Source organism: Miniopterus schreibersii, assembly GCF_964146895.1.
Source record: "Miniopterus schreibersii genome assembly, chromosome: 6".
Classification (NCBI taxonomy): domain Eukaryota; kingdom Metazoa; phylum Chordata; class Mammalia; order Chiroptera; family Miniopteridae; genus Miniopterus; species Miniopterus schreibersii.
The window spans coordinates 2,770,610-2,909,830 of record NC_138107.1 but is presented as its reverse complement, the minus strand read 5'-3'; the positions used below and the strand labels follow the sequence as shown (position 1 = coordinate 2,909,830).

The 139,221-nt window shown below is 52.2% G+C and overlaps 6 protein-coding genes and 1 long non-coding RNA gene across 18 annotated transcripts; 6 read left to right on the top strand and 1 right to left on the bottom strand.

Moving 5' to 3' along the window:
- Positions 1-23,615: 23,615 nt before the first annotated feature.
- LOC308558858 lies at positions 23,616-27,776 on the top strand. The gene is made up of 3 exons (XR_013999062.1): positions 23,616-23,769; positions 24,125-24,375; positions 27,024-27,776. It is a non-coding gene; the product is annotated as an uncharacterized lncRNA (long non-coding RNA).
- A 6,412-nt stretch (positions 27,777-34,188) lies between these two features.
- On the top strand, positions 34,189-38,703 carry POU5F1 (POU class 5 homeobox 1; the record flags this gene model as incomplete). Its single annotated transcript, XM_081140251.1, is given in 6 exon segments — positions 34,189-34,596; positions 34,598-34,600; positions 37,169-37,283; positions 37,600-37,730; positions 38,047-38,205; positions 38,364-38,703. Coding segments are annotated over 6 exon segments (1,083 nt in total). The 3' UTR covers positions 38,631-38,703.
- Positions 38,704-40,328: 1,625 nt separating this feature from the next.
- TCF19 (transcription factor 19) lies at positions 40,329-43,954 on the bottom strand. Of its 3 annotated transcripts, none has more exons than XM_081140175.1 (4): positions 43,762-43,954; positions 42,830-43,383; positions 41,335-41,890; positions 40,329-40,732 (listed from the first exon to the last, which is right to left on the bottom strand). In XM_081140175.1, exons 2-4 carry the CDS (start codon positions 43,065-43,067, stop codon positions 40,723-40,725), a joined length of 804 nt encoding a protein of 267 aa, XP_080996301.1. In that variant the 5' UTR covers positions 43,068-43,383; positions 43,762-43,954; the 3' UTR covers positions 40,329-40,722. The 3 variants fall into 3 exon arrangements, with proteins under 3 accessions (XP_080996301.1, XP_080996302.1, XP_080996303.1); XM_081140176.1 differs by having other exon boundaries at positions 42,830-43,429; positions 43,762-43,908; XM_081140177.1 differs by having other exon boundaries at positions 42,830-43,422; positions 43,762-43,908.
- A 152-nt stretch (positions 43,955-44,106) lies between these two features.
- Positions 44,107-55,138, top strand: CCHCR1 (coiled-coil alpha-helical rod protein 1). Of its 10 annotated transcripts, none has more exons than XM_081140375.1 (18): positions 44,107-44,314; positions 45,359-45,425; positions 45,504-45,717; positions 47,600-47,903; positions 49,746-49,909; positions 50,011-50,146; positions 50,258-50,368; positions 50,554-50,703; positions 51,146-51,256; positions 51,360-51,466; positions 52,332-52,444; positions 52,622-52,667; positions 52,815-52,951; positions 53,086-53,274; positions 53,359-53,460; positions 54,198-54,349; positions 54,452-54,620; positions 54,866-55,138. In XM_081140375.1, the coding sequence occupies exons 2-18, from the start codon at positions 45,410-45,412 to the stop codon at positions 54,976-54,978; spliced, it is 2,334 nt and encodes a 777-aa protein (XP_080996501.1). In that variant the 5' UTR covers positions 44,107-44,314; positions 45,359-45,409; the 3' UTR covers positions 54,979-55,138. The 10 variants fall into 10 exon arrangements, with proteins under 10 accessions (XP_080996501.1, XP_080996500.1, XP_080996502.1 ...); XM_081140374.1 differs by having other exon boundaries at positions 44,130-44,314; positions 45,293-45,425; XM_081140376.1 differs by having other exon boundaries at positions 44,147-44,314; positions 45,293-45,425; positions 54,494-54,620; positions 54,866-55,136.
- A 2,079-nt stretch (positions 55,139-57,217) lies between these two features.
- On the top strand, positions 57,218-58,156 carry PSORS1C2 (psoriasis susceptibility 1 candidate 2; the record flags this gene model as incomplete). The annotated part of the gene is made up of 2 exons (XM_081140381.1): positions 57,218-57,272; positions 57,804-58,156. 2 exons carry the CDS (start codon positions 57,218-57,220, stop codon positions 58,154-58,156), a joined length of 408 nt encoding a protein of 135 aa, XP_080996507.1.
- A 15,004-nt stretch (positions 58,157-73,160) lies between these two features.
- CDSN (corneodesmosin) lies at positions 73,161-76,449 on the top strand (the record flags this gene model as incomplete). The annotated part of the gene is made up of 2 exons (XM_081140642.1): positions 73,161-73,257; positions 74,906-76,449. 2 exons carry the CDS (start codon positions 73,161-73,163, stop codon positions 76,447-76,449), a joined length of 1,641 nt encoding a protein of 546 aa, XP_080996768.1.
- A 1,648-nt stretch (positions 76,450-78,097) lies between these two features.
- On the top strand, positions 78,098-121,220 carry LOC308558670 (uncharacterized protein C6orf15 homolog; the record flags this gene model as incomplete). The annotated part of the gene is made up of 5 exons (XM_081140591.1): positions 78,098-78,164; positions 78,376-78,815; positions 78,933-79,284; positions 120,730-121,010; positions 121,137-121,220. The coding sequence occupies 5 exons, from the start codon at positions 78,098-78,100 to the stop codon at positions 121,218-121,220; spliced, it is 1,224 nt and encodes a 407-aa protein (XP_080996717.1).
- Positions 121,221-139,221: the final 18,001 nt, after the last annotated feature.

The following is a 139,221-nucleotide window of genomic DNA, read 5'->3' as shown; positions in this document are numbered from 1 at the left end:
GTGCGGGAAGCAGGCCCGCTGTAGCCAAAGGCCAGAGGTGACCAAATGGCATAAACAAGGGTTTTGGATACTTGGTGTAGGGAGTGAGAGGCCACTGGGTCAAGGAACCAATTGGCGAGTGGGGAGGGAAGGGGAAGCCGAAGAGCGTTGGACCAAGAACAGTTTGCGGGTCAGTGTGTGAATGGGGAGTCAAGGTCCTAACCAGGCATCTAGGACCTGCCTCCCCACCTCCGCCCCGTGGCACTGTAAGCATTGGAGTCATCTGCACAGGTGCCTTTATTTCAGGACCTGCGCAGTGCTCTTCAGATCAGCAGACTGAGAAGACCCTGCCCTGAAAGCTGAAAGGACTCTGCTTTAGGGAGGAGGGCGAGATTGGGGGAGCCCCGGACTCCAAGCCTGCTGACACAAAGGGATACGCTGTTGATTTTTTATCTTACTTTGGGCTTGTGGCAGTAAACCAAGTGGAATCAACTGCGGAATTAAGGTCAGTAAGTACAGCTGTGGTTCTCCCTTGAATTACTGCTAACACCACCTTAGACTGTATCAATCCTGAGTCCGGTCACTCCTCACTCGCCATCTGGGAACCGTCCTCTCCAACAGCAAACAGGTGGCCTTCCAGTTGGGCTCCTGCTGATGCTCATGCCCATGACCCGCGTAACACACACAGTGATCTTTTAATGTGAATTAGGACATATCCTCAGACCACCTCCTTCATAACACTCCAGTGCCTCCCTCCTGAAGCAGAAGGAGCTCCCAGTCCCTCGCCACTGTCTGCCGGCCCCTCTGACTGCCCTGGTCTCTTCCCACTACCCTCAGCCTGGCTCCCTTGTCTCCACTCACACTGGCCCCTGGACACCACCCCATCCTGACTCAGCCCCTGCCGGTGCTGTGACCCCATGGGTGCCTCCTCCCAGGGACCTGCATGGCCCCTCCTCACACCATTCAGGTCTCTGCTCAAGTGTCCAGTGTCAAGTCTTCAGAAACGACCTGTCCAACACGCTGAGACATGCTCTGCCATCCCCAACACCAATCTGCTAACCCAGGCTCATTTCCTCCACAGCAATTATTGCTGATGTCAGAATCATTGTTTTTATTTGTTGTCTGTCTCTTTGAAATATATGTTCTTTAAAGCAGTGACCTTGTCTAGTTGTTGCCACTTGTATCCCCAGCATCTGCACAGTCCCAATACATAGTAGAGACTCAATAACTATGGGCTGAATGAATAAAATATATCTCAGTATAGTGCTTTTGAGAAGCAATTTGATTACGTGTATGACAAGCCTTAAAAATATTCATGCCCTTTGACCCAGTAATTTTATTCCTGAAATCTATAATTTAAAAACTAAATATAGAGGGGTATTTAGGTATAAGGCTATTAATGAAACATTATTTATAATGATAAAAAAGATACAGAATAAGGGTGGTTAGAGCCTTTTTGGAAGTAGTATACAGCTGGTAAAAGCAGTGTTTAAGAAAAGTTTGAATATCATAAAGTTTCAAAATCAAGATTCAAAATAATTCATGATGTATGAAGAGAGCTGCGCAGTCATGTGGAGACCTACAGGGACACGGGAAAGCTCCCGGGGCCTGCAGCCGAGCAGCACAGGCAGCAGGAACACGCCGGCCGTCGGTGTATGGAACACAGGGCCCTGTCCCCTCAGCCCCACGAGAGGGCGGGGCGGCTTCTTTCATTTGCACAGCTCCGCGACCTGAGCCCCTGCCTCAGTGGCCTGAACTTGTGGGGAGCTGCCTGGCATGGGGCTCGCCACGGTCCTCCGGTGCACACAGCAGGTCTCCCATCTTCTGCTTCTTCACATTTTCGTATTGTCTGTGATTGAGCCAGTTTTACTTTCTAATAGGATAAAAAAAACTATTATGAAGTTTTAAAACATTTAAAATAAAATTTTAATGAAAAAGTCCAGATCTCTTTTCCCAACTCAGCTTGAAGTAAAAGCTCTCCTTTGGACTCCACAGGTCAGAAATCCCTGCGAATGGCTCCTCTGAAGAGAAGTGAACTCTTCTGCACGATCCTCCTTCTCGGGCTACAGGCTTGAGCCACGCTGGGCCAGACCCCAGGGACGCCCCACTTACCCCGGTTCACATCCAGGGGGATGCAGACAAGGGGCCAAGGTCAGAACCTAGCCCCTTCCTTCAGCCTGGGTGGCAGATGGTGGGCCAGTCATCTACTTGGTGTGGGTTCTAGCATTTCTAGAACTAGCTGTACTTTTTCTCCGGAAGACCCTTGCATGTACCAACACTTCTGGTTAGAAAAGAAAAAAAGTGCTCCAGCACCATGAGAGTGAGAAGACTCCATAGTTTCTCCCCTTAAATTTACAAGTCGGACAACTGTAAGTTAACAAAGGATCCCCTACTCAACACACAAGCTCACCTGAAAGATCCACGCATTGGAACATCTGAAAGTGAGCAGACTGGAAGAGTGGGGAAGGTGGGAGAAAGGAAGGATGGACGGTTGCCAAAGATGCAATTCACTGCCCTCCACAGCCCCAGCGAGCATGGTAGCTGTGGGGAAATCAGGTTGTATCTCACACTACAGCCTGGAGTGTAAGATGGGGCAAAAGTAATGGTCCCCGGGAAAAAGCCTGCCCCCAACCCATCATGGCAGATTCCAGTAGAGATGGCAATGGCCAGGATGCTTAAAAGAACACAGCACTGCCCACAGCCCTTATGGGAAGGGGGAAACTGCAGGACAGGGACCTTGCCTCCCTTGCCCCACCCATCCTGGCAGAGCCAGGAAGAAAAAAACAGAAAAGCCTTAAACAGTACAGTAGGGCCACAAAATCGTGAATATAGACCCCTTCTCCATCCATTCAGGCAGAGCCCAGTTCAGGCAGTGGAGATGCTTCCAAAAAAGAGAGCAGGGCCCGTGACCATTGGTAAAAATAAGATAGTGGTGGGAATGTGCAAAACTGGTTCTCTACCACCAGACACATTCTCCCACCACAGGGGCAAAATCCTGTAACCAAAGCAGCTGGTCACAGAGGGGACACCCACCATCCCGGGGGTACACAACATTTTTCTTAACCAAAGGGAAACCCCTTCACCCTAAAGGAGGGGTGTAAGTAGTGCAGATAAGAGCAAATAAAAACTTGTGCCAAAGCACCATCTACTGGAAGAGAAAAGAAAGTACCCTACCTATCGCCTATCAACCTGCTGAACTGTTGACAGTAAAACGGTGCCTAAATGAGAGAAGAGCTCACTACCTCAAATGTGCTGGCAGAGAAAAATCCATCAAACACCATGAACAACCAAGGTAACTTGGGAGCACAGAAAGAAAATGAAAAGCCTCCAGAAACCCAACTTAAAGCCATGGAAGACTGTGACATAAATGGCAGAGAATTTAGATAGCAGTTATAAAGAAGCCCAATGAGATACAAGCAAACTCAGGCAGTTCAGTGATCTCAGGATGAAACTTAATGAACAAAAAGAGTTTTTTAACAAAAAGATTGAAACTATAGAAAGAACCAAATGGAAATTCTGGAGCTGCAGAACTCAATATGTGATATGAAGGATGAATCAGGGAGCACTGGCAACAGCAGACCAGATGGAAGAGAGAATTAGCAAGCTCAAAGATAGCAAATTAGGTAGCAAACTAGAAATGGCCCAGGAGTAAGAAGAGAAAGAATTAAGAGTTTGTTTGTTTTTTTAAAGTGGGGAGTTACTAAGATGGAGGTGGACTGAGTGGAAGCTACACTGACACTCTCCCAGAACCAAACTGGAATTACAATAAAATATAGAAAAAACATCCTGAAAAATCAACTAAAGACTAGCTGGAGAGCACCCTCATAACCAAGGAGGAAAAGTGGAGACCACATAGAAACTGGTAGGAAGTGCAGAGGCACGAGAAGGCTGTCTGGGCTCCCACAGGCAGCAGCTGAAGGTCCAGAGGGATATCTTAGCTGTGGGGTGTTCCCACTGAGGACTCTGGGGTCTAAACCCCAAGCTGGACTTCCCAGCCAAGAGCACCAGAACTGAGAAAGGTGCCCACATAATAACTGGCTGTGAAAAGAAGCCAGGATTCTGTCTACCAGGGAGAGATGGCTGGACATGCAGGCACCCTCTTAATAAAGGGCCAATGCACAAAATTTCATGTGCAGCCACTCACCTTGGGCTCCAGCAGAGGAAGGGCAGAGTGGACTAGAGCTGTATGAGGAAAATCTAGGGGTACTGGCTCTGGGGATAGAACTCAGAGGGCACCCGTCTGGACTCCTGTGTTGAGTCATTCCCCTACACAGCAGAGGACATCTTTCTCAGGCAGACATTTACTGTCCAAGCAGCTTTTGCCTGGGGGGGAAGCAATTGCCCCATCCTGTTGGAAAACCTCTGGCCCCACACTGTGCAGTTTGTGAGGCTCCTTAAGAGACTGAATAACAATCAGCCTCTAAGTGCTTTGAGTCTTTAACTGATTTGCTTCTGGACCCAGAGCTTGGAAAAGCAGACCTTGGTGTGCATCTTGGTCCTGTTCAAACACACCCAGCCCAAACAGAGGGAACCACAAACTGTGGAGTGTGGAACGCTTCAAACAGGGTACTCCAAGGCCAGTGACAAACAGCATCTGACATTGGCCTGCACCAGAGACCTTCCATAAACACTGGGAGTCCTAGCAGATCTACCTAATACATAGAAACAGACCCAAATAGGCAGTCAAATTGGGGAGACAAAAAACAAAACAAACCAAAAAAAATAAGCCCCAACTGAAAGAACAAAAGAATTCTCCAGCAGAAGAACTAAATGAAATGGAGATAAGCAATCTATCAGATATAAAGTTCAAAATACTGATTATAAGGATGCTCAACAGCATGAGAAAAGAAATGGAAACTATGAAGGAAGTTGAGAATCACATAGTAGTAATAAAAAATACATTGGAAGGAATAAACAGCAGATTAGGGAAAGCTGAGGTTTGGATCAGCAAATCAGAAGACAATAGGAAGAAATCACTCAGAGAACCAAAAAGAAAAAAACAATTAAAAAACAGGAGGACAGTTTAAGGGAGCTGTGGGACACCATGAATGTAACAATATTCACATCATAGGAGTTCCAGAAGGTGAAGAAAGTGAGCAAGGGATAGAGAATCTATTTGAAGAAATAATGGCAGAGAAGTTCCTTAACGTGGTCAAGGAAAAAGTCACACAAGTTCCGGAGGCACAGAGAGCCCTAAGCAAGAAGAACCCAAAGAAGCCCACGCCCAGACACATCATAATTAAAATGTCAAAAATTCAAGACAAAGAGAGAATCCTAAAGGCAGCAAGAGAAAAGCAATCTGTTACCTACAAAGGAGCCCCCATAAGGCTGTCAGCTGACTTCTCATCAGAAACTCTACAACCAGAAGGGAATGGCATGAAGTATTCAACATAATGAAAAGCAAGGATCTAAAACCAAGACTACTCTATCCAGCAAGACTATCATTCAAAAATAGATGGTGAAATTAAGAGCTTTCCAGACAAAAAAAAGGCTAAAGGAGTTTATCACCACCAAACCAGCACTGCAAGAAATACTAAAGGGACTGCTGAAATAAGAAGTTGAAATAAAGAGAAAGAGAAACATAGGCATAAATAAATAAAAAGGCAGTAGATAAGTATCTATCAGCAATAACTTTAAATATAAGTGGATTAAATGCTCCAAGCAAAACATGGGGTAGCTGAATGGATAAGAACACATGATCCAAGTATATGCTGTCTACAAGAGACCCACCTCAGAACAAAAGACTCACACAGTGTGGAAAAAAAAATTCTGGAGGACTTTAAAGGAGAGATTAAAAACAATACAGCCACAGTAGGGGACTTTAACACCCCACTGAGTTTACTGGAGAGCTCTTCCAGACAAAAAGTGAACAAGGAAACAGTGACTCTAAATGACACACTAGAGCCTGGCCGGGCGTGGCTCAGCTGTTGAGCATCGACCTAGGATCCAGATCAAGGTTCAATTCCTGGTCAAGGCACATGCCCAGGTTGCAGGCTCGAACCCCAGTCAGAGGGTGCAGGAGGCAGCTGATCAATGATGATGCTCTCATCATTGATGTTTCTCTCTCTCTCTCTACCCCCCTTCCTCTCTGAAATCAATAAAAGATATATTTTAAAAAATAATAAATGACACACTAGATCAGATGGATTTAATTGACATTTACAGAACATTTCACTCCAAAGCTGCAGAGTATGCATTCTCCTCAAGTGCACATGGTACATTCTCAAAGATAGAGCACATGTTAGAACATCAAACAGGTCTCTACAAGTTGAAGAAGACTGAAATCACATCAAGCATCTTCTCGCACATTTACATCATGGAACGCTATGCAACTGTAAAAATGAAGGATCCCTTACCCTTGAGACAGCATGGTGGGACCTGGAGAGTATTATGCTAAGTGAAATAAGCCAGTCAGAGAAAGGCAAGTATCACATTGTCAGGAACCAGCCTGAAAGACGAACAAACCTGAGGTCGAGTGGTGGGAATGAAAGAGACAAACAAAGTTAAGAGATCGGGAGGACTGCCCTCCAATGAGGTGCACACCAAATGGCTTCAATGCCTTTATTATATAGTAAGTAACAAACAATAATGAGGTGGGGGAGATACAGAGTAGTTCCCTCAAGGCTGCATGAACACTCAGAGTAAACACCCTGCCTCCTGCATGAGCCCAGACCTTGGTAACTATCTTTATCTCGGCACCTAACAGGAACTTGTGGGGAGGGTTGAGTCCTTGGCTCCAGGCCCTCAGACTACATGGATCATGTCCAGACACGTACCGGGCTCTCAACATCAAGGGTCATTGTGGGGAGGGTCGAGTCCCTGACTCCAGACCCTCAGGTGGCGTGGACCATGTCCAGACGTGTCACCGGCTCCCAACATCACATGATTTTACTCATATGTGGTATCTAATGAACCAAATAAACCATGAACAAAATAGATCCAGTGACATAGAAGCATGGAACAGACTGATGAATCTCAGAGGGAAGGTGGGTGGGGTGGGGAGAGATTAACGTAAGAACTTATATGCACATACGCATAAGCCATGGACAGATAATAGTGCGGTGAAGGCCTGGGGGGAGGGGTGCAGGGTGGAAAAGATTGTGAGGGAGGAGGGAAGGGGACATTTGTAATACTTCCAACAATAAAGATAAATTAAAATATAAAAAATAAATAAAATAAAATAAAAAGTAATGCCCTGGCCAGTGTGGCTCAGTTGGTTGGAGCATTGTCCTGTAGACCGAAAGTTGCAGGTTTGACTCCCAGTCCAGGCATGTGTCAGTTGATGTTTCTTTTTCTCTAAAATCAATAAACATATTAAAAAAGTTTTTAAAAAGTGTGTGTGGAGGAAGAGGGGAATGAGGAACTCTATGGGAATCATTTGAATCCATTAGAAAGAGCGACCTAAGGATAATAGGTATATCAGAAAGAAAGAGAGGGAGAGGGAAACAGCGGATCTGCTCAAAGAAATTATTGATAAGAATTTTCCAAGCCAGTGGAATGAGCTGCACATTGGAATAGAGGAGGCTAACAAACTACCTAATTATATCAATGCGCAAAGACCTTCTCCAGGACACATTTTATTCAAAATGTCAAATACTGATGAAAAAGAAAGGATTCTCAAGGCAGCCAGGGGGAAAAGACTGTGACATACAAAGGAAAGCCCCTTAGATTATCATCAGGTTTTCCAGTGGAACCATTGTAAGCCAGGAGAGAATGGAAGGAACTATTGAAACTATTGAATGAGAGGTATCACGTTAAGGATAATATACCCAGCAAAGGTGACCTTTAGATATAAAAGAGAAATAAAGGCTTTCCCAGACAAACAAAGCTGAGAGAATTTACCACCACAAGACCTGCAGTACAAGAGATGTGGAAAGGAGCTCTTGTACAAAAGACAAAAGTAGAAACAACTATGATTAAGATGACTGGCAGACAGAAGCAGGAATTTTCAACTCTATTTGAGAATAGAATATTAAACACTTAATAACATAAAGATTAAAGGGGGAAACTTTATTAAAAATAACTATAAAAATACAGTAATGAACAACATTAAAAACGGGATCATTTGTGTCCTGAGTGGTGTTGCTCAGTGGTTAGAGCATTGGCCTGCGCACTGACCGGTCTTGGGCACGTACCTGGGTTGCAGGTTCAATCCCTGTTTGGGGTGCGTGAGGCAACCGGTCAACGTGTCTCTCTCACATCGATCTGTCTTTCTCCCTCTCCCCCTCCTTCCCTCCCTCCTCCACTCTCTGAAAAGCAATGGAAAAAAATATCCTTAGGTGAAGACCAACCAAACTGAACAAGAAAAGAGACAACTTGTGAACTGCACTTTGAGGTGTAAGTGGGAGCCCACAGGCACCCAGGACGACTGGATGTGGCTCAGGGTCCAAGCCCTGAACGCCTTTCCCTGGGCCAGGCCAGGGCTCGGACTTCGCTGGTCAAGGAGCTGTGAGTCCCGACGTCGGACTGCTCAGAACTCACAGCTACTCGGTACTGAGGCTTGAGAGAGAGAAGCCTGATTTGAAAAGCAAAATTCTGCTGAAGAGCTTGTTAAGTGCACAGTGCTGGGCTCTACCCCTGGAGTTTCTGCCTCCGCAGGTCTGGTGTCGCCTGAAAGCTGCATGTCGAAACACTCAGAAACCTAAGCATATACGTTCTTTTTTACAGGCAAAAGGAAAGAAACCATTATTTGTACAGTTGATCCTGGAAAATATATGGAGTTTGTATGATGCCGTCTTTTAAATGCCGTCTTTTAAAGGCTACTGAGTGCCCGGCTGCTGCGGTGCAGCCTGCCCTGGGAGCACACTCTGAGAGCCACTGTCCCAAGCCAGCCCGACTGGTTTCCAATATCAGAAAAGGGTTGGGAGAGGGCGAGGAGGCAGAGGGACAAGACAGAGTACATCACACCCGCCCATCTTCAAACCCCACTCCCAGCCTGATAATCCAGTATTTGATTTCCGTGGGGTGCCAGGAACGCCAGACAGCCAGGTAGGGACAAGAAGTGGAGGTCAGAGAGGGTGATCCAGACGCAGTGCCTTCCACACAGCACCTGGGGCAGCCTGCAACCCCACAGACTGGCCCCAACACCCTCAGGTCCTCCCCACCCCTCAGCACCCTCACCTCCAGCCGCGCTCTACTGCACTTGGCCGTTTGGCCACTGATGCAACAAACCCATGAGGACCCAGAAGTTTTGGCTAATGGTTGCAATAGGGTATTCTAGACTAGAACTACCTAAGTGATTTATTTTCTAATTATTGGGATCTTGAGCCCGCAGGACACTAGAGGGCATCCGGAGCTTCCTGAAGCTACAAGCATTGTGCCCCACCTCCAAAACCGCTTTGTTGATTGGGCATCCCTACTTAAAACTAAGATTTGATCAAATTCTTAACCAAATCACTGCATTTGTTAATTAATCCTGCCCTATTTTACTATTTTCTTTCTTTTTTTAAAAAAGGTTTTTGTGTGTTTTTTTTTAAAATTGGTTTTAGAGAGAGAGAGGGAGAGAAAGAGAGAAACATTGATCGGTTGCCTCCACAAGCACCCCGACCAGGAATCGAATCCCACCACCTCTTGGTGCACAAGACGATGCCAAACCAACTGAGCCACACCAGACAGGGCTCTGTTTTACCAAAATGAATAAAAGCAGATATTTAAAGAAAGGGTATTTGATTTAAAAAGAAAATAATATACTGAATTAAAATGGTAGTAAACATCCTTGTTCAAGGAATGACAATTTTTAGAAAATATTTTATCCTAATGGAAGTAAAAGAATTATTTCTATCTTTTTTTTTAAGTTTTCATTTTGAGGGCTTTTTTTTGGTCTCCTTTGAAATTATCTTTTGATTTATGTTTTTATTTGGTTCAAAATTCAGAAGTTTCAGGAAGGTAAGAAGTCTTGCTCTCCCCCAGTCCCACCCTGACAGGGAACCACAGGTATTACTTTCTTGTTTATTTTTCAGAAGACATTTTATGCATATGCCAGCAAACATATATTTTCCCCTTTCACACAAATTTTAGCCAACTTTCCTGCACTTGGCTTTTTTATCCTTAACGAGGTATCATGGAGACCATCCCATGAGGGTGTATCAATAGCCTCCCGGTCTTTTTATTCATTTTACTTTATTAAATGTGTTGGGGTGACATTGGTTGATACGAACATTATGTGGATTTCAGGTGTACATCTTTAAAATAAGACATCGGTATACTCTGCTGTGTGCTCACCACCCGAAGTTCTGCGTCCTTCCATCACCACATATTCCACCCCTTTACCACCTTGGCCTCCCCCCTTCCGCTCTGGTAACCACCGTTCCGTTGTCTGTAACCAGGAGTTTGGTTTCTTGTTGGTTGGTTGGTTGGTTTTGTTTAGCTCATCGGTACTTTCTGTTTTTTAGCCCACATATGAGTGAAATCATATGGTTCTTCTCCTTTCCCGTCAGACTTATTTCAGTTAGCAAATGTGAGCAAAACCCTTCCACGTTGCTGCAAATGGCAACATTTCCTCTTTTTTATGGCCCAGTAATGTTTCCGCACAAATGCATCTAATCACCTCCAAGGACACTTAGGTTGGTTTCAAGTCTTGGCCACGTGAGTAATGCTGCAATAAACACAGGGGTGCATATATCTTTCCAAATAAGTGTTTCCAATCTGGCGAGCTGGATACCAGGAGAGGGATTGCTGGATCGTACGGTAGCTCTGTTTTTAATTTTTTGAGGAAGCTCCCAACTCTTTCCCACAGTGGCTGCACCAGTCTGCATTCCCACCAGCAGTGCCCGGGGGCTCCCCTTGCTCCACACTCTTGTCAGCACTTGTTTTTTCCTGCCTATTTTATAATACCCATTCTAATTGGCGTGAGGTGGCATTTTGCTTATAACTAGTGATGTTGAGCATCTTTTCATATATCTGCTGGCCATCTGTATGTCTTCCTTGGAAAAGTATCTATTCAAATAGGTCCTCTGCCCATTTTTAAATTGAACTGTGTGTTTTGTTTTTTGTTTGTTTGTTGAGTTGTATGAGTTCTTTATATATTCTGGCTATTAGACCCTTAACAGAGGTATTGTTTCAAACACCTTCTCCCATCTGGTTGGTTGCCTTTTTTGTTTTGTTGATGGTTTCTTTTGCTGTGCAAAAGCTTTTCAGTTTGATTTGGTCCAATTCACTTATTTTTGCTTTTAGTTCCCTTGCATTTAGGGTCAAGATCACAAAGATCCCTCTGACACCAAGGTCCTAAAGGTTAGTGCCTATGTGTTCTCTGTATTTTGTTGTTTCAGGTCTTATATTCAGTCCATTTTGAGTTTATTTTTGTGTATGGTGTCAGATAGCAGTCTAGTTTCATTCTTTTGCATGTGGCTTTCCAGTTTTCCCAACACCATTTATTAAAAGGAATTTCCTTTCCCATTGTATAATTTTTGCCTCCTTGGTGGAAAATTAATTGCCCATGTATGTGTGGGTTTATTTCTGGGCTCTCAATTCTGTTCCACTGATCTGTGTATCTGTGTTTTGCCAATACCACACTGTAGCTTTTAGTGTAGTTTGAAGTCAGGGAATATGATGCTTTGTTCTTTTTACTCAGGTTTGCTTTGGCTATTGGGGTCTTTTGAGGTTCCATAGAAATTCGAAGATTTTTTGGGGTTCTATTTCTGTGAAAAATGCCATTGGGATTTGAATAGAGATTGCACTAAATCAGTTTATTGCTTTAGGTAATATGGCCATTTTCATACTATTAATTCTTGCAATCTATGAATATGGAATAGTTTTCCATTTCTTTGTGTCTTCAATTTCTGACAACAGCGTCTTGTAGTTTTCAGGTCCAGGCCTTTCAGAACCTGTGTTAATTTTATTCCTAGGTACTTTATCCTTTTGTTGCAATTGTAAATGAAATTGTTTCCTTTTTTTCTCTTTCTGATATTTCATTGTTAGTATATAGAAATTCAACAGCTTTTTGTACATTTATTTTGTATCCTGTAACTTTACTGTATTTGTTTATTGTTTCTAATAGTTTGTGTGGGGTTTTTGTAGAGTTTTAGGGTTTTCTGCATACAGAATCATGCCATCTGCAAACAGTGACAGTTTTAGTTCTTCCTTCCCAATTTGGATGCCTTTTACTTATTTCTCTTGCCTGACTGCTCTAGCTAGGACTTCCAGTGTGAGAATGAATGGGCATCTTTGTCTTGTTCCTGATCTCAGAGGAAAAGCTTCCAGGTTTTCCACATTGAGTATGATGTTAACTGAGGGTTTGTCATATCTGGCCTTTATTATGTTCAGGTACTTTCCTTCTATACCCATATTATTGAGTGTTTTAATCATAAATGGATGCTGTACCTTGTCAAATGAGTTTTTTGTATTAATTGATATGATCACATAATGTTTATTTTTTTTGTTAATGTGATATATCACATTGATTGATTTGTGGCTATTGAAACCATTCTTGCATCCCTGCAATGAACCCCACCTGATCCTGATGCCTGAGCCTTTCGATTTGCTGGTAATTTATTCAGGGTTTTTGCATCTATGTTCATCAGAAATATTGGCCTGCAATTTTATTTTTTGTGTTGTCCTTGCCTGGTTTTGACATAGGGTAATGTTGGCCTCATAAAATATGTCAGGAAGCCTGGCCGGTGTGGCTCAGCTATTGAGCATCAATCTGTGATCTAGGAGATGGAGGTTTGATTCCTGGTCAGGGCACATGTCCATGTTGTGCGCTTGATCCCCAGCAGGGGGCGTGCAGGAGGCAGCCGATCAATGACTCTTATCATTGATGTTTCTCTCTCTCTCTTCCTCTCTCTGAAATCAATAAAGACATATTTTTAAAATATATATATTAGGAAATATTCCCTCTTCCTCAGTTTTTTGTTTGTTTGTTTGTTTTTGAGGACGTTGGGAAAGATAGGTATTAAATCTTTGAATGTTTGGTAGAATTTACCAGTGAAGTCAGCTGGCGTGGGATTTTTGTTTTTTGAGGATTTAAAAAAATTTTTTTTATGTCACCCAAGGGTATTTTTTCCATTGATTTTTCAGAGAGAGTGGGAGGGAGGAGTGGGAGAGAGAGAGAAAAGACGATGTGAGAGAGACACAGTGATTGGTTGCCTCCCTCTCAGGGCCGGGGATCGAACCTACAACCAAGGTACTTGCCCTTGACTGGGAACCAAACCCAAGACCCTTCAGTCCTTGGGTCAATGCTCTAACCACTGAGCAAAAACAGCTGGGGCTATTTTTTTAGTGGGTTTTGATTACTGTTTCAATTCCTTACTGCTGATTGGTCTATTTAGGTTTTCTATTTCTTCCTGGTTCAGTCTAGGAAAGCTGTGTATGTCCAGGGATTGGTTCATTTCTTCCAGGTTGGAAATGTGGTGGCGTACAGCCTTTCGTAGTATCCTCGTACAGCCCTTTGTGTTTCTGTGTTGTTCAATTTCTCTCCTTTCATATGATTTTATTGAGTCTTCTCTCTTTTCTCCTTAGAGAGATTTGTCAATTTTGTTTATCTTTTCAAAGAAGCGGTATTTTTTTTCCAAAAAAATTTTTTTAAAAAAATATATCTTTATTGATTTCAGAGAGAGGAAAGGAGAGGGAGAGAGAGATAGAAACATCAATGATGAGAGAGTCATTGATTGGCTGCAGCCCACAACCCGGGCATGTGCCCTGACCGGGAATCGAACCCTGATCACCTGGATCCTAGGTCGACACTCAACTGCTGAGCCACGCCCGGCCGGGCTCAATAATTTTTTGTTTTGTCTTTTTATTCTCTATTTAATTTATTTCTGCTGAATTTTATTATTTCCTTCTTTCTACTGACTTTGGGCTTCATTTGTTCATCTTTTTCTATTTATTTTTATATGTTTTTAAAATTGATTTTAGGGAAAGAGGAAGGGAGAGAGAGAAACACTGATGTGAGAAAGAATCATCAATCGGCTGCCTCTTGCACACCCCCTACTGGGGGTTGAGCCTGCAACCCAGTCATGTGCCCTGGCTGGGAATCGAACTGGCAGCCTTTTGGTGCATGAGATGGTGCTCAACCAACTGAGCCACACTGGCCAGGGCAATCTTTTTCTATTTCTCAAAGGTGTAATATTAGATTATTTATTTGGGTTTTATTTATTTGCTATTAACTACCTTTGCTGCATCCCCAATATTTTGGTATATCATATTTTCTTTTTCATTTGTCTCTATGTATCTTCTGATATCTTCTTTTATTTTTTTTTTTTGACCCAACAGCTGTTCAGTAGCATGTTATTTAATCTCCACACATTTGTGGTTTTTTTCAGTTTTCTTCTTATAGTTAATTTCCAGTGTCATACCATTGTGTTTGAAAAATATGGAGGTATGATTTCAGTCTTTTAACATTTATTGTCGCTAGTTTTGTGCCCTGACATATGGTCAATCCTTGAGAATGTACTATGTGCACATCAGAAGAATGTGTATTCTGTCATTTGGGGGATGGAAAGTTCTAAAATTATTAATTAAGTCCATTTGATTTAGTATGTTATTTAAGGCTGATATTTCTGTCCTGACTTTCTGTCTGGATGATCTGCTGTCGATGTGGTATTCAGGTCCCCTACTACAATTGTGTTTTTGTCTGTTTCTTCGTTTAGGTCTGTAAATAATTGCTGTATATATTTGGGTGCTCCCAGGTCAGGTACAAATAAATTGATGTGTTTTGTCTTCTTGATGAGTTGTCCCCTTTGTCATTATAAAATGTCTATTCTTGTCTCTTGTTACCTTTCTTATCTTGAAATCCATTTTATCTGATATAAGTACTGCTATGCCCCCTTTCTTTAGATGCCATTTACTTGAGGTGTCATCTTCCCCCCCTTCACTTTGAGCCTATGTTTGTGTTTGGATCTCAGGTGCGCCTCCTGCAGGCAGCATATGGTTAGGTCCTGTTTGTTAACCCACCCGCTGCTCTGTGCCTTTGAGTGGTGAGCTCAGTACATTCAGTGTGATTATTGATATCTTCTGTTTTCTGGTTCCTCAGCACCTCCATTGTTTCTTATCCCTTGAGATTCTGTCTGATATTTTAGTTTGGTGATTTTCAATGATTTTCTTTCTCTGTTTCCCTTTTCTTATGATCCATGTCTCAGTTCTGGATTTTTTATTTGTGGTTAAGGTTAGTTCTGTATAAAATGTCTCATATATACAACAGCCCGTCTTCTGATTATCTTTCCTTACTTGTACCACTCAGCCCTTTTCGTCCTCCCCTTTTATGATTTTGTTGTCACAAATGATCCCTTTTTATATTGTGCCTTCATTACCATATTGCAATAGTTATGGTTATTTCTTAATATTTCCTAATTTTCTTTTCTTAAAATACATTTTTGTTGACTTTAGAGAGAGAAGAAGGGAGAGGAAAAGAAACATCAATCGGCTGCCTCCAGCACGCCCCCTGCTGGGGATTGAGTCCCACCTCAGGCGTGTGCAACAGAACCAGTGACCTCTTGGTGCAGGAACAACACTCAACCAGCTGAGCCACACTAGCCAGGGCTAGGGTTATAATTATTTAATATCCTGTTCTGAGTATGTTTGCAGTTTCCTGCTTCTGTCTGTCAGTCTACTCAAAACCTTGTCTACCTTTGTCTTTTTGTGTCTGGTAGAAGAGCTCTTAAAGTGAGTCTTTTTAAAAAATATATATCTTTATTGATTTCAGAAAGAGGACAGGAGAGGGAGAGAGAGAGATAGGAACATCAATGATGAGAGAGTTATTGATCGGCTACAGCCTGCAACCCGGGCATGTGCCCTGACTGGGACTCGAACCCCGATCTCCTGGATCCTAAGTCAACGCTCAACCGCTGAGCCATGCCCAGCAGGGCAAGAGCTCTTGATAACAATTTGTACTGCAGGTCTCGTGGTGGTAAATTCCCTCAGCTTTTATTTGTCTGGGAAAGCTTTTATTCCTCCTGTATATTTAGAGTTCAACTTTGCTGGGTATATTATCCTTGGTTGTTGGTTTTGTTAGCAGAGGCAGCTAGATATTAATAAAGGAGGGAAGCAAAGGGAGTCAGGCACTGTTGAGCCTAATGGGCTGGGAAGCTGAGTTGGACACTGAGGCTGCACGCTTCCCTGGAAAGTTACAGCTTCACACACTCCCCAGGGAGCCACCAGTCCATTCCCTGCAGATCGCTGCCGGAGGGATAGAGCAATAAAGAGGGAGGTGAGCACATATTCAGTAGGAGCCAAGATGGTGACCATAGAGGCCTGTCAGTCTAGCCTGGGAGAGGGATCAGATTGGATAAGACACAACCCCGGAAGATCTAGGAAATAGATTGGTTAGGGGGTGGACCCATCAGAAGCCAGGGAAGCTGGGGAAGTTGACTGGTTAGTTTGAAAACAACACCTGGTCCTTCCCAAGACCAAGACAATATAATCCCAGCTTAACAAAGAAGCTTGCTCTCCCCACCAGTAATATGTGCTCCCCTGTTAGTGCTTGTTCTGTCTCCATAGCAACCATGTGGTCCTAGCAGCCATGCAGACTCCAAAGGCAGGCCCCAACCAGGAGCCTGGATACAGCAGCACAGCACCCAATGGCAGCCAGGACAGTGCTAAGCTACCTGGATGGGGGCTGAGGCTGCTGATGCCAAACCAATGGCACAGAACCTTTGGACACTGGCCTTTGTTTTGGGCTTGATGAAGATGAGGCTGGACTTTTCCCATGGCGGGATGGATGGAGATGGGACACTGGGAACCCAGGGGCAGCCTTCTATTTCCACCCTGATGAATCTTACCACTAAAACTCATCCCCCATGTGCAAGTCTCCCGAAATGCTTTTCTCGAGACTGTGAAAGAACACAATTTCCACCAGCAGCAGTTTCTCTCTCTCTCTTTTTAAAATTTATCTTCATTGTTGAAAGTATCGCAGGTGTCCCATTTTCCCCCCCATTGACCCCCTTCACCCAGCATCCACCCCCTCCTCAGGCCTTCGCCCTGTTATTGTCTGTGTCCATGGGTTATGCATATGTGCATGTAACTTCTTTAGTTAATCTCTTCCCACCCCTTTTCCCTCTTTCCTCTGAAGTATGACCATTTGTTTATGCTTCAATGTCTCTGGGTCTATTTAGTTTTTCAGATTCTTATGTTCATTAGCTTCTTCTTAAAGAAGACCCTTCACCACTTCATGTAATACTGGTCTGGTGGTGATGAACTCCTTTAGCTTTTTCTTTTCTGTGAAACGCTTTATCTGACCTTCAGTTCTAAATGCTAGCTTTGCCGGGTAGAGCAATCTTGGTTGTAGTTCCATGTTTTTCGTCACTTTGAATATTTCTTGCCACTCCCTTCTGGCCTGCAAAGTTTCTGTTAAGAAATCAGCCAAAAGTCATATGGGTGCTCCCTTGTAGGTAACTAACTGCTTTTCTCGTGCTGCTTTTAAGATTCTCTCTTTGCCCGGCCGGGCGTGCCTGAGCGGTTGAGTGTCGACCTGGGATGCAGGCGATCGGGGTTCAATTCCCGGTCAGGGCACATGCCCGGGTTGCGGGCTTGATCAATGACTCTCTCATCATTGATGTTTGTACCTCTCTCTCCCTCTCCCTTTCTCTGGAATCAATAAAGAGTAGAAAGAGAGAAAGAGAGAAAAAAGAAGGAAGGAAGGAAGGAAGGAAGGAAGGAAGGAAGGAAGGAAGGAAGGAAGGAAGGAAGAATTAAACAGGAACTTTACAAAGGAAGATGCATGAATGGCCAATACATATATGTTACTCAAAGAGCTGAGATCCAAGAAAATCTCAGTGTATTGCTCTCCGATTCCAAAGAAATACCCCAGAGGACCGGCTGTGAAAGACAGGGGTTTATTAGGACTGAGGTGCTCACTGGGGGAGGCCTGCTTGCTGGTGAAGTTGCTGCAACACGACTCTCCCTGTACAGGGTTAGAAGAAAACAAAAGAAGCAGAACATTGGGTGGGGGCATGTCCTTGCCCACAAGCTGCATGAGGTCGAAAGGCCAGCTGTCTCTCTGCGGTTGTTCTCACATCTAGAAAGTTTCCTCCTTGGTCTTTCTTGGACAGAGGAGCTGCCCAAGGTCTCACAGGCCGCACACAAGTGGCTTTCATGATATTCTCATGGGCTGGGAGGGGGGTTGGAGCTTGGAAGGGGCCCTTGTTCTCACATACACACAATATATGAAGAAGTTTCCAACATCAATAGTCATCAGGAGAAAGTGCAATGTAAAACCACAATGAAAAACCACTATGTGTTCATTAGAATGGCCTAAAGTAAAAAGATTAATAACTTCAAGTACCAGCAAGGGTGTGGGGCAACCCCAACTCTCATTCTGCCCGGAGGAATACAAAACGGCCACTTTGGAAATTAGTTTTGTACCTTCTAGTAAAGTTAAACAAGTCCTTTATAACTAGCCCTTGCATTCCTAGGCATTACTCAGAGGAATGAAGATATATGTCCATAAAGCCACATCTGAGAATGTTTGTAGTTGCTTTATCTGTGATAAATGAAAACTGGGAAAGCCCCAAATGTCCAAAAGTTGTGGTGCCATCTGCAATGGAATACTACTCAGCAGTAAAGATGGAGAACTGCTGAGGCCTGCGGCAGCAGGGATAGATCAGCAGATATTACATCACATGAAAATCCAGGCACAGCCCTGCCGGGCGTGGCTCAGCGGTTGAGCGTCGACCTAGGATCCAGGTGATCGGGGTTTGATTCCCGGTCAGGGAACATGCCCAGGTTGTGGGCTCGATCCCCAGTCGGGGGCGTGCAGGAGGCAGCCGATCAGTGACTCTCTCATCATTGATGTTTCTATCTTTCTCTCTCCCTCTGCTTTCCTCTCTCTGAGATCAATAAAGATGTGTTTAAAAAGGAAAAAAAAAAAAAAGAAAATCCAGGCACAAAGGCCTAGGAGTACATTTATCACGTTTTAAAGCAGGCAAAACTCCTCTGTGTGACAGTCACCAGATCAGTGGTTATTGGGTGGGTGGGGATGAAAGGGGACAGAGAGAACATTAGAGGGTGAAGGAGTCCACGTCTTGATGGGGGTGTGGGTAACATGGTTGCATGTGTTTATTAAAATTCATCTATGGATTCACTAACATGTATTCGTTTCACTTTATAAAAGTATACCTCAGTTTTTAAATGTTTGTAATAAAACATTTTTTTTAACCCTCACCCGAGGATATTTTTCCTTTGCTTTTCAGAGAGTGGAAAGGAGAGAAAGAAACATCGATGTGAGAGAAACATCAGTTGGTTGCCTCCTGCATGTGCCCCAACCTGGACTGGGGATCGAGTCTGCAACCGAGGTGCCTGATCTTGGCCAGAATCAAACCTGCAGGCCAACACTCTAACCACTGAGGCAAACTGGCCACGGTGATGCTAAAACATTTTTAATGTTAATAATAAAAATGAGATCATTGGAGGCAAGATGTGTGACGGCATCCACAGCAGCACTGTGAAGGCAAAAACGAAACAGCCCCAAACCCATAATAAGGAGCTGCTTAAGTGAGTAAAGGTACAATAAATCCTCAATTTTTGTGGCTTCAGTATCTTTTTAGAATGTAACCTTGCATTACTGCGTATTCTCTAAAACATTCATCCATCTCCCTTCTGCTGTGGACTCTTTGAAGTTAGGCACCACTCCAAGTTTTAATAGCCCGAAAGTCAAATATTCAGCCCTGTTATTCCTATAAGCACATGAATCATTTCTTTTTAAGCTTGGACCCCACCCCACTCCCTTTTGATCTATTACATTCCAACTGGATGGGCTGGAGCCCCCAGGAGAGGGTGGGAGGCTGCACAGCAGCTTTTGCAGGCGGTTCGTAAACGGTGACGTGAAACAGCTGCCGAAGCCCAAGCCAGGCCCAGACAGGGAAGTGGCAGCTCAGAGCCCCTATAGCCGCACCTACACATTTTGTTTACAGAAAAAAGTAAGTATCAAATGACCACAGGGTAAGTAAAGATAGAGTGTGTCCGCAGGCCAGCATGTGGTGTGACCTGTGTGATTTCAGGACAGTGAGATCGGTGTGGCCAGAGGAGGCATCGAGGGGTTGGGGGCAGACGGCGGACCTGATGAAGACAGTAGCTCGCTTATCTGTAATACCTGCTCTTTGCCAGAACTTTATGTTAGCACCTTCTTTTCTCTTCATAGCAGAAAACTCTGAGGAGAAAACTTCCATTTCGGAGACCTGTAGCCGAGTCAGGATTTAAGTGGCCAGCCCACAGACCACCCAGGCGAAGCCGGGCTGATCCCAGGCCCCGCCCAGCCTGCCCTTTCCACATCCTGCCTCAGGACTCCTGGATAGGACCGGAGCAGAGCGGACTTCCCAGGTGCCTCTTGACAATCAGTATGGAGTCACCATCAGCCATGACAGCTACGCCCAAGACTGGGGTGCCAGTGCGCAACAGGGCCCCTGGGAGAGGTCAGAATGCCCCAAACCACAAGCCTGGACACTTGGATCAGGACTCCATCGGGACACTGATACAAGTGGGACCTGCCCACTGTGGGCTGTAAGAACCCCGAGTCCGGCCAGCTGATGCTCCAGCTTGGCTGTACGGGGGTCACCCTGGGAGGCAACAGGACTCTCACCCTCAGGACACGCGCTGCCACCTCTCCCACCTTGGATACCACATCAGGACTTGGCGCTGGACGCTTGCTCCGCTGGCACTATTGTGTAAGCTCCCCCTTTCTGTGTGTCACCTGCTGTAGCCCTATTGGCCTATTGGGGAGGTCTCCCCTAACAAACCTGGTATTGTGGAAACACACAAATGTATGTGACTCCTTTCGGGGATGTGGCCTTGCTCATGACAACTCCTGAGAAGCGGGAGATTTTGAATGGGTCTTGATACTGGGGACAGTGCTTTCCAGGGATAGCTGGATCGGCACTCACAAAGTGGAGAGGCTCCCTCCTCCCCTCCCCCCACACCCTCCTCACACAATTGGAATCTCGCCTCTAATCCACCCAGCACCCCTCCTCTCCTTCTCCCCACAATGACTAGAAAAACAGGAGAGGAAGAAGAAATTGCCTTTGCCCACCTTGGGCCTTTCCACCCTTTAACTTCTCCCACGAGTCCATTCACTTCACAATTGAGTGCCTATTGTGTCCCAAGAGTCGTGCTTGCCTCTGGGGATAACGCAATGTGTGAGACAGCCCCAGCTCTCCAGGACTTTCAAGTCTAGCTAAGAACAAAGACCCTGGAGCAGCTTGTAATATTCTCCTTCTGAGTCAAAATTAGGTATAGTGCCCCCTGGAGGGAGGACAGGGGTACTTCATGGAAGGGGCCTAGACAGAGTTGACACACAGGGCACTGCAGGCTCCAGAATTCTCTGTTGGAATTCAAGTCTGGACACAGAGAAACAGTGTCCTTCTGATTGAATTTCTTTCCATCTTCTGGAGGAACAAGCAAGCTCATTCCAGAACAAGGAGGACAGGTAGGGTGAAGAGACCAGTCCCCAGGACACTTGGGTTCTGCTGGGCACCACTGCCCATCCAGACTCCTAGGTCGGGCAGTTTTCCAAACTTCTCACACCCTTGGCTGCATCCCACGGTGTTCTCTGTGGACAGCAGAGTCACAGCCAGATTGTTGAGAAATGAAGCAGCACTAACCTAATGCTGGCTGAATTAATAGGGGGCTGCAGTCTCCATGAGACAGGGAGAAACGTCAGCCTCTTTACAAGGTTTAATTACACATCCAAATGGCCTGCAAACCTATGAAAGATCACTCAGTTGATTAGCTATAACATCCACAGCTGATGAAGACACAGGGAAAGGGGCATTCATGAGAATAAAGACTGTGGAGACTAGAAACTGCTTCCACTGGGTGTAAATGTAATCTGACAATATTAAGGAGAATACCCGCCACTCCTGACCCAGCAGTCCACAGTGGGGAATATCTCCTATAAAAATAAGAGCGGGAGGGAAGGAATATGTAAGAATGTTTATTGTAGCTTCATTTGTTGTGTTGAACTGGAAACAACCCAAACGTCCATCAAAAGAGAAAAGACTGGCCAGGCCAGTATGGCTCAGTTGGTTGAGCATTGACCTATGATCCAGGAGATCACAGGTTCAATTCCTGGTCCGGGCACATGCCTGGCTTGCGGCTTGATCCCCAGTAGTGGGCGTGCAGGAGGCAGCCGATCAATGACTCTCTCTCATCAATGATCTTTCTCTCTCTCTCTCCCTCTCCCTTCCTCTCTCTGAAATCAATAAAAACATATTAAAAAATAAAAGACTGGAGAAAGTGATACGTGCACAGGTGGACTACTATGCAGTTACTAAAGAGGAGCTTAACCGATTTGTACGGAGGGATGTGAGTTTCTGAGTATTACAAATAGTGTTATCCTACTTTTGTGAGAGCAAAAAGTAAAATCCTCAAATCTATGGATATCTGCTTGCATGGTCCTCAGAGAAATACACACCGGGCTACACAGACACCGTTGTGGCGGCTACTCCTGGTGGTGGAAATAGAGTGCATTTGTTAGCTTCTCTTTTATAAATGTTTGGACTATCCACCCGGCTGTAATGACAAGCATGTACTACTTTAGTAATTTAAATTTTATACATATCAAAAGCTTCTTGGTGATGGTTGTACAACAATGTGAATGTACTTAATGCCACCGATGGTACATTTAAAAATGGTTAAAATGGTCAATTTTATGTCATGTATTTACAGTTAAAAAAACACAAAAAAAACAGAAACAACTTCTGATACATCCTCAAATCACCCTGTGACTGAAAATGGAAGTTGGGGTCCAGCAGAGGCTTGGAAATCAGACATAAAAGCGATTTTTAAAAACAATATTTAGGCCCTGCCTGGCGTGGCTCAGCGGTTGAGCACCGGCCAAGGATCCAGGAGATCGCGGTTTGATTCAAGGTCAGGGCACACGTCTGGGTTGCGGAGGGATCCCCAGTCCCAGGAGTGCAGGAGGCGGCCGACCAATGACTCTCATCGTGGGTGTTTCTCTCTCTCTCTCCCCGTCTCCCTTCCCCTCTCAATAAAGATATATATATATATATTTTAATATTTTATTTTTTAAAATATATCTTTATTGATTTCAGAGAGAGGAAAGGAGAGAGATAGAAACATCCATGATGAGAGAGTCATGGATCGAGCCCGCAACCCGGGCATGTGCCCTGACCCGGAACCCCGAAGCCTGGATCCCAGGTCGACCCTCAACCGCTGAGCTACGCCCGGCCCGGGAGATATATATTTTTTAAAACAACAACAGCATTTAGCCCTGGCTGGGTTGCTCAGCGGTTAGAGCATCCCCTGCAGGCTGAAGGTTCTCGGCGGGACTCCGGCCAAGGGAAGTGTCTGGGTTGCAGGCTCCATCCCCCGCCCCTCCGACGTGGCTCTCACTTCGGTTTCTCTCTCCCTTCCACTCTCCCTAAAAAGCAATGGAAAAAATATCCTCCAGTGAGTCTTAAAAAAAAAGACTAGATCTTAAAAAAGAAAGAAAGAAACAATATTTAGTTGTGAGGATGGGTCTGAGAGCCACGGTAACCGAGGTGCAGTTTAGATCCCGCGCCCCGGGGGTACGGACCGCGCCCCGCCTCCCGGAGCGAAGGGCAGAGCGCGACCGGGTGGATCCTGCGGGTCTAGGAAGCGGAAGGTCCCGCCTCCCCAGCAGCCACTCCCAATGGGAGCCCCTCTGGGCGCGCGGCGGGCGCGGGTGGGTGGGGCCGCGCAGGCGCGGAGCCCGGCTCGCGGGGCGGGGCGGGGCGGGGCGGGACTGGTGCTCCCTGCAGCCCCTTCCTGGCTGCGGGCGCCTGTGCGCCCCTAGTTCTGCTGCCGTGCTAACCGGCCCGCGTCCCGGGAGCTCGGCCAGCGGCTGCGGGAGGCCGAGTGTGCGGAGCCCACCCCGCCTTGCAGGTCTGCGCGCCCCAGCCCGCAGCGGGAGGCTTCCCCCCGGGGATCCCGAGCGGGAGCGCCGGCCGCACCGCCGGGGGCGCGAGTGCTTTTCGCGAGCGCCGAGTTTCGGGGGACCCATGGTGTAAGAACCCTCCCCTCACCCCAGTCTCACCCTCCCCGAGCGCGGCCCCTGGAGCCCTTTGTGCCCTCGTCCCGGAGCCCGCCCGGGAGAGTGCAGCGGAGGCTGCGGGGCTGCCGGACGACCAGACCCCGGGGCGGGCTTCCTCCCATACCCGCAGGAGAGGAACAGAAAAAACTTTTTTTTTTTTTTTTTAAGTCCTTTAATCTCATTATTTTATATCTTTATTGATTTCAGAGAGAGGAAGGGAGAGGGAGTGAGGTAGAAACATCAGTGATGGGAGTCACTGACCGGCGGCCTCCTGCGCGCCCCGACCGGGATCGAGCGCAACCGGGCAGCGCCGAGGGAATCGAACCTGGATCTCCTGGGCCCCAGGTCGAGGCCCGCCCCGCCCGGCCAGGGGCCGAGAACACGCTCTGTACCAGACTGATTTTTGCAGCCCCCACTCACTGGCTACTGCCTGCTGGGTGTGCGGGACACAAAGATGAGTAAGATCCGACCTAAGAAACTACTGCGCCGATGGGGCTGCGCCAGCCGACCCGCGGGGCCGCGGGCCGCCTCCCGAGGGGAGCGAGGGGGAGGCGGTGCCGACTCGGCGTCGAGAGGGGAGGGGAGAGGAGGGGAGAGGAGGGGAGTGGGGAGGGGGGAGGACAGTAGGGGAGGGGAGGAGAGGGGGGAGAGGAAGAGAGGGGAGGGGAGAGGAGGGGAGTGGGGAGGGGGGAGGACAGTAGGGGAGGGGAGGAGAGGGGGGAGAGTGGAGAGGAGGAGAGTGGGGGGGAGGACAGTAGGGGAGGGGAGGAGGGGGGGAGAGTGGAGAGGAGAGTGGGGAGGGGGGAGGACAGTAGGGGAGGGGAGGAGAGGGGGGGAGAGTGGAGAGGAGGAGAGTGGGGGGGAGGACAGTAGGGGAGGGGAGGAGGGGGGGAGGACAGTAGGGGAGGGGAGGAGAGGGGGGAGAGTGGAGGGGAGGGGGGAGGACAGTAGGGGAGGGGAGGAGAGGGGGGAGGACAGTAGGGGAGGGGAGGAGAGGGGGGAGAGGGGAGGGGAGGAGAGGGGGGAGAGTGGAGGGGAGGGGGGAGGAGAGGGGAGGGGGGAAGAGGAAGAGAGGGGAGGGGAGAGGAGGGGAGGGGGCAGGACTGGAGGGGAGGGGAGGAGAGGAGAGGAGAGGAGGGGAGAGGAGAGGGGGAGAGGAGAGGAGATACCCGAGCAGAGCGAGGGCGCCCCCGCGGGCCTGTGAAGACCCGCGGGTGGGAGGCGCAGGCCGAGTCAGAGCGCGGAGCCCACGCGGAGCGCCCATCTCCCGTGGCTTCCTGGGGATTTACTAACAGTCAACCGTTGAATCTCAGCCGTACCCCAACATCGTAGAGCTTATTACCCAGGTTACAGGTGAGAGAGGGAGGTTTAGAAGTTATGTGATTTCCCAGAATTCACACTCTGGCGAGCGCGGGACGCCCCCTTTAAGTCTCTGATTCCAAAGCCCAGGCAGGTGCCCGTGCCCCGGGGCCGGCCGCGGGTCGGTCTTGGAGGCGGCGGCGGGCAGCGGGAGGTCCGGCTGGTGCTGGGAAGGTCCCTGGGGCAGCTGTGCTGGGGGCGCGAGCTGACGGCCGAGGGGAGAGGCCGGAGGTGAGGGGTTCTCGTGAGTGAGCCGAGGGTGGACCGCGGCCCCGGGGAGAACCCCACGCCCCGCGCGAGCGCGGCGGAGGAGACGCGGCCCCCGGCCGAGCGCGGAGCGCCTGGAGCCGAGGGCCCGCCGCGGAGCCTGCGGGCGGCGCTGGAGTCACCCGTCGGCAAGTGGCTGGTCACCTATCCGATGAGACATTTACTGCGTGGAAGAACAGTTACGCCGCAGTACAATCTCATTTTATGTTCAAAAAAGCAAGTTACTATATTCGTGAAAAGTAACCACGAAGATCCTTCGCCAAGCTGATATCCTGGGAAGAGGGGGGCGGGAGGACCTATCACTTCCCTCCTAATATTGTTCTGAGATAGTTGATTTTACTTTTTTATCAGAAAAAAATCAGTTATGTAAAATATCTTGTTAATTAAAAGTGAGTGGGGCGCTAAGGAAGTAGAGAATTTATTCAGGAGCTTGTTTGGAAAGAGGAGTAGTGAGTCTAAAGGAAGACATTTTTGGAAAAGAAGCCAATGAAAGCAGCAGCTGTGTTTGATTAAAAATATGTTTTAAAATACCTACGAGGTGCTTGGGGGGTATCACCCCTAATCCTCTAAAACAGGCATTATTTCCTCATTTTATAGTACATCTCATAAGAATTATCAATGAGGTACTTGTTAAAAATAGATTCTTGGGGCCCACCCAAACCACCTGAGTCAGGCTCTGGAGAGGAAAGGCCCAGGACACAAACAGCCCAGGTGGTTTTTAGGCTCTGGCAAGCTTGGGGAGTGGGGCACTGTGCCCTCCTCCCTCTCAGGAGCTGGTGTTCTTCCCTGCTGGGTAGAGGGGAATGACCAAGGGATCCAAGGGAGGCTGAGGAATTAACTTTGAACCAGAAGAGGAAGGCCCATGAGGGAGTGCAGTGTGCCTCGCGGCACCCCAACAATCTCTAAGTCAGAGGCCATCTCTGCAATAAAGGGTGCGGTGTGGTGGGTGTTGTGAGGCTGAGAAAGGTTTAAAGTGGCTGGCGTATGGAGCAGAAAGGGGAATAAGTCTTGCCTTGAGAGTGGGCAGTCTCAGGTAGACACTGGGACATGCAGCAGCAGGGGTTCAAACAGTCCTGTTCCGAGAGGGAGGAGTGAAGGCAAGGAGTGGGGATGTGAGGCCAGAGAAGTCAGCCTTTGAGGGATTTTTTTTTTTTTAAATAAATCTTTATTGATTTCAGAGAGAGGAAAGGAGAGGGAGAGAGAGATAGAAACATCACTGATGAGAGAGTCATTGATCAGCTGTCTAGCCCGCAAACCGGGCATGTGCCCTGACCGGGAATCGAACCCTGATCGCCTGGATCCTAGGTCGATGCTCAACCGCTGAGCCACGCCCGGCTGGGCTTGAGGGATCTTTTTAAAAAAATTTTATTGATTGATTTTTAGAGATAAGGAGGAAGGGAGGGAGAGAGAGAGAAACATGGATTTGTTGTTCCACTTACTTATGCGTTTATTGGTTGTCTTTCATATATACCCCGACCAGGGATCAAACCCGCAACCTTGGTGCATTGGAAGGATGCTCCAGCCAACTGAGCTACCTGGCCAGGGCCTGAGGGGTCTTGTTAGCCGGCTAAGGAGCTTGGAAGTCATCCTGAGAACAAAAGGGAATCCTTGAAGGAGCAGCAGGGTGTATGCAAGCAGCTTTGTTTCCAGGTGGATCGCTGCGACTCTGAGGACAGATTGTCAGTGGTTCAGACTGGAGGGAGGGAGACCAGCTGGAAAGACTGGCTGTGATCCAAGCAAGCCATGCTATGGTAATCGAGAGAGATGTCCAGACTCAAGAAACAGCAGGGCTCAGCAGTTGTGCGACACTGACATGGAGAGGTGCTGAGGGAGGAGGGAGCATGGAGGACAACCACCCACACGAAGCACGCTGGCTGGCTGTTTGGGTAGAAAAACAGATGGGAGGGTAGAACTATGCATTCCTCACGGTGAGTGGCAATCCGTGCCACCTGTTAGATGTTGGTAAGAACATATTTTTGTGAACTGAGGTAGAAAGGGAGAGAAGAACGTAGAAGGTACTAAATATCCGGAGACATCTGAGGCACTCAGTACTCGGGAGGCCTCAGTTTGGCAGGACAGGTGTCTGCGGCATAACCCAGAATTCAGGTCCTGGGATCCCCCCACCCAATTTGCACCTGATCCTAAGTGTGTTAGCCTCCCTCATTGCTTTCCCCTTGCTCCTTGCTGTGCCTTTTACATTTACTGAATAAACCATGTGATTTGAGCATCTTAATTTGTTCTGGGAGCCTTTTTGTTCCAGCGCCTCTGGGATACTGGGTACTGTACCAGGAGGCTGCCTACTGGGGCATCAAGGCAATTTCCGAGCAACCCAGCTCTGACTTGAGTAAGCGGGTGGATTGGATGTGATACAGCCTACCAGGGTTATAGGATGAGGCCTGGGTGTTCCATGGGGGTTTAAGGGGGTATGCTTGGTTTGGACATTAGGTCAAGGTGGCACACAGCTGTTTGGATGCACTCCTGTGAAGTGCAGGGATTTAGAGACTGGGAGTCATTACTATTTAAAACAATGAGCCTGGATGAGATCCTGCAGGGAAACAAGAGTTCCCCTTCCCATTGTCCACTCCCCATTCCCCTTACCCACTTTTTTGGTGCCCTAAATCCTAACCTCACAGGAGCCTGTGGGACCATCTCCGAGTGTCGATGCCTATTAGTGATAACTCTTTCCCACCACTTCTTTTACCCTCAGCAGCCCGTTCTCTGTGCTGTGACTTCTTTGCTCTTTCCCAGCCCAGCCCTGGGCAGTACCCTGTGAATTCTCAGGCTACTTGAATGACCAGCCTTTCTTATGCTGCTACAAAGAGGGCAGGTGGGCAGAGGCCTGGGCAGCATGGTGCTTGGTCCCTGCCCTGGGACCCAGGGGCTTGGGAGAAGCTGTCCTCAGACTGAAGGCCAGAGCCCAGCACCTTGTGATCACCCTAAAGAGCATCATGGAGCAGAACAGCCAGGGCCATGATGGGGACCAGGGCAGGGGCTCAGCACAGTCCTTAAGACATGGACCTGTGCACCCATTATTGGCCACGAGCATTCATTCGGCTCAGTGCTGGGCCCGGAGCTGGACACTCAATACTGCACTGCCCTCTGAGGCTCTGATACCATCGCCTCCTGTCAGGAGGGCTTCATCCCTGACTCCATACCGTATTATGTACTCAGTGGCCCAAAGGACTGGATATTGGCCATTGGGTACTGGAAAGGGTAGAACATAAGTATATGTCTCTCACCCTTCTCCCAGGCAGGGAACAGTACTAGAGAATTTCTGTCATCTCTAGGTTCTGTGGCCTTCTCTTCAGGTGAAAAAAATAATATTCAATCTTTTCAAATCCAGGGTCTGGGAACTAACTGGCTGCCTACTACACAGCCACCTCCCCACCCCCAGCAGAAGTTTTAGGAATCCTGGGAACCTGGTCAGGGTCCCAAGCAGACTATTTCTTTTTTTTTTTTAATATATCTTTATTGATTTCAGAGAGAGGAAAGGAGAGGGAGAGAGAGACAGAAACATCACTGATGAGAGAGTCATTGATCGAGCCCACAACCCGGGCATGTGCCCTGACCGGGAATCAAACCCCGCTCACCTGGATCCTAGGTCGACGCTCAACCGCTGAGCCACGCCCGGCCAGGCAAAGAGTACTTCTAACCTGCATTTTCTTTTCATCTAGCAAACATCTGAGGGTCCAGTGTGTGCTGTGTGTTGTGCTGTTGCCAATCAAACGTTACAAGAGCAGCGCTAGGTTTGAATTCTTTTTTTTTTTTTTTTTAAATATATCTTTATTGATTTCAGAGAGAGGAAAGGAGAAGGGGAGAGAGACAGATAGAAGCATCAATGATGAGAGAGTCATTGGGGATCGAGCCCGCAACCCGGGCATGTGCCCTGACCGGGAATCGAACCCTGATCGCCTGGATACTAGGTCGATGCTCAACTGCTGAGCCACGCCCGGCCGGGCAAGGTTTGAATTCTTATTGCCAGGTTTTGCGTTAACACTGACATGCGTTATCTCATTTTGACCCTTAGTTGTGAAGTAGGGACTATTATGCTCTCCCATCCCCATCCCCAGATGAGGAAAGTGAGGCTTAGAAAGGCTCAGTTATATTCACCATGGGCAATATGGACAGTGGTGGACTTTACGTCTAGGATTTAAACATGGTGCTGTGCTAGGCACAGGGCGTGGGCCCCTGCCTTCAGGAGGGCTCAGTGTGGTGGGTTAGCTCAGTACCATAACTGTGGCATGGGCCATGCATGCTGGGAATGCAGCAGAGAGTCACTTGGGCAAGGAATAGGGGGTAAGGCGCCGCAGGACTGCTGGCGGGGGGGGGGGTGGTGACAGAAGGTGTGCTGTGGAGAGTGAGTGAGGGTTTAGCAGCTGGAAAAGGGAATTCCAGGCCCTTGGGAAGTGGTGTGCGTGGAGCTGGAGAAGGCCATGGTTTTGCTCTTCTGTGACTTTGCAGTTCTGGGGCTTTGGCATTTCAGTCACATACTCCAGACCATGGTGGTCTGTGAGTTGCTGGGGAACTAGAGCAGCCAGGGGAACTGCAGATGAGAAGGGAGAGGAGCAATCTTTCGTGACCAAGAGCTGCGTCTACCCTCTTGGGGACAGGAGTGGGGAAGGAGGAAGGGCTGGGGGACTGTGGGACAGATGGGACAGCAGGCCACAAACTCCATCGCACTTCCTGTGTGCCCTTGAGCACAGCTCTGGCGCTGACCAGGTCAGCCATGGGGCTGCCTTCTCCATATACTTGGTCACCCCTTTCTCCACTTGGTGTTCAAGTCCTGACCCAGGCCAGGGCTTAGCACTGCAGGGCACTCAGGCTGACCAACAGCCACTGTGGAATGCAGTGCAACGGTCCCTGGGTGGCAGCCGCTGTGTGGGAATCACCAAGTTTGCAGGACCGGAGCAGAAAGTCTCCCCCGGTCTAGGAAGTCTTTAGGTCTCCTCCCTGTCCTGGTAGCCCCTCAGTGCATGTGTGTCTACAGATCCCCTGGAGCGGGACCATCCCAACATGTGGGGTCCTTGACTTCTGTCCCCCATAGTCCAGCTCACCTAGTTCAGAGATGGGCCACCCCTGAACCCTAGTCACGGGGATCTCAGCCACTTGACCCGATGAGGGTGGGACTGCTTAGAGCCAGCAGTCCAGAGATGCCCTTCGACATGTGCAGAGGACCTCCTGCCTGGTGCAGCAGCAGGCCGATGCTGGGTCTGTAGGACCTCAGATGAGCAGCCAGAGCGCCCAGGGAAAGGCAGGGGAGGTGGTACCGGCTGTTCTGTCAGAGCCGCCCCATTCCAAGAGCCAGTCTGGACCCATGGTGGGCTCCTGCTTCTGCAGTGTCCCCTGGAAGAAGTGGAGGAAGGGCAGGACAGCAGGTATGCCAGAATTGTAGAACTGGAAGCACCTTAGGGTCTGTCAGGGTCCCTCTCTCTGGGAGGCTGAGGTCCCAGAGTGGAATGTAGAGGGCAATGGAGGGGTAGGAAAGAGGAGGGAGTACATTAGCATTCCCATTCCTCTCCAGCCTTTGGCTGGGTGGTCTCCTTCCCAACACATACCCGTTTTCCATGAGCAGTATTACTTCCTGAAATACTTTTCTTGTAAGCTCCCAGGCACTGAAACCAAATCAAAACTGGCTTCCAAGCTCCTCATACATATCTTAACCAACTTGAGGGGAAACTACCAGATTCCCCAGGAAGGGAAATGGCTGACTCGCTATTTGAAATCACCTTTTACACGGAATTTTCCAGCTCAGTTCCCATTTTGGTCATTTCATGTAAATGAGGTTTCCAAATTGGACAGTTCTGATTTGTCGGTACAGATGCAAATGAGGATATCATTCATGCAGTTCTGATTGGATGGGGCAGGCCCCAGTCTGTAGGTAGAGATGACCAGGGTGTCCCTGAAGTGGTTGACTCGGGGCAAACAAGCTCTGCATAGTGTGTAAGCTGAGCCTTCGGTCGGAGGTTCTTCCTGGTACACAGTATGTGAGGAGCCCATCAGCAGATGGCCACTGAGCTCTTATTATTTATAAAATTTATCTCAGAGGATAAACTGAATCTTCTTGGGGTCCACAGTCTGAACCCTGCTCCCCTCAGCCCTCCATTCTTTCCCTTTCTCCTAGCTTCAACTTAACAGAACCCAGGAGGCAGAATAAGTGGTTTGCTACCTGGGCTTAAGCAAGCCTCTTGGTTCCCACCTGAGCCCTTCCTGCTGGTTTTCCCAACCAAACAGCACCCCCATACCCCCGTGAGGGGTGGTGGCTGACAACAGCAAGGCCACCTCTACACCTCTTTGCAGCCACGCTGCACCTCCGGGAGTGTGACCTCAGCTGCCCTCCCTGGTCCTATGCAGCCACACTTACTCGAATGGTCTCTGGGAAGGGCCTTGACCCCACACGACAGTAAAGAGCCAGGTCTGGTGGCTCAGCCCTGCTTCCAGTCCCCTCCCGGCCAGCAGCATCGGGCGGGGCCTACAGGAGCCCCTGACAGAAATGAAGCCGCCTACCTTGCAGGCCTCACAGGAGGGTGTGGAGCAGGAGCCAGCCCATCTGGGCCTCATCAGCACAGCATCGCTGGAGGGCCTGCTAGGGCTTCACACAAACTTCACTTGCCATTAAGGTTCTGGGTCAGGCAGGCACAGTGCTGACCCAGCTCAGACGTCCAGCCATAAACCATCTTGGGACCCAGGACCTGGGGACCCACCTCTCCTCTGTCTCTCTCTCTCTCTCTGGAATAGCCTCTTGCCCAGAAACATACAAAGCAAGAGGGTGGTATTGAGGGGGTAACTAGGAAAGGTGTTTGGGAGCCACTGGGAAGTTGGGGGCAGCAGGAACTCTCTGGACTGGCCTGGGGAGAGGGCTTTCTGGGAGCCTAGAGGGTAGCGATCTGAGGAGCCCGGGGCGGAGGCCTTCCCCTCCCCCTCCTCAGGGAGGCCATCTCCTTGGCAGACAGATACATGCATGACAAAGGTGCCGTGAGGGCCCTGTCTTGGGGGTTGGGGAGATGGCTGGAGAAGGGCCCCTCCTGCTCCAAAGCAGTTTCTCCACCCCCACCAGGCCCCTAAATCTATCCTTTTGGGCAGTTAGTTGCTTAGAGGTGAATACAGGCTCAGAAACCTCACGGATAACCAAGGCGAAGACAGCAGGCCAGTCGGGAGGGCCCCCACCTGGGCACCCAATGCCCCGGAAGGCAGAGGCCTGCCACTGACCCCAGCCAGCAGCTCCACACAGGGCCGAGGAACAGATGCCCCAAGTCGGCAGAAGTCAGTGTCCCAGGCTCAGGATTCTGGCCTTGTGAGCTGGAGGGAGCACCCCCCTAATTCAGCCCAGGGCCTCCACTTAGGGCAACTTTTGGGAGCAAACTTCATCCCTCTGTCTCCGACAGGCACTCTGAGGGCTGTGCTCTAGGAAACAGAATCACACCCGGCCGGCAGAGTGAGCCCTGAGGACACTCAGGAAACAGACCCTGAGGCGCACTTGGGGCAGGCTTCCTGCATCCCCCCTAAATCGCTCTCCACCTCCCCTGTATCTGTCCGCCAAGCCCCCCCAAACAAAGCACCTCCCAGGGCCCAGGTTGGGGGGTGGGGTGGAGGTCAGGCTTGACGCCTGACTCCTCCAGAGGAAGGGGGCAGGATACCTGGGTCCCAGCGGGAGGCCCCGTCTGAGGTTCAGTCTTTGAGGGGGATTTGGGGTGGGTTCCTGGAGCTCTTCTAGCCACTCTGAGGGGGATTCTGTGTGAGGGGACTGGGGCTAGGGGGTTGGGGGTCAGGAAGCTGTCCCCAGGGGAGCCATCCAGGCCCATTCAAGGGTTGAGCACTTGTTTAGGGTTAGAGCTGCCCCCTCTGGGGACCTGGATTGTCCAGCCAAGGCCATTGTCCTGCCCCCTCCCCCAGTCCCTCCCGAGCCTCTTTGAACCTGAAGTCAGATATTTTCTCTCCCCTCCCTCCTGGGCCTTCCCCACCCCGGCCTGGGGCAGGGGCTGGGGCCCGGCCGTGGGGGAGGGCGAGCAGCCAGCTAGGTACCAGATATTCGGGCCCCACAGTGAGGGGTGTCTGAGCCCTCTGTCTGGACACGGGTTGGGCACTTGGGTAGTCAGTCCAAAGCCGGGCCCTAGGAGGGGATCTGGGGTCGGCCAGGGGCTGTGGAGGGAAGCCCTGGGTATGGAAGGGAGGCCTCGCCCGGCAGTCCCCCTGCAGCGGGGGTGGCATCTAGCAGGCAGGGCAGGGGGGCAGCGGGCACCCACAGCTTTGGGGTGCTGCGGCTGAGTGCCCGGGTCCGCGCTGGGTGCGGGGGCGCGGGTGCTGAGGGCCGGTGGCGGGCCAGGCCTGGGAGAGGGGCCCGCGCCTGGGCGCCCGAACCCCGAGGGCTGTGAGGCCGGGCAGCCGTGGGGGTGCGGAGCCGGGCCGCTGGCCCAGGGCGTCCGCGGGGCACCCGCCCCGAGGGCCTGGGCCGCGGAGCGCGCGGGGCGCCCCGGCGGCGGGCCCGCGGCCTTCGCCTCAGTTTCTCCCGGGCCGCCGGCCCCCTCCCCCGCCGGGGGCGGGGCCAGAGGTCAAGGCCAGTGGGTGGGCGTGGGGAGGGGAGAGGGCCCGGCCGAGCGGCGGAGAGCCCTCCTTCCACCAGGCCCCCGGCTCGGGGCGCCGTCCTTCCCATGGCGGGACACCTGGCCTCCGACTTTGCCTTCTCGCCCCCACCGGGCGGGGGAGGCGACGGGCCGGGCGGGCCGGAGCCGGGCTGGGTTGACCCTCGGACCTGGCTGGGCTTCCAGGGCCCTCCCGGCGGGTCTGGAATCGGGCCCGGGCTTGGCCCCGGGGCCGAGGTGTGGGGGGTCCCCCCGTGCCCCCCGCCGTACGAGTTCTGCGGGGGGATGGCCTACTGTGGCCCGCAGGCTGGAGTGGGGCTGGCACCCCAAGGCGGCCTGGAGACCCCTCAGCCCGAGGGCGAGGCGGGGGCCGGGGTGGAGAGCAGCTCCGAGGGGGCCTCCCCCGAGCCCTGCGCCGCCCCGCCGGGGGCCGCGAAGCCGGACAAGGAGACGCTGGAGCCGAACCCCGAGGAGGAGGCGAGTGCGGGGCAGGGGCAGGGGCAGGGGTGCTGGCGGCCCGCGGCCGCCTGGCCTGGAGCCCGGCCCGAGCCGGGGGCGCCGGGGACGCGCCGAGGCCCGCGCTCCGGCCGAGTCGACGGCAGCGCGGCGGGCTCGGGGCCGGTGCGCCCCGCGCTCCCGCTGCCCGGGGCCGGGGCCCGCGCGGGGTCCGAGCCCGTCCCGAGGACGCGCCCCCGTCGACCCGGCAGCCCGAGGGCAAAAGCCGCGCCCCTCGGGGTTATTGTTCCCGAAACTCGAGGGCGGGACGGGCCTCGGAGCGGCCGGAGCGCGGGTGTGCGCCGCGTGTGCACCGCCCCAAGTTCAGGGCGCGCCCCCGGCTTCTGGGCGCGGAGCCCCTTGCGGAGGGCACCCCGCGCCCTGTCGAGCGGGGGCCCCGGCGCGGGACCCCGCGGGACGGGGGCGGCGCTGTCTGCGCGCCGGGCCGAGCGCCGCGCCTCGGGGCTGCGAGGCGGCCGGGGCCCCGACGTGCCGGGGCGGCCGCGGCGCCTCGGGGAGTAATGGCTGCCCGGCGCGGGCCGCTTCCCGAGGCCCGCTGCGTGCGCCTCTCTTCCACATCATCATCTCATTAGCCGCCGGGACCCTTGCAGGGAGGCATGATTAGCCTGTTTCACGGGCCTTAACTGCTAAACGGTAAAGCCAGGGTTTGCACCGGGGTTCACCTTACTTCAGATCCCCAAAGGGATTTGGAAAAGCCCTGGCGGGGACAGCTCAGGACGTTTGTCGGTTGAGCCTGGCCCGTGTGGGCTTGGCGGGGCTGATTGCCCTTGGATGCTTCCCTCAGGGGCGGGACCCCGCGCGCTAAGCTCTGGGCTCCGGGCCTCCCCGCAGGGCACCCACATGCCCTTGCTCTCGCCCCCCCTCAAGGCCCCGGACCTCGCAGGCGTGACTGCCACCCTTTCCATCTGTCGGGATGGCTCCGAGCAGCTGCACCGCCTCCAGCATCACCTAGTGGCTCAAGGCCCAAACCAGGCACCCTCATTCCTTGACCTCCCTACCTCCTCCTTCGGAAACACCACCCTTTTTACCTTGGAAATTCACCCCGAAATCAATCCTACCACCCGGTCCCAGCCACCACCATCTGTGCCCAGATAACTGCAGTTGCCTCCTTAGTTACTCCCTCACTTCCTCCTTAGTCTCTTGTCACCACCTCAACTAGAGTGAACGCCTTAAAATATGAGCGTTGGATCATTTCAACTCACTGCAGCATCTGCAGGATCTGCCCTGCTTGCCCCTCTGATCTCATAGCTTCCTCCCCCTTCCCTTTCCTCAGCTCACTCACCCAGCTCCAGCCATGCCCTCCCTGCCACCCTGCCTGCCCCTGCCCACCTCACCTGCCACCTCAGGATGTTTCCACTTGGCTCTTTCCCTTTGCTCAAATTGACCACCTCCATCTTCTTTAAATTGCCAGCCTTCCCCATAGTGTCCTCCCTTGCTGCACTTTGTAATCCTCTACCCTGTTTCACTTTTCCCATGGTGCTTCTAACATACTGGATAGTAGTTACTTGTCTCCACATTAGAATGGGAGCTCCATGACACCAGGGCTTTTTGTCTACTTTGTGTAGCCACTGGCTTGTAGAAGGTGTAGAATAAATCTGTTGAATTAATCATTGAGGATGCTTCCATATCACAAAAAAGATATGACAAAAACAAGGGATAATCACTCTGGCTGGTGTGGCTCAGTTGGTTGGGAGTTCAGTTACCACCTACCCAGGTTGGAGGTTCAGTCCCTGGTAGGAGCTCGTTCAGGAGGCAACTGATTGATGTCCGGTCCCCCCTCCCTTCCCTATCCCTCTCTCTCTCTCAAATCAGTTTTTAAAAAGGGATAATCAGTCTGGCTGGTGTGGCTCAGTGGCCGAGCATCCACCTAGGATCCAGGACATCCTGGTTCGATTCCTGGTCGGGGCACATGCCCTGGTTGTGGGCTTGATACCCAGCAGGGGATGTGCAGGAGGCAGCCGATCAATGACTCATCATTTATGTTTCTATCTCCCGCTCCCTTCCTCTCTCTGAAATCAGTAAAGATATCTTTTAAAAAATTTAAAAAAAAGGATAATCAGCTTTTAAAATAATTGAGCACCAACTATACACAAAGCACTTTGTTCATACCTCTTCCGACACCTGTAACTTTTTGTAGTGTGTTTGTGTGTGTGCATGCTAAGTCACAATTTGGGGCCCCACAAGCAAACTGGGAGATTGAGTATATTGAAACGAGAATCAGAGAGATGGTGCTCTTGCCTTCTCTAGGTCTTTAATCCAGTCAGAAGGCTTTTGTATTATATAAGCTGATCAGTAGGCTCTCCCTTCCTCACCTGATGGATGTTCTTTCCATTGTGCGTTGCTCTGCAGCTACGGACGTGTTGCTTTCTGGGGTGAATGATGTCTGTAGATAGGTTGTTTCAGGTGTTCTTTGGGCAGCCTGGGCGCAGAGATACTCCCACGGACCACTCCTTGGGGCCCAGATGGCAGGGGGGTTGACAGGTGGCGTGTTTGTGTTCTTACACATCCTCTGCCTTTTTAAATGCCGTCGCAGAACATGAGAGCTCTGCAGAAAGACCTCGAGCAATTCGCCAAGCTCCTGAAGCAGAAGAGGATCACCCTGGGATATACCCAGGCCGATGTGGGGCTCACCCTGGGCGTTCTCTTTGGTGGGTCCCCCTCAGCATATTCTGACCTATAGAACACAGGGACCACACCTCCCCTGGAAGGAACAGTCCTGAACTTGGGCCTTTGTTATCAAGGGAGTGAGGGCTGGTGTTCCAGGGGCAGGCTCCACCCTCACCCATGAAGAGGGTACAGAGGGAGGGGAAAGATACATGGGCCTTGAGCTCCCTCTAGGAAGAAGTAGGATCCTGGTGTTGTGGGACCTTGTTAGGGCAGGGAGAGGTGGTGACACAGGGGTCTTGAGTCAGGAGGGCCCTGCCTGCTGCCTCACCTTGCTTCTCCTTCAACCCACCTCCCCAGGGAAGGTGTTTAGCCAAACGACCATCTGCCGCTTTGAGGCTCTGCAGCTCAGCCTGAAGAACATGTGTAAGCTGCGGCCCCTGCTGCAGAAGTGGGTGGAGGAAGCTGACAACAACGAGAACCTGCAGGAGGTGAGGGTGGGTGGGGTGCACAGAGACATGACTCGGCCCCACGTCCATTGCTTCCATCTCTGGCTGGCAGCTCTGCTTCTTGGGGGCAGTAGCCCTCCGTGGGTGGAGGGTGATTCCTCAGTGCTGCTGGGACAAGGTGCAGCTGCTGGTCTAAACCTGCCCTTGCAGGATCCTTTGTCCTCATACTGCCCAGCTCTGGTACACATCCAGCCAATGCCTCTGAGCAACTTGCTCGAGTCACTGTCCTGGTGCTGTTGCTCAGTAGGTTCAAAGCTTGCCCTCCCATCTTCTTGTCACCCCCTCCCCACCTGCCCAGATATGCAAAGCAGAGACCCTTGTGCAGGCCCGAAAGAGAAAGCGAACAAGTATCGAGAACCGAGTGAGGGGCAACCTGGAGAACATGTTCCTGCAGTGCCCGAAGCCCACCCTGCAGCAGATCAGCCACATCGCTCAGCAGCTTGGGCTGGAGAAGGACGTGAGTGCCCATCCCCGAGTGCCCATGTCCTCCTGTCCCCACCCCACAGCCCGAGCTCTGGTGCCTGCTCTCCAACCTCTCTGGATCTGTTGGTCTTGGGCCAAATGATCCAGCTGGAGTTTATGAGCGAGTCACTCTCCCTTGTCCCCCGTCCCCAGGTGGTCCGAGTGTGGTTCTGCAACCGTCGCCAGAAGGGCAAACGATCGAGCAGTGACTATTCTCAACGGGAGGATTTTGAGGCTTCTGGGCCTCCTTTCTCAGGGGGACCAGTATCCTTTCCTCTGGCACCAGGGCCCCATTTTGGTAGCCCAGGCTATGCGGGCCCTCACTTCACTACACTGTACTCCTCGGTCCCTTTCCCTGAGGGTGAAGCCTTTCCCTCTGTGTCTGTCACCTCTCTGGGCTCTCCCATGCATTCAAACTGAGCTGCCTGCCTTCCCAGGACAGGGAGAGTGAGGGAAAGAGCCCGAGAATTGTCCCAGGGCTTTGGGATTAAGTTCTTCCTTCTCTACAGAATTGGGAGCACAAATGGCATGGGGGTAGGAATTTGGGGAACTGGTTGGAGGGAAGGTGGAGTTCAATGATGCTCTTGATTTTAATCCCCACATCACCTCTCACTTTGATCTTAAATAAAGAAACCTGGGACACAGCAGACGGATACTTTTGTCGTTGGTTCCTCCTCCTCCAGCTACTGACATGGTGGGAGGGGCGCCGAACAGTGAATACTAACAGCTGTCACACCCAAGTCACCCCAAAACCAAAGTGCCGAAGCCACTCAAGAGTCACAGTGGCAGGGAGAGCTGGGCCTGGAACCCAACTTCATTTGTAGAGGCCTTTGGAAGCATGAGCTAGTTCTTTGGAGCTGGTGACACGGGTTCCCAAGGACTTTGAGTTAAACGTCTTATTTTTGCCCACAGATGTGGTTAATTGTAGCCCATTCCCTATTAGGAGTGGGCTTTTTGCTTCCTCCATTCTACTTTTGGGAGTCCTCAGTGTTGTTATGCTAAGAAATCAAGTCTTTCAAGACTTACTTCTTTTGCATAGAACCCCAGCTAGAAACTCCATCTTGTGCTTTCTTAATGCCAGGGTCTGTTTGGTTTCCCTTCAGGGTTTTCGCCTGCCCTATCCTTGAGTGACTCAGCAGACCCCTAACGCTTTAGTCCTGGCTCTACCACTACCACATAAGGGTCTTTGCTCTGGAACTCTTTCCTCTGGAAAAAACGCGTTGGTGAGCTGAGGTAGGAGTAGAAAGAGGGGGTGGATGTGTGTCAAGATAAGGCTTTCCTGGCAAGAACTGGAAACGCTGCTTTGACGGGGTCTTGGCTGGGTGTGAGGCTCACAGCAGAAAACCAATGTGCCACACGTGGGCTGCGCTACACAGGACCAGGCCAGCCTCTGCTCTAGCTGGTTTACCAGGCTTTCTCTTCCCTGGCAGTACAGGCATACCTTGTTTTATTGCACTTCACAGGTGTATTTTTCAAATTAAAGGCAAGATCCTCCACCAGTAAAAAGATTACAACTCACTTTATTATGGTGGCTGGCCTTCAACCGAACTCACAATATCTGAGGTAGGCCTGTACTGGGGAAACTCGGAGAAGTTCTGCCATCTACATGAAACTGACCAACCCCAGCTACCCATTTTTAAGGGCAATGGATGTTTTCTTTTAAACCAGAACCCTGTTTCCTGAGTGTTTCTTTTTCCCAGTTCCCACCTTATCCCATATATTTGCACTTTTTCAGAGAGCAGCTTTGTATTTCTCTACCTTTTCCGCTCGTCTCCCCTTCCCCTAAGAATTCACATTTTCCAGACCTTTCCAAGTCTATTCTCCCAAGAATGGGAAAGCAAGGAGTATGACCCACAAAGGAAGAACTACCTAGCAGTAAATGAGTGTTCTCATTCTTTTTTTTCCCCTCACCTGAGGATATTTTTTCCATTGCTTTTCAGACAGAGTGGAGGGGAGAGAGAAACATTGATGTGAGAGATATATCAATTGGTTGCCTCCTGTACGCGCCCTGACCAGAGCCGGGGATCAAGCCTGCAACTGAGGTGTGTGCCCTTGGCTGGAATCTAACCAGGGACCTCTCAGTCCGCGGGCCAACACTAACCACTGAGCCAAACCGGCTAGGGCGAATGTTCTCATTCTTTATTTGGAAATGGAAGGAAACCTGAAAAGCCAGGCCACAAACATGATAAGCGATAGGATTAGAGTTTGGGGGCTGTGCCCTAGGTCTTCCCAGAATGCCTGAGGGGGTGCCATCCAAGTTGAAAACTCACTTGTTCAGGTCTGGGACTTACATCTTCCAGGCATGGATGGTCTCTGCAGTTGATGAGTGCTCTGATCCGACATTCTAGTGTCCCTGACAATAAGGATCTATGACTTGTAACGGAATTTTCAGCTCACTAGCAACTTCCTGAAGGCAGCATTATCTTTGGCAGGAAACCATCTCTTCTGTCACCTTGGCCATGAGGGCCTGTTCCAAACCTTGAATCCATAGCATTGGACCCCTGCACAGTAGTCATTCCCTCCTGGGGAGGCAAGGGAAGAAGAGGCATTTCTTAGGACCCACTGGTGTTCTACTGTGTCCACCCATGGCCAGGAGGTACCAGCTCTATCCTCTGGCCCCTTGGTGGTGGGCGTTAGGTCTGGACGCCCATGTGACACCCTGGGCACCGGAAGTCAGCCTCCCTGGCAGCCTGGATGCTGCAGCCAACACAGGCCACATGGAACCAGAGGTCACATCCATCACACTGAACCCAGGCCACTGTCTCTTCTTGGGGCAGGCAGCACAGGGCTCTCCGCCCCCAACTACAGGGGGAGTCATGTGGGTGCTCACTGGGTGCTTGGGAGGATGCCCAAGTCGATTGCTGAAGAAAGTGACAAAAACCAGGGTCACTGAAAACCTGTAGGAGAAGCCTAGAACTTTTCCCTGGATGCTAACAGTGAGCCCAGACAGACTTACTAGACTAGCGTGAACCTGGTTAGTAGAGTTAACCCAAGTCTTGCTATTCCAGCTTCTGTTCTCTGTCCACTGCCCAGCCCATTCCCAGCACGGGGCTCCTCCCAACCCGAGGCTCTAAAAAGGAATCAGAAGGCAGTGAAATACTAAGACAATGATCCCTCCACTTACCCACTGGGTGTCAGTGGGGTCTTCTCTACACAGAGTTTCTTCCTGGGCTCTCTAAGGACTCGGAGGCTCTCAGGAGCCTCTCTCTCGTCATCCAATTCTGCCAACACTCGGTGAGCTGATTTCCTCCGATTTCTGGGGGTTGGGGCAGAAGGGGTAGTCCCCCCTTCCCCGTGGGGAATGCGAGGAGGAAGGCTCTGTGGCTCACCCCTACTCCTGGAGAAGGTAAGAGGCTGGGGCTGGAGCTTGCTGAGGCTGCCGATGGAGTTGAGGATCAGTGTGGCTTTTGGTGCAGGGGACAGGGTGTTGAGGGGGCGCTGAGGAGCCCCCTGGGGAGGCAGCATGGGCAGAAAACCAACCCCGGTTCCCTCTTCTACCCTAGATCGTGGGATGGTAATGGCAGCAAAATCTTGAGGTTTGACTCGGACTTGCTGAAACATGAAGTAGAACTCCGAGGGGCTGGTTCCTGGGGGCCCTTCAGGTCCAAAGGTCAGAAGGTCACCATCGCTCAACTCCAGCCTGTGACCCCTTGGGAGTCGGACATTGTTGACCAAAGTCCCTGTTGATGGAGCACCAGACAGATACATGGAATGACAAAAGCAAATGACCAGTTAGGAGTGGAGAAATTTGGCCCTATCTCATTTTATGGGGAACATGAGAAAGACCATGACACCTGTCATCCAATTCTCACATTCTAAGTCCCTCAGCAGGTGACATCAGATACTAAGCTGTTCCTGAGCTGGGAACAAGTGTGTTCCTTATACCCTCCCACAGAACATATGGAGAGAGCAGGCTCCTTCCTCACCCTACTGATGTCCAGTTCTCAGACATGCTCACCCTCATCCAGCTCTAACTCAGCGTAGCTCAGACTCTGGGTTCCAATCCTTACTCCACCACTTACCAGCTCTGTCACCTTGAACAAGTTAAACTCTTTGTGCCTCATTTTACTTGTTCTGTAAAATGGGAATGTTAAATGCTCACCTACATTCAATGCATTTAAAACAGTGCCTGGCACAAGAGTAAGCACTAAATGAATACTGGCTACTCTAGTTATCTAATTCCTACACACACCAAACAGACCTTACAAAGTCTTCCCTTTTACCTAAGGAAACTAAGACCCAGAGAAGTGAAGTGACAGGCCTGACGCTGGCTGTGACCACCTCCACATCAGGGAGTAAGACATACCCATATCATTAAAACAACTCAACATACCCTAACTGCTCTAAGACAGGAACAAGGTGCCTCAGCAAGTCTGGAAACTGAGTCAAGTCTGAGCTTGGGGCCCCCACTGGCCTCAGAAGACCCCCCACTTATATTTTCCTCATGCTTCCCCAGGCTCTGGAACCACTTCCCAGCCTCTGTCTGAGCTAAATGGAGATCAACAGAGAGCTGCAGAGAGCTGGCGGAAAGACCGGGGGCACCTGTCCATCCAACCTGACAGGCAGGCAGGCAGGGTCCTTGTGAGTCCCTTAATCATGCCAGCCCCATCACTGCTCACCTTGGCTGCTATGGTCCTCCAGGCTGACCCTCCAGTCATCACCCTGGCGCTCAGCGTGCAACTCCGCATGGACTCCAGAGATGACGCCAGGCTCCTGTTGGGGCCGCAGGGCCACATCACACAGGTCGGCCCTGCGGCCCAAACGATAGGTGCAGCCAGTCCCGCTTGGAGGGTGGAAAGTGTAGAGGTCACTGCCCCCGCCGTCCCCGATGCGCAGCAGCTGGAAGCAGGGCAGCATGGGCGGTGCCCGCTCCACACCCTCTTCCACTTCAGGGATCCATCACCGTCCCCCCTCCCGAGCCAGCAGGGCGGCCTCAGTTCACTCCGTCCGGTGCAAACTTGAGCTATGCTTTGTGCAATTTCAACTTTGAGCGCAGTCCCTGGGCAGCGCAAATTCGGAGTGCAAGGATCCGAGGCACACGATGCAAAATGGCTGTCAGCGGCTCCAAAGGGGAGAAATTCGGGAAGGTCGGCGCAGTGCAAACACGAACTCGTCCTATGGCGCTTTGGACGAACCGGATCCTCAGGCCGCACAATTTCCAGGAGCCTTCAATCTGTTCCAGGCAACATACCATTAGGCAGCTTTTGGTGACCTGCAAACTAGTTGTGTATAGTGGGCTCCTAGTTCTGTGCAATACTAACGTCACCTCAATAAAACTTGGAGAAAATAAGCTTTTTCCTGTCAGGCCTGCTGCTCACCCGCACCTCGCTCTTCTAGCCAACCCCTCATACCAGTTAGCTTGAACCCCAGTGGGAAGTGACTCCACTGTCACCTCCCAAAATGCAGGCAAACGGGTCCCTACGTCCTCCAAGAAACTGGATCTAAACCCCAGCAACCCGGCTTCTCCGGGTGGGACAGAAACAGCTCCCCGAGACCATGTAAGGCAAACCCAGACTTCTCCCTGCCCAACCCAACCCAGTTTCGGACCTACCGCGCGGTGCAGCCTCGGGGTGGCCTCTCTCGGCAGCGCCAGGCTGTGCGGCGTCCGGGACGCCGGGCTCCGGCCCGGCAGGGGCTCCGCTGCAGTCTGACAGCGGGAAAGCAGCGCAGGAGGGGCGCGGTCTCCGCGCGCGGGCAGCGCCGACCCCGCCTTCGCAATTCCCGGGTCCGAACTTCGCGCCAGCGAGCCCGCCTCCGTGCCGTTCCTGATTGGCCAGCTCCTAGGGCCGCCTCTGTTCTATTGGTCGGAAGCTGACAGTGTCCGCCATGTCCCGCCTTCCACCTTTTCTTATTGGTTCACAAGTTTTCCCGGTTCCCAGAGTTGGGAGGAGCCGCTAGGGCGCGGAGATAGCTAACGTCGTAATTGACCCGGCTTTAGACACTACTGCGCCTGCGTGCACCTCTTTCCCTCTCCCGAGGTGAAACCCGGCTTTTGAGCCTCCCGCCTTGGGGCCCGCTCTGCGCAGGCGCGGTCGGGGGCCGAGGCCGGCGGGGAGCGAGGTGTAGGGGGCGTGGCCGAGGAGTCGAGGGGGCTCTCGCGCTAGGTGAGGGGCAGTCGGGAAGCGTTGGTTGGGGGAGGGGAGGGGCCGAGCGGGCTGGGGGTGGGTTCCGGGGGCCATGGGGGCCTGGGGGCCTGGGGCCGGGTGAAGGGACGGACGAGGCGGTCAGAGCACCTTAGAGCTCAGGGGCCGACGGGGGAGACTCGGGCGTCGGGGAGGGGCGGGGCCGAGAGCCGCTGGGGCGCGGAGCGAGAGCAGGCTGTTGAGCGGGGGAGGGTGAGAGCGGGGGAGCAGAGGGATGCCTGCAGGAGAAAAGCAAATCAGGGTGCAGGGAGGGAGGCCGATGGGAATCCCAGGTTGGGGGAGCTCGACGAATTTGGGCGGGAGAGTGGGAGACCTTGAAGAGCCCTCTGTGCCCTAGGACTCGAGAGAGGAGGGTGGGCGACAGGATTGGAGGCCGACGGGGTAGTAGAAACGGGGGAGCGGCTGGAAGGTGTGGGAGATGTCAGGAAGCTGGCTTCTCCGCCCAGGGGTCTAGGCCGCCTGGACTCCCAGCGTCCTGGGGAGCCGTCCTGCCCGGCATGCCACATCCACCTGGGGCCAGGCCTTGGGCCAGCGCTTTAGTAGGGGGGGACCCAGGGGCGCTGGCCTGGTGGTGTGCGGATGGGCCTCCCCAAGGCCTCGCTGGGCCACCGAGGGGACTCTGGAGACTGGGCTCGCGGCCCCTGCACTGCGTCCCTCCGCTCTCACCTGAGACCAGGAATGGCAGAGGCTGTAGAAACTTGAGGAGGAGGGTAAAGGCGCTGCCCAGACCCTGAAAGTTTGAGTAAAGCCGAAGAGCTCCCTCAGCCTGTCTCAGTCAAGTCCCTCCCACCCCGTGGCTATCGCCATAGTTACCTCAGGAACCAGGCTGGGTCAAGCAAGTGGTCTTTGGGTATTTCCTACTTCTTTCGGGAAGTAGGAAAAGAGGAGCTTAGAGTCTGCTGGACCTATTATTTGAGTATTGTAACTTTGTTATTTTAGGGGCTTTCTCTCTGGAAGGTTGCCTGAAAATTGAATTGCAGTGCCCTTGTTTCTCCTATTGTCCAGGGGAACCTAGATGGCTGCACACAGAATCTAGAGACTTCAAATAATGTGGAGATGTTCCGACCTTCAGGTCAGTGGGACCTCGCTAGGGGACTGGCGATTGTCTCTTCCTGGGAAACTGACCGTCTTTGTCCTTGTGATTCTTCAGGTTCCACTGGGCTCATCCCCCCATCCCACTTCCAAGCTCGGCCCCTTCCAACCATGCCAAGAATGGCTCCCACCTGGGTCTCAGACATTCCCCTGGTCCAACACCCAGCCCATCAAGGTGTCTCAGAGAGGCGGCCAGACATCCATAGACCTCAAATGATCATGTGGGAACAGGATGTTTCTGGCAATGGGCAGGAGCCGGGGCAGAGAGGCAGGTAGGAGGTCTGCTGTCACTGTTTTCTCAGGCCTGTTTGCCAGTGATCCTTTACTGAAATAGATTCTTACCCTACTTCAGACCTTAGTTCCATAATTTCTTCATTTTTCCATAGCAATTATTGGTGCGTACAAGGCATAAGTAATAATAAGAGCGTGCTAGATGCTAGGGGTGGGGATAACAAATAAATAGGGGAAATACTGATATCAAGGAACTTAAAATTATAAGGGAAGAGACATTGACCAACAGCTGATGTTAATAAGGCAAGATGAAGTTCAGACTGGGATGCTGTACTGTGCTAGTATGAACTTATTTTGACAGAGTATGTGCTGTTGGAGCTGGCCATGCTATTTGTTGATGTGTTGTCTGTAAAGCTTCTTACTCTTTTTTTTTTTTTTTTAAAAAAAGTATTGATTTTAGAGAGAGGAAGGGAGAGAGAGAGAGAGAAACATCAATGTTGAGAGAGAGTCACTGATCAGCTGCCTCCTGCATGCCCCCGACTGGGCATGGAGCCTGTAACCCGGGCATGTGCCCTGACCGGAATCGAACCGCGATCTCCTGGATCATGGGTTGACGCTCAACCACTGAGCCATGCTGGCCGGGCAGGCTTCTTATTCATGTTTCCTGTGTATCTTTTCCCTGATAAACTGGCATGTCTTTGTGCCATTGTGCTCTAGAGTGGGATTGTGGGCGGATCTACCCTGGACTCCATCAAAGAGGAAGGAGCATGATGACAACACCTGCTCTAGTGTCAGGAGACAGAGACTCTCTGTTCCTAGTGTGGCTACCAGCTATGGGTCCTTTGGCCATCAGCTTAATTTCTGTAGGCTGCAGTTCCCTGCTTTTTAAAAAAATCCTGTGGTTCTGGGCCTCAGTGAGGGAGCTGTGCCAAGAGCCGTGTTATAAGGTGCTTTAAAATTTACATTACACCAGTCTCGAAAGGTTGGGACTACATAATTTATTGATGTACTGTTCTCTCAGACCCTCATTGAGCATACCTAACGCCCATATATGCTTTCAGCCAGCACCTGGCCTCCCCATATTGGTACTGGAAGCCATGAGCTTTCTTTCTCCACTTCTGCACTTCTCCTTGCTCTTAAATCAGAATTCGAAAGCACCTGAGTATCCTTCCAACCTCTTCAGTTCAGAATGTGTGGCCTAATGATGTGCACAGTTGCTGTTAGGACATTGGCCTGTATATTGCTCTCTCTAGAGCAGCGATTTTCAACCTTTTTCATCTCATGGCACATAAACTAATTACTAAAATTCTGTAGCACACCAAAAATGTATTTTTTGCTGATCTGACAAAAAAGGGTATAATTTTGATTGATTTACAAAAAATATAATAATAGTAATTACCTACTCTTTCTGCTCCAAAGTGACTTTTTAAAAAATTGGGTGCCTATACTTGAATATAAGGATTTCTGGTACCAAGAATTAACCAATCAGATGCAACCTTTTTATGTGACGTGACCAATAAACTACAACTCTATTCTATGATCTATCTATTTATTGTTTAATACGGCATTCACACCAGACAGCTGTTGTTGTGTTGGCTGTTGCCACTTTTTTACTTGACAGTTTAAGGGAAAAGAGGTCAGCACCCATGACTAAATAGTCAGGTATTGCATGTTTTAAAAATTCTTACAGCACACGGGTTGAAAATCGCTGCTCTAGAGAGCCATGAGCCCAGACACTAGACCTAATATGCTTAGTAGGGCCTCGAATGACAATGGTGATGGAAATGCAGAGATCCCTATGGCCCAGCTTTGTCCACCCCTTCTCCCCACATGGGAACAGAGGGATCTTTTCTGACTATTATGACTGTGGCGACCTTCCTAGCGCCAGAGACAGGTCTCACCTGTGCTAACCTGTCTTTCAAGGTCCATGGAGCTGCAGGAGTCTCAGGCCTTGAGCCAGCAGGCAGAACTGATCTCTAGGCAGCTGCAGGAGCTGCGACGGCTCGAGGAGGAGGTCCGGGTCTTGCGGGAGACCTCGCTGCAGCAGAAGATGAGGCTGGAGGCCCAGGCCATGGAACTGGAGGCTCTGGCACGGGCAGAGAAGGCCGGCCGAGCTGAGGCCGAGGGCCTGCGTGCTGCCTTGGCTGGGGCCGAGGTTGTCCGGAAGAACCTGGAAGAGGGGAGCCAGCGGGAGATGGAGGAGGTTCAGAGGCTGCACCAGGAGCAGGTGAATGGGGTGGGAAGGGCTTGGCCCCACAGTGGGGATCTGGGAAGTGGCTTCCCCTCACAGAGCAGATATTGAAGAAAAGTCCCCCACGAGCAGTGGGGTGATGAAAAAGCATGACCTGGAAGAGGGAGACCTTGGTGTTTTGGTCTTATTCAGATTGTTCTTGTTCCCAGGACTCAGATGACCACCCACCACCTGAAGCCCTCCTTCCCCTTCCAGTAGGGAGTAGTTTGTCTTCCTCCTTCACTCCGGGTACCCAGTTAATCTGGGAGCACTGGGAGTGTGTGTCGTATGATGGACTGGGAAGGGGAGACTGCTCAGTTGGTAAGCATTTATCTGTGCTTACTCTTCCATCCCTGAGACAGGAGCTGAGCCTCTGGTGAGCACATCAGCGAGTCTCTACCTCCTGGGTGCAGCTGGCAGCCTAGTGGGGAACACACATTCAACACTTGATTTAATCCTAAGTAGTTGCCTGCATTTGGGAGAAGTGCCATGAAGAAGGACAAGGGAGCCCTAGCTGGTAGGGGAATTAGGAAGGTCACCCTAATCAGTCAGCATGTTAAGAAACGAAACCATAAAGATACTGGAAGAAAATCTGGGTAAATTCCTTGTAACCTTGAATGGGGAAGGACTTTACATATGAATCAAAATTCAGAGCCACTAAAGAAAAGATTGGTAGTTGACTTTATAATACTAAACTTAGGAATGACAGTAAAAGTAAAATTAAAGGACAGATGATAAACTAAGAAGAATATTTACAGCTCATGTCACAGGAAGAGGCGAATACCCCTATTATATAATGTGTGCGTAGAAATTGACAAGGGGAGTCAGAGAAGTTCAAAGGAAAATATAAATGGCCTTTAGGTTCACGAAAGATGCTTAATTATAAGAGGTGATATTTGTTCCAAGTAGAAGTTGGCTGGTGAGGCGTGTGGGGTGGCGAGGGGAGCTGCTGTGACCGCAGACAGCACATGGGACAGGAGGTGGCCAGAGGGGCTTGTGTGCAGGAGCTGCGGGACCCTGGGTGGTTGTGTGGATGACTGCGAGGCCTTGGCCCATTCAGAACTTTATCTTAAGAACATTGAGCAACTAGTAAAAGGTTTAAAACAGGGAAATGACAGGATCAGCTTTGTGACTTCTATCCAAAAAGATCACTCTGACTGTGGCATGGAAATTGGGCAAAGGGAGACAGACTGGAGATGAGGACAGCCATGCTCCCTCTTTCCTGTCTGTCCCATGACTTCCTTAGTGTTCCTACCTTCTTAGAGCTCCCTTTCAAGTGGGCTGTGGCAGACCCAAGGTCATCTCAGATGACAGCAAGTGCTGAAAGGCCTGGAGCAGGCGGAAGGACAGAGCCGTGGTGGGTGGGGATTGGAGAATGGAGGGCCTTCTCAACAAGGTGACATGTGGAACGTGAGGAGAGCCATAGGAGATGGGCTCAGAGAAGCAGGCCCTGGCACGGGGGCTTCAAGGCTGAGGGAGGAAGCTGGGTTTTGTTCGGAATGCCATGGAGAGCCACTGGAGGTTCCTTGAGCTGGTCGGGAGATTGTTGCCATTGTCTAGGCCAGAGGTGAGGGTGGCCTACCTCAGGCTAGTGGTGGAAAGTGGAGAGAAGTGAAGATGTAATTTTGGGGAAGACCTGACAGGAACTGCTGATGAGCTGGAGGGCGATGGGGAGTAAGGCCCCAGAGATGTCCCCATTTGATGGCACTGTTGGGCGATGTGTTTGGTTGTTGTCTAAGGTCACAGGAAGTGGGAGGGAACACGGTCAAAGCAGGGGGTGACTTGGAAAGCCCAGGTGTGGGGGTGAGCCTGCCCCGGCTGAGCCCCCTCTCTCTGCAGCTCTCCTCCTTGACACGGGCTCACCAGGAGGCTCTTTCCAGTTTGACCAACAAAGCCGAGGGGTTGGAGAAGTCTCTGACTAGCATGGAAGCCAGCAGGGCAGGAGAAGCCACGGAGCTGGCCATGGCCCAGAGGGAGGCCCAGCTGCTGCGGGAACAGCTGAGGTAAGTAAGTGGGTGGCCCAAGGGGAGCCCAGCAGGTGGTGGGTGGGGTGAGTTTCTAGGGTGCCCCACTGATGGCTACCCTATTCCCACCCTAATCCTAGCAAGACCCAAGAAGACTTGGAGGTTCAGGTGACCTTGGTTGAGAACCTAAGGAGATATGTGGGGGAACAAGTCCCCCCCGAGGTTCACAGCCAGACATGGGAGTCAGAGCGACTGGAGCTTCTAGAGACCGTGCAGGTGAGAATGCCAGTGCATCTGTGCAGCCGATGCGGGTGGCCCAGGCCTGGGAGGGCGTGCCCCAGGAGAGAAGGGTGCAGACCGGCACTCTCCAGCCTGTCCTGCTGGCAGCACTTGCAGGAGGACCGAGATGGCCTACACGGGACTGCAGAGCTGCTGCGGGTGCGCGTGCAGAGCCTCACACACATCCTTTCCATGCAGGAGGAGGAGCTGGCCAGGAAGGTAGGCCCCTCGCCTGTGCCTCCCTGAGGGTAGGAGGGGTGGGTGTGACCCCGCTGAGAGCTTTTCTTGCTGTACACAGACCTCTTCTCACTGTGGCTCCCGTCGCCTGGCAGTGCAGAGAAAAACCAAGATGCAGCTTCCTCTGCTCCCCTAGTAGCCACACTGCCTCTTCCCCTGCCCCACAGGTGCGGCCTTCAGATTCCCTAGAGCCCGAGTTCCCCAGGAAGGGCCAGTCCCTGCTGACACGCTGGCGGGAGAAGGTGTTTGCCCTCATGGTGCAGCTAAAGGCCCAGGAACTGGAGCATGGAGCGTGCGTGCAGCAGCTGAAGGGACAGGTTACTTGGCACTTTTCCTTCCCATGTTATCCCCCAAACTTGCTGCTGATATGGGGTGGCATTTATTCAACCAGTGTTAGTGAGTGGCTGCCATATGCTGGGAACAGCCCAGAGCAAAGTCAGAGCTTAGGTCCTGGAGTAGATACAGAGGCAAGCAGATAGGTAACATCAAGTAATTGTGCTGTGAAGAAAGGGGTGACCCACCACGTGACAGAGACCAGGGGGGCGGCATCAGATAGGATGGTGAAGAGCGGCCTCTCTGAGGAGGGGTGGGCAGGTCCTCAAGGTGTGGGCACGTGGAAATTGCTTTGGATAGAGACCTGGACTCAGACTCCATTCTCGGGAACCCAAGCTTCTTGTCTCCCTGAATGGTGTTCTTTCTGAGACCTCTGCACCTGTCCCTGCACTCCCAGTGCCCCGCCTGCCTCCTCTCCTCCCCCAGGTGGCAGAACTCCAGGAAAGAGCAGCAGCCCAGAGCCAGGAGCAGGCCATCCTGCAGCGCTCCCTGGAGGACAGAGCTGCACAGGTGGAGGTGGAGCGATTAGGTGCCAAGGTCAGTGTCTGAGGCCAGGCAGGGGCTAAGGGAGCCTGGGAAGCCTGGGTCCTTGGGCCACACCCTGGAGAAGGGACCCTTTCCTTTATTGTCTCCTTCACAGTCCCTGCAGATGGAGCTGAACCGGGCCCAGGAAGCTTGGCGCCGGGGGCAGCAGCAGACAGCCTCGGCTGAGGAGCAGCTGAAGCTTGTGGCCAATGCTGTCAGCAGGTGTCTGGGACTGGGTGGGTGGGGTAAGATTTCTGCTTCCCCAGCCTCCCAGGCACCTTGGAGTTTAAGAGCCTCAGCAAGAGCAGCTGGAAAGCTGGCTGGAGGTATTTGGCCCCGTAAAGTTCCTGTATTGTTTCTCCTGGGGCAGCCCCTCCTTGTGCACACCAGGGTTGCTCTCACAGCCACTGTGTGTTTGGCTGCAGGTGAGGCAGCTTCCTCCTGTATTTGGTCCAGTAACAGCTTGAGCTAAAGGGAGCCCTGGGAGGACCCCACCTTCAGTTGTTCAAGGATGGGGAATGTGGGGACTTCTTCTTTTCTTTCTCTTTACAATTTTACAGGCACACCCTGATTAGTTGGGAAAAAATCTAAAGCTGTACGCTTTATCTGCTTATCGATAGTACATCTAAAATCAATGACCGGAGAGGCCCAGACCTGCGGCGGTGCCCAGGGGCCTGCAGGTGAAAAAGTTTAAATTCACTAGTCAAGCCAGCCTGGGGGCACTCGTCTTGGCCTGTCAGAGCCATGTCTCCTCCACCCTTGCCTGCGGTGGCATCTAGGCCCAGATAAGGTGTGCCCATGAACCTTATGACCCAGAGGAGAAGCTTGGAGACCAGGAAGGCCATGGTTTTCTGATGAGCAACTGGATCATATTTATGTGACAGTCACTCCAGGGCTCAAGCCTCAGGTTTTCCTGTTTTAGCAGCTGAGGAGCCCGGACACGACATGACACGGCTTTGGCTTTTCCCTTCCCTGCTGCCCACAGGGCCGTTGCAGGATAGGGTAGAGGGAGTTGTCTCTACCGCAGGTCAAGTCCTTTTGGGAATGAGGTGGGGTTGAAGGGTCAGTGGCCTTGTCCCTTGTCTAGCTTTCAGACCTGGCTCCAGAACACCGAGGCCAAGGTGGAGCAGGCTGCAGCCCGGCTGCCCAGCCTCAGCAGCCGAGTCAGCTATGCCGTCCGCAAGGTCCACACCATTCAGGGTGGGTAGGCCACTGTCAGGCCAGATCTGTGCTGCCCTGTCCCGCCCCGCCAGCTCTCTGCTGACCATGTCCATCCTCTTGCTGTCTCATCAGCCCGTGCCTCTTTTCCTTTACCCCCACCTCCCCTTTCCTCCTCCCCTCACTCATCTCTGTTGCTGTCTGCCTTTTCTCCCCCAGGCCTGATGGCTCGAAAACTGGCCCTTGCTCAGCTGCGCCAGGAGAGGTGAAGTTCAGGGCACTTGGAGGTGGTGGATTGGGGGATCGTGGTGGGGCTTTCAGGTGTTGGTTGCTGAGACCCAAAACAATAGAATGGAGTAGGAATGGGGCGTAGGGGTAAGGCAGCTGGGTGATTGCCTCCACTCTGTCTCAGCCGCCCCCCAGCCCCACCAACAGAGGATGTGAGCCTTGAGTTGGAGCAGCTGCGGGAAGAGCGGAGCCGCCTGGATGCAGAAGTGCAGCTCAGTGCCCACATCATCCAGCAGGAGGTGGGCCGCGCCCGGGAGCAAGGTACTCCAGGCCCTGCGGTCTTTGCATTCCAGCTGGGCAGTCAGTGCACTGGGGACACAGTGGAGAAGAGGAGGGAAGAGCTGGGATTGAGGGTGTGGAGAGGCCCAAGGGAGCCTGAGCCCACCCCTTCCCAGGGGAGGCGGAGCGGCAGCAGCTGAATGAGGTGGCCCAGCAGCTGCAGCAGGAGCTGCGGCGGACCCAGGAGTCCCTGGCCAGTGTGGGGCTGCAGCTGGAAGCGGCTCGCCAGAGCCAGCAGGAGAGCACAGAGGAGGCTGCCAGTCTGCGGCAGGAACTGACCCAGCAGCAGGAGATCTATGGGCAAGGTGTGCAGGAGGGGAGATGGGCATGGAGGGTGGGTTCCACGAGCTACGGCTCCCCAACATACCCCATGTGCTCCTTCACCCCAGCTCTGCAAGAGAAGGTGGCTGAAGTGGAATCCCGGCTACGGGACCAGCTCTCAGAAACAGAACGGAGACTGAATGAGGCTCGGCAGGAGCATGCCAAGGCCGGTGAGGTTTGCAGGGGTGGATGTGGGCTTCTGGGGAGAAGGAAATATGGAGACAGGTTATTTTAGAAATTTTCTGTAAAGCTTTTTGTGAAATATGCAGGTGAAGTTATCAGGGAATGGCATAGCTGAATTCTCTAGTGGCGAACACCCACACAGCCAGCACCCAGTCCAAGTGACCTGCCCTGGAGCACCTCCCAGCCACTGCCCCAACAAAAGGGACTGCCACTCCTCATCTCCCACCAAGGAGTACCCCCAGCTCTTTATTAGGAAAAATTTCAAACCCCTCGCAAGTGGAAAGGGTCATGTGATAAGTACCCGCCCTCTGCCTTCTGTGACCACCTGCCACACTTGCTCTCTCTCTGCACACATTGCTAAACACATTTCTGGGGAATTACTGAAAGTGCATTACAAACATCATGGCTGTTGACCTGCATCTCCTACAAAGAGGAAATGTCCCATATAACCTCATGCCATGGCCACGCTTTAAGAAAATGTACATTAGTTGCACAAAATCTAATATGCAGTCCATATCCAGATTTCCCCTAAGGGACTCTGGGAAGGTCCGGGTGGGGAAGGTGCTGTGGGTTCATGGGTTCATAGGGTCCTAGAGGGGCAGCTGCCTCCCCGCTGTGCAGGAGAGACATCAGAGCTCCTGCCCATCCCAGCCTTGTTTCCATGGGGCTTTGCCACCTCTGGGCGTCCCCACACCTGTCCCCTCTGTGTCCTGCTTCCCCACAGTGGTCTCCCTGCGTCAGATGCAGCGCAAAGCCACCCGGGAAAAGGAGCGGAACCAGGAGCTCAGGCGCCTGCAGGAGGAGGCCCGGAAGGAGGAGGGGCTGCGGTTGACCCAGCGCCTGCAGGAGCTCGAGAGGGACAAGAACCTCATGCTGGTAGGGGAGGCAGAGGCTGGGGGCTGGTTGGGAATAGAGGTGTGGAAAGAGGAGGGGGAGGCTCTGCCCTGGCTAGGTGGCGTTTAACCCTCTCCTTCCCAGGCCACCTTGCAGCAGGAGGGTCTCCTCTCCCGTTACAAGCAGCAGCGACTGTTGGCAGTTCTTCCTTCCCTGGATAAGGGGAAGCCTGTGCAGTCCAGCCCCAGGCCGTCAGGGTCTTCAGCACCAGGACCTCCAGCAGCAGCACTCTCCCCCAGGAAGACTGTGAAAGGTAATGGACCGAGTAGGAAGAGATGGGGGGGGGGGCACTACTGGAACCTCTATCCCAGACACTCCAGTGCATGAGCCCTGTTCTTTGTGGCTCTTGGAGATTCTCAGCCTCCTTTATCCACGCCCGCCATGGACCAGAGAACCTCCTCCCTCACCCCTCCCGCCCTGTGGCAGCCTGTTTCTCTGCACAGAACCACCATGGCCTTCCCCCATCTGGCTCCCATCCCCTGGGGTCTTCTTTCCCAGGATCCCTCTCTGTCCTGCTGGATGACCTGCAGGGCCTGAGTGAGGCCATTTCCAGAGAGGAAGCTGCTTCTCAAGGAGACAACCAGAACTCTCCTGCTCCCGTCTGTCTTTGAGCTGCCGGGTGCTCAGAGCCCCTGGGAGCTCGGGGGCCCTAGGGGGCCAGGAGGATCATGGAGAAGTGGGGTGAGGTTTGGGGGGCCTGCCCTTGGGGATACCAGCCACCAAGGTGTCTGGATTCTGTGCCTCAATAAAGATGACTACAATAGAAGCCACCTCATGGACACGTTGTCTTTGGGAATAGAGGGGCTTTTCTGTGCAGCTGCCTCTTGGGGAAATGTGAGAGGTGGTCCCCCACACAACTTTATCTATATGGTACCTTTTCCAAAACCCCTTTCTAGGTTGCTTGGGAAGTTTCTTGAGAAGCTCCAGTTTTTCTTTATTCTCTAGTTTTAAAACTCTTTACCTCTGAAAGATGATTAGTGCCAGAGGCAGATAAATATTCACCCATTCAACAGGCAGTGTCCTGCTCACCCGTGGGGCTTGCCGGGAAGGTCCCTGGGAGAGACATGCCTGGTGAATGACGGAGCATTTCAGACAAGTGCTATGAAGAGAACAAATGACAGTGATGTGACAGAAGCTGACTGGGCTGGGGTGGAGTAGGTGAGGGAACAGGAAAGGCCTCTGAGGAGGGGACATGGTGTTGGACCTGAGTGGAATGGGTCAAGCTGTGCCACCACTGGGGGGGGGCTCCTGCAGGGGGAGTGCCTAGGTGGGCTGGGAGAACTTAGTCTGCAGAAAGCCCTCGACTACCTTTTTATTTTTTAATTTATTTTTTAAAATATATCTTTATTGGTTTCAGAGAGAGGAAGGGAGAGGGAGAGAGAGATATGAACATCACTGATGAGTCATTGATTGGCTGCCTCCTGCACCCCCTGACTGGGGATCGAGCCCGCATCCCAGGCATGTGCCCTGACCAGGAATCGAACCCTGATCGCCTGGATCCTAGGTTGACGCTCAACCGCTGAACCAGGCCTGGCTGGGCTCAGCTACCTTTTTAAAAAAAATTTGTTGATTTTAGTGGGCGCGGGGGAGGCAGGTGGGGAGCGCGAGAGCATTTGCGGCTCCACTTACTTATGCATCATTGCTTCTTGCTTGTGCCCTACTGGAGATCGAACCTGCATCCTAGGTGTTTCAGGAGGCTGCCCTAACCAACAGCTCTCCGGCCAGGGCCCCTCAAATACTTTTTAAACAGGGAATCAACCACACAATCCAGTTTATGCTTTTAAGAGCCAAGGTGGCTCTCTGTGGGTGTGGGCGGGATAAAGGGAGCAGTTAGAGGGACGCTGGGAGAGGTGCTCCAGCGAGGGCATGGGCCACAGAGGGACAGTGGTGTCCCATGCTGCTGGGGAGGGACCAAGTGGGGAACAACTTGGGAGGAATTGAGTCCTGTTTTGGACACGTTATTTCTGAGAAGCTCATTAGACTGCAGGCAGGGGGGTCCTTCCTAAGGGAAAGTTCTAGCAGGATTCCTGAGAGACATAGACAGCATAAGGGGAGGAAGGAGGTAGGCAGAGTTGGAGCCAAGGACGGGGAGGGGACTGGAAGGGCAGGAAGAGGGTCCAGAGGGAGGAGGAAGAGGCTGGGATGACCAGGAGCTGAGCCAACCTCTTCCTGAGCCTCTGGCCCTGACTGATGGAACCAGCTCTAAGGTGGAAAGAAGGAATCAGGATGTCCTCACCTTCCTTGCCCGCACCCACCCCAGGTGGTTCCTGGAGGAAATTCCTCAGAGGCCTCCTGCATGCCTGGAGCTGTCAGCATGCTCCAGAGCAGCATGCTTGGGTCCTGAGGGGAGTAGAAGTTCCAAGGGGTGGGGGAAGCTCTGTGTCCTGACACCATCCTAGCTGCATCCCAGGTATTTTAAAGGGAGAGAGCCCCTCCCCAGGTGTCCTCAGCCCTGTAAGTTGGTGCTTCCCATGCCTGGTGGCTTCCAGTGGCTTTGAGGAATGAAAGGTGGAAGTCCTTGAGATTACGGAGATGACAGGTGGGCAGTGATTGCTGCAGGGAGTGTATGAGCAGTATGTGGAGATGGGTGGGGTGATCAAGGTCCAGGTCATCCACAGAGCCTGCTTGTTTGGGTCTGAGCTGGGGACTAAAATGAGGGACGCCAGCCTCAGAGGTTACACATCAGCCATGGCCTTCCAAACGTGTTTGACCAGTTAGGTTCTGATGGGATTCCTTGTGTCACTGGGCTGGTCTCTCCCCAGAGATTGGCCTCCGCCCCTATAAAGCCTGTTGGGGTTCCCAGGCACCCAGGTTTGGTTCACCCCTGACTTTGGGGGCCAAGACACAGCCATGATGCTCAACTGGAAGCTGCTGGGGATCCTGGTCCTTTGCCTGTACACTGGAGGTGAGCTGGGGATAGAGGCTAGGGTGCAATTTGGGGTGATGGGGGATGGTCAAGGTGAGAAGAAGGAGACCACTAAGGAGGGGGCGTGAACTGGATGCATAGGGATGGAGGAGGTTCTGGGAATTCGCATGAGGGGAGAGTTAAAAGGCTGCGAGAGGTGCATGTAGCTCAGAGCACATGTCTTGCAGGCTGGGAGGTAGCTCCATGTGGCCATTTAGGTCAGAATTTGGATGTGCGGAGCTGAGGTGTAGTGAAGGAGGGTGAAGGTCACAGGGTGCCACATGGGGCCAAGGTGGGATGACCCAATCAAGGCTGGATAGGGCTTATTTGGGGGCCGTCTCAGTCTAAAGGTAAGTTAATGGCTCGAGACAGAGTTCTCACGTCATTTTAGGACCACTTCAGTGTTTTATAAATGTGTGGGGAGTTACTTCTGAGGTCTGTTTCTGGGATCAGCTCAGGCTGTGGTCCATCCCAGACAGGCTGTGTCTGCAGCCTGCTGGGCCTCACCACCTCTTTCCTTTCTCCTTCTAGGCATCTCAGGCAGTGGAGACCACACCTCTTCCCCACCCACAGAGGCCGGACCAGAGGAGGGCTCCCCAACATTGCCTCAGGGTCCTCCAATCCCTGGTGACCCCTGGCCAGGGGTACCCCCTATCTTTGAGGACCCTCCACCTCCAGGCCCCAGTCATCCCTGGGGAGACCCTAAATCTGGAGTCTGGCCGCCTGAGCCTCCTAGAACTGATCCTCCTCAACCTCCCCTGCCTGACGATCCCTGGCCAGCAGGACCCCAGCCACCAGAAAACCCCTGGCCACCGGCCCCTGAGGTGGACCACGGGCCTCAGGAGGAGCCAGACCAGGACCTACCCCTGGAAGAGTACAGATAAAGGGATTTCCCAGAGGCTTCCCGAGCCCATCTCCACCTTCTGACTCCCCTGAGTTATCCCCCATTCAGCCTAACTGTGTAATTCCCTTCCTCATTCCCTCAACTGTGTTCTCAACCCTGAAGGTCCCTCTCGGTATTTTCTATCCCCTCCTGAGATCCGTATTCAGCCGCTGCGTCTCCCCTCTTTTTTCTCTGACGGCACGAGCATACACCCTGCCTTGGTCCAGTCCTCTCATCTACTTGCCCCCACCTCCTCCTCCCGACCCTGGGGCTCCTGGGCCCCACTGGCCGCTCTGTGTTTTCTGCTGCCACTGGGTGGCTTGCAGTTAGGAACTATCAGGAGGTAGTGATAGTGGTTCTGTGAAATGGAAAAATAATTTCTTAATTTTGAATCTAGGCTGATGCTTTGCCAATGGTCTGGCCCCTCCTCACAGCCACACCCCTACGGAGACCTGGAAGTAACTTGAGTTCCTGGCTTGCAGTATGCACCAGTATGTGGGGCTCAGTCGCAGGGTGGCTGGAGATATAACTGTCAGGGTCCAAGGGCTCTCAGACCCACGTTTACCGCACTCTGGGACCCGATTTTGAATAAGGAGAAGCCAGGTTAAGTCTCTCTTCAATAGCTCATAGTTTTTGCAAACCCCTGCTGAAACATGGAAACATTCCCAGGGGCAAGCGTGCTGGACAAGTGTTAAGGGGATCGTTTTTCACAAATATATGTGCCCCCTTCCGAAATGAATCTGCCGGACAGCTGTCCCCTTTGCACCCGCCTCCAGCAACACAGCGCCCTTCTCCCCCTACTCAAAGGCCCAGCTCTCTTACCCGCCCTGAACCCGGCCATGGGGCTCTTCCTCGAGCCTAAGTAAATGGGAAATAGAAATCAGCTCTTTCTTTTTCTTTCTTTAAAAAAAAAAAAAAAGGTTTCAGAGAGAGAGAGAGAGGAAGGGAGGGGGAAAAGAGAGAGATAGATGAGAGAGTCATTGATTGGCTGCCTCCTGCATGGCCCCGACTGGGCATCGAGCCACGAGCTCCTGGCTCACAGGTCGATGCTCAACCACTGAGCCACACAGGCAGGGTGAGAGATGCATTTTCAATAAAAGTTTGTTTTTCTGTTACTCATACTTGATATTTGTAGTTTTGATCAATTATGTCTTGAAACAATTGTCATTATAGACTCACTGCAAAAATAACTGTATTTAACATTTAGTCTTACAACCACAGTAAATAAACTTCAATTTATATATGTATCTCTGTTACAGAGATATATAATAAGGACTTTCCAAAAATACTATAAAATACAAAAAAAGATACAATGAAAATTTCATTCAGATAAAACTCTATAGGGAAAGTGGAACGGAAAAAGGAACAAAAAGAAAAAGAAATGAGGTGAGTTTGCTGGCTGGTCCAAGGGCCTGTTCACATATTAAGGGATGTTAAGGATGTGGGAGCGCGAAGCGTCAGGCCCATCTGCTCCACTGAAAGAGCCAGGCGGCCGTTGGTATGAAGTGCATTTCCCGGGGAAGTATAATACCCTTTTCAGTACTTAAACTTATAATGGAAAATGTTAGCTGTTGACTTAAGGATAAGTGAGGGGTACAATATTTTACAGTTCTTTTTAAAAAAAATTTTCAGAGAGACACACATCAATTTGTTGTTCCACTTATTTATGCATTCATTTGTTGCTTCTTGTCCGTGCCCTGACTGGGCGTCGACCCCAGCCTTGGTGTACCTATGGGCAAGTCAGGTAGCTCGGCTGGAGTGTCATCCGGCCGCTGAAGGATTTGCGGATGGATTCCATCTCTGGCCTGGGCGCATACGGGAGGCAAGCAATTGATGTGTCTCTCTCACAGTGATGTTTCTTTCTCTCTCTCTCTCCCCTCTTTAAAGTCAGTTAAAAAACATATCCTTAGGTGAGGATTAAAAAAATAAAATTACTTAAGAGAGGGTATTTGAGCAGGAAAGTTGAAAGGGCAAGAGTCCAGAGATCCCAACGGCCTGTTAACTGAGTGGCTGACCAGGGTGGGGGCGGAAGAGGGGCTAAAAGAAATCGAGGGCTCTGACCTTAAAATTCATCCCATAGGACCCAGTTTGTTTATGTGGTAACTCCCATTAAAACCTGTAAGTCACCAGTTTGAAAACAACAACAACCCTAAGTTTAGAGTTTAGAAATAATCTTGGAACATAAAAATTTAATAGGCCCCAAAGTGGTTTGGGTTCACCATTCACTCAGGCAGTCATTATCTTATACCTGTAACATGACCATCAATACTGAGTGCCCTGGGAGAGTATAAAGAATGAAAGTATACAGTTCCCAGGCCCGAGAAGCTTAAAATTAAACTGGAGGAGACAAGATTTACATGCAAAGTTAAATAACCATGTCACAGACAGTAGGGCTGCATGTAACTAAATAATTACTCGAGGAAGCACCTAAGTAGCCTTGGAGTCAATGTCCTGAGTTCGAATGACACTCAAGGGGAGGGAGCTGGGACAATCAGGGGAGGCTTCCAGGAGGAGGGCGCAGCGGAAGGGCAGGCTGTGTGGCAGGTGGACCCGGAGGTCGGGCTGCCGGCTGGGAGGGGCAGTCCCCGCGGCCCGGCCCTGCGTGCACGCGTGGGCAGCCTCGGGCTGTGGTCTCGTGTGTGCTGTTCCCGGCTGCCTGGAATGGCCTTCGCTCCCCAGCCAGTCGGGTTTCTGTTCGGTGCCGCCTGTCCACTGGCCGCCCCCACCCTCACCTGGCCACCGCTTCTGGCTGCAGCAGACCCTGGAACTCCGACTCATTCCTAGCCGTCCTACCCTTGAGCCCCCGGGGGCAGAGGCTGTTCTGCACATTTCTTCTAAGGCCTTTCACCATTTGGGTGCCTACTGACCTCTGTGGCTGCTGGGACTTTGCCAGGTGCAGGGAGTGCTGGAAGCACCTGGAAATGTAGTGCCACTCCACACAGCCCATCCCCTGCCCCAACCCTAAGTGGACCGACAAATAGGGGGGTACCAATACCCCAGTTCTCTGACCCCAGGTTGCTCTCTGTGAGATTTTGCTTGGCCTCCTTCCCTTCCAGGTCCCTGTCCCTGAGACAGGCTAGTCAGCCAGGACAAGTGAGATAGGGAAGCTAAGACAGTTAACCTGCCAAGCAGTTTACAGCCATCTAAAATTGCTAAATCCTATCTCCCCTTATCAAGGACACTTAAGAGTAAATGGTTTGCACTTCTCCTCCCCAACCTTAGGGCAAATAACCCAAATCACCCTACTCAGATAGAGGGAGAGACAGCAGAAATCCAATTAGTGCCATTTGCCAGCCACACCCAAGGACAGATGAAGCCTGGGGAATCAATCTCATTTTGGCACATCAGCATAAAGCTGATGAATATTCTATTGAGATCCTCCCCTAAGACCTCCCCTAATCTCCCAGCCTTTAAAAACCCTTACAAGCCTGGCCAGTGTGGCTCAGCAGTTGACCATCGACCTATGATCCAGGAGATCACCGATTCCCAGTCATGGCACATGCCGGGGTTGCGGGCTCGATCCCCAGTAGGGGGCGTGCAGGAGGTAGCCAATCAATGACTCTCATCATTGATGTTTTTCTCTCTCTCCCTCTCCCTTCCTCTCTCTGAAATAAAAAAAGATATATTTTTTAAACAAACAAACCCTCAAAAGGCGCCTGGGTGTGCCCTCTCTCCCGGGAGCATGCCTGTGCCTTCTTCCTTCTCAAGCATGCATCTCCTAAACTCTGAGTCCCCACAAAATTTGCAACCAGGGGAGCAATGGGAAGTGGCAGCTGTCCCCTGCTAACCTCCTGAATCTGTCTCCAAGGCCCCTTGTCTCTGATTTTTCAGTGAGCTAAAGCAGCCCCGCCTAGGGTCTCCTGTTGCTTCCTCTGTCCTGGTCCGTCCTTGTTCCACTGTCCCCAGCTTTAATAAATGTACTCTCCAAATCACCTTTCCTGCACAAAGTCAAGAATTCACACACTACTGTCTGGCCCAAGGCAGACCCTGCTTGGTAGCATCCCCACTCCCTTTTCCTTCTCCCCACCCTCATCACTTTTTAATAATCCCTTTTACTGGAATATTTGTCTCAGGATCTGCCTCTGGTGAATCAACCTAAGCCACGAAGCACAGTCTTCTTCGAACCCTCCAAGGTGCTTCTCACTGTGCTTGTGGTGTGTGGCCACTGTTGTCAAATGCCCTACAGATTAAGCTTTCACTTAATTTACACAATAATCCCATCATTATCACCATTTTTGGGAAGAGAGAATCAGGCTATGGAGAGGTACATGTGAGGTCATTCGGAGGACAAATGGCAAAACTGGGATTTGAACTCAGGTCATCCAATGTCAATGTCTCTGGTTTTAACCACTACATTTTCCCATCTCTTTATTCATCTGTGTACCCCTGACACAAAATACAGTGCCTGGGCCTCCAAGGACGCTTAGTACGTTGTGTTAGTGACAGTTCTCCAGAGAAACAGAACCAATAGAATATAGCATTGGAGATTCATCGTAGGAATTGGTTTGAGACTATGGAGCCACGATCTGCCACCTGCAAGCTGCACACCCAGGAAAGCCAGTGCAGTAATGCAGTCTGAGTTGGAACCAGGGGAGCAGATGGCGTAGGTCCCAGTCCCAGAGGAAAGGCCAGGAGTGCCAAAGTCCAGGGGTAGGTGAAGCTGGATGTCCCAGCTCACAGAGTAAATTAGCCCTTCCTCCACCGTCTGGTCAAAGACTGGATGACACCATTCACATTGGTGAGGGCGAAATCTTCTGTACTCAGTCCACCAATTCAAATGCTAATTTCTTCCAGAAGCACCCTCTTAGACACAGCCAGAGCAGTGTGTTGCCAGCTCCCTGGGTATCCCATAGCCCAACCTAGTGGACAGAAAATTAACCATCACGAGGGCTGCTGAATGTCTGAATTCACTGATGAATGAATGATGACTTTGGGCAACAGAGAGTAGGCTGAAATGGTGGGCCAGATTTCTCAGACATGAGAGGGTGGGGTCCTGCTGAAATAAGCATTTTCAGGAACCCCCACGGGAGGATGGGATGTGGTAAAAGGCTTTATTTGCATGGAGTTACATTCCTTTGGTTGTAAATCCCATGCCCCTTAACCCACTCCTGAAAGAGGGGCAACTGGGGTTCCAGCAGAGCCAAAAGCAAGGCCAGTGTCCAGAGCTTCCGCTCCATGTTGCAGCCAGGACCAGTTCAGCATTCAGGCTAATAAAACTCCATTAGTCCATTGTGTGAGCCATGGGGACGCAGGGGAGCACATCCCCTGCAACAGGAGCTCAGGCAAGCAGGAGAGGCCAAAGGACTCCTTTGTTCAGAAGTTTAAATATTCAGGGTTTTGGGCCTTGCAGTGGCCACATTTATTCTGGCCCATTACCTATTCCCAGATGTGATTGACAGATAAGCTCCTTTTCCTGTTACTCAGACCTTATTGGGCATGTGTCTAAAGTGCCTTTGTCCAGTCCCTTCCCCCATCAATCAGTGGGGACAGATTTGAATGTTAAATTACAGCTTTCTAGTAAAAGCTGTATAAATGGCCTGCCTATATTATCTAGTCTTCCCTTTACTCCTTTCCCATTAAATATTAACCGGATTATTGCAATGGTATCAGATTTATAATCTAGAAAAGACAGATATATTGTTGGACGGGTAGCTTGGGGAGATTGTGTAGGTGTGGGTGCCGGGTTCAGGAGCTCCTGTGAGGGATCTGTGCCCAGTGGAGGGGAGGAATACACGCTCAGCATGTACTGCAGGGAGGTGTGGGATGAAGGGTGTTCATGTAAGGAACATGAGTTTTTCTCTGTTCACTTGGTACCTGGGCTGTCAGCACGTCCAGGCTGGCTGCAGTTCATTTGTGTGGTCTGTAGTGCCGCGGGGTCCCAGCCCTCCACACTGTCCCCCAGTAGGCTCCTGGAGAAAAGGGCAGAGGTGCCCGCAGCAGTCCTACAGCTTCTCCGAGGCCTCGTGGCTCCCAGCTTCCATGGGCAGTGATGGGACTGCAGACCCCACGAAGAGGAAGCTTTGGGCATCTCTGCCCCAGGGACCTCTGAGTCTTGCAGCCTCCCTGATACAGGTCTCGGAATGGCCGCAGAGGCTCCCCCTGGCCCCTGAATCGGAATGCTCCCGGTGACAGCCTCTGGCAGGGCCCACCCGAATCCCAGGACCCAGAGATGTAAGGCAGCAGAGAGCCTGAGGAATGCCAGGCCTGAGGACTGCCATGCTCCGCTGGGAGGAACATGTGGGAGCTCGGACTCAGGGAGAGCCTGGGCTGAGTGGTGACTGCGAGGTTGGCCTGGGCTTCCAGGACCTGGGGAGCCGATGCCCAGCTCTCAGCCCACCTTTCTCCTCCACTCCCTGCCTAACCCGTGCTAGCCACTGGGAGTAGAGTCGCCCCACTTCTGCCTTGGGTGCCCCTCTGTCCTGTGTCCAAGCCGGGTCCCTGGGGGCAGTCTGGGGTCCGGGCTGCACTCTGTTTCGTCCCCGGTGAGGCCAAGTTGGGGCATATCCCAGTCTCTGCTCAGGGTCAGGGTGGAAGCACAGGCTTTGATCCAGAGGAAAGGAAGCTGGAGAAGCAGGGGAAGAAGTAGGTGAAGGAGACCAGAGGCAGGTGGGGAGGAAGGGCGTGCAGGAGGAGGTGACAGTGATTGGAAGGAGGGGAAAGCGTCCAGAGGAGGAGGGACAATGAAGGGGAGAGGCCAGAGGAGAGGGGGAGGGAGTGGGGCGCACCGACAGGCCCTTTCTGGGAGGACCGAGGCGGGGCTCCCTGAGCCAACTGCCCGTGGGGGGGGGGGATATCATTCCTAGGCAGACCGGTGGGGAGGGTATTGATGAGGGCTGCTTGGTGGAGATGGGCGTGCCTCGGCCCCTCCCGGGAGAGGGGTTCTCAGAGCTTCACCAACTGCACATTAGGAGGTCGTAGGGAACGTTTTATTATTGATCACAGTCGTTATTATTTTTGTTTATTTATTTACTTATTTAATCGTCACCCAAGGACTTGTTTTTACCGATTTGAGAGAGAGAGAAACATCAATGCGAGAGAAAAACATCAAGCTGTTGCCTTCTGCATGCGCCCTGGCTGGGGATGGAACCCATGACCTAGGTGTGTGCCCTGACGGGGACTCGAACCCTCCACCTTTTGGTGTACGCGATGACGCTCCAACCAACGGAGCCACCCAGCCAGGGCATTGTTATTATTTTTATATTACTATTTTAATTAAGCCTCCCCCTGCCGATGAGTGGATGGCCAAATAAGTATTTATCTCCTCAAATGCCCTATTCCTGGGAGGGGTCAACTCTGACGCTCAAAGAGGCGGTAAGAAAACAATAAAGACAACTTTGTTTAAAAAGAAAAATAATTTAGCCCTGGCCAGTTTGGCTCAGTGGTTAGAGCGTCAGCCTGTGGACTGAAGGGTCCCAGGCTCGATTCCGGCCAATGGCATGTACCTCGGTTGCAGGCTCGATCCCACGCCCCGGAGCGTGCAGGAGGCATCCAATCAATGTGTCCCTTTCACACTGATGTTTCTCTCTCTCCCCCTCTCTTCCACTCTCTCTGTGAAGCAATGGAAAAAATATCCTCAGGTGAGGATTAAAAAAAAAAAAAGAATTTATATGAGTTTGAGCCAAACTGACAACATATGCTGGAAAGCAAGACCCCAAATGCTCCCGAGAATAACATTTTGCAGCCTCTCGTATGCATCTGAGGTTAAGGAGGGGACGAGAAGAGTACAGGAGGCCGAGAGAGCAAGGCCGGTCGGGTTCCAGGGGAGTGGAGGTTTGGTGCTCTTGAGCATGGTTACTCCTTCAAGGCCCATTGTTTCTGGCATTTCAAAGTGTGCTAACCTAGATGCTCAGGGACAACGGACAGGGTGACTGCCCACCGAACCTGCCCAGTTAGGGATCTGTGACTTACTGCAGCCCTTTCTCGTCCACAAAGGGAAGAAAGTCTAGACCCTCAGACTGATCTCCGATGCCCTCCCACGTCAGTGACAAGTTCATTGGGAATGGAAAGCGAAAACAAGTTTCTAAAGGAGAAAGAGAGAAAGTCATTGAGTCCCTGATGGCCCAGGAAGGATTTAGGGTGCTCACTGCTTTCCTTCATTTCCACAATATTATGCTAGCTCCCTTGCCTTCCTCTTCTGAGAGAGTATGAGCTTCTTGAGGGCAGGACGGCATGGTCTGTGTTCTTATGCCTCACTTCTCACCCAGTGCCTGGCCCAAAGCTGTTCCATTAAGCAAATTACTAGCCCCACTTCACAGGATGAGAAAGCTACTGCTGAGAGAGGTGACTGCCTGTCCAAGGCAACACAAGTGCCAAAGTCAAGACGGTGCCAGACTGCTTGACTCCAAACTAGTTCTTCCCAGTTTCACACAACAAGTGGGTGAGTGGGAGAGAGAAGGGGAGGCATGAGGTAATTGGAAATTTTAATACCTATAACAGGCCATAGATTGTCACCCAAGGGTGCTGTGTTTCTTGGCTGGGAGGAGACTGAGTGGGACTGGATGGTAAGGATTGACACTAGGACCTACTGTGTCCTATCCATTCCAGTTAGACAGTGCTCATGCTTCCATCTGCCCTGGTGGCCCCACCCAGACGGACTGCAGCCGGGACACTGTTGCCTCTTATGTCAACATGGAATCATGGAATTAAATGATAGGACAGGAACCACAGATTTAGAGAATAGCTCAGTGCCTTGGACATGTAGCTAAATGCTTGGCCAAAGAAAGAAAAGAGCCTAGGCTGAGTATCGTGGTCTAATCTAATAGTGGAGGCTGAGTGAGCCTGAGACAGCGTGGGAGACAGCCTGGCTGGGCCGGCAAGTGTGACTGGACAGGATACACGGTTGTCTGCTCTTTGCCGGTCTCTGGCAGGGAAACCGGCTTCCGTGGGCCAGTCACGTATTGAGTATGTCCTGTGTGGTGCTGGGCGATGGCCACTGTCCCAGGAAGCAGTTTCAGTCCTCCCTGCCCTCCAGCAGCTGTGTCTAGGGAGGAAACAAACATGCAAATCATGGCAATAAAGTGTGACTGAGTTGAATTAGAGGCTCACCACAGGCAGGAGCCCAGGAGGGAATTCCTAACTATGCCAGCTGCCCTTTTCAAATTCATTTCACCAAAGACTTGCTTTGCTATAAACTGAATCGCTCTCACTGTACATGTTCTTCCCCCTCTAACCTTTAATGAAGTGCCCACCAGGTGCCTGGCACTGGTTCAAAAAACTTCTTGAATTAAACCAAATTTGCCATGTTTCTTTCCTTAGTATCCTCAAAGCATATCACCCTTAGCTCTGCCTTTATTATTTTTTTTCAGTCCTCATCCGAGGATATTTTTTCCACCCCAACCGGGGCCAGGGATCGAGCCTGCAACTGAGGAAGTGTCCTTGGCCAGAATCGAACCCATGACACTTCAGTCCATGGCTGACACTCTAACCACTGAGCCAAACCGGCCAGAGCTGAGCTCTGCCTTTTGCAGTGTAATCTTAGCTCCTGGGGGCAGACAGGATAACATAAAGGCAACAGCATCAGATGGGACCAGAGCCTTTGTCCCTAGTCTACCATCCGTCCTCTGTGACCTGGGATGTGACTTCAAGGGATCTCTTCGCTCAGGTTTAAATGCCCACGCAATGCTGAGCGCCTGAATTCCTCGAGTATGCTCCATGCTCTACCACCAGGGGGCAGCCTAGAGACCCAAGGGTCTCTTTGCCTCTAACCTCACCAGCCCGGGCCTCCCTCAGGCCTCACCAAAGTCCTTCAGTTGCCAAGGTCACCCCTCTAAGGTGAGTCAGGCACGGGAGTGGGGGGGTGGGGGGGTGAGGGGGTGGGGGGTGAGGTGACACAGCCTACGGGCCCTGCCGGGGAGGGGCTGTCAGCCAGAGGATTCAGTTGGGATGGAAGAAGGAGAGAGGATGGGCCCACGTGATCCCCTTTGGGAAGCTCCAAGGGCCACACTCACCACGACGCCCTTGGGGCACAGGCCTGTCCAGCCTCCCAAAGCACATTCAGACGTCGCCCTGGTGTCCCTCTCACACTCTCCTGCTCCGTCCTGTGCGTCAGGGAGGGAGCTGGGCCCCTAATTCTGGGTGACTGATAACAATAAAAGCCATGAACAGCCCCAGTGGAAAGGATGAGTAACCGGTGAACTTGAGCACTGTGCAGTGCTAGCTTCCACACGCAGTCCAGGAGACAGGGAGGAGGAAAGGTATTGTCACTCAGAGCTAATCAGCCTCCACAGTCATCTCCTCACAAGACCAGAGAGCTAGTGGACACGTCAGAAGTCACTTAGAGCCATGAAGTCTTGGGCCCAGCGACTCCCTGCTACTTGCAGAAACAGGGTGCGTGGCAGGGAGGAATGCTGGGCAGATCCCCCACCTCCCAAATTCTTCCTCTTCAGGACTCAGCCTGAAGATGCCCCAGCTCTGACCCCAGTCCTTTGACCCCAATCCTCACTCCCACATCCCAGTTGCAGTGCCCCAGGTCCCTTGCAGGCTGCCGCTGGGCTGTAAGAGGAGGCTGAGCAGGCCAAGCTCCAGAAGGCCTGTCCTAGAGGACAGACTGACAGATGGGGCTGAGTGGAGGAGGGAAGAGCTGAGTGGTTCTCAGCTAGGGCAATAAGGTATGCTGGAGTGGGACCCCCGCAGCCTGGCGCAGAGTCCCTGAAGCACACAGCACTGCCCTCCCGCCCCCAGCGTGGGCAGTCCCGCCTTCCCCGCCCCGTCACGGGAGCTCTACTACTTGTTGATGGATGTGCGCTGCATCTCAGAGAAAAGGGCATCCCGGGGAGAGGAGAGGCTTAGGGGCCTCACTCAGGGCAATGAGGGCGGGACAGGGGGCCCACGAGAGAGCACATCGAGGGGCACATCAGAGCCATGTCCACGCGCCTGCTGCCTGCCTGCTGGACGAGCCTCCAGGACACCGGCCTTGGCCAAGGGTGTGTCCCACCCTCCACCTACAGTGGGCTTTACACTTTGACGTGGGAGGGACAAGGGCCGGAAACCAGAGGGAAGGAATGTGTCCAGAATAAGCAGGGAGGGGAAGAGTGGCCCAGACATGTCTGTTCATTCTTTTTTTCCAAAAAATCACCACGTGCCTCCTGTGCCTTCCTGCCTGGAGATCAGTGGACAGCATGTGCTCTGCCCACTGTCATGGGCCCTGCCGTCCAGGGCCAATGCTTTTGGTCACATTTTGAGGCCCTGTGGGGGCTGCACAGGTGATGTACCACAGAGTCCATCTGAGAAGAGAGGCCAAAGGAGTCAGGCCAGGCCGACATAGAAGCTGCCCTTGTTTGGCTACCCGGGGAGAAACCGCGAGGCAGGCAGCGAGGGAGAGGCTAACACGGAGAGTTTAGCCAGTCACATGGGCCACCCGGCTAAAGCACAGGCCAGTAGGAAATCCTGCATGTAAAGCTCTCCTCACCTTCTGTGTTCTTGGTTACCGTCCCCACTGTGGCTCCGAGTGGACCCTGAGTGAGCAGCAGCTTCCCTCTGAGGAAGGGAACAGTGATGGCAGGAGAGCTAAGTCCCCAGCTGGCGGGAGTGCCGGAGACCCAGAAGCAGGAGAGCAGACAGGAGGGGACCAGCCACAGGTCCTGGGGCCCAGCGTGGCTCCGGTGGCCTCTCCACCTCTCGCCATGAAAAATAAGCTCGTCTTTCAGGCTTTTCCTGTTCCTATTTTTGTCATTCCCTTTTCTTCTGTCTCTGGCCTAAGCCTTAGGTCTCCCGAGGACCTCGTGCCTGTCCTGAGCTCAGGCCCTGGATGCGGTGCAGAGGAGAGGAGCCCGGTGGGGGCAGGGACAGCATACAGTTGGCTGACTTCTCACTTCTTAACTGCCCAGGCTCCGGTGGCACACGAGGAATCTCACACATTCTCACAGGTTTTCGAGACCTCTGAAGTCTGTCCTTGGACCACCGCCATTAATCTGTGGCATGGTGTCCGCATGGAGAGGGAGGGGACCCAGTTGGGCTTTGGAGCGCAATGGACTCGTGTTTGAGTCCTTTCTAAACTCTTTTGCTTGTTACCAGCTGGTTTGGGCAAATACTTTAAATTCTGTTTTCTCATCTATGAAAAGGGAAAGACAAACATTTCTCTGCAGGGCTATTGTGAGGGCCCGACCGCGAGCAGTGTGCAGTGCCTGGGGGATATGTGGCCCTCAGTCACAGTCAGGACCTGGTGGTTCTCTACCTGACCGTACCCTCCCCTGCTCAGAGCTCTCAGTCCCCCCTCCAGCCTGGCGTCAGGGACCACCTGCCTTGCTGGGCACCCCCCCCTCGCCTTCCCGCCAACTCAAACCTGTGCTGCTTCTAAATATGTCTTCAGCACTGTCAGGCTCCCTGCCCTTCTCCTCACTCCTCAAGGCCTGGAGAGTCCCGCCTCCTCCAGGAAGCCAGGTGCCTGCCCCCTGTCTATGCTGTGTGGGCCCAGCTGGCTGCAGCTCCTCGAGGACAAGGACAATTCCTTTTCCTCCTTGTTGCAACTTCCGAAGCAGGACCCAGGGCGCAGAGCCAGTGCTGTGCTGAGAGCAGCAGCACAGAGCACAGGGGCCTGGAGTCATGAGACCTCCTTTCTTCTTGAATAAGAGCAGGGACCCCCATCTCTTGCCTCTGGAAGGCACGTGCTTTAAGTTTGGTTTTCTCTGGTGGGGGTTGAGCCTGGGCACCCACACTCATGCAGTCCACCCACTGGGCAGGCACTCGATGGCTGGTTGGGGGACTCTGTCATTGGGGAACTCGGCAGTCTGTGCTATCAGCTGACTGCTGAGCGGCCAGGAGGTGGTCTGGCCCCGGTGGGAACTCAGCCAGTGTCCCTCAACTGCCCTCCTGGGCCCCATCAGCTTCCGACTTTTGCTGCCTGAGCTGAATGGGGCCAATGGTGAGCACCGGGGACATAGCAGAGTACAGCGCCCGGAGCAGGTGGCGGGAAGGGCTGGAAAGGTGTGGGCAGAGTGGACGGGAGGACGGCGTGGGAGAAGGAATGTGGCTGCACACCAGGGTGTGGGCGGCGAAGATCTGGCGAGGGGCCCACAGAGACTGCCTCCTGCAGCACCGGCTGTGCTGGCCAAGGCCTGATGCGCCGGGAGGGATGGGAGGACAGACTGTTGACGCCTGTTTGTGGGGAAAGGAATACCTTGCAGCCCCACCATTCTCCTACCTTCCCACCCACGGGGCTCCTTGCCGGAGCCTCTCTTGGGCACCTTCCTCCCTCCTCCCAGCTCCTCCCTCCCTCCTCCTCCTGGAGACACCCAGGGGGAGAGGGAACCTCTGTGGCCAGGAGGGTCACCGAGCAGCTGACTGGAAAGGAGCAATGTCATTTTCAACAGCACCCTTGTGCGCAGTGTAGGGGGTAGAGGGCCCAGGAGACTGCAGAGAGCCTGGGCTGAGGGGTAGGTGTCGCTCAGTGAGGGAACCAGACAGGACACTGCGGCTCCCTTGCCCAGTGCCTGCATCTCTTGCTCCACCTAACCTTCCTGATAATTTCCCGTCTGATAGTCACTAAAACCCGCAAGGCAGGTCTGAAATACCCCCGTTTGACAGATGAGGATTTCGACGGTCAGAAAAGTTTGGTGAGTTGCCCACAGCTGGGAGGTGAGCTGGCACCCAAGCCAGGTCCCCGCCCCCCCTTACCACCTCTCTTCAGGGGGGCTGTCCTGGGACCTCCGCTCCCTTAGCCCCTGATGCTCCTACCCACTCCCATTCCCAGTGCCGGCAGAAAGCTGGGGACTATTTACAGTCTAATTAATGTAAATTAGGTAAAATTAAAAACTCAGTTCCTCCGGTTGTTTACTAGCCCCATTCCAAGTGTTCAGTAGCCACAGACCGTTTCTTTCATTGCAGAAGGTGCCATGGGCAGCGTGGGGCTGGAGGGAGCCTAGCGAGGAGACTGGAGAGTGTGGGACCAGGGCCTGGGTGAGGGGAGCCCCGAGAGGCCTGGTGGGCGTGGGGAGCAGCAGAGAGCCGCAGGAGCCGTCTCCCTGGCGCCTCCCTCCGATACTGATACTCCTGCAATACCAGTGAGCAATTAGGCGACTGGGGTGGGGCCAGGACCGGAGCTGGAGGGAGAGGCTGCCCGGTGGTGGTGGAGGCGGGATCCACCCTCACTGCAGTTCTCCCTGGTCCTCCAGGGCCACCTTTCATCCTTTGCCGGCCCTCCTGCCCCTTCCTGTTTGCTCACCCAGGCCCCAGAGCAAGCTAATGGGCGCAGGGCCACCACCTTCCCAATTAGTCTTATTAGGCTCTGGCTCATCCAGGGCGTCAGGGTCACAGCCCTGGGGAGGGGCAGTGCGTGGCCTGTGAGTGACCAAGGCCCAGCCAACAGGGGTCTCCAGCCCAGGCCTCTCCCCAGGATGAGGCCCTGGTACCTAGCACCCTGCATGCTGTCACTGGAGGCCCCAGAAGGGAGAAGTCAAAGGAGCTGGGTTTCGGAAGGCAAATTCCCGTTTCTGAGAGGAAAAGTCTCCCTCACTGATAGATGTGTGGCGGTGATGACCTGGGCACAGGGGCCGGGTGCATACCTTTGTGTCTGGGAGAGAGTGGTGGATCCCCAGAGGCTGTGGGTGGGAACCTGGCTAACCAGGCAGTGTGTGTGCGCGCGCGTGCGTGTGTGTGGGGGGGTGTGGCAGGGACTGGGTGCAGAGGGGAAGTTGAAATGCCCACGTCCCTTGGCAAGGTGGGAGGATAGGGAGTTGAACAGGCCAACAGGGGAAGGTGACTGGGCCCATGGTGAGAGTAGCCGCCCCAGAGTGGGTGGCCACTATCGGGGCAGAGCACCTGGTTCCAGGTTAGGCAACGAGGAGCCAGGGCAGACCCCTCAGGGCCGTGGCCACAGCACCGGCACCACAGCACCTGGGCTGCTGAGTAGGCAGATACCCCAACTGATTACTTCAGCTCCTCCTGCCACACCAACTTCCCCTGGGCACTGACTTCCCTGCTCCTCCCTCCCCACAGTGACTCCTGCCCAGAGAATGTCCAGCCCTGCCATAAAGGCCCGGGTGGCCTCAGCTGCTGGCAGTCAGAAAGCCATGAAGTCCAAGATGGGCTCCTCGCGGGCACCCTGGATGGGGCGTGTGGGAGGGCGAGGGGCCATGGCCCTGCTGCTGGCTGGCCTCCTCCTGCCAGGTACGGGGCAGGGAGGGGGTCCTGGGCGTGAGGGGGTGGGAGAGGAGGGAAGGTTGGAGGGATTGTCTAGAGTCTGGGAGAGCCCAGCAAGGGGAAGGCTCTACAGTCTGACGCTGGGGCCCGGGGCTGCTCCTCACTGCCCATCCCTCCCATCACCCAGGGAGGCTACTTAAACTTTCTGAGCCTCAGTTTCTGAGGCTCTAAAATGTGGTTATGTGTTGGTGCTTTGGAAATTCCAGAGGGTTATATAGAAGTTGTCTGTTGCTGTCTGAGTTCTAGAAGGTGAAGACTGGATATTTCATAGTCACAGTAACTTCCATTTTTAGAGCCTTTCAGGGCCAGACTCTGCTCTAGCACTCTCGGCCTTTAGGGGAACCGAGTGAGATTTGCTGTTCTCACCCACCCTGCACCAGAGCGCGAGGCTCCCCGAGGTTAGGAAACTGGCTCAGGAGCCCAACTAGAAAGTACAGCGGAGGCAAACCCCAGGCTGGGCTGTTATCTGGACACTCGTGACCTTGCGTGGCCTGTGGGAGGGGTGGGCTGGGTGGCGTTGGGGGCACAGAGAGTGTCTCCTTGAAGAGGGACTTGGGAGTTCCAGGTGTGAGCCTGGGTGTTGGTGGCCGGCTGGGGGAGCAGTGGTAGGAATAGCATGGCATGACTTGCTGATGTCTTCAAGCCCCTTCCACACCCACATCCACATCCACACTCGGCGGCGCTTACAGTGACGCCAGAGGGAGGCAGGGAGGTCTGGTGACTTGAAGTGTGTGGCCCTGTCCAGGCCACTGGGGACTGGGAGGGGATGTGGGCCGCAGAGGACAGGTAGATGAGCCCTGGAGGAAAGAGGTGGCTCTGCATCTTGAGGGAGACGGGAGGGGTGGGGGCATGGCTCCAGGGTAGCTGGGCAGGGAGAGAGAAGCTGATGCCGGGAACCTCGGGGGAGGTTCCATTGGTGTCCCTGGGCTGGCTAGGAGAGCCTGTCCTGTGGGGCTGTTCCCGCAGGTTCTGGAGCAACAGTGATGCCCCCACATCCCGGCCCCCACCTAGCTTTCCCCACGGGCGGCGAGCAGTTGGGAGCAGAATTTCCGCCTTTAGCCTAAGCTGGCCCCTCCGGGGAAGCTGCTGAGCAGCCAGGGCCCTAAGTGCCCTGCCCTCTACTTCAGCCCCTTGGCCGCCACCTTTTCTCTTCTCAGTGTCTCTTCTGCTCCTTGCCCTCCCTCCTGGGTCCGCTGTTGTTCTGTCTGTGTCTTCTCTTCCCATCTGGTCCCACGGTCTTGCCTGGGGTTTCTTCCCTGGGGATCTACGCCCACCTTGGGTTTCAGTCTCCACCTGCTGTCTCTTTGGGGCAGGTTCTGTAGGCCATTTGTCCTACTCTGCCCTCCTTGTGTCTTTCTTCCAGACCTCCCACGTTGCAGTCTCCTTTTCTTTTCCGGCAGATGCTAGCCCTTTCCCGCCCCCTCCCAGAAAAAGGGAGCTGCCCTTATTCTGCCATATCCCTTTAGAGATAACAGCCTCTCCCTCCCTTTTCTGCCCGACTCTCCTGGGCCACTCTCAGGAGAAATCAGAGTGGCAGGCGATGCAGATGGGCCTGAAAGGAGAGGGAGGATGCCAAGGCTCTTGGGCCCTTACTAACCATGATTTTCCTCCCCAGGGACCTTGGCTAAGAGCATTGGGACCTTCTCAGACCCCTGTAAGGACCCCACACGTATCACTTCCCCCAATGACCCCTGTCTCATTGGGAAGGGTGGCTCCAGCAGCTCTGTTTCCAGTTCTGGTGGCTCCAGTGGTGGCTCCAGCGGATCCAGTGTCTCCAGTGTTTCCAGTGGTTCTGGTGGCCCTAGTGGTGGCTCCAGTGGCTTCAGTGGTGGATCCAGTGGTTCCAGCGGCTCCAGCAGTGGCTCCAGTGGTGGTTCCAGTGGCTCCAGCAGTGGCTCCAGCAGTGGCTCCAGCAGTAGCTTCAGTGGTGGCTCCAGCGGATCCAGTGTGGCCCAGGGTGGTTCTTCGGGATCTTTGCTGTTTAAACCAGGAACAGGGTATTCCCAGAGCAGCTACTCCTCTGGGTCTGGCTCTAGTCTGCACAGTGCCTCCAGCTCCTCCCAGCTGGGGTCCGGCCCAGCTCCACCAACCAATGGTGGTTCCACCCACTTCGTGATAAGCTCTTCCCAGTCTGGAGGAGGCTCAAGCTCCTCTGTCTCCCAAACTTCCTGGGTGTCCGGCAGTGGTGGCCAAAGGGTCAACTCTAACTTACGCCCCTGTAGTTCCGATGTCCCTGACTCTCCCTGCAGCGGGGGACCCGTTGTCTCCCACTCTGGCTCCTACATCTCCAGCTCCCACTCCGTGTCAGGGGGCCAAAGGCCAGTGGTTGTGGTGGTGGAGCAGCACGGCTCTGGCGGCCCTGGAGTGGTTCAAGGCTCTCCCTGTAGCAATGGTGGCCTCCCAGGCCAGCCCTGCCCCCCCATCACCTCTGTAGAGAAGTCCTATGGCAGTTATGAGGTGGTGGGTGGCTCCTCTAACAGTTACCTGGCCCCGGGCATGACTTATAGTGAGGGCAAAATCTACCCAGTGGGGTACTTCACCAAAGACAACCCTGTGAGAGGCTCGCCAGGGGTGCCCTCTTTTGCAGCTGGGCCGCCCATCTCTGAGGGCAAGTACTTCTCCAGCAACCCCATCATCCCCAGCCACAGCTCCGCCAGCATCTACCCCTCCGGAGCTTCCTCGGCCATCGTGTTCCAGCCAGTGGGCTCTGGGGGGGTCCAGCTCTGTGCAGGCGTGAGGGGGCCCTGCTCCCTCTCTGGTTCCAGAGTCCCCAGCAGCCCCAGCACTTCTGGGGGCTCTGCGCCAGGCTCCCACCCCTGCGGCAGTGTTTCCCAGGGGCCCTGCTCCCCACCGGGCCCGGGCTCACTCAGCCACAGCTCCAGCTCCCAGTCCAGTGGCAAAATCATTCTCCAGCCCTGTGGCAGCAAGGCCAGCTCTGCTGGCCACCCCTGCGCTTCCGTCTCCTCCTCCTCACTGAGCGGGGGGCCCAGGGGCTCTCCCGAACCTGATCCCTCAGCTGGTGCCCAGCCCTGCCACGGCTCTGAGAAGATGCCCTGCCGCTCCATCCGGGACATCCTGGCCCAGGTGAAGCCCCTGGGGCCCCAGATAGCTGACCCCAAAGTCTTCCAGCCCCAGGGACAGCTTCATGACAGTCCATAAGTCACTTGTGCTGCATGCATGTGCCGCGTGCGCGTACACACGCAGCGGGAGTGCGGAGACCGGGAGGCCCAGGCATGGGTCAGCTGGGTCCCTCCTCACTCCCCAGAACTGCTCTGATCCCCCCTGGGGTGGGCGCACTCCCCTGCTGTCCTCACCTCCAGGGCTCTGGGAGCCACGTCCCGTTCCTCCCCCTCTCCCTCTGCGCAGAAGCCCAGCCCGGGCAGCACCCTCCCCGCCCGTACCCACGCCCTGAGTCTCCTCTGCCGCGTCTGTGAGATGCCGCAGTCCATTGGCTAACGGCGCCCGTTCAGACTGTGGACTGGGAATCCCCGAAATGTCCCAGAGTAACTCCGATGCCTGGATGAGTCATCCTTTCCCCTCTCCCTTTGACAAATAAAGCTCAGTCTCACCGTTATCTGAAAATGACCACTGTTCACTGACCCTCTTGGCCGCCTGGTCAACCACTGCGATCTGCCCTGGGTTCTCACCGGCCCATTCCACTCCCGCCCTGCACTGTAGACCCGGGGAGGCTCCCTGCTCTCCAGACCCTGGGCAGATGTCTCAATAAACGGTGTGAACTAGAGGCTGACTGTGTGCCTTCTCGGAGTCCTGGGTCCTCTTAGACCTTGGTGGTGCTCTCCTATGCCTCTCGAGGTCCCACGTCGCCACGGCCATTCACGGGCTGTCAGTATTCCTGCAGCTCCTGCCACAGAGCAGGAACACAATGACAGCAGAGGCTGTCTGGTCTCTCGGATCCTGCTCCCAGGGCTCTCCGCTCTCATTGCTGCAGGGAGCCCATTCTCTCCTCGCTCTCTCACCGAGTCCTCCCCTCTGCCCCTACCCACCCAAGCTTCCGCTCCGCTACCATTAGTTGACCTTACCGCTAGACTCCACCCCCTCCGGGAGTCCCCAGCATGGACTTCGTGGGTTTCTGGGACATCAGTGGAACCTTGGGAAGGCTGGGACCCACCAGCCCAGACCAGAGTCCTAAGACTGAGGAGCAGCCCAGGCGGCAGCGCCCTGGGAGCTCAGTGGAGACAGGAAGAGGCAGCAAAGATGAGAGCATGGCAGGCCTGCGGTCCAGCACCAGCCTCCACAGGCGTGTGAGTCCCGCCAGAGGGAGGGCACAGCCCGCAGGGGACCACACCTTTACACTCTTGCTGCCTTTGCTGTGGGGGTGAGAGGAGAGAGCTCCGTCCTGGAGAAGGGAGGAGGGAGGTGGAGTGAGAGCTGAGGGGGTGAGAGGGGAGAGCACTGTTGTAGAGAGGGGGAGAGCGGAGGTGGGGTAGAGTGAGGGATGTGGGGGATGAGAGAGGAGCAGTGAGAAGGCAGTGAAGGGGCTGGGGCCGCCAGGGTGACGGCCCTCCGGGCTAGGTGCAGTTAGCCCAGAAGGGCAGGGTTGGCCACCAGTGAAGAGCTGTGAGCCCGGACACCTGAGTTGGGAAGGGGCAGGGGACTTCAGGAAAGAAGCCAGGTGGGAACGCCCAGCAATTGGCACCCCTTGGCACAGACCACATTAGGGGCGAGGGTGGAACGCGGAGATGTATTGTCTGCACACCTCTGTCCCAGCCTGTTTCTGCTGCCCCGCCCCGCTGACAGGATAAAGGCTGGCTGTCTGGGGCCAGAGCACATCCTAGAGCTGAGCACCATGCAGGGCTGCTCGGCACAGCGCCCGGCTCCTCTGGTCCTGCTCCTGGTCTGCCTTCGTTTCTCAGGTACGGAGGCTGTGCCTGGCCCTTGAGCATGAGGGGACAAGGGGCTCTGGGGAACTGAAATTAAGGGTGGGGTAAAGGTAGGATGGTGCACACTTGGGTCCCTGGGGCAGTAAGAGTTGGCTTTGGGGAATTGAAGACTCAAAGCCAAGGGAATCAGGGAGTCAGAGGAGGGCATTGGGTCACTGGCTGCCTCCTCTTCTTTTCCCCCAAGGTCTCTCTGCCCGGAGCATCAGTGTTGGGGAGGACAATGATCCCCAAGGCTTGGGGACAAACTTGCCTCTGCTTGGACAACCTACCTTGACTGGCCCCTCCAATCCCCAACATCCTCAGCACAAACCAGACCCTAGAGCTAATGATTTAGCAACGGTTCTTTGGGAGCCCAATGCTTCTCCATCAGATGGCTCCGAGCCAGGAGGTTCTGGGGTTCAGAGGTGGTCCACATCTGGGCGGCTGCCTTCCATGGATTCCTGGCCCTCAGAGGGTCCTTGGCAGATCATGGTTGCTGTGGAGGACCACATGGGGGAAGCTCTGCCCCAAGAGCTGTCCTTCCCTTCCAGTGCTGCTGCTGTCCCTCTGAGGTGCTGTCCTTTGCCTGTGAGTTCCTTAGCATACTCCGCAGGCCCCTCACCTGAGGCTTCACTACCTCACCAGGTCTCTGAGTCTACACCTGAGGCTTCACTCCTCCACCGGGGCTCTGAGTCTACACCTGAGGCTTCACTCCTCCACCGGGACTCTGAGTCTACACCTGAGGCTTCACTCCTCCACCAGGACTCTGAGTCTAGACGGGCACCCTGTTCCCATGAGCTGGGAGCCCAGCGAGAAATCCTCGCCCAGCACCCACCCTGGTCTCTCATCAACAGGATTCAACAGCCACTTCTGCCAGGTCACCCCTGGGGGGCCCTGAGTCCGAGTGTGTCCTGGGGAGGTGGAGGTCCTGGAACTGGGTGGGAAACCAGGCCCCTGCCACACCCTGTGGGAATCTGGGGCATCAATAATCAATACCCAAGTTCCAGCTGGGGAATTACTGATTGGTACCCAGGAGGCAGCTGGGGGAATATTCACCTACACCCAGGCATTAACAACCAATTTCCTCCTCCTGGCTCTTCTTGGAACATCCCAGGTGCCTTCAAAATTCTGGGTCGCAGGGGGGTTAGGAGAGTGACAAGGGGAAGCCCTAAGTTGGAAGTCAGAGGAGGGGTCCCGCGCCCTCCCCTTGCAGTATGAGCTAAGTCAAGATCCAATCAGCAAGCTTCCAGCACCTCCTTCACTTTCCACTGCCCCCTGCACCCCAAGATCAGTGTCCCCCTGTGCCCCCACACTGATCGCCAATAAAACACAAGCAGCTCTTGAGTCTGTTCTTCACAGTGTCTTTGCTTCTGGGTGCAAGCTGAAGTGAGCTTTGTCCATCCCCATTTTCCAGCCACCCCTGTCTCTCCTGGGGACCTCCAAATGGTCTCTTGCTGACCCCATCCTTTGCAAACGATCAAAGCCCAGGTATTTGAGGGTGGAGCTTCATGATCTCACCTGGCCCAGGTGGGAGAGCTGGTTCCAGAATTGCCCTGGAATCTGACAAGGGGAGGAGGGACAGCAGGACTAGCTGAGCTGGCGCTGGTGGCAGGAGGGGAGGACAAGGTCCAGGAAGTTGGCACCAGGGCCGAGTGGGGACGAGTACCCTTGACACGCATCACAGAGAAACAGAGTCGTTTTGTCTGCGCTTGTCTTTTCTTCCCCAGGAGGCCAAGTTTCCTGGAAGCTGAGGGTGGGTTGATCTCCCTGACAAGCCCCACTTGGTGCATTGCAGCCGAGAACCTCAGGCTCCGAGCATTCGCTGAATTAGTAGCAGAGCTCAATACTGGGAGCAGGAAAGGGAGAGGAAAACCTTTGAGCCCACAATCCCACCTGCCGCTACCTGTGATGCTTTTATTCCCAAGTGATGACACTCTCTTTTTGTCACACTGCTGTCCCTCTGCACCGCCTTTGGTTTTCCCAGGAGCTTGTCATTAGTGTGCGGTGCTGGGGTGAGGAGGGAAGGCTCGCTCTAGGACAGTGCCGAGGGAGGTTGGCAGGAGCTGGCCGGGGTGACCCGCTCTGGAAGGGCCTGGGTCTGGGGCCGGTCTTTCTCCCGCAAGCTCATGCAAACCCTTCATACGCACCCCCTTTCCCTGCCCCTCCCCGGCCTTCTCTCCAGGGTCACCTGTGACTAAGTGCAATAGACTCTAAGATACTTCCTTGCAACAGATTGCATCAGTCACGGTTAGCTGTGAAGACTCCCGGGCTTACCACGGGGCTGCGGGGCACAGGCTCGCGGGGTCCCTGCCTCCCGCCTCCCGCCCCCCGCCCCCGAGCTCACAGGCTAACGGCAGAGAAAGACACAATCACATGTTCATGCAAAGAATATGGAATTTGGAACAGTGACGTGCCAGAGAGGAGGGCAGCCCTGCCTGTGAGTGCTCGTGACCGGATGGGGATGGCAGGGGCGCTTCAGGCGGAAGGCACCCCCCCAGTGAAGCCCTGGGGGACAGAGCCTGGGGGCCACAGGGAGGGGGAGGCCCGAGCCAGGGAGCCAGGATCGGATCCTGCGGGGCCTGCGGCTCTTTTAAGATGACGGGTTTTATCCACACGGGAAGGGACAAGGGAATTCAGAGTTTGAGATGTGGGAGTAACGTATTTAACTGTTAAAATGATTTCTCCGGGTGGAGAGGGCTTGAAGGGGAGTGAGCGTGGATGAGCTAAGGGGTGGAATTTAATGATCCAAGAGCTTCAATAACGTGAGAAACGGGTGTAGAAATGGGCTAAGTGCATGGACAGCCAGGGAGGTGCTGGCATCTGCTGGGGCAGGAGAGGAAGAGACTCCTCAGAGGGTCTCTGGCCTGGCACAGAGCATGCCAGGCACGGGAGGTGCTTCTGTTTAACAATTACATTTGCTTCCTGTTTATGACCTCCTTTCTCACATGGGGATCCTCGGCCTCCTGCCTCTGTGGTTACATCAATCTCCTAATTGGCCTCGTACCCACAGGCTCTGTCATCCTAAAGGCAGCTCAGACTGGGGGGAGGGTATAGAATTTCAGATCTACAAGGTGAAAAGAAGAGCGGGGATGGGTGACAGTGTGAATGGATTTAATATTACTAAACTGTACACTTAAAATGGTTAAGATGGGAAATTTTATTATATGTGTGTTGTTTTTAAATCCTCACACAAGGATATCTTTTTCCATTGATTTTTAGAGAGAGTGGAAGGGAGGGAGACAGAGAGAGAGAAACATTGATGTGAGAGAGACACATTGATGGCTGCCTCCTGCACAAGCCCTGGCTGGGACTGGGGATTGAACTTGCAACCGAGGTACATGCCCTTGACCGGAATTGAACCTGTAACCCTTCGGTCCGCAGGTTCACGCTTTAACCACTGAGCCAAACCAGCCAGGGCTATGATATGTGTATTTTAATTTTTAAAAAAGTCAGCTCCAGCCCGGCCTGGCCTGGCTCAGCTGTTGAGCATCAACCTAGGATCCAGAAGATCACGGCTCAAATCTCAGGTTGTGGGTTCGATCCCCAGTTGGGAGCATGCAGGAGGCAGCCGATCAATGACTCTCTCTCATCATTGATATTTCTGTCTCTCTTCTCCCTCTCCCTTCCTCTCTCTGAAATCAATAAAGATATATTTTTAAAAAAGTCAGCTCCAATCAGATCATTCCCTTGCTCATGTATTGGCTGGTAGAAGAGCCTGGAACTCATACCGAAGGTTATTCACATGCGGCCAACACCCCCCCCCCCCCCGATTTTGGTTTCTTCTGCTCACCCCTGAGTCCTACTTGGTGGAATGTCTGCAGAACCAATGGATGAATGCAGGCAGGCACCGGGCCCCCCACCCACCCACCCACCCTGTGCTCAGCCCTGGAGCCCTGGAGCCCTGGAGCCCTTGGCTGCCTACAGCCTTTTCCTGTTACCCACCCACCTCCTCTTTCTCTGCCTATTAACTGGTTCATTCAGCCCCTGAGGTTCCAGTTCCAGAAGATTTTGACAAAACCTGGGGAATCCTGGCAGGTAGGGGAAATAGGAGGAGGAAAGAATTGAAAGTATGTTTGGTTTAGGGGAAAGACTAAAGATATTGATTAATCTTTGGTGTTGAATAAAAATATAACTTTAAATAGCTTTGCTAAAAATTTAAGGGTAACGACAAATTCAGTTAGAACTTGAAAGTCCATGTTTAAACTATTGGAAGGGCTGAAATAACACAGAAAACATCCTTTCGGGGAAACTCAGGAAAAAGTAGACATCCTGAAAGGATGAAATAATATAGTTGCACAGCTTGATGTCTATATTCACGGAGAAAGTGACATCAGGAGGTTGCCCTGGCGGTGGGAGCTTTTCAGCTTTTTACTTTGTAAGCACGGGCACTGTTTGAATTTTTCCAAAGAGCATATATATACACAGTACTAGGTTTCCAATGCAAACAAAGAAGCAAAGCAACCAAACAATCCCATTTATCTGCAAATGACTCCTTGTTTCAGATTTTTCCTGACCCCTCTCTGAACTCCCATGCCCTGCCTTTCTCATGACATTGAATAATTATAGTTGTAACTAATGGGGCAGGCACTAACCAAGCCCTCTAAGCCTCAGTTTCCTCATCTATAAGATGGGGACAGTCAGTGTTCCCATGTGATAGGGTTGTTGAGATGACTCAGTCAGATAATTGAGTGTTAAATGCTCAGCATAGTGACAGGCACAGTAAGAACTCATGAACCTTTGTTGCTGTCGCTATTACTAGTTTACTCTGATTTCAAACCACCCGTCAAGGTAGGCATTATCAACATTACACATAATGAAAATAAAGCTCAGAGAGATTTCATAACTTGTCTAAAGTCACACAGCTAGTAAAGGGCTTCCTGGGAAGTTAAGTGGAGGTTAATCTACCATGAGTAAACGTCATGGTGAATTTGCACACCGTGACGCGAGGGAAGGAGTTGAGGATGGCGCTGAGGAAGTTCGGGAGTCATCAAGTCCAATCATAGAGTACCCTGGAAGCATGCTTGATGGACACCACAATTAAGAAAGAAAAAGTTGAATCCACGGTACTGGACTCTGTCTGAAGAAAGAATGTGACTGCAGAAGGGGGTGGCTTTTATGGGATCCAGGAAAGGGGGCCCAGGGGATAAGAACTGTGAGCTGTCTAGTCATTGCTCCCTGTGGGGAGACTGGCCTGTTCTGGGCACCCATATTTTCTGTTGTAACGTGCATTTAATCTGCAGCCCAAGTGGCTGCGCTGTCACGTGCATAATAACATTGAACTTACTGTGGCTCTCTACAAATCAGAAGGCAGGTGGGGAGAGGAATTTCTCATGTCTGTCTGATGGAGGAATACAATTTTAGTGATTACACCGGAATCTCTCCCCGGACTAAGCTGGACCAGCCGCTTGGGCACGAGGGTTGCACTGCTCTGAGTGGCTCCGCCAGAACACAGTGCCACCAGCTGTCACAGGGACACCAGATGAAACAAATCCTGTGAAACTTGTGTTTATGTTAAGGATGTGGTTGCAATGTTTATCACACCACTTCCAAACTGTGGGGACAGAGAATTGCCTCCTGGTCTCTGGGAAGGGAGGACTTGTACTTCTGCTGAGCTCTGGTCTCTTTTTATTTTGTGGACATTGGGCACCAAGTAATGACTGTGCTTCCCTGTTTGAATTGGCTACTAGAGAGCTCGGTTCCAAAGCTGTGGTCCTTCTCCTGGCATGGTGACTATACGAGCCTCATTCTTGGTTTTATTGGATTTTCTAATTCTTCAATTTCACCTCATCATACTTTTTAATTATGCTTAAGTTATTTTTGTTTAAAATAAGGCTGGGCCCAGCCAGGCGTGGCTCAGCGGTTGAGCGTCGACCTAGGATCCAGGTGATCGGGGTTCGATTCCCTGTCAGGGCACATGCCCAGGGTTGCGCGCTCAATCAATGACTCTCTCATCATTGATGTTTCTCTCTCTCTCTCTCCCTCTCCTTTCCTCTCTCTGAAATCAATAAAGAGATATTTAAAAAATGAAATAAAATAAAATAAGGCTGGTATAAATGAATATGTTTTATTCCAGGACCGGGTTTTACTGTGACCTGCATGAAATATTCCAGAAATATCCACCTGTCCTGACTTTGACTTCTTGGTCCCCAAGCAACATTCTGATTGGCGGCTGGCCTTCCCCTCCAGGAATCTTGCTGCTAGGAGGTGGGCTCCCTGGATAAGGGGCTGGGGTACTCCACCTCTAGAGCTAAGTGGTCCCTAAAGCAGAGACCCATCAACATCTTGCCTGTCCCAGTTTCCTTGCTGGGAGTGGGGGTTGTTCTAGAGCCTCCTGGGCCCACAGTGCAGCCTGCGCCCTGCTTCACCGCATGCGAGGTAAACTGCTTTGTAATGCTTTCTAGGGAGACAAGAGGAAGGAAGCAGCACCAAGGAGGGCCTGAGAGTACTGGGTGGGTTAGTACATGAAACAGTTACCCCGGCAGTAGTGGCTGTTGGGGGTGCGGGTTAGGGAAGCCAAGTCCTAGCTTCTTTATTTGCAAATGGAAATAATAACGTCGCCTTCCTCCTTGTATGGGTTAAACGGGATGATTCACGGGAACCAGTCAGCACAGCAGCTACAACTCTTATTTCTCTCACGGCCGAGACCAGACCCATCAGTCACCCTCAGCTCCAGGAGGGGAGCGTGCGAGGGAAGCGGGGCCGCTCCTGCCACGCCGCAGGCCCCCACCAGGGGGCAGGCTGAGGCGGGGCTGCGGGAGGAGCCCGCTCTCGCGCGAGCTCCCAGGCGGGAGGGGGCGGGGAGCGCGCCGCCCGCTGCTTCCCTGGGGCTCCGCTCCCGGCGCCCCGCTCCCGGCGCTGGGGCCCAGGACTGGCTCCCGCCGGCCTCGGCTTCCTCCACCGCCGAGCCAGCGAGAGGCGGCCCGGCGGGACCTGGGGCGGCGCAGATCCTCGCACCGGTCACCTGCCGGCCGCCCCGGCCCCGGCCGCCACGCCGAGGCCCGGCCTGAACCAGCGTCGGGAGCGGGGAAGGGCGCCCGCGCCGGGCAGCGTCCCCCGCAAGCAGGCGCGGGAGGCCCGCTGCCTCCCAGGCTTCTTCCCTCAGCGCCGGGGTCCCCAGAGCCCGAGGCCGAGCGGCTCGCCCGGGGCGGGGCGGGGCTTCCCTGCGCCCCAGCCCGCGCCCCGCTCCCGCCTCGCGGGGTTTCCTCCCCTCGCCGTCTTGCGCGCCCTCGTGGTTCCGCCGCCTCCCCTTTCCTTGCCTTTCCTCCCGCCGCCCTTCTCTCCTCCTCCCGCAACACCGGCGTTTAGCCGCGCTGGCGGGGGCCCGGCTTCGCGGGGGAGGCTGCGGCGCGGGCGCGGGGCCTGCCCCCAGGGTCCGCCCGGCAGCGCCGTGGGCAGAGGCGCGGGCGCTGTGCCCAGGCTCCTTCAGAGAGAGCCCTTCTCCTTAGAAGGGCGTCGTCCGTGGAAAGCAAGCTGACTACTCTCAGGGCCCGGGAAATACGGACGTTTCCTCTGATAATGTTTCCACCGCCCGAATCCGACTGCACCTAAGTGAGAAACATCGCTCATGGGACACGGCCCATCTCTCCAGGAGCCCGCGCCGGCCTTGGGCCCGCCCCAGGGGCCTCCGCACCCCGCTGCGCTCCCGCCCCGCCCTCGGGACCTCCCGGCGCGGCCGCTTCGGGGAGCCCTCGGAAAACTGAACCCCTTCTGCGAGCCCTGAGATGGACAGGTGTCGGGGTCTCAGGGCCAAAGCTGCCGGCTGCCGCTCGGTGCCCGACGGATGCGCGGAGGTGCTGCGGCCCGGGTGCCACCTTCGCGCGGGCGGGGCGAGGCTGCGGTGACACCTCTGTGCCGGTTTTGCAATTTTTTGAGAGTCTCGTCATTTCAAAACAAAAGGAGGAGGAGGAGGAGCACGTTGGAGAATGTGCCTCGCCCCAGCCGGCCTGCGGGCCGGAGCTGCCTGTGCCCGGAAGGGCCCGGGTTCGAGCCCACCAGGCACAGCCCCTTTGGGGTTCGTGTGGGGGGACTCCAGCCGTGTCTACGTGGGCGTCTCTCCGAGGCTCTCTGAAGAGCAATGGAAAAAGTATCCGTGGATGAGGATTTAAAAAATCGTCCTAAAAAAGAAATTTAACAAGTAATACAAAATATGCCCTTAATAAAAATTGAGGGCATTCCAGGAAAGGGGCTCTTCATTTCTAAAGTTTTGGCCCAGCTCTAGTATGGCTCCCTCCCTAGTGCACCGGGCTGGGGACCGTGTGCCTGCGATGGCTCTGCCTAGAGAGGCAGGCGCTGTAGCAGCCCCTGGGCCGCCCCGCCTGCCCTCGGGCCTTCACTCTGGGCAGAGTGCCCTTGGCCAGCAGGGGAGGCTCTGAGCAATTCCCATGGCACCAGCCTTAAAGAGGGATTTGCCTGCAGTGCCTGCCACACCTCTCCCTCAGGACCCCAGCAGGGCCACTGCAGCTGGTAGGTGCTGAGGGAGGACTTTAGGGCTTAGGATATTGGTTATGCCAGCTTTGACGGCTTGCCAACATCTGGCATGGTCTGGGAGATAAACTGAGGCAGGGATATGCACAGAGCCCTGAGAAGTAGAGAGCTGAGTCACTGGAGAGTCCGAAACCTCAAGAGCAGCTGCTTTCTCTGTGCATGAGCCAAGACTGAGGGGAATTGGAAACATTGGGTTTCCTTGGTCCCCAGGAGCACAGGCTTATATGTAAGCACAGCAGCCTCCTTGGCAGGAGATCAAGGAAGGCTTGGCTCTCTGCAGGGGTGTGCGGAGTCAGAGGGATGGTGGAGACCAGCAGATGGGACAGTGGAGAACGGAGGGCTCTGAGTGTACCCGAGTGTCTGCTGGAAAAGCGAGAGGCCGTGTTTACAAAACGTTGGACACCAATCTCAGGAGACAGGGTAAAGACCACCTACAAAAACTGAGAGGCTTATGAGAGGTGTCCCTGTTATAATTTGTAAATGTTCCAGGATGTAGGAATGTTTCAGATGCCACTTTTAAGGAAATGACATAGTCTGCATAGATGGTGGCTCTTAAAAAACCCCCAAAAAACAGTGTATGTCTTAGTGCTTTATTATATATTACCTTCCTAATGAGTTTTTGACTGTTTTAAATTTTTACCATACTTACACATGTGTACAATTTTATTTTTTTGAAGATTTTAAAATTGATTTTTAGAGAGAGAGGAAGAGAGAAACATCGATGTGAGAGTGAAACAACAATCGGCTGCCTCCTGCACGCCCCTTACAGGGGATCAAGCCTGCAACCCGGGCATGTGCCCTGAGCAGGAATCGAACCAGCATCCTTTCAGTGGACAGGACAACGCTCAACCAACTGAGCCACACCGGCCAGGGCAACATGTGTGTAATTTTAAAAGGCAAAAAAGTTGTACAAAACTTACAGCAAAAAACGGGTCCCTTGTACCGCCTCTCCCAGGCCGAATTCAGCCTTCCTAGTGCAAACATTTCAGTGCTCACTTGGTTTTTATCTTCCTATTTTTAAATAAGTTGTATCAGTCAGGGTTCAGTTCAGGAAGCAGAAATTACTCTAGGCATATTAAACAGGAGAGGACTTTACACAGGGCTCTGGGAGCTTCTGGAATCTTTAGAAGGCTGGAAGGAGCAGGGTCTCAGCTGAGCTGTAGGGATGGGAGCCAGAACAACGTAGCTCTGCTAGGCTTTCCTTCCATGGCTTGTCTGTAAATTTATCACTGATTTGTCACCAAATTCTCCCTCTCCATTCAAAGGCATGATAACTAATTTCATCGTTTTCTTGGACATATCCTTCTGTAGCCAGGTAAAGAAACTATTCCTGAGGTTTTGGGCCCAGACTCCTATTTCAGTCTGGACCTGTTGATCCCTCCATCTCTTGCAAACCTGCCTCCTGGGATGTCTCAGCATCCTCCTCAGGTTTCCATCACCTCACTCTTCGGATGATGCCACATCTGATCTTTCTTGATCTCACCCCTCACTTTGGTGGAACACATATTCCAGTAACTCCCTGAGGAAAGGGGCAAGGGAGTGAAATTGCTGAGACTCAAAAATGTCTTTTTTTTTTTTACTGTTATATCTGATTAATAATTTTGCTGAAGATAGAATTCTAAGCGGCTGAATTTACATCTAAATTTTGAAAGCATTGCTCCATTGTCTTCTGGCTTCCAGCATCACTGTTGAAAATCTTGAACCATCTGAGTCTTGATCTTTTATGGGATCTTCTGTTCCTCTTTAAACAATTTTAGACATTTTCTCTTTGTCCCTAATATTTTAAAAATTCATGATGACATACCTTTGTTAACATAAGAAACATTTAAACCTGTGAATCATTTTTGTGAGTTTCAGCCAAACTGTGGACAATTGCTGGGAGGCAGAATCCCAATGGACTGAGACAGTGCTCCTGAGAATGGCAGTTTTGCACCTTGCTTTACATGTTACAATCAGAAGAGGAGACGTAAGTGGGTTACATGAAACCCACTGGTGACAGATTAGGGAGGCGGGAGAGAGCAAGGTGTGGTGGGGGGACCTCTGGGATTGGACAAAAAGTAAAATGACGGACACACTTCTTTTACTTAGGTGGGTGCAGGATCGTTAACAGTCAACAATTAACTCAATACGATGAGGGGACTGTGGTCTCTGCAGAGCGGTGCCTGTGCTTTGAGGGGTCCGGAAAAAGGGGAGTTAGCCTGACGTTCCAACGATATGTTGTGGTACATGCAAAAAGACGACAGACAGGCTCAGTTAGGGTAAAGATGGACCTTTGTCAGGGAAGATGCCGGCCTAGGTCATGACTACCCACCATAAACTGCTTTTAGTTAAAGTTTTAACTTCAGAGCATCCTGTGGTTACTTCAGGTCTCTTAGTTTGCAAGGCCGCCTCACAGCCCCCCCCCCCCCCAGCTGTCAGGGGAGCACGTGGCCCCATTTCGTGTGCACCTTGGACTTCATCTTGCTGAACATTCCGTGGTGCCTCGGAATCTTCTGTCTCTCAGTTCTGGCAAATTTTCTCCAGTCATTTCTCTCATGATTTTTGTCCCTTCTCTCTTATTCTTTGCTTCTTTCCCAAACAGTCCTTCAACTTTCAATTCTAACACGTCTATTAAAACTTTTGCTTTTGAAATAATATTTTAAACTAAAACTAACTCTTTTTAGTTCTTTAAATGTTCATTTTGTTGCCGGTGGAAGTGGGGTCCTTTCCGTGTCATGAGAAAAAGCATTTTCAGGGACCCACAAGGGAGGAGGTGGTCTGGTGGTTAGATTTATTGGGGTGAAAGAAGATGGCCCCTGGGTTTCCAATGTCCCATCTCTGTCCCGCTGGCCACGGAAAATCAGGGCCAGAAATGGGGCCAATGCCCAGAGACCCTGTGCCAGAGTAAGCTCAGCCCAGTCCAGCCTCTCTCTTCGCCCAGCAGGCTTAGCTTCTTTTCAGCTGCGGTCCACTGCTTCGCTGCAGTATCCAGGCTCTGGCTTGGAGCCTGCGTTTGGAATCCACAAGGCCATCCACCTTGCTGCTGCGTAGGCCACATAGCTACGGAGAAGGAATGCTTGCACAGGGCCAGCGCCTGTTTCCTAGTGTGAGAGAGCTCTTTTTTGTTCCCTGGGATTATATTATCTCCAGTTTGGGAAGGACCAGAAGCTTTTTCAAAATATCCAATCAATTTCCCAAGTTTTCCGGGCTGGTGCTGGGCTTGCCTTCCAGCCAATCTATTATTTCCCCAGGCCAGACTGAGGGGCCTCAGTGGTCAAGCACTTCCCCCATGCCCTGTGCTCACCGCCCCCTGCTCCCCCCACCCACCCCACGATCCACACCAGAGGGGTGGTGGTGGGGGGTGTTAATCCTTGGCTGAGCAACACTGGGATCCCCTGGAGTGTGTAAAGCTGTAGCTTCCTGGAGAAGCAGCAGGCTCATGCTCCCCAGGTTATTAAGCTCAATGTTTAATTCCTTTTGCTCCCTTCCTTATTGATAACTATCTGTCTATGCTAACAATTTCTATAGCCTCTTGCTCTTTTTTAATGGAGGCAATACCTTTTATTTTTATGGAAACATTAGTTGCAGTGGGTTTTGGTGTTTTGTTCTTTGCATTGTCTTGATTTCTTTGAAGTTTTTTAATTCTCATGTTTCCACCCTGGGTCTTCCATGCTATGGCTCTCATCTACTGTTGACTGTGCTGGTTATCAGCATATTGCCTCTCAGCTGAAACCCACCCTCTACCTGATCGGCGGGGACAGCTGGAAGCTTTTCTGTTTTGCAGCCCTGACCAAATTAGATTTGGTTAGTAGCCGCGCTGGAGGGACATCGCAGGAGAAAGGGACTTTTTCTCGTTAGAATGAGCTGCAGTGGGTTTTTAAAAAATCCTCACCTGAGGTTATTTCTTCCATTGCTTTTCAGAGAGGGGGAAGGGAGAGGAAGGGAAGGGAGAAGGGAAGAGAGAGGGGAAGGGAGGGGGAAGGGGGGAGGGAAACATCGGTGGGAGAGAGACACCTTGATTGGTTGCCTTCTGCATGCACTGGGGGCGGGGTGGGGGTGGGGGTGGCGTGGGGGCGGGGTGAGCCTGCAAAGGATAGGTGCTATTGGCCGGAATGGAACCCGGAATCCTTCAGTCCCAGGGCCGAGGCTCTAACCGCTGAGCCAACCGAGCAGGGCTGAGCTGGGTTTTGACTTGCGGGGGAGGGGATGGCCAAGCGCCGAGTGCCGGAGTTGCAGTCCCTCGGGGAGCGAGTCCCCACCAGACACCGCACGCCCCAGGCCTGGCGCGTCGTGGGTGGGCTCCGGTGCCAGACTCCCTCGGTTCACCCCAGAGTGTCCGCTGCCTGCCCAGGACCCTGAACACTGCCTGCCACGCGCTTCGAGCCCAGCGTGGGGGTGCGGCGCCCGCGCGCTCGGTTCCCTCCCCGTCTTAGTTTCTACCCTTCCAGTCGGTCACCCCTACGGGACGTCGTCCCCGTTCAGGCCGGGACTTGGCTTCTGCCTGCTGGTTGGAGCCTGGCTGCTACGGTAACCCTGGGCTTACCCTGCGGCGGCCTGGGGCCCAAGGGCGCGCCTCTCAGGGGACCCGCCGCGCCGTCGGCTCGCCCGTTTCCGCGGGAGGCCCGTGGGCAGCGTCCAGTCGGGTGAAAGGGAGACCTCCGCTTGGCTAAACGTCGTTTGTTCACAGAATTGAGAGCTCAACAGGCAAAGCGCGCACCGAGGGACCGCGGCGCGCAACGCACGGCAACCGGCGGCCCGTCGAGGCTGAGGAGCGAGGAAGAGGCCGAGCGCCTCGCGGCGGGGAACTGGGGGCGGCGGGGTCAGGCCTGGGGCGGGCGCGCGCGGGGGGCGCGGGGGCGCGGGGGGCGCGGGGGCGCGGGCGGGAGAACCGGGTGGGCCGGCGCCCGCCTGCCGCCCGCTGGGGCGCCCTCGGCTCGGCGCGCTCACCCGGAGGCGGGGGCCCCGCGGCTCCTCGGGCCCCGGGGTCCGCTGGGGCGCAGAGCGCGCGGCGGGAGGGCGGAGCCACGTGCGGGCCAGCGCAGCCCGCCTGCTGGTGTCCGGGCTTTCCCTTGGTCGGCCCGTCTCTTCCGAGGAGGTTGCGCTGCTCTCCCGAGGGCCGGGCGGCTGCCGAGTCCGCGGGCCGTCCTGCAGACTTGCAGCGAACCCTCTCGTTCCCCAGGAGCGGCCCGGCCCGTTCGGCTCCGCGGCAGGGAGCCGCGCTTCGGGGCACGACCTCGGGCCCCGGCCCCGGGCGGCGGGCGAGGCGCAGGACGGGCCCGCGGCTTCCCCGGCGGACTTCCCCCGCCCCCGCCGCGCGCGGTCCGGCTCTGCCGCGAAGCCGCCGCCTCCGGGCTGTCTCACCGGGTCTCACCTGAGCCTCTCTCGTCTGCTAGGACGCTTGTCCCTTTACTGTCCAGATCCTGATTTATTCACTTACCTATTTGTTTACATTGTACCGTTTCCTGCTCTTTTTGCCTTCCTTGTAGGTTCTTGCCCCCGCGCCCCCCCCCCCCCCAGTTGGTGACAGTTTTTGTCTTTAAAAATAAAACAAATGAAAACCTTCACCACATTGGTGGAGTTTGTGTTGGGAGCAGAAACAAGCGTGTGTTCGATGAGCCATATCAAGCCAGAAGCCCCCTTTGAGTTGGTACCCAAATATTTGGTCAAACATTATTCTGGATGTTTCTGTGAAGGTATTTAAATCAGTAGACTTTGAGTAAAGCAGATCACCCTCCATAATGTGGGTGGGCCTCATCCAATCAGTTGAAGGCCCTAGTAGAAAAAGACTGACCTCCCCAGAAAAGAGGGGATTCAGCCTCCAGACGCTTTCAGACTTGAGCTGCAACAGCAGCTGTTCCCTGGGTGTCCAGCCTGTCAGCCTGCCCTGCAAGTTCCGGACTTGCCAGCCTCCATAACTGCAGGAGCCAGTTCCTTAAAAATCTCTCTCTCTCTCTCTCTCTCTCTCTCTCGCTCTCTCTCTCTCTCTCTCTATATATATATATATGTATATATATATATATATACATATATATATTCACATACATACATAATGATTATTCTTGAGTGATTTCATGGATTCTTCATTTTGTGTGTATTAAGTGGCTAATCAGAATAATATCAGATCTCTTTTCTAGTGTCCAGTATAGAGCTTCTTACTCTCCACTGGACAGTTTGCAGAGTGCACACACACACACACATACATGAATGATTGGCTCTGTTTGTCTAGAGAACCCTGACTAATATAATTATGGTTCTATTTTTTAAAAACAGTTTTTCTAGTCTTTTCTTTATGGCTAGGTTTTTGGAGGTTATTTTGGGGGGGAGTCGCATTTTATTGTGACCAGTCAGATGCTTAATTGTGTCTTCCTTTATTCCTTTTTAAAAAACATTATTATGACCCTGTTGTCCTCCTTATTGACACACCGTTTCTTTTTGCTGTGGTTTAACCCTCACCCGGGATATTTTTCCATTGCTTTTCAGAGACCGGAAGGGGTGGGGGGAGAGAAAGAAACATGGATTGGTTGCCTCCAGCCCCAACCAGGGCCAGGGTTGGGCCTGCAACCAAGGTACCTGCCCTTGACCTGAATTGAACCCAAGACCCTTGACTCCGCAGGCGGATGCTCTACCCACCGAGTGAAACCAGCTAGGGCAGCACAAGGTTTTAAGTGGGTCTCCAATGGTGTATGATGCAAGTAGGCCAGACTTTGTAGTTTTTTTCTGTTGAGTGTTTATGCTCCTTCCAATATTTTGTTAAGACAATAAGTTGTAATGAACATTTTTTATTTATAAAGCTCTTTCCACAGTTGAGAATTGGGAGGATTGTCAGAAATGAGATCGCTGGGTCGAGGGAGACAGGCCGGGGTGGGGCACCCGGCGGGAGGCAGAGGGTGCGCACAGACCCTCAGCTCCTGCTGCTGCCCCCAACTCATGCTTGGCAGGACTTTCCTAGAGAGTTAGCGATGGAGGGAGAGAGTTACAGAACCGCTCAGGCTTCCCCTGCCCAAGCCCCTTCCTGCACAGCTGCTCCTGGCTGCTTCTTGGCCCAGCAGCTCTGAGCCTCAGGGCCAGTTTACCTCCCACAGTGGGAGTACCCTTGAGTGTGCTTTCCAACCCAGAGAGGGGAACATTTTCTCCCTCAACCCAGATTCGGGCGCCTCCCAGGGTCTGTCTTCTTTAGAATGGTTCACTTGCCAGAGGAGAAGCACCGCAGCCCTAGGTGCCCTGCACCCTATGCCCATGGCAGTGCTGACCAGGAGAAATAATGTGAGTTATATGTAACTTAAAATTGTCTAGTAATCACACTAAAATGAAAAAACAACAACAGGTATGCTTAATTTTAGTAATAGATGTTTATTTAACCCAGTGTATCCAAAATAATATAATTTTAAAATATAATAAATATAAAAATTTTAATGCGATTTTTGGTGCTCAGTCTTTGAAGTCTGGTGTGTGCTGTTCAGAGCCTCCCTGAACTAGGCCCAGCTCCTCCGAGCTTGCTACCAGTGTGGCTGATGGCTGCCACTGTGGACAGCAGAGAGCCATGGCCTTCAGGGAGGGAACCGGCAGCACAAGCTTGTCTTGGATTCTACGTTTCTCAAGAAGAAGGTATTCAGTTTTGAACGACAGACTTCATTGAACATCTACAGACCAGTCTGTGAGGAGCTGCGATAGACCAGGTCAAGTGACATCCTGGTGACAGGCCTGCCACACACGTTCCCAGTCATGTTTGGGGTCTCTGATTCCAAGCTCCAAGGCTGGCTGCTTGATCACACACACGCACACACTCACACATGTGCACACACACATATACACCCGCACTCACACACACTTGTGTGTGCACACATTCACATACACATTAACACTCATGCACACACAAACACATTCACACACACACACAGGTGTGCACACAGGCACCTGGTGTGGGGAACAGCACGGCTTGAAGGGTGCGATCACACAGCCACTCGGTTTCGTTCCCCTGCCGTCTCCTTACCTGCTCAGTGGGGCCACTCTTCCCTGTTCCAAGATGAAAACATGGGCAGCATTAAAGCTTTTCTGGGTGTATATGTGTGTGTGCACATGTGTGCGTGTGCGTGTGTGTGATCAAGCAGCCGGCCTTGGAGCTTGGAATCAGAGACCCCAAACATGACTGGGAACGTGTGTGGCAGGCCTGTCACTTCAGGATGTCACCTGACCTGGTCTAACGCAGCTCCTCACAGACTGGTCTGTAGGTGTTCAATGAAGTCTGTCGTTGGATAAAAGTCCATTACCAGATACAATGTCAGCTCAGAAATTTGGTGACCAGTTTCAAAGTTAAGTCCTCCAGTTAGTGTTTTCCTAGGCGGGGTGTCGACTCGGTTCCTCTTTCTCTGCTTTATGTGTCTGTCCCGCTCCTCCTGTCCTGCTAATCATGGTTTCTGACTCCACGTTTCAGTAGGATGGGGAAGGGTTAGAGACAGTGAGAACTCAAGAGCTGTTTCTTGCCGGGCATGGTGTGAGAGGTTTGCACCCGCTGGAGTGCTTCCACGGGTTCTTCAGAGACCCCTTCCCCCACAGCCATCACTGGAGACCATCACCTGCAGCTCCCTGTTGCAAATGAGGCCTTGCTTCCCTCATTCCTTCCTTCCACACCCCCTGGGAACCCCGGGGGTGCAGCAATGACTTCAGCTCACACCGTAGGTGGCCATGGAACAGGAGTAACTCGGCCCACAGTGGCTGGCTTTCTAGCATGGCCCACACCTAGTCCACTGGAAACTCTTACATAGCCTTTGCCCTGAGCTCAGGAACCAGGCCCCCAGCCCAGCCTCCTCTCCTGCACCCCCACCCCGGGCAGGTAGCCAGCCGTCTCCTACAGCTCTGTCTGCCGGGCGAAGGTCAGACACCAGCCTCCTGCAGACTGTCCAGTGGGCGGCAAGAAGCTCTGTACTGGACAATAGAAAAAAGGTTTGATGTTATTCTGGATTGGACATTTATATACGCAAAACAGTACTGCTTAACACCTGAAGGCGACAAGAGAAACTCTGGAACTTTCTTGGTTCATGGATAGGAAAGAAAGCTAGGACCGCTGGTTGCCATGGACACTCTCCACTGAATTTTGACTGTCATTGCATAGAGTTTGAACTGCTGTGTTAGGAGAAAAAGAGCTATTTCTTGATTTATCAGTGACCTAGCAGGACAGACAATAACACCACCCACTTAATAAACGGGTAAACTGAGACTGAGAGAGATTACCTGCTATACCAAAGGGAAGAACAGATTAGAACCCAGGTTTTCTGACTTCCTTTCTGGTATCTGTTTTCTGTTCTGGTGTCTGTTTTCACTCTAAGTCATCCCACAGTCATAAAATTAGTGACTCTCAGAATGTGAGTGTGGCAAAGACCATTGGAAATCCTACAGTTACTAGAATAAAAGCCCCACAAAGGCAGGGCACCCGCCCCCAAGCCTGTCCCAGTGCGGTACTTAATGAATGTGTGTAGAATGAAAAAATGTGGATAATGAATGAACAGGGCAGTTGCTTATGTGAGGAAACAAAGCTCCAGAAATGACCCAGCAAAATACAAGATGTCTAGAACTTGTACATTTAACATCTCTCAGATGGGGACACTCCTACAACCCTACAGCCCATGGCATGTCAATACAACTGTTTTTCTTTCTTAGTGGCGAATGAAATAATGTATGTTTTCCAGCAAATGGAGTCTAAGAGTCAATGAAAAGTGGTAGCTGTCTGTGGACACACGCTGTGCCTCAGTGCCCAGCAAGCGCAAGGCGAGGGGGAGCACGGAGCCCTGGGGTGTGACGAGGCGTCCTGCGAGCCAACCTTCCCGGCCGCGCTCCGAAGCCGGCCGGCCTCTCTCGGGGCCTCTGCCCAGCCGTTGCCACTAGAGGGCGCATCAAGACGCTGCACGGGAACACACAGGCAGTCTGGGAGCCCCTCTCTCGGCCAGGCCACTTGTTGCCATAGATACTGTTTCCATGGTTGCCTTGACTTTTTTTTTTTAATAAAAAATGTTTGTTTAATTGATTTTTAGAGAGAGAGGAAGGGAGAAGGATAGAAACACCCATAGGCTGCCTCTTGCACCCCCCACTGGGATGGAGCTGCCCTCCAGGCGTGTGTCCTGACCAGGGATCCGACCAGTCACCTCTTGGGTGGATGCTCAACCCCTGAGCTACACCAGCCAGGCTTGACATTTTTTGTTTGTGTTTTTTTTACTGTCATTACATCCCTGCCCCGTTATCTCTTATCACATGCTGAATATATATTCTAATTAACCTTCATTCATGTCAATTTAACAATTTTACCATAACCCAATTTTTCTAATGGCCAATTTTCATCCACTGTGACATTTTTAAAAATTTACATATGTATATTTAAATATATCTTTATTGATTTCAGAGAGAGGAAGGGAGAGGGAGAGGAAGGGAGAAACATTAATGATGAGAGAATCATGGATCAGCTGCCGCCTGCACGCCCCCTGCTGGGGATCGAGCCCGCATCCCAGGCATGTGCCGTGACTGGGAATCCAACCTCAATCTCCTGGATCCTAGGATCCTGGATCCCGAGTCACACCCCGCCAAGCATCCACTGTGACATTTATGGTATTTATTTGACTTTACTAGTGAGTTTTGCTTTTTTAAAATATTTGCAGGCGCCCGGCCGGGCGTGGCTCAGTGGTTGAGCGTCGAGGTAGGATCCAGGCGATCGGGGTTCGGTTCCCGGTCAGGGCACATGCCCAGGTTGTGGGCTCAACCAATGACCCTCTGCACCTACATGAGAGCAATGCCCATGAGCTTCTGCCAGGCACCCTGAGGGCAAAGCTGTTTATATCGCTGTCCATTGCATGCCCAGAGCCACACACAGCAACTGGCATATGTGTCCTCAGGAAAGACCTGATGGGTGGTCACACGAGTCATCACACAGCACCTCTCCCGTGTGCAGAGCAGGGAAGCTGAAAAACTCTCCCAGGTAGAGAAAATCACTAATATACCTTGAAGCCGCCTTGCTTCTGCCGTGGGGTCCCGAGCTACAACTGAAACAACTCCAGCGGTGGCCAGTCTTCAAATTCTTCCCAGGGTGTGGCCTGAGATGTTGCAAATATTTTAAAAACCAGAATGCACTCATCAAGGCAAACATATGCCATAAATGTCAAACTGGCGACGCAGTCCTGACGTCCATTGTACAGAGGTGGTCTGATTTGTGTCAGTGTGTCTGCACCTCCTTTTCAGGTTGGGGAGGGGCAGGAATGGGGACCATGTCTGCTTTCTCTTGTTTGGCCTAAAACCCAAAACAGATCAAAGACAGGATCCAAGGGCCTGTCATGGGAGCGTGGAGAAGAGGAGACTGAAGGGTGAGGTTTCACACCTGTGAGGGGTCTGAGCGGTCTGAGGAGGGTGCTGAGCAGCTGATTCAGCCCTAGTGAGGTAGAAAGTGAGAGATCCTGGGGCCAGAAGGCCTGAGTGTAACGTCACCTCCTCACCTCATTCTGCCACTTACCAGTCATGTGGTTTGGGGCAATTAATTTAATTTCTCTGAGCCTCAGTCTTTGATTTCTAAAATGGGATTATTTTCCTACCTCACAGAGCTCATGTAAGGATCCAGAGAGAGCATGAAGTGCCCATGAATGTGTCAGGAATCCGGGGTCAGCCGCCCCTCCCTTGGGTAGCTTTCCTGAGGCTGTGCGGCTGAGGGAGGCCCCACCTTCCGGCTTCACCCAACACCTAGCTCCACTGGCGCACTCAGCGTATCATACTCAAGGGGGAGGACAATGTCATTCACTTCTGTTAACCTGCCAACCTTGTTCTCAAGAATTCCAACACATAGAGACACTCATTAAGGGAATTTTCATTTCTTTGTATTTCCAAACAAGACCCAAACTGAAGAAATAGTACCCAAAGAAATTCATTCATTTATTCCAAAATATGTATTCCATCAAATCTAAGATAACACTGAGTTCAAGATGCACCATGGCTTATGTCCACTGAGAAGAAAAGTGCAGCCAACTGAACAATGGCATGCCTGTGACAGCAGTGGCCAGACATCTCCCCTTCAGGCTCCACTGGATACCGCGCCGGCTCCTCTCAAGGAGCTGACAGTCTAGTGCAAGGAGACAGTGCACAAATAAACATGAATAAAGGGAAGTTCAGCTGTGATCAGCTCCATGTAGGAAATTAATACGGTGACACAGCCCTCGCCGGTTTGGCTTAGTGGTTAGAGCGTCCACCGGAGCACTGAAGGGTCCCTGTTGGATTCTGGCCAAGGGCGAGTACCTTGGTTGTAGGCTCCACCCAGCCAGTTGGGGCATGTGAGGGAGGCAACCAATCGAGGATAAAAAAGTTAAAAAATAAATAAATATGATGACACAGAGACTAAGGAGAGGGGTTTGGGATAAGTCACAGGAAAGGTCAAGACTATCTGCAAACTATGTTTACTGAGGTATGGAAGAACACCTCCCGCCGGGCAGTGCTGAGTCACTGGTAGGAGCAACACCCCGGGACGGGAGTGCTGAGTCATGGCGGGTACTGTCACCTCGCATTCTTGTTTGTGAAGACTGGCGGGCCAGCAGAGGCCCCCTGGAGCACTGCTGTGTAGGTGACACCCACACGGGCTGCAGCCCTGTTCGGGCACAGTCTGGAAGGGGTGCTCGCCTGGTCTGCTCGCTCTGGGCAGCACAGGCTCAGCATGTGACAAGTGGGGTCACCTGGATTTTGTCCCACTTTTTTTTTTAAATCCTCACCCAAGGATGTTTTTATCGATTTTTTTTAGAGACAGAGGAAGGGAGAGGGAGAGAGAGAAACATTTATGTGAGAGAGAAACATCAATTGGTTACCTCCCACACGCACCCCAACCAAGGACTGAACCCGCAACCTGGGTATGTGCCCTGACCGAGAAGTGAACCTCTCAGTGTACAGGACAACGCTCCAACCCGCTGAGCCACGCAGGCCAGGGCTCATCCTGCTCTTTAACAACACCTGAGGAAGTGCTTTAAACGCTGGACTTTACATAGAAAAAAGGAGGATTACCTGAGTGGGGCTGGACTCACATGACGGCGTGAGCTGTGTGCAGCCTCTGAAGAGGTGGCCCGCGTAGGCAGTGTGACAAAGTACAAGTGTCATAGTGAGTAAGAGCACAATATGCTTGAGAGCCAACTGCCAGATCTAGTAGTTCAAGGTCCCAGGAGTGGTTACGGAGGTATTTCCCTTACCTTTTGTGTGTGTGTGTGTTAATTCTCACCCAGGGATATTTCCTCCACTGATTTTTTTAGAGAGAGTGGAAAAGAAGGAGGGGGAGAGAGAGAGATTGAGAGAGAGAGAGAAACATTGATATGAGAGAAACACACCGATAGGTTACCTCCCACACACACCCTGACTGGGACCAGGGATTGAACCTGCAACCCAGGTACATGCCCTTGACAGAATTGAACCTGTGACCCTTCAGTGCACTGGCTGACACTCTAACTGTTAGGGGCAGAAATTTTAATAATCATGTGTGGTTAACCATGATTGTTCTGTTCTGATTAGAGACAGCACATTCTAACCTGGCTGAGAGTTGTACGTCCGGGGATGTGGAGTTATCCTGGGAATTCCCTCCCTTCTCCTTATCTGAGAACTGCCTATCATCATGGGAAGATTAACAACCTTGTTGCCAAAACAATAGAGTCCCATAGGTGCCCACCCTTGCAACCCCCGGCATGCATTGCCTGTGACCTGTAACCATTATACCCATTCTTACTCCTTTTGCCCACTTCCCAGTGTAATATTTGTCCTTCTACCCAATATAAGCAGCTGGCTTACGGGGGGTGAGGGAGAGTAGAGCAGATTTTATGTGGATGACTTGCTGCTCTCCCATACTGCTGGCATTATTGGAATAAACGCTCATATATGATTCAACCTTGTCTCTGCTTAATTGGTTCAAGTTGGGACAGGCAGCCTTGGGCCACTTGTGTCCACTGTCGTAACCACTGGGTCACTTGGCCAGGGCTTTCCCTTTTAAGGCTTCATTTCTCTTTTTCTTCTGGATGTTTCTACAGCACCTTCACCATGTTCTTTTCTACCTGCAATACCGTCCAGAGAAGCGGTGACTGTGCATCTCTCTGTGGGTCTTCAAGTACAGGGGCCACGCTCGCCTTCCCAGCAGACCCAGCAGAAGTGGCACATTCTAGAGAAGGACGCCTCATGGTGACGGGCTGATTTAGCAGTGCCCCTGAGCTTTTGGCAGACTGCTAACCCCAAGGTACATAGGTATGTCTGGGTAATCAGTACAGGCCAGTCACCTTTCAGTGTCCCTTATGCTTCTGTTCTGTTGTTACAGCAGGCAGCTAATTAGTATAATGAGACAGGAGCAAAACTGGCTAAGTTTAATTAAACCAGGAAATGACAGCTTTTCAGGTGCCTTAGGGGAGAGCCAAATTGCTCCCCCAAGGGGATTAACGTCCCTTCCTCTTTCTCCTGTCCCCCCTCCCCCCAGCAGGAAGAACCAGTTTTCCAATCTCCCGGGAACAAGGCCTGTTAGCCAGGATTAGGGAGGGGGGTAGAACCTCAGGGGAAATTCCTTTGCTGGGCGCAGGTGCAGTAGAGGCCAGGTGAGGAACCAGAACTATGAGGTGTGTGCAGTAGGAGCCAAAATGGCATCATGAAGGGGAGGAGTCTAGTTGGGAAATCTGGGAAAAGGATCTGGAAGCTCCACGAAAAAGATCGGATAGGGGGAGGGCCCAACACCAACCCGTGAAGAGTTTGGAAGAAGATTGGCTGGTGTGAAAGAAAGCCTACTCCTTCGCAAACCCAAGGCAAGAGTACAGGGGAAGCTTCACAAAGGCCCAAGGCTTGTTCTTGGTGGGTTCGCTCCCTGTAGCAGCCCCGGGCTGATGCATGATTTTCCCCCCACCCACTGACTGTATATAAGAGTTTGTTTAAAATGAAATGTGAGAGTAGTTTTTCAAGATCCTATATCTGCTGCTCTCTCAGATTGCCGGCAATTCAGATAAAATACTCATGGAAGATTCAGCCTAGTCTCTGCTTATTGGCTTAGTGGCAGCAGGCAATAACGGACCGTTTTGTGTCCGGTATCAGAATTAGGAGATGTTCAGAGCAGACAGGCCTCCTTCTGAGTGCCCCTGACACGCGTATGCCCTGGCCCCCTTCATCGGGTGGTCCCAGAGCTCCAGGCTGGGGGAGGGAAGTGGACGCCTGAGGACGCGCATGCGGCACGGTCCTGCAGAGGCTGACGTGGGTCTGATTTGCTCTAGAACCGAGTGTAGTCACGGCTGGGACCCGCTTCCTGGTGCACTGCAGTCCATGGCTTGGGAATGGTAAGTAGCCCTCGGGGGTGGACTTAATGGATGCAGGAAATAATTTTTCTAGGAAGGAAGAAAATGCTTTTAAGACTTGGTTCCGCTCTTTTTAAAAAAATATACCTTTATTGATTTCAGAGAGAGGAAGGGAGAGAGAGATAGAAGCATCAATGATGAGAGAGTCATTCATCGGCTGCCTCATGCACGCTCCCTGCTGGGGATGGAGCCCGAAACCCAGGCATGTGCCCTGCCTGGGAACTGACCTCCGATCTCCAGGATCATAGGTCGATGCTCAGCCACTGAGCCCTGCTGGCGGGGCTTGGTTCTGCTCTTAAACTGGTCTACCCAGCTCCTCTCTAGGACTTTGTCCAGTGTCGCCACTTTCTTCCGATCCTGACACTGATAGGGATACATAATCTCCAAAAACGTTGAGGTCCTGCAGAGAAAATAAAAATGTTTTGACAAATAGAATTGGGGGAGAGATGGAAATAGAGGTAATTCTTAATTTTGACCTTCTTGGTTAAGTATTTGTAAGTTAAAAAGTCAACGAGTTTGGGACACAACCTTTCTCTTACTCCCTGGACCACGAGCCTTTTGAACATCCCTTGGTTTCAGGCTCTACAAGGGATTGAGGAGGCGCCCTTGCTGCTGAGGTCAGAGCCGGCACTTAGAGGCCTGGCTTGGAGGAGGAAGGTGCCCACCAGCTGGAGCAGGGGCGCCTGGCTTTTCACGGTGACCTGTGCGATTGAGATCCACTTCTTTGTGGTTTCAGGGAAGCCAAGAAGGCCTCCCCGGCTGACTGTGTGCCAAGTACACTGGAGGCTTCCAGGGCCCTTCCTCTGTTGGTGGGGCGGCCATCGGCACACTCTCCTTCCCTGTGACTGCTGGACTCACACACGAACACCTCCACTGAGTCACACGTTACTGTTCGCCTACTCACATGGCAAACTGACTCCAGCTGAGGGTTCAGCCCTTGGGGCAGAGGTCAGTGCACGGTGACAGTGAGGGCTGACAGGGATTAAAGAGGCTCTAATGTGCTGCCTGAGCTGGCTGATCACGGATGCTGCCACTTGCAAGGATTCCGAGGGCCTCTAATCCTCAGGTCGGGACTGTCCAAAAGACCAGCGCTTCCCCATTCATCAGATGCCAGGGATTGGAGGCTTGGGCTTGAGACCAAAACTCAGCACGAGGAAGCCACAGGGCTGGTAGTGAGTCTTCCATCTCCTCTTGTAGGAACAGTGGGGCCTCAGACGCAGAAATGGCCCCTGAGCCCTGCGTTGAGAGCCGGTGGCGGCTGTCTCTCCAGTACAGAGTAGCCGAGCTCCTGTAAACCCACCCAATCCTGGTTTTTAAACATCTTTTGCGGAATTGCAGAGTGTGTCGTAATTAATACAAAATAGCACATATCTGACGTGAGTGAACCATCCGAAATGTTTCCATTTCCTCCGCTCCTCTTACCCCCATTCCTTATCTTCTATGAGAACTTCCCACCTTTGAATCTGTCTTTGCCTAAGGCCTTTGCCAGCTCTGCTTTCACTATACTTGTGCTTTCTGTTCCTCTTTCTGTCAGCTTTCTCTCTCCGTCCCAGTTCCTCCCGTTTCTCTTCCTCTCCCTCTCTTACACCTCCCCTCCCTCAGTTCTGTCCTCACCTGTTATGGCACCTGCTCCTTTCCTTTCTCTCCATCTCTGTCTCTGTGTCTTTGCAAAGCTCTGTGCAGGTTTCCTGGCCTCAGCCAATTTCCATGCCTCAGCTCCCCGTGCCCACCTCCTCCTCTGCAGATGCCCCATTCCCAGCATGCCCTTCAGGCTCCTGGGCCATTACTCACCACGGTGAGGCCAAGTCCCACGGAGTGCGGCAGTGCCTGCGGAGGCCTCCAGGGACAGGATGCTGCTGTGGTTACAAAACTGGTACCCGCTGGGCGAGTGTCTAGATGCTTAGTGGCATAATCTCTGGTCTCTGGTGTGCAGTGTCACAGTCCTCGGTGGCCCCTAGGTCACCTGTTGTACAGTTTTTTCTTGTTTCGCAGTCTTCAGGCCTGGTCACTGGGTTAGTGGGAACATTTTGGCTGTTCCTACTCAGAAATAATATTTTCTAATGTGGATCGTTGATGGCCTGCCATCATCCATTCTGCTTAATATTTCCAGAATTGTCCCATCTGTTCCAATGTCACATCTCCCAGACAGCGTGGTGTGCTGTATTTGAGTTAAAGATAATCTGGCATTTTGGATTTAATTCTGATAAAACACATTCCCACAGGAAGCCTCTTGCACTGCAATACGGACTATTTCGAGCTAAGCCATATCGTTAGTAGGCCTGCCCACCCAGCCTCTGACGCCTGGCTCCTCTGCCTCGAGGGCCCTGGGGCAGCATTTCAGCAGCGGGGTGCTCTGGCTCTGCCCGTCTCCTCTCTCTCTCTTCCCGCTATGCCTGGGCCCTGGTAATCATATGAGGCGAGAGCAATGATTCCTATGAGATTCAATTCAGGTCATGGCTTGGTATATGCTTTAGATGAGACAGTTTGTGGGTCAGATCTGGGCTGACCTGGCAACCTCGTGGCTGATTTCCCACATTCCTCTAATTGGGCTCAAATCTTTCATTTGTCAGGCAGAGTTGAAATACAGAGACTTAAATAAAGTGTAAACTTATGACAGAAGGAGACTAGACTTTGGGTGGCAAGCACACAATGCAACATACAGATGATGAAATATAGAATTATACACTTGAAACTTACACAATGTTATTAACCAATGTCACCCCAATACATTTAATTTTAAAAGGCAGAGCATTTGCTACCCATGTAAGATTGAGAAAGAGGAGGGACAGGAGCCTGGAGCCTGCTTGCCCGAGACAGCAGCGGGTGGCAGCAGGGTCCCGGGCTTCCTCAAGCTCGCTCCCCTATTCCAGCCCTCGGCTCAGGACTGGCACTGCCCCTTCTCCAGGGCTCCAACCCCACCTCCGCATGCCCTGGGGAGCCTTTCCATCCATCTTTCCCAGGTCAGTTCTCTCACCCAGTTGCTAACACCCCGTGAGAGGCGGCAGGGCAGGACCAAGGGGTGATGTAACAGCCTCTTCATCTCAAGAGACTCCGCCAGGCTGGGAGCAGCAGCTCTGCGCCCTCCTCTCCACCTTGCCATCCTTCCTCTCCTTGGCCACGGCCTGCTCCGAGAGGCCAGGAGAGAGACTCCACAGTGCAGAAGCCCAGAGCTGAGCCATAACGGGGGCCCCAGCTTGTCACCACAGGTGGCATCACCCTGATGCAGAGCCCTAGACCCCGGGGGTTCTACACAGGAGTCTCAGTGCTCAGAGGGGCAGGGCTTCCTTTCCCACAGGCCACAGGAGCCCGCCTGCCTGGGCAAGAGCCTGGGGAGACCCTGTGCTTCACGGGGAGGAGCGGTGCTGACTGGGGGGGCGGTGGGGCGGTGGGGTCTAAACTCCAGCCTCGCCTGCCCTCTTCGCTCCATTCTCCCCAGAGTGTCCAGTGGCTCATCTCCAGTAACTGAACTCTTTCAGGTTGGCTCAGGTGCCTTTTTAATATCTTCTGTCCACTTTTCAAAGTACCTCCTTAGGTTTTGCGTGACAGAGACTCTGTGCTCACTTTGTATGTTCTCTGCCCAGGCCCTGGAACCGTCGCTTCTCCATGCAGCTCTGGTTCTTTTTGTTAGAGAATTGTATTTAGAAGCCAACCTCTGGCACTAGATGGGCTTCTTGCTACGGAGGTGCTGCTGCTTGCCTCTCACAGAAGTTAGAGTTAGGAAACACAAGTATTATATTAACTCATGCATAAACACACCTGCGTTTATTTGAGTTACCTCTCTGCATATAAAACACAGGCATGAGTCCATCTTGGTACCTGGGGTTCACCGAGGGTAATGCAGGGTTCATTCAGCTGTCTCCTTTCCCTTATTTGCAACTCTTTTCTCTGAGACGGCGTAACAGTATCTACAATATTTATCCCTATTTATTCAACCCTCATGAACACATAGTGGTTCAGAGTTGTTAACCCACACCCACGAGAGAAACAGATTTACCAGTTAGAGTATAGCGTTTGGGGGCAGTTCTTTTTGTCTTTGGCCTTAGACTCAGAATCCTGCCTTTCCCCGTTTCCTTTGGACTGGTTATGTGGCTCATTTATCAGGGCCTGGGTTCCCCTTTCCCCGCACCCTGGTTCATTGGCTAAATTTCCAGACAGCAACATCCGCTCTCTGTAGAGTATGGTCCTGCGGACTCTGGTGGAGTCCCATGCTCACCACTGAACCGTTTTGCCGGCCCCCGCCTCCCCACCACGCCGTCTGTTACAGTTGGTCTTTCTCTCAACTCCCAGATCCTGGCAAAACAGGTCTGGTTTCTGTCCCTATAATTGTACTATTTATAGTCTGTAGCCTTATTTTCTTGATTATAATCTCTATATTATTCATTAGATAATATTTGTAATTATTCATCAGTCAAGAATTAATTATTTTGCATATATTCTTGAATATAGTCTTTCATATGAACATTTTTATAAATAAGTATATTTTTCTTAAGTGCATTCTTAACTCTAAAATGTGGCTTCAGTCTCTGCTCCCTGTCCAGCTGCAGCAGGAGAGAGACGTGGATTATTACTGAAAGGAAATAAGAAAATTTAAAGAATTCATCATTTGATGAATTAATTTTAAGAAAATTGTCTGGAGCTATTAGATGAAGTCCTCCTTAAAACAAGACTTAATAAAAGTCACCATGAGCCACTCTCCCTCTCCAAGCACGAGGCTGCCTCTCCCTCCCCTCTTCCCCCCCAGGCGCCTTGCCTTTGCCTTTCTCCTAAGCTCCAAGGCTCCTTAGAAGCCTCTGTAACTTGTTTCCTGAGCCTGTAATGTTCTAAAGAAACTTTCTCTTATAATCTGAAATAAAGAAATGGAAGGGGGTTCTTTTAAGGGCAGGGCAGAGACCTCTGGAGGGCTGCTTTCTCCTTGGTTTCCACTCCCGCGCTTCTGTGGTCCAGCGTTTGTTTGTTTGTTTGTTTGTTTGTTTGTTTGTTTGTTTTATTGCTGGGATATTACAACAGCCTCTGGATTCCAGTCCTTACAGATTCCAGCCTCTGCTTTCTACTTGCCCAGGTGATCGGTTCTTGTTTGAAAAATGTCCCCCAACACGTTAAAGTGATCTGTTGGCTTCCTGTCTGTTGTCGCAGGTTGGGACCTGCCCCGGGTGGCATGGCACGGCACGCAAAGCCACACAGTTAACCCTCCAGCCTCAGGTCCCTGTGCTGGCCTGCGGGGTCCCAGGGCTCCTTACCGCTCAGCGGCTGTGCCTCGCCCTGCACAGGTGCGTGCTCGCCCGCACTTCCCCCTCCCTGTAAGTGCCTGCGGACCCAGGGAAACTGCGGTTCAGAGGTTAGGCAGCCAGCAGGCCGTGGAACAGGGCTTTAAATCTAGGCAGCCTGACGCTGGAGCAGGCCCTCACCCAACCTTAACCCAGGTGTGGGGTGTCACGTGACCCGGAGCCCCAGGGGCAGGTGTTACTCTTCTAACAATTCAGGATCCTCTCCAGATAAATGGAAAAGAGGAAGTTAAGGGCCCACGTGTACACCGTGAGCCCCTCTTCAAACAGGATTGTACCTCTCTTCTAGGGAGAGCTCGTCCAGGGGTCGGTCTGTGAGGGGACAGCAACATGCAGTTTTACCACCATCAGGTAATTCTTACACACACAAAAGTTTGGGAGCCACCGGCTAAGGGACCCCAAATGGCCTCAGCACATGATCAGGCAAAAAAATATCCACGTGTAGCTCGAAGAAATCAGGCCTCCCAGGATTCAGGGAAGGGGCTCAGGCTCCTCGGTTCCCGGGTTAGAGTTGACCGGGGCCGAGCCCTCCCTCAGCGTCATGCCCCTGTTCCGCGGGTTCCGATCTGCCACCCCAACAGCCGCAGGCGCCCAGCTCCCGTGCGCCGGGCTCAGGGCCCTGCTCTCCCTGGATGGAGCCCTTCCTCGCCCCTCGCGTGCTCTCTCTAGTGCCAGTGGACTGGCAGAAAGGCTGCAAATTTACATTTGGGGGAAGAGTCCCAGAGCCTGTGTTAAAGCCTCTGATTGAGTGAGGCTTTGGGGCAGAAAGCTGCCTCAGGGGAGCAAATGGATCTGTTTGGTGGTGTTCAGGGGCCATGGGGGCAAGTTCCAGAAAATTAAAGCCATGAAGGTGGAACAGCAGGCCTCCTGCGTGTTTATTTAGAGGCGAGGGGACTGCTGCCAGAGGTGCTGGGAATGGGTCCCTTCTAGCACCAGCACACCTCTAAGGGGGCAGAAGAGCTGCTGCCCCGGGCAGAATGGAGAACCAATGTTGGGGTGGACTGGGCAAGATAGAGCGACACTGGCCCTGCCCCTTTGATGAGAACTCCGCTCACAGGCAGGGTCTGCATCCCAGTAGTTGTCAGCACTGTCCACGAACTCCCCTCAGACTCCAAGATTGTCCTCTTTCAAACAGGATCACACACCATTCCCACTGGTAGAGGAAGGTGACGCACATCCAGCCTGCGAGGGGCAGCGCTTTCCCGGCACCTCCGGTGTTCTCCCCACAGCGGGGCGGGAGGGCCCCGGAGTCCAGGCGAGGGGGCCTAGAAAGGAAGGAAGAAACCCGAGGGCCTTTAAGGGGGAGAGTGTCTAGGTGGAGGGTCTGAGGCTGGAGTGCTGGGGGTTTGGGTCTCCAAAGAATGGGCCCTCAACCTGTTGGAAATCAGCAGCCGAGACCTGTGGCCACGGCGTGGGAAGCTGGCCCTCTCGCCCTCTCTGGGGCCTCTGCGCAGGACCTCGCGTCTTTTCTTTTTCTTTCAGAGAAGGTTTTATAGCACAGTCTGGGCTGGGCAGGGGCTGAACACGTGGCCTGCTGCTCTTCCCACTGTGGGAGGAGGGGTACAGAGGCCAGGGGGCGGGAGAGTGGAGAGTGACATGGTCCCAGGAGGCAGGCCTGGGGAGGAGCGGGGCCAAACCTGCTCCACCTCCAGACCTTGCTCCCTAAGAAGTCCCGAGTGCTGGGGTGCTGCGCAGGGCAGGGCGTCAGAAGGAAGCTGGCTGAGCAGAGCTTAGTGAAGGACACATACGGTGAGATTCAGTGTGGACGGGACATGGGGACTGGAGGCTGGGCTGCTGAGCACGTGGTAGGGACACAACACACACCCGAGTGACGGTGAGGGAGGCCCAGGGACAGACCCTGGGGTCTCTGGTATAGGAGTGTGGTGGGAAGAGGGGGCCCTGGGCCATGAGGAGGCAAGATCCGTGCTGTGCTGGGGTCAGTGCACACCTGTCTGCAAAGGCCCCAGGTTGTTAAATTTTCAGGATTTTTGGCAATATAGCCATCATTAAAAATTAAATTATATCCCGGCCGGCATGGTTCAGGGGTTGAGCATCAACCTAGGATCCAGGAGATGGAGGTTCGATTCCCGGGCAGGGCACATGCCTGGGTTGTGGGCTCGAACCCTAGTAGGGGGGTTGCAGGAGGCAGCCGATCAACGACTCTCTCATCATTGATGTTTCTCTCTCTCTCCCTCTCCCTTCCTCTCTCTGAAATCAATAAAAGATATATTTTTAAAAAATTAAATTACACTAGCTTACAATGAACTAAATATATTAAAAACAAAGGTAAAAATACTCCAAACTCATTCTTCGTAACCATTTCACTACACTTCCTTCCTTATGCCCATGAAGCTCTGTGCATCTATCTGTGCCCACTGGTGGAGACGGGTAGCGGGAAGTGCACGTCTCGCCCCGCCCGGGCCCAGTGAGGCAGGCTGGCAGCGTGGGCTCAGCTGGGGGGAGCATTTGCGCACAGAAGCCGTCCTCAGACACTCGCCTGCACAGGCTGGGGGGCACCTGCGGAGGGCAATGGCAATCGGAGGGGAATGTCCCTCCTGCCAACCCTCCTTGATGGGGTGCCCCTCCTTTGTTTTTGAGGACTTCACAGGAGCTTTTCCACCCTGGGGAACTTCGGTTGGTTCTCTTCAGTGCTGTGTGCCCCACAAGCTGAGCGATTAGGGAGACGCTGCCCGGCTGCCAGGCACCAAGGGCTTAGGGTGCAGGCTTGCTAAGACACTGGGAAGAAGACCCAAAGGCAGAAGTGACCCAAAGGCAGCTGAATGAGGAAGTTGGGACAAAGACAGCAGAGGGCCAAGGGGCTGGCAGTTCCTTCAGCCACAGTTCATGGCAAAACGCTGGGAACAGCCCGTGGGAGTTTTAACGTTTGCTGTGTGTAATCAGGACGAGCCGTTCCCTCCCGGCTCCCAGCAGGGAACCACCTCAGGGCACTGAGACATTTGGTGAACGCATGCTCCTGGCATGTGAGATCTGATGGATGCGAGCTGACAAGCAGGAGATAGCTGGGGACTCGTCCCAGGGATATTTAGTGATTGTCCCCTGTGTGCTAGACAGTGAACTCCGGCGAACAGAACAGATACATTTCTCTTGGAGCTTGTGGAACTGAGTGGGTGACTGAGTTCTGGAGGCAGGAAGGGGATCGACAGTGGTAGAAAGAGGGGTGCTGGGCGGAAAGAGGGCAGGTATCTAGATTTTTTTGGAGAATTTTTGTAAGAGTTTATTTGAGCCAAACTGGCAACATATGCCAGGGAGCAAGATCTCCAATGCCCTAGGAATCTAGATTCTAGGATGCCCTAGCCAAGGGTTTGGTGTTCATCTGCTCACTGTCTGGGATGGAAAGTTCCATGTGGGGGTGGGCGAGGGGTGTGGTCAGTAATAAGTTGGTACTGGGATCTCAGCACCCTGATGGAAGGGTAAAAATCCCAAGAACATTTTGAAGTAGAAAGGTGTTTTTTTTCCTCCAGAACCGATAGGAGTTAGAGGTTGTGTTTCGTAGCCCAGGCTTCCTCACTTGCTGGCCATCGCCCTTGGCACCCTCATTAACGAGGCCAGGTACTGGCCAGGTGAAATCCCAGCCCTACTCCCGCTGGAGCCAGAGGAGGGGGAGAGCCAGGCTGCCAGGCTCTGAGTCACCGAGTGCTGCTCGCTGCGTGCCCCCCGAAAGGGCCCATCTGCTCAAGGCTTCTCTCGGTGAGTCCAGTGGGGGTGACTGTTTCAAGGGGAGATCCTGTTCCACCACTGGGGGTGAGCGAGGTACAGGTGGGTGTGCTGGTCTCTGGGCTGGCAGAGCCTATCTCAGGGGGCGAGTTGCCCAGGGCAGAGGGTGACGTCCCAGCCCCAGGAGTAGGGTTGGTGCCGGTCGAGGTGGGATCCCTGTTCTAGTGCCGGGTGTGCCTGGAGAAGCAGTGCTTGCACCTACTCCCCTGGGAAACCTGCCTTGGCCAGAGGAGGTTTCACCTGCCGGGGCTGGAATGGCCCGAGACCGGCATGGTGCTGAGTGACTTGGAAGGCCTGTCTTTTCTTATGGTGGGTGGACCTATGCTTGGGGATGTGTTTGCACCAGTGGTCACTCTGCCCAAATGTCGGCGTTCCTCTTCAGTGCTGATGGCCCCTGTTCGGGGGGCTAGAGGTGTCTGGGTGGGGGTAGAGTGCCCAGGCCAGGTGAGTCCTGGACAAAAGTGGTGCGCTGGCTCCTGGGAGGGCCCTGTAGGACTAGGGCGGCTGTGCCTGACTTGGTTGAGCTTTGAATGGAAGAGGTGGATCCTACTCCCTAGCGACTGGATCAGGAAGAGTGATGGCACCCGTTTGGAAAGTGGCGGTGTCAGGGCCAGAATGATGCCGAGGCCCCAGCGGTGGGAACCGTGTAGTCCCCACGGGGCTTGTGCTGAGGACTGGGGGTCAGGATGGTGCCTGTGCCCGTTGCCTGCCGTCAGCAGAGGCTGTTTTGCCGTCCTGGTGGCCACTGGTCCTGGGCAAAGCTGCTGGTACCACCATGGTGCAGGTTGCAGGGTGGGGTGGATGTGCCTGGGGCGAAGTTCTGCCGGTTCTTGTGGAGGCTGCGCCTCGGTCAGAGGCAGCCACCGCTGGCCTTACCTGAAGCAGGAGCGCTGGTTCTGCCCTGGGGTGGTGACAGGTGGGTGATCAGGGCAGTGCTGGGTGAAGCAGGGGTGCCCGTTCCCGCGCCCGGGGTGGGCCTGCTCCAGGGCCTGTGCGTTCGGCAGCAGGGCCGACGGCTCTGTGGCTGGCGTGGGGTCAGGCGCACTGGCCTCTGCCCCTGGGCGGCTGGTGGCAAGGCAGAGGCCAGTGCGTGAGTCCCGCGGCGACCGTGCCTTGGCAGGGGAGTGTTTCCGTCTCGGGGCGGCTCCTGCTCTGTGGAAAAATATCCCTGGGTGGAGATTAAAATAATAATAATAATAATAATAATAATGAAGGGCAAATAAAAAAGTCTTGCCTTTTCTCTGCAATAATTAATAATTCGAATTATGCATATGGTCTTTATGTGATATGTGTTCATCTGTGCATTATGTGTGGTGAATTTTCAGCCTCTGGATGACATTACTAGGGTATAATCTTTTATTGGCCTGAAGACATTAAATACTTAATATAAATTAAACAGAATTCTGTAGTCTAGACAAAATATTTAATATTAAAACTGTTTTTAAGTTTGATTGACAAATTTTAAAGCTATTACCATAAAAATGTGCTTTCACTAGGTTTACAAAATTTATGTCATAATCTTTTGGTTAATTTTGACAACCTTCCTGAAATTTAAATTTTAAGAGACTTTTTTAACCTATGATGCAAAGATGACTTTGCGTCATTCCAATGGGCCCTGGAATTCCTCAAGGTTTTATTCTCTCTCCTTGTAAAAGAAAAGTTTTTAAACTAATTAGGCCAATTAAATATACTTAAAATTACATGGGAAGCATTGCCAAATAAAAAGTAATAATAGTAACTATTCTACTTATATACATATATTTTTATTAAAATGGATGTCCTAGAGATTTCAGCCTGCCCTAGGGAGGAACTTGAAGATTCAAAGCCAACTTCAAACAGGGAGCACCCAGGGGTGGCAGGTGTCCTGTCAGTGACACCAGGCAAGCCCAGAGCAATGGTTCCCTGTCGGGGCGTCCAGCAGTGGTGCTTCAGACATTGGGAGCCTATGAATTATTCCCAATGCTCAGTGTACACTTCTGATAAGCCATGTGCAACACTGAAAAAATCTTACATATTATTTGTTCTTTATATATTAAAATTGTGTATTGAATCTAAATATATATATAGACTTGCAACCAGGGGAGCCGTGGGCAGCAGCAGCTCGTCCCGGGCTCACCCCTGAACCTGCCCCAAGGCCCCTCTCTCTCTGACGTCTCAGTGGCCAGAGCCGCCCGCCTGGGCTCTCCTGCTGCCTCTTCCGCGCACCTTCCTTGTCTCACTGTCCTAAGTATAGTTTGCTGCCGTCGTGGACCCAGTGCCCTTGGCCCGGTGCCCTGTAGCCTTCCCTTTGAGGTCCCATCCCCCAGCCCCTTTTAAGAAATTTAACCTTCCTTTACTCACCCGTCGAGATGGCCGTCAGCCTCGGCGCACCCCCCTGGCCTTCGGCGCCCGCCTGTGTGAAAGCTGCACGTGCTGCGGGTCCACCTTTCCTCCAGGCCCTAGTCTGTCACCAGTGGATTTCATGTCACCTCCTTAGGTCTTCTCCTTTGATTCTAATGTATAAAATAAGTGGTAAAACTGCCATTTTCTGGAGTATTTTCTCAATGCATTAAGATTTTGCATCCCTGCAATTGTTGACAGTTTGGCTCAAATAAACTCACAAAAATTCTTTAAAGGTTTCAGTGTTTCTTATGTTGACATGTGTGACCTTATGGGTAAACACGGGCATTGTTAAAAATTAAATTACAGGGGGTTGTGCTGTGTGTGGGCAGGAAGTATACGTGAACAATGAACTTTCTGCTCCAATTTGCTCTGAAGCTAAAACTGCTCTAAATAATGTCTGTTTTAAAAAATTAAATCATGTGTCAATGTAGGTTCGCCCATTGTGATAAATGCACCGCTCTGATGGGGGATGTTGATAAAGAGGAGGCTGTGGGTGTGTGGGGGCGGGGTACACAGGAAACCTCTATACCTTCCCCTCAACTTTGCCCTGAACCTAAAACTGCTCTAACATTAAATGACATAAACTTGCATTTAAAAATTAAAAATAAAGTAATGCCCTGTCACTGGAGTGACTACCCAAGACACGCCCTTGGGGGAGGCTTGCTCAGTAGCGAGCAAAGGTCCCAAATCCAGGTCCGAGCTACATGACCGGAGCCGTCAAACTTCGCATGGGGCAGTGAGCGCGCAGAGGAATAAGTGACGCGTTTGGTGTGACTGATATCACTCGACTGTGGAGCCCCCTTCCCAGGGGCAGCGGGGACGGAGAGGGAGAGCGTGGGGCCGACCCACGCTCGAGGAGCAGAGTTCCTTCATGCCAGAGGAACGTCACCAGGACGACGTAGGAGGCTTCAGACCCCTCCTCCCACAGTCACACTGAGTGCACCTCAAGTGACAGCTTCCTCTGAGAGGTGCCCAGAAACCAGCTGAGTGACTGAGAGAGTGCCACACAGAACCAGCTGAGTGGGTGTACACGGTGACTTAGAAAGTACCACACAGAACCAGGAGAAAGCCTGGGAAAAACACGCTCGAGCCATAAATCCATAGCACCTTACAATTGGATGGAACCCCCAACTCCCAGCTTCGTCCTGAGGAGTTGAGTTTGGACTATACTTCCAGTGCCCCAACTTGTCAAACTGCCACCGAAGCATGGACCCTCCAATCACCTAGCTCTGAGAGCCGCCGAGGCCTGTATTTCGAGTCCCACAAGACTGTAGGAGACCAGAGTCGGTTGTTAAAAGGGCTGGAAGCCGTCCCGGCAGCTGCCCAGGCTCAGGTGAGGAGCAGGCGGTGCACATCTGGGCCTTGCCCGAGGGGTTTCACTGCCCACTCCCCGGCTGCTGCTTGGGGGTCTGGACCACATCTAGGTGCTGGCTGGGATCCTTCCCAAGGTGGAAAGGGCCGGTGGGCACCTCTCCCGCCTTCTCCCTCTAGCTTGTTCTAATCATAAGGCCAAGTCACCAGCTTCTCCCTTCAAGGAGCTTGTCCACACAGCTAGTGTCCCAACTTTTTCAACTGACACCCAGGGGACTGGGTCCCAAGTTACTAGCTCTGATAGCCTGCTGGCTCTGCCTTCACCAGTCTCAAAGCACAACACTCAACAAAAAAGCACTAAGGGTGCATAAGCCCCCCGCCCTGGGCTCAGCACAGGAGAGCAGGCAAAGATCCCATCTCCCAGTTCTCCTGGGAGGAGCTTGACTGAGGGTCCAGCTCTGATCAGCCTGCATGTGGGAGCTGACTGTTTTCCTCCTGGACGCCTGGAAGAGCTGGTGGGCACATCTCCTGCTATCTCCTGGCTCACTCCGGCTTCTCCTGAGAAGGAGCTTGTCACATATCTAGCACCCGCACTGTTACAGCTGCCACCCGAGGGACTGGATCCCAAGTCACCTAGCTCTGGGAGCAGGGCTGGCATCACAAAACACAGAGGCGGTTCTATCTGGGGCACAAGCGCTCTCTGCCCCGCTACCCTCTGTGTTGTGTGTGAGAATTCTTACACATCTTACTTTCTGCTCTTAGCAAATTTCACTTACACCATACAGCATTATCAACGACAGTCACCACACTGTACATGAGCTCCTCAGACCATGTTCAGCTTATGAATGAGAGTGTGCACCCTATTCCTAAAATCTCCTCATTTCACCCACCCCTCGGCCTCTGGCAATCACCATTTTACTCTGCTTCTAGGCGGTTGGCTGTTTTAGATTCCACATATAACTGAGGTCATACAGTATTTGTCTTTCTCTTTGTAGCTTATTTCACTTAGCATAATGTCCTCCAAGTCTACCATGTCACCAATAGCAGAATTTCCTTTTTTATGGTTGAATAATACTCCTGTGTGTGTGTGTGTGTGTGTGTGTGTGTGTGTGGCATTTCCTTTACCTATTCACTATCATTGGACACTTGGATTGTGTCCATATGTCAGCTACTGTACCTTGCAATGAGCATAAGGGTGCAGATGTCTCCTTTTCCTTTGGATAAATACCCAGAAGTGGAATTGCTGGGTCCTGTGGCAGCTCCACTTTTAATCTTTTGAGGCCCCTCCACACTGTTTCCCACAGTGGCTGCCCCAGTCTGCATTCCCACCAGCAGAGCACCAGGGCTCCCCTTTCTCCACACCCTCGCCGACGTTGAGAATTTTTTCATATGTCTCTTGACCATCTGTATGTCCTCTTTGGAGAAGTGTCTATTCAGGTCCTTTGCCCATTTTTTAATCTGGTCATTTGTTTTGTTTGTTTGTTGTTGGTTTTCTTTGCTGTAGAGTTGTAGAAGTTCCTTATATATTTTGGGTTTTAACCCCTTACCACATGTATGGTTTGCAACTATGTTCTCCCTTTCTATCAGTTGCCTTTTCATTTTGTGGGCTCTTTTGTGCAGAAACATTGATGTGCAGTGTGGTCCCATAGTTTATTTTTGCTTTTGTTGTCTGTCCTTTTGGTGTCAAATCCAAAAAATCATTATAACACCAAAGCCCAAGAATTTACCTCTTATGTTTTCTCCTAGAAGTTTAACAGTTTCAGGTCTTACCTTAAGTTCTTCTTTAGCCATTTCAAGTGATTTTTATGAGTGGTCTGAGATCAGACTTTAATTTCACTCTTTTGCATGTGAATGTCCAGTTTTCTCAGTACCATTTATTGAAGGGACTAACCCTCCCCATTGTATATTTTGGCAACCTTGTCAAAGATTAGTTCACAGTATACAGGTGGGTTTATTTCTGAGCTCTCTAGTCTGTCCACTGGTCTATGTGTCTGTTTTTATGCAATAGCTTTGTCAAAAAAATGTTAATGGCCCTGATACAACATCTTTGGAAAGGAGCCAAGGAGGTGCTGGCCCTGCCTGCCCCACCTCTGCTCCCTTCAGGCCCCTGATTGATGGAAGCTCCAGTTAAAAACAGCATGGCTGCTACAGAAAGGCAGCTTCTGTGGACACCTACTGGAAAGTATTCCCCCAAATAAAAATAAAAGGATTTCCTCCTCGCCTCCAAAAGCTATCCACAAATAAACAGCCTCATAACAGCTAATGACACAGACAACAGCGAGGTGAGAGCCAGAGGGAAGCAGGGTGGGGAGGTGGAGGGGGGCAGAGGGGGAGAAATGCGGCTGGAGGGAGGCTCTGCTTGGGGCAGTGGGTGCACGGTGGTGTTTTATTGAGTCACACACTTGAAACCTGTATGGTTTGGCAAGTCAATATCACCCCAATAAATTCGATAAAAATAAAACAATTAAAATAATAATAATAGGTACTGATAGTGTTTACTGAGTGTTCCACGTGCCGAACGCTACTCAAGTGCTTGGCTGAGGCTGCGGCCAGCACGTAAGGCAGAGCACAGTCGGCTGGAAGGGGTCACGTTCGGCCGGGTTTTGTTCGTTTTATCTTTATTGCTGACTCTGCTACAGAGGCCCCTTCCACGGACTCCCTCCGCCCCACTCCAGCCCCCCAGGCCTTCCCCACACTGTGTCGCCCACGGGTTATGCATATATGCGCATAAGCTCTTTGGTTAATTTCTTCCTGCCCCCACCCCTTCCCTCTGTGTCAGTCTGTTGCATGTTTCAATGTCTCTGGATCTGTTTTGTTCATCAATTTATTTTGTTCGTTAGATTCCACCTATAAGTGAGATCATGTGGTACTTGTCTTTCTCTGCCTGGCTTATTTCACTCCACATAATACCCTCCAGATCCCTCCACACTGTCCCAAAGGGTAAAGGATCCTTCTTTCTACAGCTGCGTAGTATCCATGGTGTGAATGTATCACAGTTTTTAATCCACTCATCTACTGATGGGGACTTGGCTGTTTCCACATCTTAGCTATTGTAAATAACACTGCTATGAACAGAGGGGCACATATATTCCTTCCGATTGGGGTTTCTGCCTTCTTAGGATATATTCCTAGAAGTGGGATCACTGAATTTAAATGGATGCCAGTTTTGAGAGCCAGTCTGACGACCATGAGGGGACAGTGATGCAGGGGCTGATGCCTTAAAACTTGGTCTTGTTTACAGAATGAGACATTAATTTACTCCACTGTTGGACATTTTTGGGTCCAAACACTTGTATACAAGTAGAAAAATTACAGTCACAATATAATATTTATTTTTCTTTTACAATTTACCCCCTTCCCCCCCCAAAAAAGTCCTATTTAGGAATTTCTGAATTCCAGATTCTCTCTACTGCTTTCTAATCTTAGCATTGAGATCCCCTTAGCGGTGGTTAGACAAGAGGCCGGCTGTCTCTCTGTAGTTTGCTCTGCTCTCTCCAGGCCCACTGTGGCCACGGCGCTGTGATCTGAGTCGCTGTCTGGGCTCGTCCTCTGCACTCTCCCCGGCGGCAGGGACCTGGGCCTGGGGCCTGCATCTTCCATGCTTCCTCGCCAGCAGGTCCAGACACAATCTTCTGTTCCTCCAGTGAGATAAAGTCTCATGAGACTTAGACTTCCTTTGGTGATGGCCACGGCTGGGCAGGTGGGCTCCGCTGAGGGCTTGGCGGTGGCCGGGGAGGCCGCGTCCCGCCTCTGCAGCCCCTGCCCGCCGCTGGGCTCCGCAGCTGGGAACCGGGGCAGCTGGCTGCCCATCCCACCAGCACTCCTCCGGCTCCTCAGCTCATTCTATAAGCACCTGCTTTTGTACTAACTCCCTTTATTCTTGAAACATTCAGAATGGACTCTATTTTCATTAGTGAGCCCTGGCTGACACAGTATTTGGTGTAAGAAGAGATTTCGGAAAGCTGACCTTCAAACCTGGGAACCTGAGCTTGGTCTTCGAGCAGCTGAGCTTCGGGGCAGGGCCAACCCCACTCTGGGATACAGCGGGCGGTTTCTGTTCCACGGCAAAGGGCAAGAAAAGCTGCTTAATTACCATGCGTGGGGCCTGGATGCAGCAATTACTGCGGGGGACGCTAGGGAGTTGGGTGTCGCCATGGCCCCGGGTGGGGGGTCGCACCGGCTCAGGGCGTCACTGGGAACAGGAGGTTCAGAGTTCAGCAGGATGGTCCAGGAGGACGCTCCCTTGCTGGCACCTGAGCTGCTAACAGCGGAGACAGTGCTGCCCTCCCCACGGGCCGTCACTTTCCAGAGCGACCTGGTGCGGGGTGGGTGCACTGGGCCTGTCCCAGCCTGGAGCCAGCGCGATGCCCCCATGGAAACAGCAGCTGCCGCCTGTGCTGCACAGGATGCTTCCCCCAGCCCGCTGGGCCTCCCCGCCGCCCGGTGGATCTCCCTGTCCCCAGCCACACTCTCTAAAAGGAAATCATGACGTTGTCAGGAAAAGAAGGTCTCAGACGGTACCTTCTATTTTTTAATTGAGGTATAACTTACATACGAGGAAGTGCACAAATCTTATGCACACATTTCAGTGAAGCTTTAGATATGTTTCCCCCCAGGCAAAATACAGAGCACGTCGCCTCCCTCCCACAGAGCTCCCTCCCTGACAGCCACAGCCCTGACCTTGGGCACAGGTTACTGTCACGTGTCCTTGAGCTACGCGTAAGGGGAATTACACGGCTCGTACTCTTGTGCTTTTTGATCTACTCTACTCAACATTACGTCTGTGAGATTCATTAGTGCTATTGTGTGGTTCAGTAGTTCATTTTTTTCACTACAGGATAGCTTCCCATTGCACGAATGTGCCACAGTTTATTTGCCCCTCCTGACGTTAATGGATTTGGGGTAATTTCCAGCTTGGCACTGTTATAAATGAAGCTGCTATGAGACACTTCTTTCGGTGGACACAGGCGCTCATTTCTGTTGGATATGTGTATTCAGGAGCGGAATTGTTGGGTTACAGGATACATGTATATTTAATTATAGTGCTGCCAGACATTTCCCCAAAGTAATTATATTTACACTCTCACTAACAATGTAGGAGGATTCCAGTTCTTCAGCATCCTTGCCAGGACTTGGTATCGGCAGTCTTAAATTCTAGTAGTTGTGTACAGCAATGGTGTCTCGTTGTGGTTTTACTCCCATTTCTCTAATAAATAATAATATTCAGCACCTTTTCAAGTGTTCACAGACCATTTTGTACCTTCTTTTAACTATATATCCAACCTCCTGCCTGTTTGAGAATTGCATTGTCTTTTTCTTACTGATGTGTAGTTCTTTCTGCGTTCTGGCTGAGTCCTTGGTCCAGTGTGAGCACTACAATAGCTGGTTCCGTCTCTCAAAGATATATTCTGATGCTGAACTTGAAGTCCGAATCATCACCAGGCTTTTCTCTTACAGTGAGCTGGTGCTTTTTGTAACTAGTTTAAATATCTTTGCCTACCCCAAGGTTCTCCTTACAGGATTTTTTGATGATTAAAAAGATGATGTATTTAAAGACACTTGGTACATACTAAGCACACACACACACACACACACACACACACACACAAAAGTCACAGAGAAAGCTGAAAGAAAAAGAAAAAACCAAGTAATCGTGTGGCCCTGATATACATTTATTATCTGATTTCGTGTCTTACAGATGCAGTAGCATTTATAGGACCCTGAGGAGACGCAGGGATGAGAAACACCGACCAGGACTTGGGTGGTGGGAAACGGGAGAGAAGCGCTGAGGATGGTCACCGGGACTCCCTGCGGCCGAGCCCAAGACGCAGGCAGGACTCAGGCAGGCGGGACTGGAGCTCGCCTCCCAGCGCAAGCTGGGCATCTCCCCACCCCCGGCGTCTGCCTCATCTTCCCAGCGTGGGCCAAGGTCTGAGGCCCTTTTGCTGGTTCCTTTCTCGATCTTGGCTGACCCCCTGAGAGTCTCTTTATACTCCATTTTAATCATCCCACCATCATTCTTTTCCTTTCCTCCATGACCCCCTTTTGCCCTACACTTCCTTTCTCCAGGATGTGTTCCAGAATTCAGCCTAGGGCCACAGCCACCATGTCCCGCCATGGCCTCCCCCGTGGCCCACCCCATGGCGTCCTCGGTGGCGTCCCCCATGTCCATGATGCCCCCCATGATTCATGTCATAACCACCCCCGTGGCTGTGGCTCAACTCATGGCCCACTCCCTGTCCAAAGCCACGTGCTCCTCCGGGGCCCAGCTCATTTCCCAAGCTGTGGAACCTTCCGGGGCCCAGTCCTATGTCCAGGTCCAGACCAAGGCCAGTGCTCTGGCTGTGAGGGTAATACGTGCCGCTGTTTATCAGGGGGGAGAAAAGGTCCCTCTAAAAGAGAAAACATAATATAAAGTTAAGTTCTCTTCTCCTGACTACTGCCCATTCCCTTTCACCGTCAGTCTCCCTTTACAGAAGGATAGTTTTCTCCCTTTTACCACCGACCTTGTGTCCCTGCAAGCCTCCCTCTCCTGGCTGTTTTACTGCTTCTCTACCTGATGACACACCCTTCCTTGTTACCTTATTAACATGCTCTCAGAGTGTGGTGAGGTTATCAAAGTGGATCTACACTCCCTGTGAAAGATGCAGAGATCACGTGGAGACAGAGCCTTTCACTTGGTTAGTGAGTAACGAAGCTGAGGACAAGAAAAAGGAATAGAGAGCCTCCAGAAAGCCATGAGATGACAGGCATGAACTCCAGAACCCGGCCACCCTGGGTAGGAGTCCCAGATCTGCCACTTCGGCATGTGCTGGACCATGGAGCTCCAGCCCCTCACCTGGAGGGTGGATATAATATCACCATAGGATTACAGAGCGAATTAAAGGACATGGTGCATTGCAAGCACTCGGCCCTGGTCAGGCACTTAGCAAAATCTCAATGTTAGTTCTACTGACCGTGCACATAAAATTATAAAGTAACTTAGAAAGTCATTCCTGGATGATGGGTCTTTATTTTGTAGCCTATCTATGGAGACAGGCTGAGAACTTAGAAATAAAGAATCCTAGCAAACTGGCTATGCTAGGCCAGCCCTTGGTGACCACAGTGCATTTCTCATTTCTTTAACCACTTTTGCCAGTGGTGACTGGTCATTGTTTAACAACCAGCTCTCACAGGGTAAAAGATGTGATTTGTAGTATTTCACATTTCAATGGTATAAATACGACCACCACAGCATATTTTAACCTACCAATGTGACATCAATGAGTTCAGAGTTGGAAAGAGATGCACAGTCTCTTGTGGGGCTGTGAGACCAGCCCCAGACCACCACCGATCATATTCTGCATCATTCCTCAAATGTGAACATTTTGCCAGAAACCGTAAGAAAATGTGAAAAATGTAAATAAATTTTAACGTCAGAATAAGGAAAATATGTGATTGGAGAAAAGTCAAGACCAGAGAGTAAGAGATTCAGTGTGACATGAGAGTAGCCGCCCCGACAGGACAGGACGGCAGATGGCTGTGAGCACCGGCCCAGGGTGCGAGGGAAGACAGCCAGCTGCCGCACTTTGATGGCTGACCACGGCCGTTTCCCGTTTCGTGTTTACTTTTCTATTCTCCCTCGGGTTTGGTGACATGTTCTGACAATTCTTGTTGATCAGCAGAGCTGAGAGAGCAAGCACAGGCTCTTCCTCTCCGCCTCACCTCCGAAGGGCTCACAACGGAGCAAGTGCCCCGAGTAACGGGCACTGAAGTTAGTGGGGGAGGAAGTGGCAAAGGGCCGGCCGAGGCCCCTCACTCCTCGGAGATTCTTCTTCCAGCACCAAAATATTCGAAAGTCCAGATTTTGTTTTATTAAGAAACATGACTTACTTTAAATAACTTTTTTCTATTTTTTTCTCCAGTCACACAAGTTTGTTTCCCTGTGGCCCTAACATCACCCTTTTCCTTTTCTTTCACCTTATACCTCGCACCTTCCCTAACTCAGTCCCTCTCTCGGGGCTCTGTCACATGCTAAGCGATTCCTTTCTTTGTAGCCCAGGCACCTGTTGTCCTCTGTCTGGATACACTAACCGCACTACTTATATGCAGTCCATTCCCAGGCCTCATCTGCTTTCTTGGCCAGTTCCCCTGTGAACGCATCTTTGACACTCACCAGGCAAAAGCTCAGTCCCACTAACAATCCAGTGCCAACCACGACAGCGGCCAGAGAGATGAGGACGATGGCCCAGCCCTGCAAATGTCCACCTGGTTGAGGCACGTTTGTTGGCGTCTGGCTCTCGTGAACTGCGTTTGTGCCCGTGGTGACTGAGCCCGTTTTATGGAGGGTGGTGCTGGCTCTGGGAGCGGTGGTCAGCTCAGGGGTGACACCTGGGACTGAGGTGGATGATGCTCCTGCTGTGGGGGAGCCCAGGCCAGAGGTGCTCAGGCCTGTCCCTGGGACAGCACTGCCGGTAGCCGTGGTTGTGGACTCCATTCCAGTGGTGACAGAGGTGGCGGTAGTTGGTCTGCTTTCGGCCGTCCCAGGGCCTAGGAAACAGGTCCCACAATATGTGCATTTGTAGTGAGACAGTTAAAGGGGAGGGAGGTGGACTTAGGGCAGAGGAGTTGAACCCAATACTCCTATGTCGTGGTGGTGGGAGGAGAGATGGCAGAAAGCGACTCAGTGCAGGCCATGGGCCCCAAAGCAAGGTGAGTGCCTCAGAGAAGAGGAGGCAGAGTATGTCCACTGGAGGTGCTGTTGGTGGAGGCAGGGTTGGAAATGTGACCTCCATTCATGCAGACACACGAGACCCATTCAAGGTCAGAAGCGGCCAGTCAAAGGGATCAAAGTGACCTTGTGTGATGTAGTCACTGGGTGCAGGGAGGGTGCTGGAGAAGGAGATGGTAGGATGGGACCTACTCATGGGCGAGGCGGTGGCCATGGCTGGGGTCAGAGGTGACACGACCTCCACGATCCTGGTGGTCAAGGAAGTCTAGGTGAGTGTGCTCTGAGCAAGTGTGGGAGAAGCTGGCCCACGCGGAGGAGGCTGGCCCGGGGCAGGGGGTGGACTCAGAACAAGTGGAGGCCCTGCTCCAGCAGAGGCAGTGGAGGGGAGGCTCCCACGGCCACAGCTGTGTATAGGTCAGAAGTGGCTACAGGGCACAGAGCAGTGACCCCATTGCACTAGTGGGGGCAGCCCAGAGCACAGCAGGGGACTCCTGTCCCACACGAGTGCTGGTGGCAAGTGCGGACGTGGTTTTGCTCAGAGCAAGTGCCAGAGTATGAGGAAATCACCGCGGCCTAAGACTAGAACGGAGGTTGGCAAAGATTTCTTGTAAAGGGTCAGACAGTGAATTTTTAAAGGGATTTGGGTCACACTGGCTGTGTCACAGCTATGCAAAGTAGCTGGAAAGCAGCTGAGATGTTAATGAGTAGGTGGGCGGTGCTCCAATGACACTATATTTGGAAAAACAGACAGCAGGTGAGACTTGGCCCATGGACTGAACCAGGGGTCAGTATATTGAAGATGGGGTGGTGGTGTCACAGGTGGTAGGATGAATGAATAGAGCTGACTGTACCTGGCACAGGAGTGAGAGTATCTGACAGATTGGGATGGTTTTCAATAGAGCTGCGGTGAGTTCACTGTTGGCAGAAGTGATAGGATACAACCAGCTTGTGAGGGGGATATTGGCAAAGAAGTGTTTCTGATTGGGACGGAAATGATGGGCACGAAACAAAAGGAGGTGAGGCCAGAACAGAAAGAAATAAGTAGGAATCAAGAAGAGGGCATAGAATTATAGCTCATATGTGTGGTGACTTGACTGGAGTCTAGACCGGAAATGATAGGAACAGCTGAGAAGGTGCTTAGGGATGTTAGTACCTGATACAACGGCACTGCTCATGGATCCACTAGAAAAGTCAGTCACCTTCGTGGACACCGAGGTGGTGAAAGAGTCTGTGAAGGGTCTAGAGACACTCGTGGAGACTTCCATGGTCCCAGAAGTAGAGGTGGAGGCCAACAGGTGTGGTGAGGTCAAAATGAAGGCTGTGGTGGGCCCAGAAGGTGAGGTGGCTGGCACAGATGCTGGGACGGTGCTCTTAAAGGCTGTGGTTGAGACAGTCAGGGCCCCAGAAACTGTGGTGCTGTCTGTAGTAGGTGCAGAAACAGTGGACAAATCTGTGGTGAGCTGAGAGGATGAGGAAGAGGCCGTGGTGGACGTGGTGGGGCCTGAACCTGTGCTGGAGGCTGTGGTGCTCATGGATGGTGTGGAGGGCAGCATGGTGGAGGTCATGCTCCTAACAGGCTCTGAGGTGACCTCCAAAGGTGAGCGGGAGGTCATGTTGGTCTCAGGTCGTGGAGTGGAAGGTGTTATGGGCAGAGATATTGTGGAAGCCATGGTGATCTCAGAGAGTGTGGTATAGGCAATAGTGGACTCAGAGGCTGGAGTAGAGACTTTTGAGGGCACAAATGCTGTAGTGGAAGCTGCAGTGAGGGTGGAACCAGTAGTGGGAGTGGAACCTGGAGTGGTTCCAGAGGCTGTGGTGGAAACTGGACTGGGGCTGGAATCTGTAGGGGGGGTAGAAGCTGCAGTGAGGGTGGAGCCTGCACTGGGAGTAGAACCTGCAATGGTTCCAGAGGCTGTGGTAGAAGCTTCAGTGGGGGTGAAAGCTGCAGTGGGAGTGGAACCTGCAGTGGGAGTGGAACCTGCATTGGTTCCTGAGGCGGTGGTAAGAGTGGAAGTGGAAGTGGAAGCTGCAGTGGGAGTGGAAGCTGCAGTGGGAGTGGAAGCTACAGTGGGAGTGGAACTTGCGATGGTTCGAGAGGCTGTGGTGGAAGCAGCAGTGAGAGTGGAAGCTGCAGTGGTTCCAGAGGCTGTGGTGGAAACTGCAGCAAGAGTGGAACCTGCAGTGGGGGTGGAAGCTGCAGTGAGGGTGGAACCTGCAGTGGCAGTGGATGTTGCAGGGGTTGCAGAGCCTGTTGTGGAAGGAGCTGTGGGAGTGGAACCTGAATTGGGGATGGAAGCTGCAGTGAGGGTGGAACCTGCAGTGGGAGTGGAACCTGCAGTGGTTCCAGAGGCTGTGTTAGAAGCTGTAGTGAGAGTGGAACCTGCACTGAGGGTGGAACCTGAAGTGGGAGTGGAACCTGCAGTGGTTACAGAGCCAGTTGTGGAAGCTGCAGTGGGAGTGGAGCCAGTAGTGGGAGTGGAACCTGAGGTGGTTCCAGAGGCTGTGGTAGAAGCTTCAGTGGGGGTGAAAGCTGCAGTGGGAGTGGAACCTGCAGTGGGAGGGGAACCTGCATTGGTTCCTGAGGCAGTGGTAAGAGTGGAAGTGGAAGTGGAAGCTGCAGTAGGAGTGGAACCTGCAGTGGGAATGGAACTTGCCATGGTTCGAGAGGCTGTGGTGGAAGCAGCAGCGGGAGTGGAAGTTGCAGTGGTTCCAGAGCCTGTTGTGAAAGCTGCAGTGGGAGTGGAAACTTCAATGCGAGTGGCGGCTGCAGTGGCAGTGGATACTGCCGGGGTTGTAGAGCCTGTTGTGGAAGCAGCTGTGGGAGTGGAACCTGAATTGGGGATGGAAGCTGCAGTGAGGGTGGAACCTGCAGTGGTTCCAGAGGCTGTGTTAGAAATTGTAGTGAGAATGGAACCTGCATTGAGGGTGGAACCTGCAGTTGGAGTGGAACCTGCAGAGGTCCCAGAAGGTGTTGTGGAAGCTTCAGTAGGGGTGGAACCTGCAGTGGGAGTGGAACCAGCAGTGGTTCCAGAGGCTGTGGTGGAAGCTGCAGTGGGAGCGGAACCCAAAGAGGTTCCAGATGGTGTTGTGGAAACTGCAGTGGGGGTGGAACTTGAATTGGGGGTGGAAGCTGAAGTGAGGGTGGAACCTGCAGTGGGAGTGGGAACTACAGTGGTTGTAGAGCCTGCTGTGGAACCTGCAGTTGGAGTGGAACCTAGAGAAGTTCCAGAAGGTGTTGTGGAAGCTTCAGTGGGGGTGGAACCAGACATGGGAGTGGAACCAGCAGTGGTTCCAGAGGCTGTGGTGGAAACTGCATTGGGAGTGGAACCTGCAGTGGGAGTGGAAGCTGCAGTGGTTCCAGAAGATGTTGTGGAAGCTTCAGTGGGGGTGGAAGTTAAATTAGGGGTGGAAGCTACAGTAAAGGTGGAACCTGCAGTGGAAGTGGAAGCTGCAGTTGGTCCAAATGCTGTGCTGTAAGCTGCAGTGGGAGAAGAACCTGCAGTGGGAGTGGAACCTGAAGAGGTTCCAGAGGGTGTTGTGGAAGCTGCAGTGGGGGTGGAACCTGCAGTGGGAGTGGAAACTGCAGTTGGAATGGAACCTGCAGAGGTTCCAGAAGGTGTAGAAGCTTCAGTGGGGGTGGAACCTGCAGTGGTTCCGGAGCCTGTTGTGGAAACTGCAGTGGGAGGGGAACTTGCAGTTGGAGTGGAACCTGCAGAGGTTCCAGAAGGTGTTGTGGAAGCTTCATTAGGGGTGGAACCAGATGTGGGAGTGGAACCAGCAGCGGTTCCAGAGGCTGTGGTGGAAACTGCAATGGGAGTGAATGCTGCAGTGGCAGTGGATACTCCAGTGGTTCCAGAGCCTGTTGTGGAAGCTGCAGTGAGAGTGGAACCCAAAGAGGTTCCAGATGGTGTTGTGGGAGCTGCAGTGGGGGGGGAACTTGAATTGGGTGTGGAAGCTGCAGTGAGGGTGGAACCAGACATGGGAGTGGAACCAGCAGTGGTTCCAGAGGCTGTGGTAGAGGCTTCAGTGGGAGTGGAAGCTGCAGTGTGAGTAGAACCTGCAGGGGTTCCAGTGGCTGTGGTAGAAGCTTCAGTTGGGGTCAAAGTTGCAGTGTGAGTGGAACTAGCAGTGGTTCCAGAGGCTGTGCTGGAAACTGCAGTGGGAGAGGAAGCTGAAGTGGTTCTAGAGCCTGTTGTGGAGGCTTCATTGGTAGTGGAACCTGCAGTTGGAGTGAAACCTACAGAGGTTCCAGAGGGTGTTGTGGAAGCTTCAGTGGAGGTAGAACCTGCAGTGGGAGTGGAACCAGCTGTGGTCCCAGATGTTGTGGTGGAAGCTACACTGGGAGTGGAACCTGCATTGGGAGTGGAACTAGCAGTAGTTCCAGAGGCTGTGGTGGGAGCTATAGTGGCAGTGGAAGCTTCAGTGTGAGTGGGAACTGCAGTGGTTCCAGGGGCTGTGGTAGGAGCTTCTGTGGGAGTGGAAGCTGCAGTGGAAGTGGAACTCTCAGTGGTTTTAGAGGCTATGGTGGAAAGTGCAGTGGGGGTGGAACCTACAGAAGTTCCAGAGGGTGTTGTGGAAGGTTCAGTGGAGGTGGAAACTGCTGTGGGAGTGGAACCAGCTGTGATTCCAGAGGTTGTGGTGAAAGTTATAGTGGGAGTGGAACCTGCATTGGGAGTGGAACTGGCAATGGTTCCAGAAGCTGTGGTGGGAGCTACAGTGGTAGTGGAAGCTTCAGTGTGAGTGGAACCTGCAGTAGTTCCAGAGGGTGTGGTGAAAACTGCAGTGGGAGTGGAAGCTGAAGGGATTCTAGAGCCTGTTGTGGAGGCTGCATTGGGAGTGGAACCTGCAGTTTGAATAGAACCTACAGAGGTTCCAGAGGGTGTTGTGAAAGGTTCAGTGGAGGTGGAAACTGCAGTGGGAGTGGAACCAGCTGTGGTCCCAGAGGTTGTGGTGGAAGCTATACTGGGAGTGGAACCTGCATTGGGAGTGGAACTAGCAGTAGTTCCAGAGGCTGTGGTGGGAGCTACAGTGGTAGTGGAAGCTTCAGTGTGAGTGGGAACTGCAGTGGTTCCAGAGGCTGTGGTAGAAGCTTCAGTGGGAGTGGAAGCTGCAGTGGAAGTGGAACTCTCAGTGGTTTTAGAGGCTGTGCTGGAAACTGCAGTGGGAGTGGAAGCTGAAGTGATTGTAGAACCTGTTGCGGAGGTTGCATTGGGAGTGGAACCTGCAGTTGTAGTGGAACCTACAGAGGTTCCAGAGGGTGTTGCGGAAGCTTCAGTGGAGATAGAACCTGCAGTGGGAGTGGAACCAGCTGTGGTCCCAGAGGTTGTGGTGGGAGCTACACTGGGAGTGGAACCTTCATTGGGAGTGGACCCAGCAGTAGTTCCAGAGGCTGTGGTGGGAGCTACAGTGGTAGTGGAAGCTTCAGTGTGAGTGGGAACTGCAGTGGTTCCAGAGGCTGTGGTAGAAGCTTCAGTGGGAGTGGAAGCTGCAGTGGAAGTGGAACTCTCAGTGGTTTTAGAGGCTGTGCTGGAAACTGCAGTGGGAGTGGAAGCTGAAGTGATTGTAGAACCTGTTGCGGAGGCTGCATTGGGAGTGGAACCTGCAGTTGGAGTGTAACCTACAGAGGATCCAGAGGGTGTTGCGGAAGCTTCAGTGGAGATAGAACCTGCAGTGGGAGTGGAACCAGCTGTGGTCCCAGAGGTTGTGGTGGGAGCTACACTGGGAGTGGAACCTTCATTGGGAGTGGAACCAGCAGTAGTTCCAGAGGCTGTGGTGGGAGCTATAGTGGTAGTGGAAGCTTCAGTGTGAGTGGGAACTGAGGTGGTTCCAGAGGCTGTGGTAGGAGCTTCTGTGGGAGTGGAAGCTGCAGTGGAAGTGGAACTCTCAGTGGTTTTAGAGTCTTTGGTGGAAAGTACAGTGGGGGTGGAACCTACAGAAGTTCCAGAGGGTGTGGTGGAAGGTTCAGTGGAGGTGGAAACTGCAGTGGGAGTGGAACCAGCTGTGGTTGAAGAGGTTGTGGTGGAAGTTATAGTGGGAGTGGAACCTGCATTGGGAGTGGAACCGGCAGTGGTTCCAGAAGCTGTGGTGGAAACTGCAGTGGGAGTGGAAGCTTCAGTGTGAGTGGAACCTGCAGTGGTTCCAGAGGGTGTGGTGGAAACTGCAGTGGGAGTGGAAGCTGAAGGGATTCTAGAGCCTGTTGTGGAGGCTGCATTGGGAGTGGAACCTGCAGTTTGAATAGAACCTACAGAGGTTCCAGAGGGTGTTGCGGAAGCTTCAGTGGAGGTAGAACCTGGAGTGGGAGTGGAACCAGCTGTGGTCCCAGAGGTTGTGGTGGAAGCTATACTGGGAGTGGAACCTGCATTGGGAGTGGAACTAGCAGTAGTTCCAGAAGCTGTGGTGGGAGCTACAGTGGTAGTGGAAGCTTCAGTGTGAGTGGGAACTGCAGTGGTTCCAGAGGCTGTGGTAGAAGCTTCAGTGGGAGTGGAAGCTGCAGTGGAAGTGGAACTCTCAGTGGTTTTGGAGGCTGTGGTGGAAAGTTCAGTGGAGGTGGAAACTGCTGTAGGAGTGGAGCCATCTGTGGTCCGAGAGGTTGTGGTGGAAGTTATAGTGGGAGTGGAACCTGCATTGGGAGTGGAACCTGCAGTGGATCCAGAGGCTGTGGTGGAAACTGCAGTGGGAGTGGAAGCTGAAGTGATTGTAGAACCTGTTGTGGAGGCTGCATTGGGAGTGGAACCTGCAGTTGGAGTGGCACCTACAGAGGTTCCAGAGGGTGTTGCGGAAGCTTCAGTGGAGATAGAACCTGCAGTGGGAGTGGAACCAGCTGTGGTCCCAGAGGTTGTGGTGGGAGCTACACTGGGAGTGGAACCTTCATTGGGAGTGGAACCAGCAGTTGTTCCAGAGGCTGTGGCGGGAGCTACAGTGGTAGTGGAAGCTTCAGTGTGAGTGGGAACTGCAGTGGTTCCAGAGGCTGTGGTAGAAGCTTCAGTGGGAGTGGAAGCTGCAGTGTGAGTGGGAACTGAGGTGGTTCCAGAGGCTATGGTAGGAGCTTCTGTGGGAGTGGAAGCTGCAGTGGAAGTGGAACTCTCAGTGGTTTTAGAGTCTTTGGTGGAAAGTGCAGTGGGGGTGGAACCTACAGAAGTTCCAGAGGGTGTTGTGGAAGGTTCAGTGGAGGTGGAAACTGCAGTGGGAGTGGAACCAGCTGTGGTTGAAGAGGTTGTGGTGGAAGTTATAGTGGGAGTGGAACCTGCATTGGGAGTGGAACCAGCAGTAGTTCCAGAGGCTGTGGTGGGAGCTACACTGGGAGTGGAACCTGCATTGGGAGTGGAACCAGCAGTAGTTCCAGAGGCTGTGGTGGGAGCTACAGTGGTAGTGGAAGCTTCAGTGTGAGTGGGAACTGCAGTGGTTCCAGAGGCTGTGGTAGAAGCTTCAGTGGGAGTGGAAGCTGCAGTGGAAGTGGAACTCTCAGTGGTTTTAGAGGCTGTGCTGGAAACTGCAGTGGGAGTGGAAGCTGAAGTGATTGTAGAACCTGTTGAGGAGGCTGCATTGGGAGTGGAACCTGCAGTTGGAGTGTAACCTACAGAGGTTCCAGAGGGTGTTGCGGAAGCTTCAGTGGAGATAGAACCTGCAGTGGGAGTGGAACCAGCTGTGGTCCCAGAGGTTGTGGTGGGAGCTACACTGGGAGTGGAACCTTCATTGGGAGTGGAACCAGCAGTAGTTCCAGAGGCTGTGGTGGGAGCTATAGTGGTAGTGGAAGCTTCAGTGTGAGTGGGAACTGAGGTGGTTCCAGAGGCTGTGGTAGGAGCTTCTGTGGGAGTGGAAGCTGCAGTGGAAGTGGAACTCTCAGTGGTTTTAGAGTCTTTGGTGGAAAGTGCAGTGGGGGTGGAACCTACAGAAGTTCCAGAGGGTGTGGTGGAAGGTTCAGTGGAGGTGGAAACTGCAGTGGGAGTGGAACCAGCTGTGGTTGAAGAGGTTGTGGTGGAAGTTATAGTGGGAGTGGAACCTGCATTGGGAGTGGAACCGGCAGTGGTTCCAGAAGCTGTGGTGGAAACTGCAGTGGGAGTGGAAGCTTCAGTGTGAGTGGAACCTGCAGTGGTTCCAGAGGGTGTGGTGGAAACTGCAGTGGGAGTGGAAGCTGAAGGGATTCTAGAGCCTGTTGTGGAGGCTGCATTGGGAGTGGAACCTGCAGTTTGAATAGAACCTACAGAGGTTCCAGAGGGTGTTGCGGAAGCTTCAGTGGAGGTAGAACCTGGAGTGGGAGTGGAACCAGCTGTGGTCCCAGAGGTTGTGGTGGAAGCTATACTGGGAGTGGAACCTGCATTGGGAGTGGAACTAGCAGTAGTTCCAGAAGCTGTGGTGGGAGCTACAGTGGTAGTGGAAGCTTCAGTGTGAGTGGGAACTGCAGTGGTTCCAGAGGCTGTGGTAGAAGCTTCAGTGGGAGTGGAAGCTGCAGTGGAAGTGGAACTCTCAGTGGTTTTGGAGGCTGTGGTGGAAAGTTCAGTGGAGGTGGAAACTGCTGTAGGAGTGGAGCCATCTGTGGTCCGAGAGGTTGTGGTGGAAGTTATAGTGGGAGTGGAACCTGCATTGGGAGTGGAACCTGCAGTGGATCCAGAGGCTGTGGTGGAAACTGCAGTGGGAGTGGAAGCTGAAGTGATTGTAGAACCTGTTGCGGAGGCTGCATTGGGAGTGTAACCTGCAGTTGGAGTGGAACCTACAGAGGTTCCAGAGGGTGTTGCGGAAGCTTCAGTGGAGATAGAACCTGCAGTGGGAGTGGAACCAGCTGTGGTCCCAGAGGTTGTGGTGGGAGCTACACTGGGAGTGGAACCTTCATTGGGAGTGGAACCAGCAGTAGTTCCAGAGGCTGTGGCGGGAGCTACAGTGGTAGTGGAAGCTTCAGTGTGAGTGGGAACTGCAGTGGTTCCAGAGGCTGTGGTAGAAGCTTCAGTGGTAGTGGAAGCTTCAGTGTGAGTGGGAACTGCAGTGGTTCCAGAGGCTGTGGTAGAAGCTTCAGTGGGAGTGGAAGCTGCAGTGGAAGTGGAACTCTCAGTGGTTTTAGAGGCTGTGCTGGAAACTGCAGTGGGAGTGGAAGCTGAAGTGATTGTAGAACCTGTTGCGGAGGCTGCATTGGGAGTGGAACCTGCAGTTGGAGTGTAACCTACAGAGGTTCCAGAGGGTGTTGCGGAAGCTTCAGTGGAGATAGAACCTGCAGTGGGAGTGGAACCAGCTGTGGTCCCAGAGGTTGTGGTGGAAGCTACACTGGGAGTGGAACCTTCATTGGGAGTGGAACCAGCAGTAGTTCCAGAGGCTGTGGTGGGAGCTATAGTGGTAGTGGAAGCTTCAGTGTGAGTGGGAACTGAGGTGGTTCCAGGGGCTGTGGTAGGAGCTTCTGTGGGAGTGGAAGCTGCAGTGGAAGTGGAACTCTCAGTGGTTTTAGAGTCTTTGGTGGAAAGTGCAGTGGGGGTGGAACCTACAGAAGTTCCAGAGGGTGTTGTGGAAGGTTCAGTGGAGGTGGAAACTGCTGTGGGAGTGGAACCAGCTGTGATTCCAGAGGTTGTGGTGGAAGTTATAGTGGGAGTGGAAACTGCATTGGGAGTGGAACTGGCAGTGGTTCCAGAAGCTGTGGTGGGAGCTACAGTGGTAGTGGAAGCTTCAGTGTGAGTGGAACCTGCAGTGGTTCCAGAGGGTGTGGTGGAAACTGCAGTGCGAGTGGATGCTGAAGGGATTCTAGAGCCTGTTGCGGAGGCTGCATTGGGAGTGGAACCTGCAGTTTGAATAGAACCTACAGAGGTTCCAGAGCGTGTTGTGGAAGCTTCAGTGGAGGTAGAACCTGGAGTGGGAGTGGAACCAGCTGTGGTCCCAGAGGTTGTGGTGGAAGCTATACTGGGAGTGGAACCTGCATTGGGAGTGGAACTAGCAGTAGTTCCAGAGGCTGTGGTGGGAGCTTTAGTGGTAGTGGAAGCTTCAGTGTGAGTGGGAACTGCAGTGGTTCCAGAGGCTGTGGTAGAAGCTTCAGTGGGAGTGGAAGCAGCTGTGGAAGTGGAACTCTCAGTGGTTTTAGAGGCTGTGGTGGAAACTGCGGTGGGAGTGGAAGCTGAAGCGATTCTAGAACCTGTTGTGGAGGCTGCATTGGATGTCGAACCTGCAGTTGGAGTGGAACCTACAGAGGTTCCAGAAGGTGTTGTGGAAGCTTCAGTAGAGGTAGAACCTGCAGTGGGAGTGGAACCAGCTGTGGTCCCAGATGTTGTGGTGGAAGCTATACTGGGAGTGGAACCTGCATTGGGAGTGGAACCAGCAGTGGTTCCAGAGGCTGTGGTAGTGGCTTCAGTGGGAGTGGAAGCTGCAGTGTGAGTAGAACCTGCAGGGGTTCCAGTGGCTGTGGTAAAAGCTTCAGTTGGGGTCAAAGTTGCAGTGTAAGTGGAACCTGCAGTGGTTCCAGAGGCTGTGGTAGGAGCTTCTGTGGGAGTGGAAGCTGCAGTGGAAGTGGAACTCTCAGTGGTTCCAGAGGCTGTTTTGGATGCTGCACTTCGGGTGGCAACTGCAGTGGGAGTGGCAACTTCCGTCGTTTGAGAGGCTCCTGTGGAATCCGTAGTGGCCCTGGGTGCTGCAGTTGTCCCGTGTGCTCTTCTGGAAGCTGCACTGGTCCCACGGGCCGCGGCGGAAGCTGCGGTGCGGGTGATAGTTGTGTTTTCCCCAGGGGCAGCTTGGGAAGCTGCTGTGGTCCCAGAGGCAGTGGAGGAGACTGTGGTGGGCGCAGCTGGTTTCATGGAGGCTCTTTTGCCCTCGGCTGCATTAAGTGATGTTGTGGGCACAGATGCTGTGATGGTGTCAACAAGCCTTGTGGTGGCTGTGGATGGCAGAGAGGTTGCCATGGCTGTGACCGAAGGTGAGATTGTGGCTTCCATGGAGGAGTTGTCATCTGTCTTAATTTCTGTGCTGAGGGAGTGCGTGTCACCTGCTGTCACTGTTGTTTGTAGGGATGCCTGGCTTGTCACTGGAATATTCACAAAAATTGTGTCATCAGATATAACAGGATTTTCCATCTTTCTTTTATTTTCCTCTCCAATAGCAATTTCTGCTTTTTAGGGATTTGAAAATCAGCATTATTCCTCCTTACTCCTAGACATGTCGTAGGCTTCCTCACAGTCCTGTGTACCTTATTACACAACCTGTGTAATATTCCTTATATTGTTCTGTGCTCTCCCTTGCTCTGTGGCTGTTTCACTCCCACTTTGTTGGAGTCATTTAAAAATATTAGTTTGAGTAGTCACACTGTCTGGTTCTTTATCTTGCTCTCCGGACAGTGATATCTTTGCACAGCCCTACTCTTATCAGATCTTGACGTGTAGCCGAACCCGAAGCCTGTGTTTAAATGCTTTAAGGTTCTGATCAAGATGGCACCGTAGGGAAACGTTGTGCTTGCCTCCTCCCACGACCACATGAAAATTACAACTGAACTACAGAACCACCATTATTGAGAACTGCCTGCAGCCCAGCTGTGCAGAGTCCTGAACTAAGGGTGTAAAGAGACAGCCACGTGGACTGGGTGGCAGGGCGGGCACAGGAAGGGCAAGTCCCACAGTCATGGTGTGGTAACGAGGGAGGCATCGAGGCTTTGAGGGTTAACTCTACCCCAGAGGTGCCCAAGGGGCATGGGGTCCCAGCCCCACCCCAGGCTGCCCAGCAGGCCCCTTGCTGAGTAGGCCCGACAGCTGGCTGGGAAGCCAGTAGGGACCATCCCATTGAAGGGCTACTGTCCCCTGGTGCCTTTGAGACCCTCCCTGGGAGCCATGCACTCAGACCCGCTGCTCTGGCTCCAGGGCAGGGGTGGCCGCTCAGAGGTCAAGGACTCCTTGGAGGAACTGGATTGACCAGTGTAGTAAGGAGGGCTGGAGGGGCGGCTCAGATGGATGTGCTGGCAGGTACCTTGTTCCTGAGCCCTCCCCCAGCCAGCCAGCCTGGTGCAGGAAAGCACCCAATATGAAATCTCCAACAACCTGGCTAATACTGGTCACCCACCCTGGTGATTCCCTGAGACCCCACCCACCCACCTCACAAGCCGGCCCCAGCCACATCAGTGGTTTTCCCACACAAATGCCGTGCCTCAGCTAGTGCTATAAACTTTCCTAAAACCTCTCAAAGCTCCACAAACACAATCAAGCAGCAACTGGCCTCAGCATGCCCTGTACCTCTTGCTAAGTGGCATTCAATTTGGTTTCAATCTGCATTGTAACTCCCATCAGTTGGCCCAAGCCTGGCATAAGCGGCAGTCAGTGTTGGCCTAGACATAGCTTCAGCTAAGTGGTCACAAACCTGGCGCAAGAGGCAGCTGTCCTCAGCTCACATTGGAGTGTCCACCAAAGGGCCCCAAGCCTGGCACTAGTGGCAGCCAGGCTTGGTTCACAGCATAGCCTCTCCCATGTGCCTCCAAGCCCAGCATAAGTGGCAATCAACAACAGATCACTTTGTAGCTCTCACTAGGTTGCCCCAAGCTGGGTACAAATGGCCCGCACCAGAGTCCCTCCCAAGAACCTTCAAGACCACACACCCAGTAGCCAGCTTTCGACCACACCAGAGCACCATCCAACCACCTCCACATACAACAGACATGAAGGGCAGACTCAGCTGACACCAGAGCCCTGCTGAAGCCACTCTGGCTCCACTGGGTCGGCGCCTGCACAGCAACCTGCCTGCTGCTGTCACAACCAGCTCTCAGCCAGTCAGCCTGAGGGTCAGTACCACCCACTGAGGCACCAAAGCAATCAAGGCTCACCTACAACAGAAGGGCACGTGCCACCCACACAAGGGACACTCCTGGAGCACCTGTCTCAGGTGAACAGGGAGCCTGCACTACCGGGCCCCACAGGACACCTACATAAGGCAGCTCTGTCAAGACCGGGAAATGTAGCAGCTCTACCTAATACATGGAAACCAACACAGGGAGTCGGCCAAAATGAGACAAAGATACATGTCCCAAGTGAAAGAACAGGACAAGACTCCAGAAAAGCAACTAAAGGAGGTGATGATATCTGCCAAATACAGAGTTCAAAAAACTGGCTATAAGGGTGCTCAATAAGCTTAGAAGAGTAAATGAGCTTAGTGAGAACCTCAACACAGAGACAGAAGCTATTAAAAATAAGCAGTCAGAAATAAAGAATGCATAGCTGGGATAAAGGATACCTTAGAGACTCGGCAGCAGGCTAGATAAATCAGAGGCCTGGATCAGCTGTCTGGAATACAATGTAGCAAAAAGCACCCAATCGGAAGAGTGAAAAGAAAAAAGAATTTTAGAAAATGAAGATAGTTTAAAGGACCTGTGGGACAACATCAAGCATGACAACATTTGCATCAGAGGGGTGCAAGAAGAGACAGAGCAAGGTATTGAAAACCTTTTTGAATAAATAATGACTGAAAACTTCCCTAATCTGATAAAGGAAATAGACATATAAGTCCAGTAAAAATAGAGAGTCCCAAACTAGATGAACCCCAGAGGCCACACCAAAGACAGACCAAAATTAAAATGCCAAAGGTTAAAAACAAAGAGCAAGTCTTAAAAGTAGCCAGAGAAAAGCAGTTACATACAAGGGAGCTGCCACAGGACTTGCAGCTGATTTTCGCCTGAAACTTTGCAGGCCAGAAGGGACTGTAAATATTCAAAGTGATGAAAAGCAAAGACCTACAGCAAAGATTACTCTACCCAGAAAGGCTGTCATTTAAAATCAAAGAAGAGATTAAAAACAAAAAAGCAAAGAGACTTCTTTAAGTGAAAAGAAAGGATCATATGAATAAGAAATATAAAAAAGCAAAAATTTTAACTGATGAAGGCGAACAGTAAAAGCAACAGCAGTGAATCAGCCAACAATAAAGCTGATACAAAGGTAAACAGGCAAAAGAAAAAAGATCATGTGTAATTACAACAATAGATTAAGGGGTGCACACAGTCACACACAGACAAAGAAGTAAATAATGACAAAAACAGAAACTTTGAGGGCGTGAGTAAAAATGGTAGTGTGTTTAGAACGTGCTCAACCTTAAGAGACCATCAACTTAAAATAGACTGCTATAAGCACAGCTTGGTATATTTGAAGCTCATGATAAACATAAACCAAGAAATAAAGAGAAAGGAACCCAAACACACCACTATAGAAAGTTATCAACATAAAAGAAAAGAGAGCAAGAGAATAAGAAAGGAACAGAAAACTACAAAAACAATCAGAAAACAGTTAATAAGATGGCAATAACTATATACCTATCAATAATAACCTAAATGTAAATGGACTAAATAGTCCAATCAAAAGACATAGATTGTTTGAATGGATTTTTAAAAAGAACCGTTTATGCTGCCTATAAGACACCCATCTCACATCAAAAGACACACAGACTGAAAGTAAAGGGATAGAAAAAGATATTTCATGCAAATGTGGAAAAAAAGCTGGGGCAGCAATACTTATATCAGACAAAATAGACTTTAAAACAAAGGCTGTGATAAGAAACAAAGAAAGGCATTTCATAACAATAGAGAATACTCTAACAAGAGGATAGAACCCTTGTAAATATTTACCCACCCAACATAGGAGCACCTAAATATATAAAGCAAGTCTTGGGGGACATAAAGGGAGAGAAGGACAGTAATACAGTCATATTAGGGGACTTTAACACACCTTTGGCATCAATGTATAGATCATCCAGACAGAAAATCAACAAGGAAACAGTGGTCTTAAATGACACATTAGACCAGATGGACTTAATAAATGTTTTAAGGCCATTTTACTAAAAAACAGCAGAATACACATTCAAGTGCACATGGAACATTTTCCAGGATAGGTCACATGTTAGGCCACAAAACAAGTCTCAATAAATTTAAGAAGATTGAAATCATATCAAGCATCTTCTCCAATCACAATAGTATGAAACTAGGAATCAATTACAAGAAGAAAACTGAAAAACAAACATGTAGATGCTAAATAACACACTACTAAACAATGAATGGGTTAACAGTGAGATCAAGGGAGAAGTCGAAGGTGCCTTGCGACAAAAGAAAATGAAAACACAATGACCCCAAATCTATGGGACGTAGTCAGGCAAATTTATAACAGATACAGGCCTACATCAAGAAGCAAGACAAGTCTCAAACAATCTAACCTCACACCTAAAGGAACTGAAAGAGAAAAAACAAGCAAAGCTCAAAGTAAGTAGAAGGAAGGAAATAATAAAGATTAGAGAGGAAATAAACTAAATAAAGTCTAAAAAATAGAAAAGATCAATGAAACCAAGAGCTGATTCTTTGAAAAGATGAGCCAAATTGACAAACCCAAAAGATCAACAAAAGATAAACAAAATTTAACCAGACTCATCAAGAAAAAAAGAGAGGAGGTTCAAATAAAATCAGAAAGGGGGAGACATGACAACAAACACCATAAAAAGACAAAGAATTACCAGGAAATGTTGCAAACAATTATATGCCAACAAATTGTACAACCTGGAAGAAACTGATTAATTCCTAGATACAAACAATCTTCTAAGGCTAAATCAGAAAGAAACAGAAAATCTGAACAGACCAATAACTACTATAGAAATCAAATCAGTATTCAAAAAACTCTCAACAAACAAAAGTCCTGGACCAGATGGCTTCACACGTGAATTTTACCAAACATTCAAAGAACAATAAATGCCTATCCTTTTCAAATTAGTACAAAAACTTGAAAAGGAGGGAAGGCTCTCAAACTTATTTTACAAGACCAACAGTATCCTGATACCAAAATCAGACAAAAGACACTACCCAAAAAAGAAAATTATAGACCAATATATCTGCTGAATATAAATGTAAAAATACTCAACAAAATAATAAGCCGAATTCA

Excerpts from the sequence above, each read along its gene's own strand:
- CCHCR1 (XM_081140370.1), top strand. The coding sequence starts at position 44,851 with ATGCCACATCCACCTGGGGCCAGGCCTTGGGCCAGCGCTTTAGTAGGG. Across the intron at positions 45,426-45,503 it reads GGAGATGTTCCGACCTTCAG|GTTCCACTGGGCTCATCCCC; the intron begins GTCAGTGGGACC and ends GTGATTCTTCAG. Across the intron at positions 52,668-52,814 it reads GCTCAGCTGCGCCAGGAGAG|CCGCCCCCCAGCCCCACCAA; the intron begins GTGAAGTTCAGG and ends ACTCTGTCTCAG.
- TCF19 (XM_081140175.1), bottom strand. The coding sequence starts at position 43,067 with ATGCTGCCCTGCTTCCAGCTGCTGCGCATCGGGGACGGCGGGGGCAGT. Across the intron at positions 41,891-42,829 it reads GGAGGACCATAGCAGCCAAG|GGACTTTGGTCAACAATGTC; the intron begins GTGAGCAGTGAT and ends CTCCATCAACAG.